The 117,370-nt window shown below is 36.6% G+C and overlaps 2 protein-coding genes across 4 annotated transcripts; both read left to right on the forward strand.

Moving 5' to 3' along the window:
- The first annotated feature begins 26,021 nt into the window (after positions 1-26,021).
- CPB1 (carboxypeptidase B1) lies at positions 26,022-61,253 on the forward strand. Its single transcript, XM_004755483.3, has 11 exons — positions 26,022-26,132; positions 26,239-26,314; positions 33,475-33,599; positions 42,219-42,318; positions 42,406-42,507; positions 43,341-43,442; positions 46,432-46,542; positions 46,632-46,722; positions 47,400-47,602; positions 58,979-59,063; positions 60,883-61,253. The coding sequence occupies exons 1-11, from the start codon at positions 26,062-26,064 to the stop codon at positions 61,068-61,070; spliced, it is 1,254 nt and encodes a 417-aa protein (XP_004755540.1). The 5' UTR covers positions 26,022-26,061; the 3' UTR covers positions 61,071-61,253.
- A 5,519-nt stretch (positions 61,254-66,772) lies between these two features.
- Positions 66,773-101,052, forward strand: CPA3 (carboxypeptidase A3). Of its 3 annotated transcripts, none has more exons than XM_045088493.1 (11): positions 66,773-66,905; positions 67,004-67,079; positions 69,653-69,777; positions 79,621-79,723; positions 79,872-79,973; positions 80,983-81,084; positions 82,399-82,509; positions 83,446-83,536; positions 84,767-84,969; positions 86,811-86,895; positions 100,802-101,052. In XM_045088493.1, the coding sequence occupies exons 1-11, from the start codon at positions 66,838-66,840 to the stop codon at positions 100,804-100,806; spliced, it is 1,071 nt and encodes a 356-aa protein (XP_044944428.1). In that variant the 5' UTR covers positions 66,773-66,837; the 3' UTR covers positions 100,807-101,052. The 3 variants fall into 3 exon arrangements, with proteins under 3 accessions (XP_044944428.1, XP_044944427.1, XP_004755541.1); XM_004755484.3 differs by lacking the exon at positions 100,802-101,052 and adding an exon at positions 97,390-97,965 and having other exon boundaries at positions 66,775-66,905; XM_045088492.1 differs by lacking the exons at positions 79,872-79,973; positions 100,802-101,052 and adding an exon at positions 97,390-97,965 and having other exon boundaries at positions 66,774-66,905.
- Positions 101,053-117,370: the final 16,318 nt, after the last annotated feature.

Raw genomic sequence — 117,370 nt, forward strand, 5'->3', positions numbered from 1 at the left:
TCTTTTATTTATCCAGAAAGGGCTTTTATATCTCTCGAGAGGGTTTCTCTAATATCTTCCATGCCTTTTTCGAGCCCGGCTAGAACCTTGAGAATTGTCATTCTGAACTCTAGATCTGACATATTACCAATGTCTGTATTGATTAGGTCCCTAGCCTTCGGTACTGCCTCTTGTTCTTTTTTTTGTGTTGAATTTTTCCATCTTGTCATTTTGTCCAGATAAAAGTATATGAAGGAGCAAGTAAAATACTAAAAGGGTGGCAACAACCCCAGGAAAATATGCTTTAACCAAATTAGAAGAGATCCCAAATCATGAGGGGGGAGAACGGGGATAAAAAGAGGTTCAAAAAGGAAGAAAAAGAAAAAAAAAGAAAAAAGAAAAAAAGAAAAGAAAAGAATTTAAAAAAGAAAACAAATAAGAAAAATATAAAAAAGAAAAAATATATATATTGGATAAACTAGTTAAAAAACATTAAAAAAGTAAAAGGTAAAAGTTAAAAAAAAATTTACCAGAAGGCAAGAAAAAAAACAAAAAATGAAAAAGAAAAAAATTAAATTAACTGCAAGACTAAAAAAAATCACAGGGAAAAAGCCATGAGTTCCGTGCTTTGCTTTATCCTCCTCTGGAATTCTGCTGCTCTCCTTGGTATTGAAACCGCACTCCTTGGTAGGTGAACTTGGTCTCTGCTGGATTTCTTGTTGATCTTCTGGGGGAGGTGCCTGTTGTAGTGATTCTCAAGTGTCTTTGCCCCAGTCGGAATTGCACAGCCCTTACCAGGGGCTGGGGTGAGTAATCCACTCAGTTTTGCTTTCAGGAGCTTTTGTTCCCTGAGCACTTTCCGTAGAGTTCCGGAGGACGGGAGTACAAATGGCGGCCTCCTGGTCTCCGGCCCAGAGGAGCCGAGAGCCCAGGGCCCCACTCCTCAGTGCGCCCTCAGAGAACAGCGCCCAGTTACTCCCGTCTGCCTGACCTCCGGCCGCGCTCGGAGCTCATCGAGCCTGCGACCGGTTCAAGGTAACAGCAAGCTGCAAGCTTACTGTCGGCTCCGTCTCTGTAGCCGGCTTTCCCGTTCCAATTCCCGCAAGCTCTGCGACACTCAGACACCCCCGATCCTTCTGTGACCCTGCGGGACCTGAGGCCACGCTGACCCTGCATGGGCTTCGCCCCGGTTTAGCCTCTGGAGCGATGTCCCTCAGTGGAACAGACTTTTAAAAGTCCTGATTTTGTGTGCCGTTGCTCTGCCGCTTCCCGGGAGCCGGCCCCTCCCCCCGGGGTCTATCTTCCCGTCTCTTTGGATTCACTTCTCCACCGTTCCTACCTTTCAGAAAGTGGTTGTTTTTCTGTTTCCAGAATTGCTGTTCTTCTTCTCTTCGATCTGCCGATGGATTTTCAGGTGTTTGCAATCTTTAGATAAGCTATCTAGCTGATCTCCGGCTAGCTGAAGTCGTCTCAGCCTGCTACTTCTCCGCCATCTTGACTCCTCCCCCTCTTTTTTCTTTTTTTTAAAGAGAAGAAAACAGATTTTGCTAAGTTATGTGATAGCCACAATAAGGTTTTCTTATGTATGGAAGACATTGCCAATCAGCCCCACACGGTTTATATAATTTGAGAATACAGTTTTAAAAATCGTATAACAAGTGGCAGTACTTAAGATTAGTACAGAGGCCATTTACCTTTTTATTACATGTTTTATTAGCACTTAGCAGATTACTTTGCCATAAAAAATTATCATAAGTAGGTGACACTGTACTCCTAAGTTTTAGGAGAGAAAGTTGTGGAAAGTTTTCTGCAGAGTGTTGCTGATCAGAAGTGATCTTCTGGGAGAAGCTACCTAAAGAAAAATTAAGAGAGGATTCCTCTGGGAAGGTGGTGATTGTGGGAAGGCCAAAAGGAGTATGTTTATAATGGGGTGTAGGAAAAAGTAGGAGACCAGTGTAGACAGAGGGAACAGCATATACAAAGGCCTCAGATAAGAAAGAGGTTGGCAGGGGCGCGTGGGTGGCTCAGTGGGTTAAGCCACTGCCTTCCGCTCAGGTCATGATCTCAGAGTCCTGGGATCGAGTCCCGCATGGGGCTCTCTGCTCAGCAGAGAGCCTGCTTCCCTCTCTCTCTCTGCCTGCCTCTCCATCTACTTGTGATTTCTCTCTGTCAAATAAATAAATAAAATCTTTAATAAAAAAAAAAAAAGAAAGAGGTTGGCATGTTCTGAGAGCTGGTCTAATAGTATGGCTGGGACATCATGAACAGGATGGAGCATGACAAAGTGGAATTTAAGACATGCACATTTAAACATTTAAAAAAAATAGTTTGTAATGTAAAACCTTAGTTTACTTGTTCATGAATTAAAAGTTACTGTGTCTATAATGAAATTATCTATATAAATTTTAGCACAGTTATTCCATTTCTAAAGATTCTAAGGACATGATTTTATATATATATACATACACACATATGTATACACATGCAAACACATATATAGTATTTTATATCCAAGGATGCTTATGATGGCATAGCTAACTTTTATTTTTTTAATAAAAAATGAATAAAAAATAAAACTCAGTTTCTATGACTTTATTCTTTCTATAAGATTGATCATGTTTTCTGTTACTCATTTTTTTCCTCTACTAATTTGAAAGTTTTTCATTCTTTTTCTACTTTGTTACCTTTTAATATTTATGTGCCTTTTTAAATTCCAAAATGGACATCCTCTTCTGAGCCAATATCAAATCCTTAACTCTAAAAATCACCCCCATTTTCTTTGTTTTGTCCTACATTTTAGTCCCCTTGTTTTAAAATCATTTCTATTCTAGGTTCCAAATGATTAATTCACTATTAGCTGCACCTGTTCTACTGCTTAACATTTCTTTTTTTTTTTTTTTAAGGTTGATTTATTTACTTGAGAGAGAGAACAAGCGTGGGAGGGAACAGCAGAAGGAGAGGGAGAGAGAATCCCAAGTGGACTCCATGCTGAGTGTGGAGTCCAACATGGAGCTCAATCTGAGGACTCTGAGATCACTATATGAGCCAAAGTCAAGAGTCAGATGCTTAACTGACTATGCCACCCAGGTGCCCCTAACATTTCAATTTTTTAAATAAATAATTTTAGGGATGCATGGGTGGCTCAGTTGGTTAAGCGGCTGCCTTCGGCTCAGGTCATGATCCCGGGGTCCTGGGATCGAGTCCCACATCGGGCTCCTTGCTCCGCAGGGAGCCTGCTTCTCCCTCTGACTCTGTCTTCCACTCTGTCTGCCTGTGCTCGCTCTCACTTGCTCTCTCTCTGACAAATAAATAAATAAAATCTTTTTAAAAATAAATAAATAAATAATTTTAACCTAGAGAAAACTCATAAGAATAGGATAAAAAACTTTTTTTCATGATACATTTAAGAGTAAGTGATGCCCTGTCACTTAGGATTATTTCAGTTTGTAATTCTTACAAACAAGGAAATTCTGCTTCAAAATCCAAAGGAACCATCAAAATCAGGAAATTAACATAGATACATAAGTACCATCTAATCAGATTCCATTCTAGTTTTGTCAGTTATCTCAGTAATGCCTTTTGTAGCAAAGGATCAAGCCGGGAATCATGCACTGCATATAGTTTTCATATATCTCTAGTCTTCTTGAGTCTGAAACAGTTCCTCAGTCTTCCATGACTTTCATGTTGAAATTTTTGAAGATTATAGCCCAGTTATTTTGTGTGATGTCCTTCAGTTTTTATCATGGCTAGACTCACATAATATATTTTGATAGGAATTTCACAGAAGTCATACCATATTCTTCTTGTTCTCATTTTTATTTTTTAAATTTTATTTTTTGTGTGTGAGGGAAAAAAAGGTTTTATTGATAAATAGGTTAGAGGGAAATAAATAGAGTGACAGCTTGTTGGGAGTAAAACTTGGGAGGATCTCCATGTTTTCACCCCAGCTATAGCTTTCAGCCTCCACCTTTCTATACGCCAGTTTGGACAATGAGGCCTTGGTGAGCATGTGCAGCCTCCTCTGGCCCTTGGGGACCTCTGTTCTCCTGGCTTTCTAATTAATTTGTAATTAGTAAAGGGTTTGTGGAGAAATACTTTGAAGCTATGTAAGTATCCCAGTGTTCATTAAACTTTCACCAAGTAGCTTTAGCCTCTGTTTCTTGGCTGAGTTAATTGTTACTCTAATGGCTGTGAAACTGTGATTTGCTGATTTGTTTATTCTACTTCTGTTTATTCATTGGAAGTCTACTGTAGTGAAAAGTTTTCTTTTTTTTTCCACAGTTAGATATTCTCTTATTTGTGTCAACATGGACTCATAAATTCTTTTATTCAATATATTATAATCCCCTACAATAATTATTTATTTTGATGCTCAAATTATCCAAAATTTGGCTAGGAGTATCTGCACACTGGTGTCCGTGTCTTTGATACTTCCCCATGATTCTTTGAGCATTTTATTACTTTCTATCCTAAAGATATTCTAGGATCATCTTATACTTTCTTTGCTGCAGCCCAGAAAGCAGACATTTTCTAAGGAACCTGGTTCCTTTCAGTGGAGAGTGGTTATGTAGAAACTAAGATCTCAGTGTTAAGTGTAATCATTGCCATTATTTTGAAGTTCTCTCACATTCTCTCTCTTTCTGTCTCTCTCTCCATATACATAAATATATAAACATACTTCAATATTTACTTCCCAAACTGTCTATATTGACATTGAGTTTCACTGGTACCTTCATTTCCAATACATTTTGTTTTTTTCTCTTTCCATGTTTGCTATTACTCTCTCCAATAGTGAAGAAACTGACTCTCATTATCACCAATATACTTATTTATTGCACTAGTCTTACCTTTACATTTTCCTGAAAGTGATTCTTTTTCAACTTTAATCTACATGCATGGCTGGCTTCCTTGTAGCTTTCTGAGGCGGGCAAGCAGAACTTGAAGAATAGAAAGCACAGCATTTAGGGCTCCTTGTTTTACACAAAGTTTAGTTCTGACTCTTGTGGGTATGACTTCTTTTTTCCTACCTCCTGACATGTTAAATTCCAGCCTCTAGCCCCTGTGGCCTGTATCTGATTCTTGTACCCCGGTGAGTGATTTCATCTCCTTTTTGTCCTTATGACTTTTAGTTTTCTCTTTGATTCTGGTCCCCAGGAATTCCCCTATCTTGTACAGTTGGTTATATATTAAAATGGTTTCATTTTGATTTTTTGTTACATATTGGTGTATATTTAAATATTTTGACCAGGGAAGACTGTATTGTTTCTGTTAATGAAAAATTATAAGTGGCTAAAGTAGAGTGCTGAAATAAATTATAATGTAAGATGGAATAATTTTTAACTATTATAAATAATATAGTTGAAATCTAAGAAGATAGGAAATGCTTATAATATTAGGTTAAGAAGCATGATATGAAATTATGGGATGTTAATTATATAAAACAATAAAAATGACATGTAAGAAAAATATAAGAACATACGAGAATGCGTAGAGTGAACCTTCTGGTTTGTGGGATCATTATTGAATTAACTTTATTTTCTGTAGAGGTAGCAGAATAGCAACTTTGACAAACATTCCTAAAAATACCATAGAATTCATCAAAAATTAATAACAATACCAATGGTACTTTATGACTTCAGTGGGGTCTAATTATCTGGATATTGGTTGAAATAAAATACTTTGTTGAGGACTAGGGAAAACTAAGCAATTAAAATTGTGATTTGAATAAGGGGAGAGGGAGCTCAGCAAGATGGTGGAGTAGGGGACCTAAATTTCAACTGGTCCCAGGAATTCTGGAGAGAGTTATCAAACCATTCTGAACACCTACAAACTCAACAGGAGATCAAAGAAAAGAATAGCAGCAATTCTATGAAGGGAAAAGCAACCACTCTCGAGAAGGTAGGATGTGTGGAGAAGTAAATCTGAGGTGATATTTGGCAAGATAGACTGTGGGGGACGGCGGGGGGAGAGGGAGCCTCTGTCAGCTGGCTATTGGCAAGTGGTAGAGCAGTGGATCACAAAATCAGAACTTTTAAAAGTCGGCTCCGTGGAGGGACATTACTCCAATGGCTAAGCGGGGGTGGAACCCTTGCTGGAACAGTGTGATCTCAGGGCCTTTGGGGGGTACCTGAGTGTGGTAGAGCTCCCACATATCAGAGCAGGGATGCTGGCTTCAGAGACAGAGCCAAGGAGTGGGCTCTCAGCTCCGAGTCATCATAAACTGTGATCCAAGGCACAACTGGGCTACTACTCTTTGAGCAGGGACCCCACAAGTGACAGATCTGGGGAGACTCCACCCCCTTCCTCCACTGGGAGGAGTGGCAGAAGCACGCTACAGGGATCTGCTGGATTTGGAAATTCCAAATGGGGCTGTGTGCCAGAGATAGAAACACGCTGTCACAGGCCAGGTGAGCACAGAGCATGGCCAGAGACCAGGGAGACAGGAGTGATTGGACTGCTTTTCTCTGAGGGCACACTGAGGAGAGGGGCCCGAGCTCTCAGCTATTCTGTGTTGGAGCTATCATCTTCATTCTCATCCTCCAAAGCTGTACAGAAAGCTTTCCGAGAACAAAATCTTGTGGGAACAAACCAGAGCAAATTATTTAGCCTGGCCCCTGGCATGGGCAGTGCAATTCTGCCTGAGGCAGAGAGAATTGAGAATCCTGGCAGTAGGTCCTTCTGCCAGAAGATCAGTAAGAACACCCAGCTAAGACCAAGTTTACCGATCAATGAGGATGGCAAAACACCAGTGACAGGGAGTACAGCCTGTAGAATTCATGGCTTTTTCCCCATAAACCTTTAAGTCCTTCAAAGTAAATTTTTAAAATTTTCTTTATTTTTTGTTTTTTTTTTTAATTCTTCTTCTTTCTTATTTTATTTTTTAAAATTTTTTTATTTTATTGTTTTTTAAAAGATTTTATTTATTTATTTAACAGAGAGAGAGTGAGATCACAAGTAGGCAGTGTGGCAGGCGTGGGGGTGGGGGGGGAAGCAGGCTCGCTGCGGAGCAGAGAGCCTGACACGGGACTTGATCCCAGCACCCTGAGATCATGACCTGAGCTGAAGGCAGACTTTAGCCCATGGAGCCACTCAGGCAACCCTCTTCTTTCCTATTTTAACCATCTTCTCAATTCTTTATAAAAATCTTTTTTTTTAAATATTTTATTTATTTATTTGACAGAGATCACAAGTAGTAAGAAAGGCAGGCAGAGAGGGAGGAAGGGAAGCAGGCTCCCTACTGAGCAAAGAGCCTGATGTGGGGCTCGATCCCAGGACTCTGGGATCATGACCTGAGCCGAAGGCAGAGGCTTTAACCCACTGAGTCACTCAGGCGCCCCTAAAAATCTTTTTAAATTTTTATTTTTACAGTCATTTCTATCCCTTCATTGTATTTAATCTTAATACACACACACACACACACAAAGTTTTTATTTTTATAAAATTTTGGGATGCAGTTCTTCAAAAGACCAAAATATACCCTATATCTAGTGTAAGGCTGTGTTGGATTCTCCTGCTGATCACATTCTCTCCTTTTTCTTTATAAATTTTAGTCTTTCTTTTTTTCAACCAACTTTTTATCTTATGAATTCCTTTTTAAAAATCTTTTATTATTTTCATTTTTACAGTCATAGTCCATCCCTTTATCATATTTACACTTATTTTTTGAATATGTATGTTTTTCTTTCTTAACAAGTTTGGGAGACAGTTTATTCTAATAGACCAACATACACCCAAAATCTAGTGTGTGACTCTGTTCTGTTCACCAACCTGATCATTTTTTTTTTTTACACTACTTCCCCATTCTTTCAACATTTCCGGTCACTTCTGATTGGTTTACTGTATATTTTTCTAGGCTTGTTGTTACTCTTTTAGCATTTTGTTTTCTCATTCATTTATTCTTTACACAAAGTGATAAAATGGAAAAACCTCAAATAAAAGAACAAGGGGCAGTACAAACTGCAGGGACCTAATCAATATGGACATCAGTAGTGATGACAAACATTTTTTCATGCTTCTGATAGCCATTTGTATGTCTTCATTGGAGAAGTGTCTGTCCATATCTTCTGCCCATTTTTTGAGATGATTGTCTTTTTTGTGTGTGTTGAGTTTGAGGAGTTCATTATAGATCCTGGATATCAACCTTTTGTCTGTACTGTCATTTGCAAATATCTTCTCCCATTCCGTGGGTTGCCTCTTTGTTTTCTTGACTGTTTCCTTGGCTGTGCAGGAGCTTTTGATTTTGATGAAGTCCAAAAGTTCATCTTTGCTTTTGTTTCCTTTGCCTTTGGAGACATATCTTGAAAGAAGTTCCTGTGGCTGATATTGAAGAGATTACTGCCTACATTCTCCTCTAGGACTCTGATGGATTCCTGTCTCACATTGAGGTCTTTTATCCATTATGAGTTTATCAAAAAACGGGCAGAAGATATGGACAGACACTTCTCCAATGAAGACATACAAATGGCTATCAGACACATGAAAAAATGTTCGTCATCACTAGCCATCAGGGAGATTCAAATTAAAACCACATTGAGATATCACCTTACACCAGTTAGAATGGCCAAAATTAGCAAGACAGGAAACAACATGTGTTGGAGAGGATGTGGAGAAAGGGGAACCCTCTTACACTGTTGGTGGGAATGCAAGTTGGTGCAGCCTCTTTGGAGAACAGTGTAGAGATTCCACAATAAATTAAAAATAGAACTTCCCTATGACCCTGTAATTGCACTCCAGGGTATTTACTCCAAAGATACAGAGGTAGTGAAAAGAAGGGCCATCTGTACCCCAATGTTTATAGCAGCAATGGCCATGGTCGCAAACTGAGGAAAGAACTAAGATGCCCTTCAACGGACGAATGGATAAGGAAGATGTGGTCCATATACACTATGGAGTATTATGCCTCCATCAGAAAGGAGGAATACCCAACTTTTGTAGCAACATGGACGGGACTGGAAGAGATTATGCTGAGTGAAATAAGTCAAGCAGAGAGAGTCAATTATCATATGGTTTCACTTATTTGTGGAGCATAACAAATAGAATGGAGGACATGGGGAGTTAGAGAGGGAAGGGAGTTGGGAGAAATTGGAAGGGGAGGTGAACCATGAGCGACTATGGACTCTGAAAAACAATCTGAGGGTTTTGAAGGGGCGGGGGGGTAGGAGGTCGGGGTAGCAGGTGGTGGGTATTATAGAGGGCACGGATTGCATGGAGCACTGGGTGTGGTGCAAAAATAAAGAATAATGTTATGCAGAAAATAAAAAATAAATTTAAAAAATATATATATGGACATCAGTAAGATGTCAGAACTAGAATTCAGAATGATGATTAAAAAGATACTAGCTGGGCTTGAAAAAAAGCATATAACATACTAGAGAATGCCTTTCTGGAGAAATAAAATCTAACGAAGTTGAAATAAAAAAAGCTATAAAAGAGGTGCAGTAAAAAAATGGAGGCTCTAACTGCTATGATAAATGAGGCAGAAGAGAGAATTAGTGATATAGAAGACCAAATGATGGAGAATAAAGAAGCTGAGCAAAAGAGAGACTGACAACTACTGGATCAGGACGGGAGAATTTGAGAGATAAGTGATACCACAAGATGAAACAATATTAGAATAACTGGGATCAAGACAAAGAAGAAAGAGGGTGAGGGTCAGAAAGTGTACTGGAGCAAATTATAGCAGAGAACCTCCCTAATTTGGGAAAGGAAACAGGCATCAAAACTCAGGAGGCACCGAGAACTCACCTCAAAATCAGTAAAAATAGGTCCAGACCCCATCATCTAATAGTAAAACTTACAAGTCCCAGTGACAAAACAAAAATACTGAAAGCAGCTCGGGATAAGAGATCTGAAACATACAACAGTAGAAACATTTGCCCGGAGGCAGACCTATCCACAGAGACCTGGCAGGCCAGAAAGGACTGGCATACTATATTCAGGGCACAAAACGAGAAAAATTTACAGCCAAGAATACTATATCCATCTAGGCTGTCATTGAAAATAGAAGGAGAATGAAAAGCTTCCAGGACAAACAAAACTAAAAGAATTTGCAAACACTAAACCAGCCCTACAGGAAACATAGAAAGGGGTCCTCTAAGCAAAGGGGAGCCTAAAAGTAACAGACCAGAAAGGAACAGAGACAATATACAGTAACAGGCACTTTATAGGCAATACAATGGCACTAAATTCATATCTCTCAATAGTTACCCTGAATGTAAATGGGCTAAATGCCCCAATCAAAAGACAGAGGGAATCAGAATGGATAAAAAAACAAGACCCATAGATATGCTGTCTACAAGAAACTCATTTTAGACCGAAAGACACCTCCAGATTTAAAGTGAGGAGGTGGAAAACCATTTACCATGCTAATGGACATCAAAAGAAAGCTGGGGTGGCAATCCTTTTATTGGGTAAATTAGATTTTAAACCATAGACCATAATAAGAGATGAGGAAGGACCTATATCATACTTAAAGGGCCTATCCAGCGAAAGATCTAGCAATTTTAAATGTCTGTGCCCCTAACATGGGAGCAGCCAATTATAGAAGCCAATTAATAACAAACTCAAAGAAATACATCAACAATAATACAGTAATAGGAGGGGACTTTAACACCGCCCTCACTGAAATGAACAGGTCATCTAAGCAAAATATCAACAAGGAAACAAAGGGTCTTAAATGACACACTGGACCAGATGGACTTCACAGGTATGTTCAGAACATTCCATCCCAAAGCAACAGAATACACATTCTTCTCCAGTGCACATGGAACGTTCTCCAGAATAGATCACATCCTGGGTCCCAAATCAGGTACCAACTGGTACGAAAAGATTGGGATCATTCCCTGCATATCTTTGGACCACACTGCTTTGAAACTAGAACTCAATCACAAGAGGAAAGTTGGAAAGAACTCAAATGCAGGGTGGCTAAAGAGCATCCTACTAAAGAATGAATGGGTCAACCAGGAAATTAAGGAAGAATTTTACAAAAATTCTTGGAAACAAATGAAAATGGAAGCACAACTGTTGTTGGAACACAGCAAAGATGGTCCTCAGAGGAAAGTATATAGCAGTATACTTTCAATATATATACTAGCTATACAAGCCTGTCTCAAGAAACAAGAGCGGTCTCAAAAACACAATCTAACTGTACACCTAAAGGAGCTGGAGAAAGAACAGCAAAGAGAGCCTAAACCCAGTGGGAGAAGAGAAGTAATAAAGATCAGAGCAGAAATCAATGAAATAGAAACCAAAAAACAGCAGAACACATCATTGGAACTAGGAGCTGGTTCTTTGAAAGAATTAGTAATACTGATAAACCCCTGGCCAGACTTACCAAAAAGAAAAGAGAAAGGATAAAACCATGAATGAAAGAGGAGAGATCACAACCAACACCAAAGAAATACAAACAATTATAAGCACATATTATGAGCAACTATACACCCAGCAAATCCGACAATCTGGAAGAAAATGGATGCATTCCAAGAGGCATATAAACTACCACAACTGAACAAGGAAGAAATAGAAAACCTGAACAGACCCATAAACAGCAAGGAAATAGAAGCAGTCATGAAAAATCTCCCAACAAACAAGAGCCCAGGGCCAGACGGCTTCCCAGGGGAATGCTACCAAACATTTAAAGAATTAATACCTATTCTTCTGAAAGTGTTCCAAAAAATAGAAATGGAAGGAAAACGTCCAAACTCATTTTATGAGGCCAGCGTTACCTTCATCCCAGAACCAGACAAAGACCCCATCAAAAAGGAGAATTACAGACCAATATTCCTGATGAACATGGATGCAAAAATTCTCACTAAAATACTAGCCAGTAGGATCCAAAGGTACATTAAAAGGATTATTCACCACGACCACGTGGGATTTATTCCAGGGCTGCAGGGTTGGTTCAACAACCACAAATCAATCAATGTGATACAATACATTAATAGAAGAAAGAACAAGAACCATATGATATTCTCAATAGATGCTGAAAAAGCATTTGACTAAGTACAGCATCCTTTCTTGATCAAAACTCTTCACAGTGTAGGGATAGGGGGTACATACCTCAACATCATCAAAGCTGTCTGTGAAAAACCTACCGCAAATATCATGGGGAAACCAATGGGGCAAAACAGAGAACTTTCCCCTAAGGTCAGGAACACAGCAGGGATGTCCACTATCACCACTGCTATTCAACACAGTCTAGAATTCTAGCCTCAGCAATCAGACACCAAAAAGAAATAAAAGGCGTCCGAACTGGCAAAGAAGAAGTCAAACTCTCATTCTTTGCAGATGATATGATACTTTATGTGGAAAACCCAAAAGACTCCACTCCAAAACTGCTAGAACTTGTACAGGAATTCAGTAAAGTGTCAGAATACAAAATCAATGCAGAAAAAACAGTTGCATTTCTTTCTATACACCAACAGCAAGACAGAAAAAAGAGAAATTAATGAGTCAGTCCCATTTACAATTGCGCCCCAAACCATAAGATACTTAGCAATAAACCTAACCAAAGAGGCAAAGAATCCGTACTCAGAAAACTATAAAGTACTCGTGAAAGAAATTGAGGAAGACACAAAGAAATGGAAAAATGTTCCATGCTCATGGGTTGGAAGAACAAATACTGTGAAAATGTCTATGCTACCTAAAGCAATCTACACATTTAATGCAATCCCTATCAAAACCCCATCCCTTTTTTTCAAAGAAATGGAACAGATAATCCTGAAATCTATATGGAGCCAGAAGGGACCCCAAATACCTAAAGGAATGTTGAAAAAAAAAAAACCAAAGCTGGCAGCATCACAATTCCAGACTTCAAGCTCTGTTACAAAGCTGTCATCATCAAGATTGTATGGTACTGGCTCAAATACAGACACATAGATCAGTGGAACAGAATAGAGAGCCCAGAAATAGACCATCAGCTCTACAGTCAACTAATCTTCAACAAAGCAGGAAAGAACGTCCAGTGGAAAAAAGACAGTCTCTTCAACAAATGGTTTGGGAAAACTGTACAGCCACATGAGGAAGAATGAAGCTGGACCTTTTCCTTACACCACACATGAAAACAGACTCAACATGGATGAAGGACCTCAATGTGAGAAAGGAATCCATCAAAATCCTTGAGGAGTTCATGGGCAGCAACCTCTTTGACCTCAGCCGCAGCAATTTCTTCCTGGAAATATCACCAAAAGCAAGGGAAGCAGGGGCAAAAATGAACTTGGGTCTTTGTTAAGATCAAAAGCTTTTCACAGCAAAGGAAATAGTCAACAAAACCAAAAGACAACTGACAGAATGGGAGAAGATATTTGCAAATGACATATCAGTTAAAGAGCTAGTATCCAAAATCTATAAAGAACTTATCAAACTCAACACCCAAGGAACTAATAATCTGACCAAGAAATGAGCAGATGACATGAACAGATATTTCTGCAAAGAAGACATCCAGATGGCCAACAGACATATGAAAATGTACTCTACATCAGTTGGTATCAGGGAAATACAAATCAAAACCACAATGAGATACAACCTCACACCAGTCTGAATGGCTAAAATTAACCAGTCAGGAAATGACAGATGCTGGCAAGGATGCAGAGAAAGGGGAACCCTCCTACACTTTTGTTGGGAATGCAAGCTGGTGCAGCCACTCTGGAAAAATGTATGGAGGTCCCTCAGAAAGTTGAAAAGAGAGTTACCATACAACCCAGCTATTGCACTACTGGATATTTACCCTAAACATACAATTGTAGTGATCCAAAGAGGCACATGCACCCTAATGTTTATAGGAGCAATGTCCACAACAACCAAACTATGGAAAGAGCCTAGATGTCCATCAACAGATGAATGGATAAAGAACATGTTGTATATATATACAAGAGAATATTATGCAGTCATTAAAGCCCCGAAATCTTGCCATTTGCAATGATGTGGATGGAACTACAGGGTATTATGCTAATTGAAATAAGTCAATCAGAGAAAGACAATTATCATATGATCTTTCTGATATGACAAATTTGAGCGGCCAGTGGGGGGTCATGGGAGGTAGGGAGGGAAAAAATAAAACAAGATGGCATAGGGAGGGAGACAAATCCTAATAGACTCTTAACCTCATGAAACAAACTGAGGGTTGCTGGGGGGTGGGGGAGTAGAGATAGAGTGGCTTGGTGATGGACATTAGGGAGGGTATGTGCTATGATGAATGCTGTGAAATGTGTAAGCCTGATGATTCACAGACTTGTACCCCTGGGGCAAATAATATACTTTATGCTAATAAATGAGTAGTTTTGAGTACCTTAAAAAAACATAAATTTATTATCTTATACTTCTGAGTGTCAAGTCCACAATTACTCCTTCTGGGATAAAAATCAAAGTGTTAGCAAGGCTCTCTTCCTTTTGGAGGATCTAGGCAAGAATCTGGTTCCCTCTTTTTTCTAGCTTCTAGTGACTGCTTGTGTTTCTTGACTTGTGACTCCTTCTTCCATCTTCAAGACTCTTTGACTCTCAAATCTTTGCTTCTACATACAGATGGCCAACAGACACAGAAAAAGATGCTCAATATCATTCACCATCAGGAAAATACAAATCAAAACTATACTCACCTCACACCAGTCAGAATGACTAAATTTAACAACACAAGAAACAACCGGTGTTGGTGAGGATGGGGAGAAAGAGAACCCTCTTTCACTGTTGGTGGAATGCAAACTGGTACATCCACTCTGGAGAACTGTATTTCGGTTCCTCAAGACGTTAAAAGTAGAACTACGCTGTGATGGAGTAATTTCACTACTAGGTATTCAGTCAAAGGATACAAAAATACTGATTTGAAGGCATACATGCACCCTGATGTTTATAGCAGCAATATCAACAATAGCTAAATTATGGAAAGAGCCCAAATGTCCATCAACTGATGAATGAATAAAGATGTGGTATATATATATATGCAATGGAATATTGCTCAGCCATATAAAAGAATGAAATCTTGCCATTTGCAATGACATGAATGGAGCTAGAGAGCATTATGCTAAGTGAAATAAGTCAGAGAAAGACAAATACCACTTGATTTCACTCATATGTAGAACTTAAGAAACAAAATAAACAATCATAGGGGAAAGAAAGAGAGAGGCAAATCAAGAGGCAAATCTCTAGAGAACAAACTTATGGTTACCAAAAGGGAGGTAGGTGGAAGGATGGGTTAAATAGGTGATGGAGATTAAGGAGTGCACCTGGGATGAGCACCAGGAGTTGTATGGATCTGTTGAATCACTAAACTGTATACCTGAGACTAATATTATACTGTATGCTAACTAACTAGAATTTAAATAAAAAGTTAAGAGGAAAAACCCTCGAAAAAAATAATTCTATAACTCAGAAATTAGCAAATTACTTTTGCTCTTTAAAATTCTAAATAGTTTTCTTTTAAAAATGTATGTTAAGGATGGGAAAAAAGCAAATAAATAAGGAAGAATTTCTGGTGCTCATACAGATTTTAACTAATAGTATTAAGCAAGCCAAAGTCAAGAATGTTCTACAGTCTATGGGAAAATGTCAAGGACAACAGAAAAATATTTACTTGAATCATAAATTAACAAGAATTGCAAGAAATGGGTCCATCCTCCTCACCTCAATTTTGAGAGATAGTATCATAACTAAACAATAGAAAGGAAGTATACATAAGTACACAGATCCTAGTTGTTCCTGTCCCTGCTCATCTTCACTTAGAAAGGGTAGAAGGAATTAAGCCCAAGAAAAATAAGGAATAGTAAGAAGTTTCCAGTCTATTTACTATGGTCACAGCCTCTAGGCTCAGCTGGACTATGCAAAGAACTCAATTTCCTTGAGGGACTGGAAGCACTTGTAGATGTTCAGAAGGTATGAAGTATGGAATATTAAATCAAAATATTTCCATTCAAGTAAAGCCTCCCTCCCACTCAGTATCTACTGCCTTCTTTGCAGGCAACTTGTCACATCTCAGCTTCCATTCTTTAAGCCATGCTTAAGGATTTCTTTTACCCTGGGTAAAGTTCTTCCATTTCATCTCACAAAACTGAAGCCATCTACAAGGCTGCCAACTTCTCTCACTGTTCTGCACAGTTCCAAAGAATAATCTATTGGAGCAAGGATAGTTTTCATGCTAGCATGTAAGTACCTCATTGTTGCTGATACTGTCTTGTTAATTAATGCTTTAATAGGGTCTTATTATGCCAATGGAGCCATCAAAAAGCCATGATTAATGTCTAATCTAAATATCCTACACATACAACTTTTTTTCCTGATTTGTCTCTCCATCTGTGTCTACAATCTTATTAAAGTTCAAGGAAGCCTTAGCTATATTTGGAAACAAGCTAATCCTATCAGTAGGCCAGGGTTCTCAATAGGAGAAGCTTATCCCTGAGGAGACATTAGGCAATGTCTAAAGACATTTTTGGTTTCACAACTCAGAGGGAGAAAGGGAAATTACTGCTGGCATCTAAATGGTACTATCAGGAAACAGTACTAAACATCCTACAATGCACGTAACAGCCTGCACAACAGAGAATTATCCAGTCCAAAATGTCAAAAGTGATAAGACTGAGAAAACCTGCAGTAGTCTAACAAAATATTCTAATTCCAAGACTATAAAGTCATTTTGATTTGACATGTATTCTTGGTGTATAGAATTACAGAACCTGCCTTCAAAGACTAAACAATAAATGAGCCAGAATATAAGCCTGTTCTGCATATCTGTCATGCATACATTTATACCACAGAGATCACCAGCCATCAGATAAAATAATGCACGTTAAAAGCATTGTTGACTTTTTAAATATTATTCCCCAAATACATGTAAGTTATTAATATGAATAAATAATTAACAAATCATTTAGTAAGTATAAGAAAAAGGAGTTACTAATGGTTTCTATGCATAATTTTCATTTATGACTCTGTCTCCAGATTATTTGTTGGCCTCATTTAAACTTTACCTGCATTTAACATGAAATCCCCTCACCATAACCAGGAAGAATATTTAAGGAGTCCTTCTTTCATATCAGGTGGTCTGTGCCACACAGCTGACCCTACATAGCTGGAGTGTATATTCTGGATCTGCCTAATGTACATCATGATGCACCCACACTGTTGTACTGATTCATGTAAACATTTTGTTTGTTGGGTAATATACTAAGTAGAACCATGAATGATACATGGTTTAAAAAACATATATAACTGAGAGAGTGAAAAGGGAAGAAAACCAGGAACAAACAGAGAGAAAGAGGTTTTTGTTTCTTCTTCTTTTTTTTTTTTTTCATCATTAAGGCTTATGCCAGAGATGTTGGGGATAAATTACTTCAGCTGTGTCCTCGCTCTGCCTCTGAAGCCCTGCCATCGTCCACAATTTGTGACCTGGTCCTGTATATCTCTTGATCAACTTGTCTATCAGTTAAAATTTTCCATCAAACAAAACTTTTACCAAATGCTACCCTTATGCCCATTGGACTTAAACCAGCTACTCTTCCCCACATTTTATACTCTGAATTAAATTGTGTGTGAAAATTACCTTTTATTGACTTTAGTGAGAGCCTTATACAAAGAACTGAGGGCAGATTTCAACTGCCCACTGCCAAAATAGCCCTCTGTCCCATCTGTTGGATGCACATATCATTAAGACTTTTATTATCCTCAGAAATAGAGAACTCATTTTACAGTTAGCTAAAAATCTATGAAAGTCCTTGAAAAGCAGCTCTTCCTGGTCCTGGTAACCACTGCAACTCAGCAAATGCTGCTAAAGAACAAGACTAGCAATAGATATCAAAAGTATAAAATGCTTCTAAATGATAGCACCAAAATGTAATTCCATGTCTATAAATTCATGCTCTACATTAAACTCTTCAAGGAAAATCTATCTACTGTGCCTCCAAAAGCAGAGAATTTTTAAAATTAAAGTTTTAAAGGAATATTAAGAAAAGTTCCTCAGAAACATTGGAAAGATATAATGTCTTACAGAACTATGAAGTAAAGACATGGCATAAGACATGGCATCAAAAGAAATCAAGAACTTTCTTGGAAATGAAAAGGTTGTAAAGGGCTTAACCATTAGGGGCCCAGGGAGAAGTAATGACCTTTTACCAGAAGAAGAGAATAAAATCATGGAAGCCTAATATGGCTTTTTACAGTTCTGCTTACAATTATGCACTAGACAATTTACCCCTTGTGGATGAGTTCCTAAAGCCTGCTGAGATGTTGCACTCAGAGAACGTATACATGCTGTTTTTTCTTCTGCTGTGGTTCATTTTTATTAAAACAAAAACTCACAACAACTAAAAAAAAAAAAAAATTCACTTTTGCTGAATTTTACTCTTTCCGAGAAGACTGACAGCATGAATGAACATTTGTCCAATATTTGTAGTAAGTCCAACAATAAAAGACAATGGCTTATACATTCATGCCCAGTCAATGTCCTATGGGCTGGAATTCATAAAACAAAGGCAGCAGATGGCATACCTAAATTTAATTTGCTATTTGATTTATCCTTGTGTTACCATTCTGAAATGCAGACACTGAGTGTTTTCTAAAACTGTTAGAAAACATAAGACCATGGTTTGAGGAAGTTTATCATATAATCTGATGCTGGATCATCAATCCTCAAAAATGAAAACTATATTCTATCCACAAAGGCGCTCTTCTCAGATTAAGGGGAACCTGTCAACAGCCAATATTCCATGTGTCAGGGATGCCATTTCATGTAGTTTGGAACCACTACTCATGGCAATAGAGCAATACCAGACGTCATCAAAAGGAAGAATGTGCTTTTGATTCTGCTGGACTAATTTGAAATTAGCAGGGGCATTTCTTGGTTTCATCTTTACTTTCCAATGTTTCCTGAGAAAACTGATGTTTTGGTTTTTTGGGTTTGTTTGTTTTTTTTAATTAATGTGATCACTTTTCCTTGTGGGTTCTTCTCTTGAACACTGCGCTACCATCTTTGATTGCCTATTAGTATGCATACAGACCAATATTCTAGGCTACCACATTCTAAAATGAGAACTTCTTAAGCCTTATGTTACTGCTTCTGGCAGCTGTCAAAATAACTCCTGCTGATATCATGTTTAACAGACTTGCCTCCAAGTCAGATCAATGTTGGGAAACAGCATGCAGTGTTACAAAATTAGGTCATTAATTGTGAAGCAACCTCAACCCTCCTTGCATTTGGAGACAAAAACTTTTGAGGTAAAAGGAAACAGCAATCAAAGAGTCTGAATCTTTTTTTTTTTTAATCTCAATTAAGGTGTCAATTTAGGTATTTAATTCTCAAAATTCTTTGGAAGGATTTTATTATTTTAAAAGTACAGTGATAAGGTATTTAGTTCTTCTAAGGGACTGTAGAACATTCCAGCATAAAACATATATCCCTCCTAACGGGAAAACTCAAGTGCAAATATCCATTGTACTGATTATCTTACAGCACTTAAATGTCAACTTTTTCTAATAACTCCAGGAGAATCTGTTGTCAACCTGTTACCCTCAAATATCAACCAGACTAATCATCCTAGGGTTAGTCTATCAAATGACCTCAAGTAATATAATAGCAACGTAAGAGTCTCAATGAGTTAGAGTCTGGGAACAGAAAAAACAATCTGGTAGTTAGAACCAGACTGCCAAATGATAGCATCAGCTGCATTATCTGTGTGCCTGGAGGTTGCCCTTCCAAACTAATTTTAAGAATAAATTGAAATTGAACTGGAGCCATGCAAAGTAGAACACAGACCTTTTCGAAGATTCATATCAGGTAAATATTAAACAGGTTGTCAGAAAATACTGACATTTTCTTTTTTGAATTGATTGTATGCTTTTATTTCTCTACCCATACAGCATTTCATATTATTAACATTTTATTTATTAAAACCCTGCCCTTCCCTCAAAAGGCTTTAAGGGACTTTCATGTTATGTCACAGCATATTAAGAATAAAGATAATTCCCCACTATCTTACAAACAGCATAAAACAAATATTTCGTGTATTGAATTAAAGGTAGAAATGTACATCTTCCCACAAGTTTGTTTTCAATAAAATAAAGACATTAATATTCAAATATAACATGTAATTTATTCATTTAATAATTAGAAATACCTTGGAATTTCTTCTTAAAATCCATAACCTAATACACAAATATCAAAATATTAAGATGGCCTATAAGAATTAACAAAGATAAATGTAGGTGCAAAAACAGGTTGATTTATTTGGCACCATTCCAATTTACCTCCCCCCTCTTCTGTCCTGATTAATTGCCTTCAGCAAGGAGCTGGAGCCTAGTTATGCTGTTTCCTTAATTCCTGTTGATGGAGTGTTGATATAAGGAAAGACAGAAAACCAACTGCCTTTGAACTAACCCATTCTTCAAGAGTTAATCAATCATAACCTGTCCATTTTAATTATCTCCCAAATTCCAAATAGAGATATGTTTGCAGTTTCCAAATATTTGTTTGATTAAAGATGTTTTCCTTATTTCAATAAGAAACTTCAAATTGATGAGTCAGGTGGTAAGATTTATGGAATGAAGTAGCCCAGTTTATCTTCCAGTTTTCAAAAATTCTGGTCTGCAATTCAACAATAAACAACATTCCCCCAGAGATATGCAGACTATTCCCATTAATGATGATGCATATATATATATATATTTATATTTATATATATTTATATATTTATTATATAGCAATTGCACTATATATATACATATATAAAAATCAGTAGATCTCAGAGAGAAAAGCCTGCCAAGAAAATGTTTACTAGCCTCCCTCTTCATATCCATAAAAAAAACAGTTCATTGGAATATTAAATATAATTACACAAAGCTAACAGGCCATTGGTGCACCTGGATAACATTTTTGGTTGTTTTTGCCCTCCTTGGAGCAATACCAACAGATAGGGTCATCAATCAGTTATACCCATCAAGTTACAGGGAAATTCTGGCTGCCTCACAAACAACCAGACAGTTCAGTTAAGATACGGATTTTAGCAGAATTTTCCCTGAATTGACTAAACTAATTAGTTGTCTTAATTAGATGCACACAAAAACAAAAGCTAACTCTTCCTGGAAATAATTCCCCATTTAGGAGCTGTGTTTGTAACATCAGAATCAAAGCACCAAAGTTCTCCTCTCATAGACCTTTCATGGTCTAGCAATGATGATAGAATATGATGATAATGATGACTATGATGATGATGATAATACAAGATTTCTGAAAAAGATAGTTTTTATATAAAATTTCTCCTGTTTAATATGAATAAATGCAAATACATGTATAAAGTACTTTTAAGACTTAAAAAAGTCAGTTAAAACTGTTTTCTCTGACATAAGAGAAATTATACATTCCCTAATTCATCTCTCTTCCCATAGATCATTCAGTCCTTTAACAGTGAAGAAGAGCCCTCACCCACTCATTCAATATAGTTTGCAAGTTGAGAGAATGGTTTACTCAGAATCACCAATTGACCCAATTATTAAATCCACACTTCAAAATAAAAAAGGAAGATGTCAAGAAAACTATTCCTTTAATATTTGTACCTAACCACTTCCATGCCTGGCACAGCAGGGCCTGAAGAGCAGAAATCAAGCTCTTTTCATCTCTGAGTACTCCACAGCACTTAACCCTGTGACCTTAACATTGAAGTCATAATAAACTCCTCAGCCTTGAACAAAACAGACCAAGAATGTACAGAACCAAATTTTAAGTTAATGTGACTCCATTTATGAACTCAGTCTAGAGTTTACCAAAATGTGTTCCCAAAATCACCAGTCCTAATTGATGCTTTTGAAGAAATATGTTTCACAGCCAAAAATACTGAATGTAGCAATGGTCCTAAGTCTTCTAATTTTACCTAGACTTAACCAACCTGGCACTCTACTATGAGATATATTTGGGAAATGCTGTCAGGGTCCCTTTTTGATGATTTACCATACATATTTTAAGAGTCTTTAGACTCTAAAAAGCCCCCCTAAAGGAGCTTGTTTGTTTTAGTGTAAAGCAAACACATTTGACTTCAGAACCCTTTCTTATTTAACACCATGGAAGGTGTTTGGAGAAATGTTTTTCCAAAAACTGAGACATCATACAGGATGAATTATAACACCATGGGGCAGTTTACAGACTCTCCACAATCTCACGCTGTTACATGAAACACAAACAGACACAAAGGTGCCTCTGGGCTTATTAATCACCAAGCTGTACATAAACAAGAAGAATTTAAATATATAAACATGTGATGGGAAGCAGAAATTTCAATATCTACGGAAAAATTATTACAACTAACAAAAACAAATTTTAATTACTAACTGAAAATCCTAATTATCCTCCTCTTGCATTCACAAAGCATCAACTAAAATAAACTGTTTACTATGTTTAAGTCCCAAGATCACACGTCATCCACAAATGATTTATCCCCTTTAGTATATATTTGTCATTCTTTTTAACTGGCCAGATCTGAATCCCTGCTCTAAGTTTGGAGAATGTTCTAGCTAAAGAGCAATACAAGGCTCCCATTATTTAAGTTAAAATTTGAAATCCTACTTTCCCAGCTTCTCTAGAAGCTAGGGCACTGACCTAAGATCTTGACCTTGACTGACTGCTTAAGATCATCCTGGGAAGGGTAACAGTATCAACAGTAATAGCTATATTAGATATTTTGCATGAGGTGTATACTAAGGTTCCAGGGGGTGGTCAAATGACTTAGGCTTGGCCAATCAGCACATCTCACCATCCTGACTATAGAATTGCCTCAAGGATAGAGAAGTCAGTCCACTAGGATTTAACTGAAGATCTGGGTTAAATTTTTGAGAAGAAATTAGTTTTCCAATAGATATATACACACACACATACATATATATAATGTGTATATATATATATATATATGTATGTATGCATATATAAATATGTGTATATATATGTATATGTGTGTATATCTTTGTAAAAATATAAACATCATCAACTGAACTTGTGAAGCCAGCACCATCGCTGAGGATTCCAGCTGCATGAATAATGAGTTTTCTCTTTCATTCAGCTAGTTTAGACCAGCATTGTTATGCATGATAGAATTGCCATAGACTCTCTCCTTGAAGACCATGGTAGAGTTTGTACAGTAGCTAATAGATCCTGCTGTAACTGTATTATTGTCTCAGGGAAAGTGAAACCGTCAATACCGAAATTGAAGAAGAAAGCTACCTGTCTCTCTAAAGCAGATATTGATAGTTTATGGAATCTTCAGCTAGTTGGGTATGGTACCCTAGAAAGGAATGGCTGAGGTCAATGTTACAGATTAGTTTCATCATGCTTCTTAGAGTCCTATTGATACTAACCTTAACTAAATACAACACTAGATAAAAATGAATGAATTTGGTCCTAGCCCCTGTCAGTAAGATTAATCAGAGTGACCAACAGAGCAACATACTCACAAGGAAATTCACCAGAAGTGAAGAGCATATAAAAAAAGGTAGGTATTGTTGAGAAAATTCTCCATGGATCCCTCTCTTTCAGCACATCCTATGGCAGATTTTATTCTGGACTATCTTTTCAAAAAATGTTTATATAACAAAGAGTGTAGAAAACATCTCCCTTTGGGGCAAAGGGAAGTTCTGTTTTATAGGACAATAAAGCTAATGTCTCCTGTAAGACAAAAGTTGAGCAGATTTGCTAGCAGCTGCCTCGTGAGATTGAGAGTTTCCTAAACTCAGTATACCTCAACTGTGACACAAACCTCTGCACCCAGTATCTAGCTGGAATGCCTTTACATCATCCCCCATAGGACAGGGAAATTAAAGGACTGACACACAAAGTCTATGCTGTCTGCTAGACCATATATAATAAAGCCCTTTGCTTCTGACCCAGAAGTTTCACATCTTCTGCCAGCTCTATGAAACTGGAACAGGATAACTTTGTATCTTGTAAGTAGGATAAAAACCCAGACCCTTCCACTTTTTGACAAAGACCCAGATTAATAAGAGATGACATATGTAAGAGCCGAAGACTAAATATTGTAATTATATCAGTTCTCCCCAAATTGATCTATAGATTCAGTGCAATCGCAATCAAAATTCCAGCAAAATTTTTCATTGAAATTGATAAGTTAATACTAAAATATAAATAGAAAGGTAAAGTATTTGGAATCAAACTTGGAAAAGAATGAAGTTGTGGGATTTACATATTATTTGACCTTAAGTCTTACTATAAAGTAAAAAAATCAAGACACTGTAATAATTGTATAAAACTAAACAAATAGTTCAATGGGACATAATAGAAAGTCCAAAATTACACCACATATATATAGCCAAATAACTTTTGACATAGAAACCCAAGTTAATTAAATGGGTAAAGAAGTCTGCTCTATATATAGTACTGGATCTACTGGATATCCATATATTAAAAGTTTTGTTGATCAGGGTACCTGGGTGGCTCTGTCCATTAAGCGGCTGTCTTCAGCTCAGGTAATGACCCTGGGGTCCTGGGATCGAGCCCTGTATCAGGCTCTCTGCTCAGCTGAGAGCCTGCTTCTCCCTTTCCTTCTGTCTGCCACTCTGACTACTTGCATGCTCTCTCTCTGTCAATAAATAAATAAAATCTAAATTAATTAATTAATTAAAATTTTTTGATCCCTACCTTATACCATACATAAGACCCAAATGACAAAGCTCTTTATAAGAAAATGTAAGCAAATACGTTTGAGAACTTGGGATAGGAAAGATTGCTTGGAAAGAATGTAAAAGGCATGAACTATAAAGAAAAACATGGATAACCTGAAACTTCATCAAAATTTAAAACTTCTGCTCATCAAAAGATAAAATTGAGAAAATGAAAATAAAAGTTACATACTGAGAAGAAATATTCGTGATATACATTTCTAATAAAGGACTTGTATCCAGAATATATAAAGAACTGCTACAACGCAATAATAAAGCCAAATAACAACTTTCTTTAAAAAGGCAAATAACTTCAACAGATCCTTCACAAAAAAAGATTTACAAATGGTCCTATATATATGAAAAAATATTCAACATCATTAGTACCAGGAAAATACAAATTAAAAGCACAATTAGATAACACAGCATACTCTCCAGAATTGTCAAAATTAAAGACTAAAAATACCAAAATCCTGGAGAAAATGGAGAGCTACTGGACACTGGTAGAAGCTTAAAATGGAATAACTACTGGACACTGATAGAAGCCTAAAATGGAACAACTACTATGGGAAAATGTATGACAGATTCTTATAATGTTAAACCCTCACCTACATTAATATTTAGCAATTCCACTCTAAAGATATTTACTCCCCCAAAGTGAAAACATGCCAACAAAAAGGTCTGTACAAAAATGTTTACTGCAGCTCTATTCATAGTAACACCAAATTGGAAACAACACAAATATCCATCAACAGGAAAATGGATAAACAAACTGTGGTATATTCATACAATAAAACATTACTTAATATTAAAGAACAAGTTAATAATGCAAACAAAAATACTAATATATCATAAAAACAGTACCTTGAATGAAAGAATCCATACACAAAGGAATATTTATGGTATGACCTTATTTACATGAAGTTTTGCCTGAAGTACAGGCAAAACTAATATATGAAGCTAGAGATCCAAATATTGATTTCCTGAGGGGAATACAGAAAGAGACTGGAATGATGCTCAAAAGAACTTCTTAGGGTGATGAAAATGTTCTATACCTTCACTGGGATCTTTGTTACATGAATGTATGCACTTGTCAAAAGTCATCAACTATTACACTTATATCATTGTATGTTATACTCAATTCAAAATGAAAAAAAATACTACAAAAAAATGACTAAAAAATGTATTTTATTTAAAACTCATTTAGCTCCCAACTATTCAAGGTCTGACATCTAAACTAGATGGGTTGAACTTGAGATTATTTGCTCTGTATCCACAGGTGTTGAGAGAGATATCCTCTCTGACTTTACACAGCTACCAAGGCAATAATGCTAGGAAAACCATTAATCAAAATTTGATAGTGCCTATCTGCAATCAGAAGAAGAAAACAAAGAACACCTTGGACTATAAAAGCAGGTAAAACACACCCAAAGGATCTAGTCAGTCACAATGCTGACATTCTTGCTTCTTGTGACTCTGGCCCTAGCATCTTCTCACCATTCTGGTGAGCACTTTGAAGGGTAAGTAAGCAACTCCTTAAAAGATTAAGTCCTCTTCCTTGCTATCCCAAAAAATGTGAATGCACTACCCAATTTTAAATTTTGTCTTCTGCTACCCACCATTCAGTGAGAAGGTGTTCCGGGTCAATGTTGAAGATGAAAATCACATCAACTTACTCCATAAGTTGGCCAGCACCACCCAAGTAAGTAATGATCCTGTAGTACAGGTTTGCTTTACACTTACTTTAAAATCTTAGAATGTACTGTGATTCCATAAAAGGAAGAATGACTAAAATATTAACCACAGCAAGAAATAACTTGAAAAAAAAAACATTTAATGCCATGATACCTTCTTTTCTGCCTAAATTAGATTGTCATGGCCCTACAGTATTATAAATCCATGAAAACATTTTAAGGAGCTGACAGGACATGACAACTGGATGAGATGGAACTGCCACAAAGGTCACAGTACATCTAATGTACAGTCACTTGCCTTCTAAGGCAAAAGTGAAAAATGATCAACTTGGATATTACTGAAAAACTGGGCTTCTGTCCAACTTGAAATTCATTTCCACATCCCATGTATCATCTGTTCCCTTTGATTTTCTTTCATTCCAAATCAAACAGCTTGAGTTTTCATGACCTTGATTCAGGCCCTCTTAACGATATGACATGAAGGGCTGGGGCGGGCAAAGGAGGTAAAAGCCATGAATGATTTCCATATTTGTTTTTACTTTCAATAAACCAAAATCTCTATGCTAATTTTTTAAAAATCCACTGTATATGGGGTGAGAACTGATATTTTTAATTACATATGCATTTAACAGGAAGCTATTGCTGACCACAAATGGTTCACTTGGGCCAAACCTGTTTCCTCATGAAATATAAACCAAAATAATTTGCTAGCCCCTAAATATCCATCTCCTATTTATATCTATATCTATATTTATATCTATATCTATCTATCTATCTATCTATCTACCTTTTTATAGGTTTTTTTCTTTTAGCTTTTAAGGTATGGGGAGAAAAAAGAAGATACAGTATCATAATCTGAAACAGATTCAAAAGTTTAGAATTTAAAGAAAATAAAGTCATTTATTCCAACTCAAACCTGGAATTTCCTCCATAGAAATATCATCCCTGGTTTTTAGTTCCAACAACACCTGCTTGAGCACCTCCAGGGATAGCAGGAATACTGCTTTCAAAGTAGCCCATTTGCCTTACAAGTCATTCCAATTGTTATATGAAGCTAAAATCTACCTTCTCCAACTCTAGCCCATTGGACCTAGCTGAGCCAAATATTGTGTATCACCCTCTAAAATTTGTTTTATTTTATTTTATTTTTAATTTATTTCTTTTCAGCGTAACAGAATTCATTGTTTATGCACCACACCCAGTGCTCCATGCAATACATGCCCTCCATAATACCCACCACCTGGCTCCTCCAACCTCCCACCCCCCACCCCTTCAAAACCCTCAGATTGTTTTTCAGAGCCCATAGTCTCTCATGGTTCATCTCCCCTTCCAATTTCCTTCAACTCCCTTCTCCTCTCCATCTCCCCATGTCCTCCATGTTATGTGTTATGCTCCACAAATAAGTGAAACCATATGATAACTGGCTCTCTCTGCTTGACTTATTTCACTCAGCATAATGTCTTCCAGTCCTGTCCATGTTGCTACAAAAGTTGGGTATTCATCCTTTCTGATGGAGGCATAATACTCCACAGTGTATATGGACCACATCTTCCTTATCCATTCATCCGTTGAGGGGCATCTTGGTTCTTTCAACAGTTTGGCGACCGTGGCCATTGCTGCTATAAACATTGGGGTACAGATGGCCCTTCACCCTCTAAAATTTATTTATTCTAGGCCTTTTATAATTTCTCTTAGCATGGGTTTACAGACACCTGATCATTCTGGTCACCTCTGGATATAGCTCAATCTTTCTGTCTATATTTCTTTTTTTAAATGTAGCTTTCAGAATTGACAATGGACCCCTAGCTATGCTCTGATTAATACATACTGCAGGACCATTGCCTGTCTTCATCTGTAAAATGGACATTTATTAAGGAGGCCTGAGATTCTTTTCAACATCTTGAACAGTTTACAGAATAATCTTGGGTTATAACAAATATATTGGCCAATTGAAACCATTAGGTTATTCTTTTTTCACATGAATCACCTTCAAACAAGATATTACTTCTTCTTGCCTAATTTATTTTTTAACCTAAATGCAGGATTTTGGATTTACCCTGTTAAATATGTCTTTATAGCCTGTTTTCAGCAGGTTGAGATCATTTTTATAATGAATTCAGTCACCCAGGGAAATAATTCTTCTCCCTAACTTTATATTACCAGAAGTTTGACAAGCATGACTTTCCAACTTTTATCTTTGTCACTGATAAAAATATTAGGTGAATGAGGGGTCACCACAGAATTAGAGGCCTCCTTCATGGCTTATTCATTCAATACATACTTATCATGAGTTTCCAATGTGTTAAGTACTGAAAGTGATGCATTAACCAACCATCCTCAGGTAAGTTTGCTCAAGTATCCACATTACTGTTAGCTGTAGCTAACATTGTATTTTCCAGCTTATAAAGAATATAAATGCAGAGACTTGGTCAAATGTTTTGCTAAGATCCAGATTCAGCATTCCATCAGGATAGTGGTCTTTTTCAATAATAAGATGAAGTTCATTAGGCCTGACCTGACTCACTCTTGCTTTAAACCATGTTGGCTCCCAGGGATCATAGCTTCCTTTTCTGAACATTCACAATCCATCTACTTCCAGTTTACTCTGCAGCTTTGCCAGAATCCACACCAGGCCCCAAGGAGCTCCTGCTTCTGGAATTCACCTGTTTTCCTATTTCTGAAATCCAAGATTTACCCTCTCCACTCTTTAGTAATTCCTTCAAGCTCTGATTCCTCCAAGGGTGCTGAGAAATTTCTGCAATCACACATGCAGTTATTTTTTTAGTTACCTAAGATTCAGCATTTTAAAATAGTCGAGAGCAGAGAACCTGGACTCAGACTCCTGGATTCAATTCCTGGCTCTACCACTTGCTAGCTGGACCTTGGACACCTCTCTGGGTCTCAACTTTCTATTTTGTCAAATGAGAATACTAGTATTTACCTTATAGGATTGTTGTGAGATTTAAAGGACTTACATTAAGTCCTCTAAATCTTTAAATCACTTAGAAAGAACTTATATAATGATATCTATAGAAGTATTTGTTATTATTACCATCTTTAGAACTGGAATCTTGAATGCAATTTACATGGCCAGTATAATCCATTCTCTCCTCATCTATCTTGGGCCTCAATATTCTCTTTCCAAAGAAGGTGTTTCTGCTAAAAATCCTAACATGTGAAAATTTTTTTACTTATGGTTATTTTTTCTCTCTAGAAATAGAAGAAACAAGAAATAGTATACCCCCTGAGAAAAGACAAAAGTCAAACAATAGTTAAATAGAGTGACTTTCTCTCTCCCAGCTGCAAACATCAAGCTTTAGCTCCAAGCAATGGGACTGCATGTTTGTTCTTTATTCATTTTATTTCCAACATGAATGAAAAGATTTTTATTCTCCTCAGCAATTTTGCAAGTGCAGCATAGTCTGGACTGTAGCCTTCCTGATAAGATCATTACAAGGGCATCTAGTCTTTGTATTCATCCTTGGCCATGTGTCCTTCCTCCCAGCTTTTGAACATATCCTTTTCTAAGCTGAATGTACAGGAGAGCTGTGACCACATGGGACACTGGTAGCCTCCCCTTTTCATCTGTAATTATACAGTAAGTGTTTTATTTCATCTCCTTGCAATCAGAGTTGCACTTGTTCCTCTATTGGAGACATTAACCACAAAACCTATTCTCTTTTCTCTATGCTTTCTTGAACCTTGTTTCTCTGTGATAAGGTGCAAGTTAATCTATGGCCAAAGTAACATCATTACAGTCTTCCAGGGTTCCCATTACCCCTACTATATTTTTCTACTAAGTTCTTCCCTGCTCTCTGGAACTGAGCCTCAATTAGAAGTCACTTTTTCTTCTAAGAGGAAAAGAAAATTCCATTATATAAATGAAAAGTCCGTCAGATGTTCAACTTAGAGTCAAATGCAATGTGAAGAAACAAATTTATATAAATTTATAAAGAATCAAAGACTCCTGATACCAATACCAATATTTATTTTCTTCTAAGCCCTAAAAGAATGTATAGTGGATACACTACTTTATCTTGCTTTTGTGCTGGTCTCTTAATATATTAAAAAAGGCTCTTCAGTTATTAGCCAGCTGGCTGATTAAGTTGACATTCCCACAGTATTATCACATAAAGATACCCCATTACCTTCCAACAAATGTCCTTTATGATTTTTTATAACTCAGTTTCCTAGAATTGTAATTTTATAACCTCCATTTTATAAATTATTAACACATAATTCAATTCTCCATATCTCATATCATCTTTTGCTCTATTTCCATATTTCAGAAATAGATCTCATTCACAAGGTCTTGATAATTACTGAAATGTATATTTACTTCCTTGTGATAACATTTTTAGTTTATTATTTGTATCCATACTTCATGTATTGGTGAACATCTATGGGGCTATAGAGTTGCTTCTGATTTTTGGCTCCATTTCTCCTAAGAAGCACTGGGAATTAACTTCAGTAGTAAGTCTGCATCACACTTGGAAAACTTCATACTGCTGGATTTTGGTATATATGTTGATCAATCTTCTCCATGTCAAAATGAAATCTTAAGGTACCTCAGGTTAGGTCTGCAAGTTTTCTGTTGAACATTTTCATGAGATTTATCTACCCCATTTTAAAGAATCCATCATTCTCCCTACAGAATCTTAAAAGTCTTTCTCTCTGTGTGTATCTCTCTCTTCTTTCTCCCTCTCCTCTCTCTCTGTACATATATAGAGATATCTGCATATGTAGATATGCAGATAAATATATAGAAAGAAAGAGATCAATCTCCCAATAATTAGGAGAACCAAGACCAATGAGCAAGAAATAAGACGTTAGGAAAGGTAACTTTCAACTTAATATAGCAAAGAAAACCCATTCATAAAGCAATTAGGCTATTCTGAAGTGATACTAAATGTACTCAAGATTGTATTAAAACCATCACCAAGACGGTATGCAGGTATATGCTGCTGTATATGAAAAGGTAGTATCTTAATATAGATTCTTCAAAGCAGAATCGTAGACAAAGATTTCAGGCCAAAGATTTTGTGTGGGAAATATAGGGAATACTGGTAGAGGAGTGAGAAGTGATGTAGAGAAGGGAAGGCAGCTAACAAAAGGGATACTATTAAGACAGTTAGCACAGAGTATGACTAGAGCTTAATCCAACAGAGAACTCAAGGAATGGGTGTGCAAATCATACACCTTAGAATTATTTATCCCACCTACAAAACAAGGGAATTGGAGTATTTAGACATCTATTTTCCAGGGTCACTGGTTGAGCACGTCTCTGGAAAGAGTTTTATTTGTTTGGGGGTTTTTTGCCATCCCCTGCTTGCTGCGAGCTGTTCGTTTGGTTTTTTCCAGTTCTAGGGGAAAGAGCTTTCAAACACAGAGATGCAGATCTTGGCAGTGGGGAGTTCCCTGAGTATGCTCAAAGGTCCCTGCATTATGTATGGGTGCAGCTCAGTCAAGTTGCCTACAGATGCCTGGAGGGCTTTATGTGCTCTACCAATTCTAAACCTCTGTGACTATAATAAAGATATACATCCCTGTCCCATCCCATCTTGGAATGATAAGCATTTATTAGAAACACAAATTCAGTTAACTTTTAAAAATATGCTTTCTTCCATAATATGCTTGTCTTCAGTGTCCTTCTCTTTACAATGTTGGCTAACTAGAATTCATCACCAGCCCCTAGCTTTTTCTGTTCTTATCATGGCATGTCTTTGTATTTCCCCTACTGTCTCTTAACCTTTCATCTTTATCCTCTCATCTTTGACTCACTAGATCACATTGTGTAGCCAATCCTTATCAAATCATCAATACTGTCACCTTTCAACACCTTAGTGACAACCACGCTCATATTTTTCTTCTGGAATCCCTTCTGATATTGTCCCAATGTCCCTGCCTCATACTGCCCTTATACACTCTACAGCCCTGACTCATCACTCAGCACCCACTAGACATCTACAGTGGTCTGAAGATTACCAGGACAAGACATAGATTATTGGATTCTCCCCAGGCAAGTGTATCTGAAATTGAGTCATCTTAATATCTTACCTATTAGTTTCTATTAAATGAACTCTAAGTATTGCCAAAACTTGCTTCTAAGTTTCCAAGCAATGGTCCTAAATATCACCTGTAACATCTCCAGACTAAGACCAGCTCATAATTACCTACAGGGATTGGGTGAGAATCAGAGGCAGAGAAAGACCCATTGTCAGGCTCATCTCAAGCTCACTTTCCTCTGCTCAAAGAAGAAACAGAAAACAGAAACCTGAGAGAGACAACACACCCTTGGTTAATGTTTTTCCATGAAAAAAGGAGATTTGAAACCACACATCCACAAGGAAAAGCATTAGAATTATCAAATATGTTATTCTGTTATTTTTGTGCATAATTTTCTCCAAAATCTCCCCCATAAGAACAGAAGCTATGTTTGATTTGCTCACTAATGTAATCCTAGTCTCAGGCACAAAGCCTAGCACATAGTAGGTCCTTAGTAAAAGCTGATGAATAACTGAACAAATGAAAATGTCTGGATCTTTGAGAGCATTTTGTTTCTGGCCATGACGACAAGATGACCACTGGAGAAAGATGTACGTTCCTTTCCAATATATCCTCCACAGGTTAGAGATGTAGATCCTGGTTCTGCACATTACTGTGAGTGCTGAGTTCCAAGTACAAATTAATAAAATAAATCATTTAAAAAGTAAAAAGGAAAGCTCAATTTCTTTCTATTAAATTTTGTGGCTGTAGTTAATTCATCATCATTCATTCAGAACATTTATCCATTATCACAAACACTACTATCACAATAAGCAATTGCTACAGAAAATCAATAAATAGAATAAGAGCCATTATAAAATACTGGTATTATGGGAAATTAACTAGCATTATGGGAAATAATTATATGTTCTTCATGCTTGATGATAATCAGTATATATATGTATATATATATATATATAAACATTTTTATTGACATACTGCTTGGTCCCAACTCTTGTTCACTCAAGGAGATATTTTTAAGAGATTTCATGGATAATTTGAGTTTGAAAATAACTCAGTGAGGTAGAGTAAGAGTGTGCTTGCTGATGATAACTCACTATCATTGAATTCACTATCACTGAATTATAGGTGTCAAACATAATATATTTTTCTCCTTATTCAGATTGACTTCTGGAAACCGGATTCTGTCACACAAATCAAACCTCACAGTACAGTTGACTTCCGTGTAAAAGCAGAAGATATTTTCACTGTGGAAGATTTTCTGGAGCAGAATGAACTACAATATGAGTAAGTTTATGTTTTATAGCTATTAAAATTCTCTCCTATGTATGCTTTCATCTGAGCCTCTGAATAACCCTGGGAAAGTAAAAGTAAGACCAAGACCATGGCTTCCCTGAGACCCCACAAATAGCTGATGGCAAAACTGGTCCTAGATTCCAAATTGTAAGACTTTAAGCCTGGTAGATATTTTGTTTAGTTCTTATTCCAATTTAAAAAAAAATGGTTTTGACTCCTGAACCCCAATTCAGCAAGATATCTGACCTGCTAAATGGTTATAGATAGACTATAGGCCAAACCAATAAACACTGTTATCAGCTAGACACAGTTTTAGTCCCAAATAACATCAAGTCTTCCTTCCAACTGAGCAACCAGACCTATTAGGAGCTTTAAGGACTCCTCAGGCTTCTTACTTTTCGTGTATGCATACCAGACTCAATCAATATTTATTTCAACTTAACCATTCATATATTTTCTTATCATTTGATTGTTTTTTCATCATAATAAGTATACTCTTTAATCTCCATCTTCTATTTCCTCCACTCCCCGACCTATCCTCCCTCTGGTAACCATCAGTTTGTTCTCTATAATTAAGAGTCTGTTTTTTGGTTTGTCTATCTACTCTTTGTTTTTCCTTTGTTTGTTTTGTTTCTTAAATTCCACATATAGTATTTGTCTTCTCTGACTTACTTCGCTTAGCATTATATTCTCAAGCTCTATCCATGTTGTTGGAAATGGCAAAATTCCATTCTTTTTTAAGACTAATATTCCATTGTGTATATATGCCACATCTTCTATATCCATTCACCTATTGAAAGACACTTGGGGTGCTTCCATAATCTGACTACTTTAAATAATGTCACAATAAAAGTAGACGTACATGTATCCCTTTGAACTAGTGTTTTTGCATTTGGGGGGTAAATATACTTCCTGGATCACAGAGTAGTTCTATTTTTAATTTTTTGAGGAACCTCTATACTTTTTCCACAATGGTTGCACCAATTTGCATTCCTACCAATGGTGCAAGTGGGTTCCTTTTTCTCCACATCCTCACCAACACTTATTGTTTCTTGTGTTTTTGATTTTCACCATTCTCATAGATGTGATGTGATATCTCATTGTAGTTTTGATTGCATTTCCCTGATGAGTGATGTTGAGCATTTTTTCATATGTCTGTTGTCCCTCTACATATTTTCTTTGGAGAAATGTCTGTTCATTTCTTTTGCTCATCTAAAATTGGATTATTTGCTTTTTTCAATATTCGGTTGTATCAGAGCTCTTTATATATTTTGGATACTAACCATTTATCAGATATGTTATTTTCAAATATTTTCTCTGATTTCATAGGCTGCCTTTTAGTTTTGTTAATTATTTCCTTCACTGTGCAGAAACTTTTGATTTTGATATAGTCCCAATAGTTTATTTTTGTCTTTATTTCCCCTGCCTCAGGAGACATAGCTAGAAAAATGTTGCTACATCTGATGTCAGAGAGACTACTGCCTATACTCTCTCTTCTAGAGTTTTTATGCTTTTGATTGTCACACTAGATCTTTAATCCACTTTGAGTTTATTCTTGTGGATGGTGAAAGAAAGTGAGCCAGTTTCATTCTTTTGCATTAGCTGTCCTGTTTTCCCAATATCATTTGTTGAACAGACTTTTCCCCATTGTATATCCATTCCTCTTTTGTAAATATTACTGACCATATAATTGTGGGTTTATTTCTAGGTTGTCTGTTATAATCCATTGATCTATGTGTCTATTTTTATGCCAGTACTATACTGTTTTAATTACTACTGCTTTGTAATATAACTTGAAATCCGGAAATGTGATACCTCCAGTTTTGTTTTTCTTCCTCATACTCCTTTAGATTAAGGACAAGATTAGGGTCAGACTGAATGGTTCTCTGTCCTTTTATCCTCCACAGCCCTCACCACTATTTCTAATGATAGAAGTCATAGAGAAAATACGAAAAAAAAAAAAAAAAAGAAAAAGAAAAAGAAAGTGATTCCCCAGAGGCCTAGAACAGAGTTAGCTAAGCTGATCATCACATGTCTCCTCTCCCCAAATACCACACTGGGCCATGTAACCCTTTTTAGATGAAAGTGTCTTCCTAAGTAGAAGCAGTTGTCCATTGTTGATCAAAAAACAGACAGTAAGTGCCTACCTGTACCAAGCACCATAAAGGATAGATATGGTCCCAACCCCTTCAGAGGAAAACAGAGAATTTAACTTTAAACAAAGAATTTCAGAATTGTGTAACAGATGTTAAGAAGAATGAAGTGCTAGAGATATAGAGGAATTGAGCAGCTCTGGGAATCAAAGGCCACAAGAGGAAATGAGTCTTCACCTGAGAACTGAGATGAGCCAAAGTTAGCCAAAGAAAAGGAAAAAATTATACTCTAGGCAGAGAACTGACAATATGGTAAGCTTAGAACTTGGAGAGATCACGCTAACCTGGAGGTATCTGCACTAGAGAGAAGAAAGAAATGAGGTATTTTGTTCAAAACAGTTCTTCCTCCAGGGAGTGGATCAGTAAGAAGCAAACAGGCAGTATCAAGCTCCAGTCCTGAACACGCAAATGTTTATCCAACAATACCCCACCACAAGCTCAAGTCTTCATTAATTTTGAGTAAATGTAACTTAAAATTTTTTAACGGAAATTTTCTCTTGTTTTTCACATTTTAAAAATATTAAATAGTATTTATGCTAGTGAAGATGTCAGAATTATTACCTATAAAGTCTGTATCTCATCAGGAGAAGTGGTACAATATAACATAACAAGTAAATGCTCTAGGAAAAAACAAAACAAAACAAAAAAACCAAATTCAAGTCCTAACTCTGCAACTTCCTGAATGTGTAACCTTAGATAATTTACTTAATTTTTCTTTTTTTTTTTTTTAAAGATTTTATTTATTTACTTGAGAGAGACAGGGAGAGAGAGCATGAACGAGGAGAAGGTCAGAGAGAGAAGCAGACTCCCCATGGAGCTGGGAGCCTGATGCGGGACTCGATCCCGGGAATCCAGGATCATGACCTGAGCCAAAGGCAGTCGTCCAACTGAGCCACCCAGGCATCCCTTTTTTTTTTTTTTTTAAAGATTTTATTTATTTATTTGACAGAGAGAAATCACAAGTAGATGGAGAGACAGGCAGAGAGAGAGAGAGGGAAGCAGGCTCTCCGCCGAGCAGAGAGCCCGATGCGGGACCTGATCCCAGGACCCTGAGATCATGACCTGAGCCGAAGGCAGCGGCTTAAACCACTGAGCCACCCAGGCGCCCCAGATAATTTACTTAATTTTTCTGAACTTCCATTTCCTTATCCATAATATGAAGATATAATACCTCTTTCAAAGGACTGTGAAGATGAACTAAAACAATATGTAAATAAATTGCTACTGGCATTACTATTGTTATGGTTTATTATTATACTAAGAGAGAAATGAAATATTTCTTAAAGATCAAGAGAAACTGTTTTGCTTAACCCCATTATCAGGCTTCATATAGCTTAGCTACCTGCTTCTACCTAAGGGAAGTGTCAAAATGTGACCACAAGAATGGACTGTCTTTTTATTTTTTTTCTTCTGTTTTTAATTTTTTATTTTTTATAAACATATATTTTTATCCCCAGGGGTACAGGTCTGTGAATCACCAAGTTTACACACTTCACAGCACTCACCAAAGCACATACCCTCCCCAATGTCCATAATACCGCTCCCTTCTCCCAAACCCCCTCCCCCCAGCAACCCTCAGTTTGTTTTGTGAGATTAAGAGTCACTTATGGTTTGTCTCCCTCCCAATCCCATCTTGTTTCATTGATTCTTCTCCTACCCACTTAAGCCCCCATGTTGCATCACCACTTCCTCATATCAGGGAGATCATATGATAGTTGTCTTTCTCTGCTTGACTTATTTCGCTAAGCATGATACGCTCTAGTTCCATCCATGTTGTCACAAATGGCAAGATTTCATTTCTTTTGATGGCTGCATAGTATTCCATTGTGTATATATACCACATCTTCTTGATCCATTCATCTGTTGATGGACAAACTATGGAAAGAACCTAGATGTCCATCAACAGATGAATGGACTATCTTTTTAAAACAAAGATATAACACAGTTAAGTTTCAAAATTTGATTAAGACTCATGTCTGTGACTTTTTGCTCTTCTTATTACACTAGGAAGAACTTTTAAAATCCTAGCCTTTAGGAGCCTTTGGTAATTTTTTTAAAATATTTTTTTAACGACAGTTTCTTTATAATTCTTTGATAAAAACAAAAGGAAGATCAGACACCATAAGCTAACCCTAGCTACCTAAATGACATCCTAATTCTACCTATATCACAAAGTAGCAATATGGCTTCTAATTGCATATAAATCTCCCTTTATCAGATGGAAAATTTATATCCTTTTTTAGTGGATAAACTTCTTGGGAATTGGATATGAATGTTATCTCATGTAGAACATTGGAAATTCCCCAAGAGCTAAACTCTTGTTAATTTTTGCTTCTCTGTTCACTGCTTAGCACACATGTAGCATACAATTTTCTAAATACTAAATAATTATAAGTCCCTAGAGACTTTATTGCTGGAGGAGCGCACCAGCAATATCCTAGCTGGGACTGTAAGCAGTCCCTGTGCATCCCATCATTATCTCATATGGTAACTAATTTGTATTTAGACAGGTTCTTGCTGGCAAGAGTTTGTAATCATGTTTATATCCAACAGGAACCATCTACTACTGCACAAGTTCCACCAAAATAGCTTTGCAGACTTTTCCATGGTTGCATCCCTCTTCACCAAGACTTGTTATCACTTTGGAAGCTTTAACCAATTTCTGAGTTGCCATGGGAAAAAATTCAGAAAGTGTGCACCAAGAATAATAACTGTATCTTTATGTTTATGCTGCACCCTTAGATACAGAAAGACTAGGAAATGGATGGTGCAAATCTCCAACTTATTGTTTTGAAGCCGTTAACAGACTTTTTGGTGGGCAGGCTTTCACAGAATACCTTCCTACAAATTACAGGAATGTTGCCTTTGCCCCCATCCAATCCCGGGAGAGACTGTTAGTAATATAACTTCCTATAACATTATTTTTCTGTGTATTTCAGATTAAGACAGGAACATGTCCTTGGATAGCAATGGGTACATAACAATGTTCGTCACTAGCAATGGGCATGTAGTAGAGGAACTAACCAAATACTCATTTTTCAAGAATGTATAAGGGGGAAAAAAGTGAGTCATGCCTCCTTTTCTCAGATATTCTGTTCCTTGTTTTTTTGGGAGTCCCTGTTATCTAATTAGCCTGCATCTTTATAGAAAAGAAGTTGGATAGCACTATAAAAGGAAAATATGAAAGTATGAACAGTGTACACACCTCTATTTTGGAGCTGTAATGCAGTCTCTATTACATTAAGAGGCATTGTTTTAATCTCCTAGAATAGAAGCTCATTATTTAATAATAATATTTGTAATATAGCTTAAGTAGTGCTTTGTCTTAAATCTAATAAAATCAAATAATCACAAGGCTGGAAAGGATCATTTGAGGTCAATCCCCTGCCTTCAGGCAAAAGTAAGCACCACACTTCTACCTCATTTTGATGCTCTTTTGCAACTTACTAGAGGGTAGTTATACTCCTGGGTGTCATCTTAAATTTAACAGGAAGTTTGCCTGTTTTTTTTTAATGCTTCTTTGCCCTAATTATTAATGTAAAGATTTAATAGTTAACATAGTAATGACTCTAACAGAATGCCTCATCTAACTACCAAACAAAACACTAATCCCTACATAGTCACTGATTCTCCTAAATAATGTGAATTTGAGGATTAGGTGCAGAGAAAGGATAGCAATATTTTGTGAAAGGTCTATTGTTCCCTCTACTCAGGTGGTTCCTGATAGAGCAGAGCTTCCTATGGTTATGGTCTTAGATCCAGTTGAGGCTGTGGAATGCCTGTGAGCATTTAAGTGATTATTTCTTTTCTCTGGGCACCACTAACAATCAAAATGTCCTAGATGATATTGTACTCACTCATTGACAATGAAAAATCTTGTTCAAGTGATTGTTCAAGTAGATGTCATTTACCATTGCCTCTTGGAGTTTTAGTTTTGCCATTCAGCCAGAAAAGTTCAACCTTGTTATACTGCATTTGTTCTTTCAAACTGATGATTTCGGTATATAGTTGTTTTCTTTAAGATTTTGGCCAGTCGACTTTTTTGTTTCAAAGGTTTTTGTTTTGCTTGTTTTGCTTTGGTTTTGTTTTTTGTTTTTAGTTTTTATAAATGTTGTATTTGAAAATCATTTTCCTAAACTATCTATTTTAGGTGTTTCCTGGAGTTTTTGAAGTTTATGGTAACCAGAAATTTCAGTTTAAATTTTTTTTCATAAACCTTGAAAGACAACTATGACCAAGGCCTACAGATTTGAGTCAAGTCACTGCATTTTAGAAAAGAAAAGGACATTTAATGTCAGCCAATCAAATGCCCCATTCTAAAAATTATAAAAGTAAGGCCCAGAGATTAAATGATTTTTCTGAAGCCAATTTATAAGTTAGGCAAAACCATGACCCCTGACCTTTTGATTCTAATTCTGGATTCCTTCTACTTCTGTTCTATCCTAACAATCCAACTTGGGTATTGAATATAATTACAGCACTTACTATAATCATTGTTATAGTAACAATGCCTAACTGAAGCAGGCAGAATGGTGTTCCTGCCCCAAATGTCTATATCCTAATCCCCAGAACACCTGAATGTGTCACGTTCCATGCCAAAGAGGAGTTAGGTTTGTAGATGGAACTAGAGTTGTTGAGCAGCTGAACTTAAAATAGGCAGATTATTCTACATTGTCCAGAAAGGTCCAACATGATCACAGGGTTCTTACAAGTGGTAGAGGGAGGCAGAAGATGGGGTCAGAGTGATGTGACATCCAAAAGACTTGAGCTGTCATTGCTGGGTTCAAAGTTAAAAGAGAAGGGCAAAGAACCAAGGAATGTGGGCAGCTTCTAGAAGCTGGAAAGGGCAGGGAATCAGATTCTTCCCTAGAACTTTTAGGTAAAAGCACACCACTGCTGACACTTTGATTTTAGCCCACTGAGACCTGTGTTGGACTTCTAACCTACAGAACTGCAAAATCATAAATTCATGTTGTTTTACATCACCGTATTTGTGGTAATTTATAGCAGCCATAAAAACTAATACATTAACAGAGTATTAATGGCTGCTCAAGGAGAAATTTTCTTTCCACAAGCTAAATCTTAAAATCCACTCCTTTTCCCCTTTTTTTTTTTTTTTTTTGGTAATACCACCTTAAGATAGTTAAGACCTTAAGACAGTATTTGCCACTTGCTAGGAAGAAAATATCATTTAGTATTAATTTACTGCATTTTCCACAAACAGACACAAGTTCATTCCCAAGTTAACCAAATGAAGAAGAGACCAGGAGGAAGGTTCAGAGGACGTCCCTGACATACTTCATCAGAATGCCCTTGGGGCAGCCAGAGGAGAAGTACACTTTTTGATGTGTGGCTGCAATTCTCTCTGTGTCAGATAAAAACATTTCAAGGCTTGACTGTGGATAATAGAAGCTTCTGCAAACTAGCTTCTGTCCATAATATTCACAATGTTGTGATCAAGAACATTAATGGTCACAAAATTTTGTCCTTTCAGAACATACTTTCAGCAGTAGCAAAGACAAATGAAGTCACACACATCCACACATTCCAGCCTGCCTTTTATAATAGAAACTTTCACCTAAACAATCCCTTATAGAAATACACAGGCCTCAAAGTTCTGTCACCAATTTTCATACTACCTTGCTTTAGAACCATTCTTTGGTTACTTTAAACCAGCCAAAAGAAAAACAAGCAAAAACTAGCTCTTTAACCCAGCATTTTTTGCCTAATAAATATTTAGCTTATTAATATTTCTAAATTTCTACCTTTCAATATATTTTTCTCAAAACCTAGAGAAAGGGGGCGCCTGGGTGGCTCAGTGGGTTGAGCCACTGCCTTCGGCTCCGGTCCCGATCTCAGGGTCTTGGGATCGAGTCCTGCACAGGGCTCTCTGCTCAGCAGGGAGCCTGCTTCCTCCTCTCTCTCTGCCTGCCTCTCTGCCTACTTGTGATCTCTCTCTGTCAAATAAATAGATAAAATCTTTAAAAACAAACAAACAAAAAAACCTAGAGAAAGGCCCTCAAGTGACCAACTGTCCCAGTTTACCTGGGATGTACTTGTTCCTGGGACATTGGACTTTTAGTGCTAACACTAGGAAAGTCCCAAGGAAAAAAGTCCACAGATAGGACTCAATTGCATATTTTTGGGTGGCAGCCCAAGGCTGTTCCAGAATGCTCCAGGTTCCAGATGAAACCATTTTCTGAATTCACAGTCCAAGGACACTTAAATATGTCAAGTTTGGGCTGAGAAAGGGTCTGCCTTGCTTGCAGTCTTCAGTGATATATTCACTTTTTGTGATGAGCAGCTCAGGTTGAAGGGTATCAAGAACACTCAGAGGATACAAGTAACTCCATGGAGAATGTACTGCACAATTTACTAAGGCAGCAACTCTGCTTTTTTGCATGTTCACTAGGAAATACTCTTTGTTCACAGGAGCACATCCTTTGGTTTATTGCAGGGTATTGATAAGCAACCTGAGATCTGTGCTGGAAGGTCAATTTGACAGCCAGGTCCGTTCAACTGGACACAGTTATGAGAAGTACAACAAATGGGAAACGGTATGATGTGCACATGATTTAGACAGACATTGTTATGGGAACTGAACTAAGAATGGCACATTAATCTACAAATGGTTGCATTGGTAGATAGAGGCTTGGACTCAACAAGTCACCAGTGAGAATCCAGGCCTCATCTCTCGCAGAGCCATTGGAACCACATTTGAAGGACGCACTATGTACCTCCTCAAGGTAATCATTTTTACCCTTGACCTTCCCATATCTGAGGGCTTTAAATCAATGAATTCTAACACATTAACATCTGTTTCACAGACATGCTTATCCCAAACATTGCTATAACTCTTTCCCTGCCTATATGCCCCAGGGAGTCAAACAGATTCCCCAGCTTCTTTTATCATATGTGGATTTTTAAATCATTATTTTGATTTATTCAAAAGGAAAATGCAATAAAATACAAGAAGTCCTATAAATTTAACCACATTCCTGTAAGCAATGTAAATGATTACCTACCTTGAAGAAATTCTTCTCTCCCAGATGTTGTTTGCAAATCCATTTGTTAAAGAGATTCATAAACTTCACGTCTATCAGACAACATTACAGAGCGTATCAACGATTTGCTTCTGTCATTCTCTAATGCCATTTTTGTCATGTAATTCTAATGAAGAAAATAAAAAGACAAGGAGTAAGTAGGAGAGAAGGAAAACTCTTACAAGATTAGCAACAATCATCATTACTTCTAATTACTCATCCAGTTGTCTTGGTCATGTCACCTAATAATAGCAGCTGAAAATAACCTCCACGTGAGTACAATTAAGCAGGGTAATCAGCATCTTCTGAAAATATGAGCTTGTCAAGCTTAATAAAAATAATAAACAGCCATGTAAGCTCAAACATTGTATCTAGAGGCAAGAACATACTGTGCTAGTATTGTGTTTTAATTTAATCATGGGATATATCTCTTGCTGCTGTCAAGTTTCACCTGTTGAATCCAAAGCCCAGACAGGTAGTGAATGTTAACTCCTGACTGTGATGAATCACAATTTCCCTTTTTTTGTTTGCAATAGGTTGGCAAAGCTGGACCAAATAAGCCTGCCATTTTCATGGACTGTGGTTTCCATGCCAGGGAATGGATTTCTCCTGCATTTTGCCAATGGTTTGTGAGAGAGGTCAGTATGTAGAATCATTTTTGGTGGAGGGAAGTAGAAAGTATTTCATTTATTTAAATCAATTTCTTATAATCTACCTATAATAAGAGAGAATAATAACAGAAAAACTTTGTAATTCCAAGTTCCCATTTCTGGGTAGTAGTTTTAGCTTTCACCAAGAAATCTTTATAAGGTAAGATTTTAAAACAGCTGTTAAATTGTATTTATTTATATTTGACTCATCTGAACTTTCTCACCCACCTTTGGTGGAGAGACCAACCAGTAGTATAATACATAGGCCATTTAAAAATTAAAGATTGTGGATAAGCCACTAAGTTTATTATTATCTCCTGAACAATAATCATTATATACTTCAATGGCAATCCCACTGTAAATGATACTGTTTTTCATTCCTCATAATTCTAATGATAAGATATATGTGAAAAACCTTTAACTAAAGTTTTTAAACATCTATGAGCCCATTCTAATATAGATAATTTGTTCAATAAATAAAGAGAAGAGAAGGAACAACTCCTTCTTAAAGAAGAATTATAACTAATGGATGCACAAAGAATGAACAAAATAGAAAACTATCATTAGAACACCACAGTAATAATATTTCACAAAAACCTATGTACATATGTAAATTAGTGAGCAAATTTTTTTTTTAAGATTTTATTTATTTATTTGACAGAGAGAGATCACAAGCAGGCAGAGAGGCAGGCAGCAAGAGAGGAGGAAGCAGGCTCCCTGCTGAGCAGAGAGTCTGATGCGGGGCTTGATCCCAGGACCCTGAGATCATGACCTGAGCCGAAGGCAGTGGTTTAATTTAAACCACTGAGCCACCCAGGTGACCCAGTGAGTAAATGTTTAAAGACAAATAGGATAATTCCTATCTCAAAGTATCCCCCCCAAAATATGTATTACATTACAAAAGCATAGTTTACAGTAGAGAAACTTAGCAGAAATTATTTAACCAATTGATCAAGGTTAATATCACCAGCATTAAGACAAAATCAGTATCATGTACCCCCTGATATTATGTACTGAAAAGATACATCATCTGTATGGTATTCTTCCTCAAAATTCATAACCTTCCTCTAATCATAAATATATATATATATATATATATATATATAGAGAGAGAGAGAGAGAGAGACACAAACCTAAATTGAGGGACCTTCTTCAAAGTAACCGGACCAGTACTCTTCAACTGTGTCAAAGACATAAGAGACAAGTAAAGACTGAGAACTCATAGATAAGAGGAAACTGAGGAGACATGATAACCAGTGCAATGTGGGATTGTTTGTATATTGGATCCTAGACCATAAAACGGATAATAGGGATGCCTGGGTGGCTCAGTCGTTGGGCATCTGCCTTTGGCTCAGCTCATTGATCCCAGGGTCCTGGGATCGAGTCCCACATCGGACTCCCTGCTTGGTGAGAAGCCTGCTTCTCCTTCTTCTCCCTCTCCCCTGGCTTGTGTTTCCTGTGTAACTAGCTATCTCTCTGTCAAATAAATAAATAAAATTTTAAAAAAGAAAAAGAAAAAGGGCAAGAGTGGAAAAATTGGTGTTATATGTAAACAATGAATCTTGGAATACAACATCAAAAACTAATGACGTACTACTATATGTTGACTAACAACATACTAAAAAAATAATTAAAAAATAAAAAATTGGTTAACTCTAAATAAAACCTATAGTTTAACTTTATTACTGTATTAGTGTTAATTCCTTCACTTTGATCATTGTACCATGGTTAAGTAAGATGAAAACATTAGGGGAAGCTGAGTGATGGGTATATGGGAACTATTTCTGACTCTTCTCTAAGTCTAAAATTACTTCAAAATTAGAAGTTTAAAATATTGAAGTACTTTTAAAATTAAGAATATTACTATATACAATATACTGTCTTTTGTGTGAAATATTTCTGTATCTATTTGTCACGGTCTTGGTTTCTAGACATGTTATGTGTCTAATTAGAACCATTTAACTTCAATGGATATCTCACCATATGCCCTCTAGAATGAAGAAATTTTATCACTACTTTGGTTATCTCCAAGATTAAAAGAATGTGGTTCACTAAAAGAATGTGGTTCTATAACTCCTCCAGCCTAAAAATCACTTATTTTATCATGTGCTATTATAATAAATACAATGTATAGAGTCACAAAAATATATAATAACTATTAATACACAGAAGCCTTAAATATTTTAAAGTCTATTCAAGAAAGCCTGAGAAAGAGTTGAATTTAAGTTTAATATGATCCTGGGGCTGGGGAACTATGACTAAGAGAACATAATAAATGAGCATGAAGTCCTTCATTCATAAAGAAGTCCTTCATTCATAGAGAGATCACTTAGAAATCATCACTTAGCAAGGAGAACTAGTCTCTTAACTCTTACTCAGTGTAGAGGAGTAAGAAGGATACTTTCATCATTATTCAGCCTGGAGCCTTGGTGAGAACCACCCAAAATCCATCAGTGTGAGCTCACTTCATAATGGGAGGCCTTCTTCATTCTTCTTCCTTATTGGACACACTCTCTAGTGCAACCATCTACTTCACAACTTTAAATAAACTTCTAGATGATATTAGACACATGCACAGCCATCCATAGACATTCTTTACTTACTAAGTATAGGTCTTACCCTCACATCCTACTCACTCTGAAAAAAAAATTATTGCAAAATAAGTAAACACATGTATGTTTCTTAAAAGTCTATAATGTTATTAAATCTTTTGTTCATCTTTAAAGTAAAAAGTGAAATAATTATGTGAGTTATATATGGATATAAAAGAATATCCTGGAAACAAAGAATTAAAAACAACTATTTTAACCAAAATTATAGGTAATATTTTACTAACTGCCTTTTAAATATTAATAATGTCTACCTCAAAGAGACATGGCTTCCATTACAAAAGTCAATATTCACCCAGTCTATGTAAATTTTAGTAGCATCACGTATTCTATTTTTCCATGAAATTCTCTTCCTCATTGATACTTAGGCTATCCGCACCTATGGACAAGAAATCCACATGACAGAACTTCTCGACAAGTTAGACTTTTATGTCTTGCCTGTGGTCAATATCGACGGCTACGTCTACACCTGGACCAAGGTATATGAGCCAATACTGAAAGGGGATGATGAAATTAAAACCAACCCACTTTCTATTATACTTGGCCTAACCACATAATCCACTTTCAGAACCGAATGTGGAGAAAGACTCGTTCCACCCAGGCTGGAACTACCTGCATTGGCACAGACCCCAACAGAAATTTTGATGCTGGTTGGTGCAGTAAGTATCAGGATCACCATTTTGCAAGCATCTGTTGAAAAAGCACAGAAGAAAAAATAATACAAGAAAACACAACAGTGTCTAAAACAAGAAAAAATATAAAATTTTATATTTTAGAATTCTAACTTTCTGAAAGCCACAGACAATAAATGGTTTATTTATTTATTTAAAAAAAACATATTGTGTGCTCTACTGCATTCCCAGCTATGTTAGAAGCTGGAAACACAAGACTGAGAATACAGACGTAATCCTACTACTTCAAGATATATAATCTAAAGGACACAGTCATTAAATAATTGTTTAAATAAAATTGTGATATAATTCTAATTTTGTGATTCAACTCTCAGAGAATGATTAGAGTAATAAGGAAATTTCTCATGGATATTAGTTTGTCCCCTAATTATTAATTTTTTTACACTATATTGATCTCATTGTATATTATTACACAGGGACACACTGGTGATTTCACATGCAACTTTTACCCCATAAGCTTAAAAACATACCACCCCTAATCTTGTGAGTAATGCATGCATGCTTTATTATATACATATATACATACATTATCATAAGGATCCAGGTAAAAATAGCTTATTTTTAACTTTCTAATTTGAAAGTTTGAAATATGCCTTGTGGTAACTTCCATAGATGACCATTCCATTAACAACCTGTTTTTCTAGAAATCGGAGCTTCTCGAAGCCCCTGTGACGAAACTTACTGTGGACCTGCTGCAGAGTCTGAAAAAGAGACCAAGGCCCTGGCTAATTTCATCCGCAGCAACCTCTCTTCCATCAAAGCATATCTGACAATCCATTCATACTCCCAAATGATGCTCTACCCTTACTCCTATGATTATAAACTCACAGAGAACAACGCTGAGTTGGTAAGTGGTCATGGTAGTAAATATGGTATTTCACAGTTAAGATTTTCTTAAATCCTATTCCTGAGAAAAAATTCTAAGAACAATTTTTAAAGATTCCATTATTAATTACTGATAGCAGGAGCAAAAAAAAAAAAAATTACTACAGATTTATAAGGAATCCAGAATTGGCTAGATAAATTAGCTAAAAGAGATAGGATTTTGATCCAGGAAACAGTTCCCAACATGTTAAACTGGTTTAGTCTTCAAAATGACAATAGGTCACTTACCCTGGCTTCACCACAATACTAACTCACATGATGATTTCAGATGCATCTGGGATAATCAACAAAGTAGTTCTGTCTCACACACAATTAGAAAGTCAATTTTGTTAAGTTGCCTTGAGCTGGATTTGACATAGGCAGAAGCATGGCAGATGTAATTAGGAACCTGGCACATTTGGTTGATAAGATCCTAAAATTATTTCACTATTTGATTAGGCGAGACACAGAAATAAAGCAATCAATGAACAAATGGTATGACTGGATCCTTACTAGATACAGGAAGCAATGTAAAAAAATTTAAGTAGCCATGACTCAAAAAACTAGCAATCTTGTTACAGAATCATGATATAACCACATGAAAAGTTAAATAAGAGTTTTATAACATTCCCATTAACAAATATCACATATCAATGCATAATTTTTTTAAACCAGAAGTTTTGAACCCTTTGCACAATATTTTTTTTCTAACTTATAAAACATCTGGCTGCCAGAAGTTGGGACCAGTGATCTAAAAGAATAAGTGTAAGATTTAAAGCATTTGAGTTATGCCAAAAAAAAAAAAAAGAAAGAAAGAAAGAAAGAAAGAAAGTGCTCCACTTAGACAATGACATAGATATTTGGCTTACCTAAATGCATAAATTTGAAGACCCAGTAACTTTAACAATTGGAAACTGTTGTTTTGTACTTTTAGTCCTTCAGAAACCAAATAAAACATGTAATGCTATAAATATTTTGTTAAGAGTAAAACAGAAAATAACTTAGCCTCTTAGAAAATTGATAGCTAATAGTTGGCCAGGTCCTCCTCATTAAAAATGACAATAATAGGGGCACCTGGGTGGCTCACTGGGTTAAAAATGACAATAATAATAATAATGTTATTTTCATAAAGCTTCCCATTTTCCTTATCCAGAGCCAAAAAAAAAAAAAAAAAAAAAAAAGGAAGGAAAACATCATTAGTTGGAACCTTTAACTATTTCAGTTTTCCAGTTATGCTCCATCTGTTAAATGTTCCCAGTGGGTGCTCACAGTCCTGCTATCCCAGAGATGGGTGTGGTCAGCTCCTCATTTCAATCCCAGATTTGAGTCCCAGAGGAGAGAAGGTGGAGCTATGTTGTTTGCTTTATTCAAGTGAATATTTAAATTGTACCACATCAGAAAAGAAAAAGACAAAGCCATAATAACTAAGCACTAATGAGTTAACAAGTAAAATATTAAAACTAAAATTATAAACCATATTAAGTGTAACAATAATATATCCAGTTTTGCTTAATATAGCTAGTTTTAAACACAAATTCTAAAAGACAAATGCTTACAGAAAAACAAAGTGTTCTCTGGAAATGAGCTGTTTCACAAAGTTTCAATACCTTTTCCTATTTGGGGAATAAGTTAATTCTAATTAACAAAGAAGTGGAATAAATAGAATTATATCACAATAAAATATTCATAATCTATTCTCAACAAAAGCACAAACCATAAAATAATCTTATCTTGGAAGTTTAATTATGTATTCACAAAACTAATAAATTCAAGAAGTACATGCTACTTCTTATACTTTCTAAGCATGATAAGATAGGTGGCTAAACTATAAAATTTAATTGCACTTATATCACATTAATTGATTTTAAAGTTATTTTAATTTCTAATATTTTTTTTCTATGATTAATCTTTTGCCTCGCATCTTAGAAGAAATATTTAAATGAATGTTAATTTGATTAGTAAATTCATTGGGAATCTGAATTTAGTTCAGCACCCCCAAAGCAACTTAAATCTTTTGAAAAACTAGAGATCCTTTCAATCTTTTTCTTATTTTGCATAATTCCAATTCACTTACTTCCTAAGCACATATGGCAGAACTCATAACTATAGTGTTAATGAGTATAAATATATGTGTGTGTGTATATATATATATTATATATATATATAATATATATATAGCCAAATGAGAATCTGAATCTCTCATAAGGAAAAATATTAGCTTTTTCATGGTTTTTATTTGCAATGAGAATATTAAGGAAAAAGGTAAAAGTCATGATAAATGTTCCATCCAAATCTAATGCTTCTGTATGAATTTTCAGCTAAAAAAATGTGACCCTGCTGTAGAAAACTAAAGGTAGGAAAAGATTTATAAGATGCCTTCTTGGCACATCACATTATGGATAACTCAGAATTTCTTAAAGTATTGTCTTACCTAGAATTCAGTGTATAGATATAGATATGATTCTTATTTATCTTTACACTTACAAAATTTGTAAGATTATATCTGTAGCAAAAAAAAAATGCTTCAAGGAGACTATGACTCCCAACAAAAGGAAATAATTCTTTACTTCTAGTAACATTCTCAGCCCAAATTTAGGATATACACAGAAATCTCTGATATCTGAGTCATGATAAAAATGTATGTGGCTTCATTTCTGAAAGATCTTATATGTAGATTGCCTGATTATTCACATCATGAGACAACCTTCAGAGGGAAGAAAGGCAGAGATGAGAATGCAAAAGACCAATGAGGTAAAAGAATAGAAGTGACAGCATGGATTACAAAGAAAGCTACCAAAAATATCTTTACAGCAGATCAGTAAAAAGAATGAGAGATCATAAAAATACCTTACATATATAATGCTTTTCAGTTTGCTAACTGTTTTTACACATACTATATTATTTAAAGAAAAAATACAAAGTATACTGTGAGTTTCCAATGGCTTCATACACCTTCCAGTTCCTCAGTGTTAACTTCTTCAATAGGAAGCTATCACTATCTTTAAAGGAAGCTTTAAGATCCACGAGAATAATATACTTTACATTTTCAAAATTCTGAAGGATAATGAAATATTGAATTGTATGACCTCTTTATTGTGAGAGTAGTTCTCTTTTTATTAAGAAGACTTAACTGAAAATGTTCCCAAACCTATCCATATCTTTGCATTTATTGAGCATAGAAGAAGCTCCAAATCTTTGGTCTGCCTACCCACCCCAAAAAGGCACATGTGTCACTGTTACTTATTATTACTATTTATCATAATACCATTTCTAAGTCCAAAAGCAGGAATGTAAAATAATAACTGGTCAACCAAGTATCTTGACCCATTCCCCAGACTGACCAAACTGGAAGTTGATATGCACTCCACAAAGGTGCTGATCCAGGGCATACAGCTGACACCACATGTCTTCATTAAAAGCACAGAACTTTACAGCTGGAAATCTTTGAATTTCTCTGGTTCTGCTTTCTCATTTTCCAGCTGAAGCAATGAAGGCTTGGCTAAGCCAATACAGTAAAATAGGCAGCCTTGGGCCTAGACTTATTGAATCCTGAAGAATTTCCTAGACTGACCCAATTTCCAAAGATACCCACACATATTTGTATGGCCATGGGTACCCCATGTAGCTGTTTTACAGAACATCCATCAAATAGTCTTTCATCCCACAAATACCTTATTACCTCTGTCCCTGGACATTGCTAAGGATTTGCAGTGGTCAGCTGGGACACCTAAATTCCCAGGACCCAGTCTTTATGATTTTGGTCCTATGCTTTCAAGGGCATATATTCACTAACCAGGAGAAAAATGACAATCTTTCTGAAAAATTATTAAACTTGACCAAAATATAAGAATCCACTTCTAAACTCTAACACCTTCCAGTACAGTGGCACCTCCCTCTTAATTAAAATGTGAGTTAATGAGCCACCAAGATAGATATCTACTGTTCCACCCAAGTACTGAGCATAAAGCAAGACCATGATTAGAGATAAACATAAAAATCAGAGAGAACAAATGTTGTGATTAGAAGGTGGATAATTGCAGGGCCATGTGCACACCCTATCACAGCTGTCCCCATGGCCCTGCCTAATAACAATAACAAGTCCATAACCCCTCCGTCAAGCAGGCTACCAGAACCTAAGGAAGACAGAATCTGAGGCACAAAATATCCACATCTGACAACTGCAGAATTTATTTAATTAGAGAAACTGTTGTTGATTTATCACTATACATTTTAAAAGACTTCTTGGCTTATTAAGATATTCCTACAGAGGCCTGGTCAGAACAGAGTTCATCAGACAATTATCAGAAATTTCACTGAGTACCTATTAAGTACTCAGCATAAAACATGGTTTTTGCTATTAAGAATGTAGGATCTTACTGAAATTGTAAGACTCATATATCAAAAACCATATAAGAGACGTACAAAATTTGGAGTTTCAAACTAAGCATGGTAATAGGAATTTAGGGCAAGAAAATGGTAATATGTAATGAGGCTGGTCAGTGAAAGTTACGGAGAGGAGAAAAACCCCATTTATTCTGGGCCTTGAAGGATGGGCAGGATTTGGGCAACAAAAGACAGAAGAGTGCATTTTAGGCAGAGAAAAGAGCCAACAAATGGCCAGCAATAAGTTTGAAAAATGGGGAGAGAAGAAAGATCAACCTGTTTCCAGTGTTCTTGTGAAGGAAGAGATAATGACATTACCCAGGAGACTTAAATGTCGTAATGAGTCCTGTGTCACAGCAGGCTCTAGAGCCAGTAACTTGGTAAATAGGATTGCCGAGTCAAATACAGGGCTCCCAGTTAGATGTGAATTTCAGATAAACAATATAATAATAGTGTAAGTATTGTCCAAATATTACAGATTTATACTGAAAAAGTATTCACTGTCGATCTGAAATTTACATTTAACTGGGTATGCTGTATTTTTGGCCAAGATTGGCAACCCTGCTAGTAGAGGGATATTTTAGCAGCACTGAGCTAGCAGCAGTATTTAAGAGACACCTGTACTATCATCAGCAAAAAAGACAGGCATTCAGAGCACCTTCAAAACAAGTTGTCTTTCTTTTTAATTCTTTCTCCAAAATACATTCATGTTTACCAGAATTATGTCTTTTATCTGATTTCTTTCAAGCTAATTCTGTCCCCTCCCCTACCTCCTAGGAGATATTTGGCAATGCTGGGGAGACATTTTTGGTTGTTGTAACTGTGGGAGTACTATAGGCATCTAGTGGGTAGAAGCCAGAGGATGCTGATAAACATTCTACAATGCACAGGACAGCCCCCACAACAAAGAATTCTCCAGCACACATGTCAGGAACGCCAAGGTTGAGAAACCCTGCTTTATGCTAAGATAAGAACAGAGTCACATTCCTGGCTAAAGTCCCCTGGCTTTCACCCTCCTCGCAAACAGCTTACAGTGTTCTGCAAATCTGAAGTGCCAGAGACCCAGTACCTTCCCATTATACAACATGTATTATTTAATATTTATTTGGAAGAAGTACCACTTACAGTGGTAGGTGCTCACCTACATGGCTCACCTACACAAACACACACACATACACACACACACAAACATGCTCTAGACTTTGCAACTTCAGCTGACTCACATTTCACATTTTCCTTGAATTTTAAAGAGCTTAAAAATATGCAGGCAGATCAGCCAAAGGAAAAAATTGCTTTACATCAGTGAAAGCATTCCCACACCCGCCAGGGGCTCTGCCAAGATGGGCAGGCCCTGCTCTCCCGAGCCAAACCTTTCGCTAACTCCTTGCCTTTCTCTAATCTCAGGCTTTGCAACCAGAGCCTGCGCTTGTTTACCCTCCTGTTTTTCTCAGAAACATATTTGTTTTTTCAAATCCCGAAGGCTTTCTCCTCAGTGCTTCCTTGAAGGCCTTGCGGGTTTCTCCTCTAGCATCAAAATTATAAAAGTTAAATTCCTCATTGGTCCCTTGGTATACGTTACCCGTTATCATAGGACAGAAGGAAGGAAACCGCAGTTAAAGATTATTTTGATGCTTTCATTTTCACATGTATTCGCCCAGAGGAATAATTAAACTCAGAACTTCAAGTTAGAAACAAAGTTCTGGGGAAAATTTCCTTCCAACTGGTTTATGCCCATAGTCAGTTTGGAACTTTTGTTTTCTTGTACTGTAATAACGGACCAGTGGAAGATTAGAAGAGGCAGCCCCCACCTCCCATGACACTGGCTTGCAATGAGGACCATGAGCACAGCCATGAGACAGGGGCTTCCTGATCACATGTTACCTGGGAAGGCAGGTCAGTGGAAAAGAACACCTTCGCCTTATTCATCTTACCAGCCTCCTGGAGCTCAGAGCCTGGGAAACATTACACTAGTTGGTCTTTTGTCTCTTGGGCTTTGAGTTAGATGTGACATTTTAGACTCTCTCTGTCTTTTGCTCTATGACCAAGGCCTCTTTTTAAGAAAACAGGTGACAAAAGAGAACATGCATAAGACATGGTAGGAAACTCATATCTAAGGATTAATAAAGGCTGGCCATGTTTGGCCTTGACTGAAAGCAAAGTTTTCTCTGAGGCTGATTTATATTTAGCTTCCTTCTGTTCTTTACAATTGGTAAAACCAGCTCCAGCAACACTTCTTTTGAAGTATTCCAAGGCCACAAGGAGAAGTGAAAAAGAGCACAGAATTTAAAGCAAGAAGAACCTAGCTCAAGTCAGCCACTTATGGGGCTGCATGCCCTTGGGAAAGTTCTTTTATCCTCTCTGAGTTTCAGTTCTTTTATCCGTAAAATGGGGATAAAAATATCTAGCTCTTATCAAGAGCTCTTTGTAAAGTCTAAGGTTTTATGTAAATGTTAGTTCTTATTTTGAACCCATTGAGCAAGGATGTAAGATGTCCCTCAAATGACAGGTTGTAAAGAAAGTGTCTTTAATTGGAGTTTCAAGATGTGGATCACACTTTCTGATGTGCTATTGCTTCTGCGGATCTTTCGTCAGCTGTCTTAGTCCCTTTTTACAGAAATGCAGAAGGGAAAGGAGTTACCACTCTAACGTTTTAGCAAATACAGGAATTATCTCTCTTTTACCATTCCTGGCTGGGGTCAGTCACCCAGCTTGGTTGGAACATTCCCACTGAGCATGCTGCCCCACGTGGCATTCCATTCTGCAAGAAAATTCTATGCTGATGAAATGTGGACAGATAGTGTTAGAAAGATAAATGAGTAACATTTGTGAAAGTATTTGAACTCTTCAAAAGAAAAGACCCACATTGATTCCAGGGATTTTTGTTAAGATCATTGGAATTTAAAATATGATATTTTGGTCAATTAATGTCTGTTCTGATTTTTTTTTTTTTTTTGGTCTCTTGGCCCCAGAGGGGCAGAGAGAAAGGGTCCACAGACTTCGTTTTTTTTTTTTTTAATTAATGGAAATAAGTAAAATGCATAGCAGAAGTCATTGTGTAAATGTGGCAACCCATCAACCATCACTACATGGTACTATGCCCTCACATTATGTCACAGCCTTTACAGGGCTCGGTGTCCTGCACACACACCCAAACCGGGCTCATCTGTAATGCCCCAGCCCTAATATAAGACTCAATCACCCAACCATGTGCTAGATGCTATACAATCTGTTGAGAATAAAAAATAAATAGCCAAGAACCCGTTCCTATAAGAAGCTTACCTGGGAGGTGATACAAAACAGATGCAAAAACAACTCATTATACAACACAGTGACAGGAACTCTGATAGTGGTATTAGCCTTCACAAAGGAGGGGGAATCGTTGCTCCCTAAGAGATTCAGGGGCAGCTTCACTAACAAAATGACACTAAAACTGAATGTGGACAAACAACAGTAGTTCTCCAAGTGAACAAAGATGAGAAGAGGATTCCAACAAAGGGAGAAAGATATCCAAAGTGAGGAGGTAAGGAGAGTCAGGAAGAGGTGTATGGGGAAGAAGTTCAGGGAAACCTAGCTCCAAAGGAACACGGAGTGCACAGCAAGTGACGCAGACTGAAAGAGAAAGAAGGGGCTACCTCACACCCTTTAGGCTAAGGAAGGAAGTTGGGACTTCAAGAGAAGGTGAGAAAGCAACTGAAAGATGTGGTGATGAAATGACACTCAGAAGATGAGTGATGAGGTAGACATCAAGAGGACAGAGCAACTGAGAACAAGGAAAGCAAAGGCGGACACAAACTAAATGCTCCTGCAATGTGCACCATGACAGCAACATGTTAATATCCTTTTTAAACTGATATCAATCTTAAATATTTCGGTCAGCACCAAAGGCAGAACAACTTCTTCAGAAGATGCCTAAGGAAGTCTTAGAAAACACATAATTCTCACTTTGAGGAAAGGCAAACTGAACATTTTTGTGTGGTCCTAACAGTAGTTATGACTAAAATGATAAATTGGTAAGTCAAATGAGGAAACAGATCATAAGTAGACCCCTTCAGTTTTGTCAGATAACTCATATATTACATCATATCAATAAACATATTAAGAGACTTGAAGTTTTTGAAGTTGAAACTTGAAGCTAATGGATAACTTCAATGATCTTCTTATTTTAAGTCTTCTCTAGTCTTCGTAACTTCATGTTTAGAACTAATCCTACAGAATCACACTACTTTTTTCTCAGCTTTATTGAGCTATAATTGACTTATAACACTGTGTGAGTTTAAGAGGTACAATGTGATGATTTGATGCACATAGATATAGGGAAATGTTCACCACATTAGTAACATGTCCTTTACCTCACATAACTATCATTTTGTTGTTGTTGCTATTTTGTTGTTTTGTAATGGTGACAACATTAAAGCTCTACTCTCAAAGCAACCTTTAAGTATATAGTACAGTACTGCTAATCATAGTCATAACGCTTTACCTTAGGTCCCCGGAACTTAATAGAACTGTATTTCTAACTAGAAGTAATAATTCAAGACTTAAATGGGGAGAGGGGAAACCAGAACTGAAGAAAAGCCTCAGAATGGTAACTAGCAAAGGAATCAGAGTTCTTTAGAATTAGAGGTTCTGCCTTACAGAAAAATAACTACAGGTGTCCTCAGATGAATGGCAAGTTAAAGAAATTGTAGAACAATAGAAAATGTACTATTTACTTACCAAAAATATTAGCACCTCACCACATTTCACATTTCTACATGATGATTTTATATCTATTCTGAGCACTGTGCAACTGTTAATTATTCTCATTTCAATCTGCAATAGGCCCTATACTAAAGGGTAAAGAGAAGACTTAGCTCTAGTGTGTTGGTTAGAACAAGATTAAACAACAGGAACTATACATTTAGATCACAATAGTAAAGATCCTACGCAGTAATAGAAAGCATGTATTAGTTTACCAGATTGGAAAAAAGGGAAGTAAAACCCTAAAATTTTCAAGTTAGTGTTTCAAAGCTCTGAGAATAAATTAGTTGCAAGAAACAGATTATACCATTTCAGCGGACCAGACCAGAAAATCATGAATTATGTTTTATAACTCTTTTTAAATTTTCTAATTTATCACTCAGTTGGTGCAGCACTAACAATTAGGGAGGTGGAACTTTGAAATTTTATAGACATGCCCTTGTCAATCTGACATAGGACACTACTAAACTGGTTTTCATATTATAACAAGGTCTAAGGGAAGCTGCTACTTTGTAAAACAAGGAGTATTTTGATTTCATCACCAATCTCACTGCTTTCCAAGCATATGTACAAGACATAATTATGATGCCAAAATATGAAATATAGCTAGTTTCATAACCAGAATGAATTATGGCTAATTCTCCTGTAGTAAACAATCAGATTTTCAAATCTGTATTCCCAAGACAGCCAAGTCAGGCCTTACTTTTTGAGTGATTTCATTTAAATATGCAGTATGTCAGTGGATGCTGGGAAGTTTACAGCATAGGGAGGCTGGGGCCACAGAGCCCTTGCCCTTGAAGAGTTGGGGGGCATTGAGGCAGAAAAGCAATGGGTCTTTTGAGAAAATGAAGCCACTTCTTTAAAAAAAAAAAAAAATACACATAAGCTAATACTTGCTGCTTTTTTTTTTTAATTCTGGAATTCAAATGTTCTTCATTTTGAAAAGAGTAGATGTTGTCTAATTCTTCAGTCTAAAAATCTTCCAAGATGGAACCACCCTGATTCCTGGAACTGCCAATTCCTAAGTATTTCTATGTTAGCAGTGAACACTGTATTAAGTATCCCATCATTCATATGTGTAATTTTTAATGCTCTTGCCCCAGCTCATATAATTCTATCCTGTCCTGGCTTTATAATTTGCCACATTTCCAGGTATTTTATGTTTTGTTTTGTTGGGGTTTACTTTGTATGCGTTTGATTTTTGTTTACCTGTATTAGGTAGACAACCTCTTTGTACAAACACAAAGACTTTCTTGTCTCCTGCTTTTCTCTTACAAGCTCCAGACACAATATAGATTTGCCAAACTAATCCTTACACATAAACTAATTCTTAATATTATTAACACTGACATTTTACTAAATCAATGAATGTGATATCTGGGACAGTTACAGATTGCTATAGTCTCATTTCTCTAGCCTAAACTAAGGTTTAAAAAAAAAAAAATGTTTAACAAGCCTAAGGAAGAATACCTGGGAAAAAAAAGACACACTAAGTTCTATGTAAATAAAAAAGAAAAGAAAGTCGGGGCACCTGGGTGGCTCAGTGGGTTAAAGCCTCTGCCTTCAGCTCAGGTCATAATGCCAGGGTTCTGGGATCCAGCCCCCGCCCCCCATCCCCCCCCCCCCACTGGGCTCTTGGCTCTCTCTCTGCCTGCCTCTCTGCCTGCTTGGGATGTCTGTCAAATAAATAAATAAAATCTTAAAAAAAAAAAAAGAAAGAAAGAAAGTAAAAGACTGTCCTCTGACTAAAACAGAAGTTACTGCTAGGACCCATACTTTACTGCAACAATTATTTACAATGAATTTAAAGACCTAATGCTCAGATAAGGGGGTAATATGCTAATGATCTTCAGAGTTCCAACAAATAGTTCCTGGACAACCACCAAGTGGTAAGCCTTGACCAGGGCTCTGAAGACATGGAGATAAAAGACAGAAAAAGTCACTGAAAACTCAGAGGCCAGTAAATGGTATTGCCACAATATGACACACATTCAGAGGGAAGCTCAGAGTGAGTGCCTGGAGAAGGCATTAGGGAAGACATATTTTCACAAGAATTACTTGGATCATATAATCAGGTTAGCGAGAAAAATTGGATGGACACTGAGCAGGAGTAAAACTAACTCAAATTGTGTCTTATACCTCTTCAGTGTCTTAAAAATAATGTACAGTTGTTTGTCTGTTTGTCAGTGTGTGCTTTTATTTATTTACTCACGAACTGCTGCCGGTTCTTTTGCAGAATGCCCTGGCTAAAGCCACCATAAAAGAACTTGCCACCCTACATGGCACCAAGTACACATATGGCCCAGGAGCTACAACAATCTGTGAGTCTTGGCTTCAGAACTGTGCAAAGAGACCACATGCCTAAAAAGGCAACAAATGGTTCCCAGACCCTTTCCTTTCAGATCATGTAAAGCATGTGGCTTTTGCCACATGAATTTTTGCCACAGTGAATTTTTTATATATGTCATCAGTTTTCTGTTCAGAAAAAGTATCCCCTCCAAACCAAGAAAACACTTGCGCCTGGTAAATAACCATTGAGCAGCCACTGCTATGTTCCAGGTCCTCAGTAGGTGCTAGGAAAGAAAGGAAAGGAGGATGGAGGGAAGGCAAGAGAAAAGGAGAAATGGACGTTGGGGAACTAGTACAGTCTTCAAAAAGGGCAGAGGAAAACTAAATATAGGGTGCTGGATGTTATGACAAAAGATGCACAAGGAAAGAACATACTCCAGCACCAACAGAGCCCATCCCACAGCATCAGGGATGACTGCCCAGGATAATGACATAGCCGCTTTACCTGGAAGGACAATCGCTGAAGAAAGTATAAGAAGGAGTGTTTTCCTGACTAAACAGATTGCAGACGCAAGCAAGGGCTGATTCAGGCTCAAGCTACTTTCCAGTGGTAGATGTCAGCCCCTCTGACCAGTCACTCAGTGTGTTGGAGCAAGTGGCAAGAGAGTTAGATAGGGGCTAGACCCCAGATTTCACTTAGATGCTGCGGAGTTTAAATTTCACTGGGAAGGCACATCCTGCAGGCCCCATTTTAAATTTCTACTTATATTTTCCTTTGCCTTTGCATGATTTCTTTTTGCCCCAGATCTGAAAGGACTAGAAATACAAGGGAAAAGACCCAGTCCTGTCATCACAGGGCCCTCCATGCAGCTGGAGAGGCTCCAGTCCTGAGTTCTGTTTTGTTTAGTTTTATGTAAAATACAGTTTTCTATAGTTTTATCCTTTTTTAACCTGCTCTGAATCGTACGGGGGTACAGTGTTTTCCAAAGGGGGTTCTAACAGAAGTAGCCCATCTATTCATATACTGTGAACTTCTTATATGTTTTATGCAGAGTAGTTCAGTGAGGGTTCTTTTCTCATACTGTAAACCCTTGAAGGGCATTAAGTCACATCTTTCCTTTATTCTGGCATCTCCAGAGGAGAGACCATGGCCTACTGCTCAGTGAGGGCTGTATGGCTGTTGGCTGAACAAATAGATGAAAGAATGAATTAATGAATGAACAAACAAATGACCTAGTGACTGAAGAGATACAAAATCTACAAGGCAGTGACTTGGTAACTGCTACCAAATGAAGAACTGAACAAATGCCTAACCTCGGCCAGACCATCTGCTAGGCCCTGAGGAAACACAAACAAAGGCCCAGCCTTGCCCTCAAGATGCTCTGATTTCATCAGTCAGCAGTGTTTCCTTGGGGTTTGGAGCTCTCTCCTATCATCAGTCATCATGTGGCTCTCCATATTTTCCTAGGAAACAAACATTCTTTCCTAAGAAATTATCTCTATTTTGTAAACAAATTACATATGATATAGTTTACCACAGCATACAAGCACAGTGAGAGGTTTATATTTTATTATAAATTACATACTTCCTGGGTATGAAATACATCATTCCCACTAATGAGGCTTAGAGGTTAAGATTGGACTGATTTTTTAAAACAGCCCCCATATCTATTATAATCCAGTTTTCCGGAAAATTGGCCTACCTATAATATTTTGCCCAGTGAAACAGTTGTTAACTATAAAAGAAAGCTGGCTGGTTTTCTTCTTCTTCTTTTTTTTTTTTAAGTTTCCTTCCTGGATTTAAAGTTTTGGGGGGGTTGTTTGTTTTTTTCTGCTCTTTGCATATTTCAGATCCTGCTGCTGGGGGCTCTGATGACTGGGCTTATGACCAAGGTATCAAATATTCCTTTACCTTTGAACTCCGGGACAAAGGCAGATACGGCTTTGCCCTCCCTGAATCCCAGATTCGGCCAACCTGTGAGGAGACGATGCTGGCCATCAAGTACCTTGCCAGATATGTCCTGGGACATCTGTACTAGCAGAGAATGCTGACAGCCTTATTTCAAAGTGCTCACTCTTTGTCTCTTTCCTATCCTGAATTCTTATTTTTGTCTGCCTGCATATTTTCTAGATCCCAATCTTTCTTTTAAGCCTCTAGTCTATTAAACTACTCGGATCTTTCAATACTGATCATAATAAAAAGGATTCATTATAATTAGAAACCTGACAGACTGTCTACTTCTTTGGGGGGAAAAATGATGTGAACCAGTGACTAAGCAAGCCATCCACAGGTAATGATGCGGATCAACTATATAGGAGTTAAAGTCCTCAGGGTATTTGCCAACACTGGCAGAGTCTAGAGATGTATGGTTATAATGGGGGCTTATGAGGAAGAAGATATATACAGGGAAATTCAGGGGAAAGACCGCATCTTCCCATCTTGCTTTAGCTCTCTTCTCAGCTCATTTATTTTATGAACTGTCGACTACATGTCAAACACTTTGTTAAGCAATTAGAGACAGAACAATGAAAAAGAAAGACCATTCTTGCCTTCAATGAACATTTGGGAAGACAGACATGAAATAAATAATTAGATATTTCACAAATTATTTAGTAATTCGTGATTTAATTTACATTAAGCAAGTAAGTGCTAGACAAATTACGTAAAAAGAACATATACTCAGTCTACCTCCCTGATGTGGAAGAGAAGGCTCTCTCAGAGAATGCTGGAACCTGAAGAAAGAATCACAATGATCTGGATGAAGAGAGTGCCCCTTCCAAGCCCTGTGAAGATACAGAAACCTTAGGAAGAAAGCCAGAGGGAAGAAGGGCATGTACTGGGGCTGAGGAGGGAGGGAGGGATTATTAAATAGAGCTTAGAGCTTAAGGGTTTGGAACATTGGTCTAAGAATAATGGGAAGCCATGGAAAACATTCAGTTGCAAATGACATGATCAGAGTTTTTAAAACGTCAACCAGCTAAGGTGGAAAGCAGACTGAAGTAAAACAAGAGGGTGTCAGAAGGGTGTTAACAAGGAGATTTGTTAAGGAGAGTGATACGAAGCAGATGGGAGGTAAAACAAGAGGGTGTTTGGTCTTAAACAAAAGAGGCAAAAATTACTCCATGACTTGAAGTTTCCCAAAATTAGAATTGAACATGCTAATGTCAGAGAGTATTATGCAAAGTTCAAATTTTAAAATATAATAATAGGTATTTAGTTGCAGTTCAGGAGCATCTCTTAACTTAAAATCTACTTTACTATTCTATTTACTTTAAAATACGAACTCGTTGTTTTCTATGTGGATCCAAGGAAAACAGGATTCCATATCGAGCAAAACATGTTAAAATATCTATGATTGTGTCCTATTCAAAAGAAGAATACTTTGTGATTAAAAAAATGAAATGAAATGAAACACAACAACAACAACAACAAAAGAAGAATCCTTTGAAGCCACAGTAGTTCAGAAGCTGTCAAGCCAAAGAATGATTAATTGCATTAATTGTCCACTAGATGGTAGCAGTGCAGCTGCCACACTTTGTCAAACAAATTGACAAAATTTAGTACATTTAAATAGATACAGAGACATTTAGGTGAAAAAAAAAGAAACTCCCATGAATTCTCAAGCAGTACTGATCACAACAGAAAAAACAGATGTAATTTAGTTAAATTATCTTTTCCTGTGTTATTTAAATTTATATCCATGTTGGGAATTGGAGAGCTAACTCAACCAGAATTACCTGAGTGAAGTTATCTTGCTGGATGTATATCATTCAATCCATAGATAGTTCCACAAGACACTCCCATATTCTACCTCTAGCAGATAACACTGACTTCTAAGAAATGTTGTGTGTGATCCAAAGTTCAAAAGTCGTGTGTGTCAACCATAAAGAACTACGTCTCTAAATTGAGCACTTTAAATTAGAGATTAGAAATGTTCAAAAATTCCAAGGAATTTTTTTTAAAGGTAAGGACCAGGAAAGTAAGTATGGAAATATTCTCATTTAAAATCCCTTGTATCCAAGATTTCTTACACCAGAAAAACTTTTGCTGTATCTCTGGCCGACTGAAAGTCAACAGCAAGCTGGTTAGGAGTGCCACTTGCCTGAGCTAAACTGAGCTAAAACAAAAAGACATGTCTGCTTTAGTCCTTCCCAGTGCAGTAATACCATATGACCTCCTACAAGTGGACCAGGGACTGCAAAGAGTTCCTACCCAGCCCTGCCCACCCAAGAGCCTCTGACTGTAAGAGCACCTCCCTTTAACTCCCTCCTTTAAATTACCCCCACATTGAGATCCCAGGACAGGCTCTGAGCCTTTCCTCAGTCCCAAGCCCTTATCTCCCCAAATGGTAATTAGCCAACAGCACAGAAATGGCTCCCTGAATTTTTCCTATGTCAAACAGTGTTGCTATAACATAGCAAGACTGATTTTCCAGTCGGGAATATGGGAGTAGAGTCTTCACATCTAGAATAACATCCCATGTATTCACCTGTTTTTGCTAGCTAACCTATATGAATTGCTCAAAGAAAATTTCAGGCACAGAGGAAAACCAGAAGGAACCATGACAGCTAATGAGGTTATTTGGGGGCCAAATGGGGTCTTGATGATCCTCTTAGGTCATCTCATTTGAGCAGATAGTCACTTCTCCCCACTCTAGCCAGCTCTGACACTGCCTGAACTACACACCCACAACTCTGTCTAGAAATGCTACCTTTCCTTCAAATAATGAAGACAAGTTTCCTGCAGGATTTTGCAGGGCAGCTTCATTTCCATGTTAAGAATCCAATATCCACAACTAAAGGCAACAATTTTTTCTTTCAACATACCCTTTCTGAGATATCTAAAGGTATTTCAGAAGCTTATTGGATTTGATTTGAAGATGGAGAAGTATCTGAAAGAGTCTAGTAAAATCACAAGAGAATTTTCATTTTCTAGGATATCTCTTTTATAGTGATAACGTTTGAAAATATGCATAAAAATATAGCTTCAAAAATAAAGCAGTATCTTATTTTTCTTAAGATTTTATTTATTTGAGAGAGAGAAAGTGAGAGAGAGAGAGACAGCATGAGCAGAAGGGGAGGGGCAGAGGGAAAGAGAAGCAGGCTCCACAGAGAGCAGGGAACACAATGTGGTGCTTGATCCCAGGACCCTGAGATCATGACCTTAGCCAAAGGCAGACACACAACCAGCTGAGCCGCCCAGATGCCCCTAAAACAAGTTTTTAAACTATGGCTAGATATCCTGGGAGTATAGAGATCCAGAAGGATGAAAAATTACTGTTGAGTGAGCCATTCAACTTTAAATTTCTTTTTAATTTGACCTATGAAACATCATACCACCTTACAAAGTCAATCCTAAAATATGCTGTCCAATAGCTATTATCTTATTCTATACATAATGCCAAGATCTTTTATAAATTTTGATGCAATAATATAAGATTATTCAGAATTATAACTACCAAGAAATCACTTGTTCTGAGGAAAAGCTTCAGAATACTCTTGAAATCTATCTATTGTATCTGTTCTTCAAAGGCTAAGTAAACTGGGGAATAGTGGGAAGTCTTAAAAGCATCACATGCCAATATCCTGTTATAGAAACAGGGAACTGAAATACGTACAGATATTAAGTCCAAGATTATTTATAATCAGAGTCTTATCCTAAAAGATACTAGAATCCTTCACACATTTACATAGATTCCCAAATAAAACAGAAGTGTCCTTCATACTTGACCTGAAAAACAGATATACAAGCCTTCTCCAGTTTTAATACTAGTCGTACAGAAAAAAGGCTTTAAGAAAACTTAAAAGAATGTTAGAATCAAAAGTGATTTCTATTTTCTTCTTTCAAATTTTCTGTTTCTGCTAAATTATTTCTAGTAGGCATTCATTACTTGAGGAATCAGAAAATAAAACTCCAAAAAGAAAAGCCCTAACAAAAAATTTTTCCTGAAGTAGTCCACATTAAAACAAATACAGAAAGATATTTCACCCCTAAAGGAAACAGCCACCACTTTATTTATTTCTTCATCAGACAAATAGAGAAAGAATGGGTGCATGAGTGGGGAAGAGCTACATCTAACTACACTACTTCTCCAAGAGGGAGAAGCAGACTTCACACTATGCAGGGAGTGGGATGCTGTATTCGATCCCAGGACTCTGGGATCATGACGTGAGTCGAAGGCAGACATTTAACCTACTAAGACACCCAGGCACCACTGTAGCCATGGCTTTAATCTACCACATGATACATGCTGATAACCCAGCTGACAGTGGTCAACTATAAGTCTGTTCACAGAACTTAGCAACCTTAACAAGTGCTTAGAGGGCACAAGCATATGTTTTAGCACCTACTATTCACCAAGTCCTTCACATATGCTATCTCATTTACTGCTCACACCACTTGACAGAGTCCAATTTGCATCTCCATTTTACAGATGAGGAAACAAAGATGACTAAGCAGCTCGCTCAGGGTGAAGGAGCCACTCTATGGTTATATGTTTCTCACTGTAATGTCAACCTCTTCCTTTTCTTCTCTAACCCTACCAAATACATCCTCAGAAGCAATGGAGCAAATATTTGCTTTGGGTATTTCTAGTGTTGATGAGCTTGTCCAGTGTCAAAAACGTGAAGGTGTTTGTAAAACCCACCTCTCCCTTACCTTCAAGGTTGGGGCAAGAAGAGCCCCCTGGGGATATGTTCTAATCCACACCTATCAGAGAGAGGGGAATGAAGCTATTGCTGTGGTACATGCAACACGGGCATCTCCCCAATACTATTATTTTGATAATAAAACTATATAACCATGACTCTGAGAAGTTTCCTATAGGACGAGCTATATACATTTGTCAATGTGAAGAAGTAGCTTTTAAAAAAGAAAGTCTAGTAAGTTATCTAATTAGCTAAGTTTACTCACTCCGTTAGGTTACCTTAATTCTACTGAGCAGAGGTGATGACTTCTCCCAAATAACCCATGTTCAAAGTTAAAGATCCCTCAAGAGACTATTTAGAATGGTCTATAAATGACTTTCATTAATTCAATTTTCTGAAAGCATTTATTGTACCCTGCATCCAGACCCTAAAGAAAGCAGCCAAGGAACAAACACTTGAGCAACCATATAATGGTGCCTTCTAGGAGTCCTCAAGTTCTTTAGATACAGGGATTATCTCTGAGAACAGAGGGAGGAGAAGGATAAAGGAGTGGGGATGTGATTCCTTTAGCTCTTTCTGTAACCGTTACTTCTTCACAGAGAGGTACGGAGAAAATACGGCAAGAGCACAAAATACAGAAAGTGAACACATCAACATTTTTGAGATTATAGTATTTTTAGTATACTCAAAATATTTTATAACTTACCAAGTTACAATGTAGCTTCAAAAACATATTTTATGTTATTAAGGACCACCCACCAAGGTTCTGAAGCCAGATACCCAAATTCATCTCAGGTTCCAAGTGCAAATTTGAAGTGATGTTTTCCATCACGGAAAAGCTGTATGTCAGAACAAAGAACTGGGCTCAAATCTCAACTCTGTGAACATACTAGCTCTGCTATTTTGGACAAGTTATTTCCTAAAAAATGAATTTGCCTTCCACCTGTAATACGGGTAATTCCCAATCCCAAAAGGGTAGCGTGACGTTGCATCTGCCACCAAATGGGCATTTGGTGTTCGTGTTGCCATCCTATCCCTCCCTCCCCAATTAGAAAAACATTTCATCCACCAGAACCCTCAGAGGAAATCAGCTGCTCCTCCAGATAAGACCCGAGACATAAAACTGGTAGAGGATCTTGGGGCGGTCAAAGAAGAACCATGCGGTTCATCCTGCCTTTGGGTTTGATCGCTACCACCCTAGCAATTGCTCCTGTCCGCTTTGACAGGTAAACCTAACTGCCCTGCATTCCAGTCTCTATGCAGGAAGAGGATAAAGGAATGCTTCTTTACAGTTCACATGTTTCATCTTTTTACATTCTTAAAGGGAGAAGGTGCTCCGCGTGAAGCCCCAGGATGAAAAACAAGCAAATATCATAAAGGACTTGGCCAAAACCAACCAGGTAAAGCATTTAGAGGGTTGTTTTATCTTTTCTTCTTGTTTTCTAAAAGCTGCCTCTTTTGTATTTTATTTTTAATGCACACAGAGCTTCCAAAGGCAAAGAAGGGGAAAGTGGCAGAAGGTACTTAGATAATTCAGCCAATCACCACTATAGTGCTTCCCTTGTTTTTGTTTATTTTTTCCCCCAAATTACCACTCCTGTTTTTCCCTCCCAAAAGCTTTGGCAAACAACAGCTTTTTCTAGGTGAAACTGTGAAATAAGGAAGCAGGCATTCTTGACATCTTTCTGGGGGCCTCTTTCCCCCTCCCTGCTAGTCCCTTGCTCCATTCTCCTCTCTCCCACTCTGATATCCACCAGTGCCATAGTTTCTCTTAAAACTATGTAACATCAAGGTACTGGTTAACTGGTAACATCAAAGTAATGGTTTATAATACCAAGATGTGACCGTTCCCAAATGTAGACCCATATTAAAAGGAAACTCTTAAAGAGTTTGATCATTCTTTTAAAATCCAGTGAGCTAACATAATCATTTTCTCATTTATTCAGAGGCTCCCATATACAAAGCACACAGCGCAAGTCACCTTCTATGTATGATTTCAAACTCTCCAACAGATTTTGGGTCAGTGGCATAATTAAACCCACTTAAAACAAAAGAACTGAAATTCAAAGACAGTAAATTAAATGACCAAGATGACACGGCAGACTTAAATCCAGAACTAAATCTGAGATTTATTCTAGTCACAGCCCCCTCATCACATCAAACTAATCAAAAGTTCTGCTCTTCTAATTTCCCAAATGTTTTTCAAATCCATACTTTCCTTTTCATTCCCTCCCTGTCACTGACAAATTTATGTCTGCCCCACCTTTTTTTTTTTTTAAGATTTTATTTATTTATTTGAGAGAGAGACAGTGAGAGAGAGCATGAGCCAGGAGAAGGTCAGAGGGAGAAACAGACTCCGCATGGAGCTGGGATCCCCATGTGGGACTCGATCCCAGGACTCCGGGATCATGACCTGAGCCGAAGGCAGTCGTCCAACCAACTGAGCCACTCAGGCATCCCTGTCTGCCCCACCTTTTAACTGGACTATTTCAATAGCCCCTTATCCAGGGTTCAGGTTCTAGTACTGCCTCCTAAAAAGCCACGTCTGCACTCCAGCCTGACTGCTCTAAAGCTTGATCATTGTATTCCTCCATTTGAAGATTTTTAGTGAGAGGCAACCTGGTATGAAAAGAGCACAGTCTTCAAAATTTCAAGTACTAGCTCTACACAAGTTCTGTGGCCTTAGGAGAGTTACTTAATTAACTTCTCTCTATCTGTTTCCACCTCTGTAAAGTAAGGATAATAATCATACCTACTTCTTAAGGTTGTTATAAAGACTAAGTAAGCTAATAATCTGGTGATGCTAAGAAGGATGCCTGGTCATAATAAGCACTATAGAAGCACTTTCTATTGGTACTGGTGTGACATTTGAAATCCTTCATGATCTGCCAAACTGCAGATCTCTACGGTCTCCCACTCCTCCACCCTCTTTCTCACTGTTCAAGCTCCATGAGCACCCAAACTCCTTTCAATCATACTACATCTCTCATGAGTCCAATTTATGCTGCAGGTTTCTCATCAAAATAAGCTAATAAATACTTGTTGGTTCATAGCAGCCTCATATTAGGGTATAACAGACTGACCTAGAGGTAGAGTGGGATTCAACTACAAAATACTCAGGTGGACTTAGACATGTCTACAAGCTTGGAATGGTGGGTAAAAATTGAGCATTTCCTTCACACTTCCCAAGTTGGGGAATTGTACTTCAGTTGATTTCATGATGGAGTAGGATTTTGAAGAACAACAAGAATTGGAATCTTCGAAAAGTTATTTTAACCTGAATGCTATCCTTTTGGACCAATTCACCAAATTTCTGAAATTCTTAGCTAGAGGAAGAAAAGAAAAGGGAATCAGCAGCTGTTAAATGTCTGCAGGTCCCAGAGTTCACATCCATTTCATAATCTTTACAGAGGACTCCAAATGGAGTTCTCTTAACCCTATTCCTTTACAGAAAAGGACTGAAACTCAAGGAGTTTTAGTATTGCCCAAGGGCATATGGATATAACAGAGCTGGAGATTAATATGCCTTCTGTTGGACACAAAACTTGCAGGAATTCCAGAGTTTACAGGGGCAACTGGTTTTGAGGCCTGACTCAGGGGCAGGGTTGAAGAAGCCATATTTTAATCTATATTCCCACTTAGAGACAGATTCTATGGTTAAATAAACTGTGAAACAACCCCACTCAACCCCAAGATGGTAGAAGCAAACAGATTAAGAAAAAACTACTCTCTTTTTTTTTGCATTTATAGATACTATCTATATCCTGAAAAAGTAATCAGTGCAAATGATCAGTACAATCTCTCCCACTCCCTGATATTCAATAGTGTATTTGCACACTCTCTTAAGCTTACTAAGAGAAGGGCCCATACCTTTGTCCAGATTCCTTTTGTAGTGTATGACACATGCATTACTTAAAAAATATGTGTTGGGTGAACAAATTACTGTGACTAACGTTGGAACTCTTCTCTACAGCTTGACTTCTGGTATCCAGATGCTATCCACCACATAGCTGCTAACATGACAATAGACTTCCGAGTTAGTGAAAAGGAATTCCACTCCATCCAGTCTGCCTTGGATCAAAATAAAATGCACTATGAGTAAGTCCTATGAAATATTCAAATGCGTTAGACACTCAAAGTTTGGAGTATCTTGAAATTGAGAAGGAAGTACTATTTTTTTAATTGGGACAAAAAAATGAAAGCTCTGTGAGATAAAAATTTACAGTTACTTCTGAACATACTATTGAGGCCTGCTTACAGAGGTGACGAGATCAAACATGACCACTCAACTTCCATCTTTTTTTGCTTTGATCTGCAAGCAGGGCAATTATCTATGTCTGCCCTCTCCAAAATTCAGCTCCTACTAAGGACATTGTGCATCTGTGCAGGCATGAATGGCTTAGCTACACTCATTGCCTCTGAAAGGTAATCAACACAGAGCTCAAGCACTACTGGTGACCACCAGCACCAATTCTTGAGAATTTTAATTCTCCTGCTACATAAAAAGAGACCCAAATAACTGAGTCAGAGATATAGGAATATAAGATATATAATAAATAATTCTTTATGAAAGAAATTCTACCTCAGAGAAAGCAAAAGCAATGCAACAGAGTAAGATTTAAATCCAACAGGAGTGAATTCTAAGTGACTAAAGATGCAGAAATGAGTCATTGTGCTCCCATAGAGAAATGAGGGAAAATTAGAATTCATTGCCCACCAACCATTGGCCATGCATAGTCTGGGCCCTGGGGCACTGAACAAGGGAGCCCAGTGATGAATTTCACAAATTCACATATACATAGAAAACAAAATGTGTTTGATGGACTGAGGGGTCTGGTTTTAACTCTACCAGCCCTTGTCATCCCAGTAATTCCCTTAACTGAAACCCTCGCCATTCAAATCACTAAGCACTATCTCTTTCTTTTTGACTTGCTATTTCATGCCTCTGCTACCCAACATGGAGCTGTAACTAAAGAAGCCTTCTTATTCTGGCTGAAAAATATGTTTTTTGGCATAGCAGGATTTACTGCTGCTTACCACAGCTTGCTTGTGTTCTTATTGCCACAATATCCTTAATAAATATAAGCTCTTTTGAAATTAAGGAAAGACAAATATAAGACAAGTAAAAAAATTCTTGTTCATGGCTTAATGGCTTAAAAAGTAGCAGGCTTTATTTGTGATTTTTGTTAACAACTGTCTTTGTTTCAAGAGGGTAGTGAAACAAATGTAGAAATTAATAATTGAGGAGCACATATTCAGAATTAATTTCTATCAGCATTTAATAACCCTTTCTAACTAATATATCAATATGTGTTTTTCTATGTTCTTATAAATTGTACCATTAAAATTAGAATTAGAAAGACACTATATAAACGTACCTCAGAAACTAGTAGTATATTAGAGTCTAGTAGTATATTAGAAGATCTCAGAAACTAGTAGTATATTAGAGACTCTCTACTTACACTAAGGTTCAGATGGTCTTGATTCTTTCATCTAAAAGAAATCATTCCTCCCCCCCCGTATATTCTCCAGTGCCTGTGTCTCTTGATTCACTTCATAGCCAGTCTTCTTAAATGTGTGCCTCAATTATTATACACTTTATTTTACTTCATTAGCATAGACCTGACCCAAATTCCTGTGATCAACCAATTCTTAAAAGGTATCCAGCCCAAGCTAAAATAAATTTTAATTAATTAACTTATTTATTTATTAATTTTAGCAGGTCACTTTTGTTTAATTTGATTTGAAGAGCAACAGAAAATAAAGTATTAAGTTTTCTGTAATATACTAGTAATATAGACAAAAAGCTAGTTGCTTGGCATGAGTTTGGACAATAGAACAGATCGCGGTGACAGAAGATATCTAGGCAGGCAGCACTTCTCTCTCCTCTTTGGACCTCTAGGTTTCCCTTAGGCTGAAACAATTCTGACTCAAGCAGAGGTCTAAATCCAGATTCTCACAAATACAGTGTGTTTTTCATTTTGTCTTATGCCAAAATACTTCCTTGCTACCTACATCAAGAACCAAAGTGTTAAGCTACCAATAAAAATTAGTGTTATCTAATTAGGACATGATTTCCAGAAATTGGTCCAAATTAGCCACAGTTGTGGGAAAGCCATATAATTAGATAGTTACCTTCCTCAGAAATATAAATATGTAAAGTGATCTGTGCAGATAAGGACTATTTAAATCTTCTCTCCAAGTACTAATTATATAGATAATTTTATTTGCATATTAATTATATGTGTTACTTGGTGTCAGTCAGTAACAGAAAAGTGTTCTAAGAACAGAAACATCTGGTGGACCCAGGCACCAGTCTGAAAAAAACCACATTAAGAAGCTGGTTTGACACAACAATTTACTTAGATATCCTTCATTAGACAGCACATATAAACCATTATTTAAAGTATCTGTGTGTGATTTTTTTTTAAGTTTTAGAAAATTAAATTACCAAGACAGATCTTATTTCATTTGTTTTATTTATTTATTTGACAGAGAGAGAGAGATCATAAGCAGGCAGAGAGGCAGGCAGAGAGAGAGGAAGCAGGCTCCCCGCTGAGCAGAGAGCCCAATGCAGGGCTCAATCCCAGGATCCTGAGATCATGAACTGAGCTGAAGGCAGAGGCTTAACCCACTGAGCCACCCAGGTGCCCCAGATTTAATTTTAAAGTAGCATGTTTGAGGGGCATCTGGGTGGCTCAGTCATTGGGTGTCTGCCTTTGGCTCAGGTCATGATCCCAGGGTCTTGGGATCGAGCCCTGCATAGGACTCCCTGCTTGGGCCTGAAGCCTGCTTCTCCCTCTCCCACTCCCCCTGCTGGTGTTTCCTCTGTCACTGTGTCCCTCTGTCAAATAAATATAATCTTTAAAAATATAGATATATATATAGCATGTTTGCTCCATTTTTATTTACAATTTTACAAAATCATAAAAGACCAAATAAAACAAATAATACCTATATACCAACAAACCTGAACAGACTTGTAAATAGACTTCTAAAAAAAGCACACCTAAGGGGTATCTGGGTGGCTCAGTTAGTTAAGTGACTGCCTTCGACTCAGGTCATGATCCTGGGGTCCTGGCATTGAGTCCCACATCAGGCTCCCCTTGCTCTGTAGGGAGTCTGCTTCTTCCTCTCCCTGCCATTTCCCCTGCTTGTACTCTCTCTGTCAAATAAACAAATAAAATCAAGAAAGAAAGAGAGAAGGAAGGAAGGAAGGAAGGAAGGAAGGAGAAAGAAAGAAAGAAAGAAAGAAAAAGAAAGAAAGAAAGAAAAGTAGATCTATTGGAGTGATTCTATAGGAGCAGACACCATATTTAGATTCAGTAGTTAAAAACCCCAGTGCTTTTACCAATTCTTTTACACATTTTAGATTATCTTTTCTTTGATCAAAAGTTAAAATTAGAAAATAAGGAATTATTAATGAAAGGTAATTCAGAAAGCAACTACTAATATAAATGGTACAACACAAATAAAGCAGTGGGTTAAAACCTCTGCCTTCACTCAAATCAAGATCCCAGGGTCCTGGAATCAAGCCCTACATCGGGCTCTCTGCTCAGCAGGGAGCCTGCTTCCCCCATCCCCCCATCTCTTTCTGTCTGCCTTTCTGCCTACTTGTGATCTCTGTCAAATAAATAAATAAAATCTTTTTTAAAAAATTAAGTGAAATCTTATTAAGATGCACATAAGATTATGTGGGAAATGCAAAAGAAATCTATATCAAACTGACCAATCTATATAAAAATGACTTACTGACACTTCATATTAATATCCAATTACCTAATAAAGATCAGACACAATTTAATACTCCAAATGTATACACAGTCCTATCAGATAAGTATTTCAAATAAATCATCCTAATGTCTTGTCCCATTTTTCCTTTTGTTCTACATTTTTATATATCACTTGCCCAAGAATGAAACATGTGTGTTGATACCTGCTACAAACTGCAAAGAGATGTTGGTCATGGTGGAAAGCAGTAAAGTAAATAAGAAAATTAAAATAAAATAAAATTAAAGTAAAGTAAAGTAAATAAGCAGTAAATAAGAATGTGGATTCTCAGTGAGGCTGCCTGGGTCCAGTCCCATCTAAACTACATGTTAGTTATTTAAACAACGATAATTTACTTAACTTCTCTTCACCTCATTTTCTTCATCTCTAAAATAGAGGTTTCATGAAGATTGGCTGGGACAATAAAATCATCCTTTGCCTGGTTCCTCTCCTTTACTAATGCAAGTGAGGGAAAGACCACTTATACATGTATTTATATGAGTGCACACACATACATTCACACATACACACTCTACAACAGAGGATAACTAGGGGCTATCACTAGATGCTCCCTTTCCCTCCTAGTGAGTAAATTAGTGCCTTAAAGTTTATTATCCAACACAGAGGTGTGCCTCAAATGTTGGGAAATCCATATCAGTTAATGCCAAGTTGAATACATGGTAACCCAGTTAGGGAGTAATTTCGGACAAATGGGATCTTGTGGAAACCTGAACTCACACTTTTTGAGTAGCCCCTATCCTGCTGGAATGTGGCCATATAAGAGGGGAGGCAATCCAGACCTCTAGATTATAAGACACCATAAAAAGGACTTCGCATCCCTAAAACATGCTTCCCTATCTCTATCTCTCTCTCTCTCTCACACACACACACACACACAGCCTATGGCTGTCACATACATTGGTCTACCATTCTCCATTTCTTTGTTACTCTTTAAAAAGCAACAGAAGGAGCCCTGAAATTGTCAAATAAAGAACTCATCTTGCCTCTTCTCTGAGCTTCTTATCTACTTCCTGAGCTTGTGACACAGTCTTCTAGGAGAGAAGCTGGTCAACGGGGAGAACTTTGCACAATACTCAGTAGTCTAAGAAGACTACAGGTCTGAGGGCAATTCCCAGAGATTTCACTCCTTGTCATTGGGAGCATCATTGTAAATGGCTCACAGCTGGAATACTGAAATCAGACCCCTCTAAGTTCAAATCCCAACATCTGTATTTTAACAGTTGTGTCAACTTTGGAAACCTCTCCCTAACCTTTGGGGGTGATAATGGTACCCAATTAATAGTGACAATGTGAAGATCAAATAATAAAATCATCACATCATAGTGGTGATGTAAAGATCAAATCAAATAATAAAGATGATGTGAAGATCAAATAATAAATACCAGGCTGTGCTGAATGCCTGGCAATAAGAAAGGTTCAACAAACATTAGTCATTTATATCATTAAATCCTCAATGATAATTATCTATCCTTCCATCTACATTTAGGAATTTCTTTAACAAATTAAGCAAATCTTGGAACGCTAAAATAATATTTGGGAAAAAGTAATTTGGTTTCATCTGCTTAAGCCTAACTGCTGTTTAGTGGAGGGGCTCATGAAAATAACATCTGGCCCTAGTTTTTAATTTCCAGCCTTAGGCTTAATTTCCAGTCCTTATCAGCAACAATCTGGCACCATTCTGATGTCCTCATGCAGCTGCTTTATGGAAAGGTCGTATTTTAGCTCACATGATTTTCTTTTGCTGCTGTTACCACAAGAGCTAAATTGATATACGTAAGTCTAAAATATTCTTAGATACGAACTTCCTGTGACTAATTAATACTGCTTTATGTTATGAATCAACCTCTGGGACCATAAAATTTCTCTTTTGCTTGGTTCCTCTTCTATAAATGCAGGTAGAGCAAAAGCCTCATACCCTTTTTAGAACTTAGAACAATTAATTAAAGGAATTCATTATGTCTATAGTGACCACCCAAAATATAATTTCTAACCCTCTCAGGCTTCATGAGTTTTAGGGCAACATGTCACAGTTGATTCTAAATCTGGTGTCATAATTTTTCTTCTGAGAAATCCCAGGTTCATCATAAGTCAAAAAGCCAAGCATACAGTGAATTAGATATAATGTGCATAATAATGTGTTTGTCAGTAATGTTAATGGGAATCAATATTCATGAGTAGTACTTGGTGTCATGTGCTAAATAAACTCTAATTAGAAGTATACCTCATTTATCGTCTGTCTCCAAACTCAGATCAGTCAATCAGCAAGAAAAAACCGACAAGTAGAGTGGATGCTACGGTGTCACAGTTCATTATCGTTAAGAAACTGAAGATATCAGAGTCAAACAACTACATACCACCAAAGCCTGGTTAAAGACATGTTAAGTCTGTGAAGTGGTTGTCAATTTTGTGACTCAACTTCACTTCAGCTTCATTGGGTACCTGTGGCTTGCTAATCACTTCCCACATTTCAAATCATTTCATCCTCACCACACTCCTGGCTGATATGTTTGGTTCCATTGTAAAAGCGAGTAAACTGAGGCTGAGAGAGAGGGTTAACCCACCGAAGATCACATAAAGTATTAAGCCAAAATGGGGTTGGAATCCAAGAATGACCACAGAGCCTCTTTTCACCAGGTCACTACTTCCTTTTATGGTTGGGCTCATGGAGGTGAAAAAGTGCATGATACTGTCCTAATTTATTAGAATGCATGTTTAAAAATAGACAGTATCTTCCTACATAGGACTTACTGCTAACAGAAGGAAAATACATATGCATTTCATAAACAATAGTAACACCTTTTTTTATAAGAAATCATTTGGAACTATGATAATCCAAATAAGGAAACTATTCAAGTACAACTTAAAACAACTCTTGATTTTAAATATTTCATGAAATATTTCTATTATAAGCCATCACTCTATCCTGAAAAACAAGGTACAGTAAATACTACAGTTTAATTTGGTTGAGGAATTACCATTACTAACAGAAATTTTCACACTGTGCTTTAAAAGAATGACATCCTTAAGAGCTATTCACATTATTAAAATATGCTAGGTCATTTGGATTTACACCAAGTGATACCTATGTTTGCAAAATCCTTCTGTTGATATAGTTTATTTTCCTCTTTTTGCTATTAGCTATCTCCTAATGATAGCATGCTGCTTTCTACAAGTTATTTTACCTATGCCCAATGTATTCCTTATAGATCAAATAAGCTTTCTATAATTACATCTAAAATAAGATGAATGAAGCTTTTTGTGAGGGTGTTTATTAATCTCTGATGATTACAACATTACATATAACATACTAAGGAATCTAAAACTAAAATTCAATGCAACTAGATACCAACAGACAATAATAATTTGATCATATGGAAAAATACCACTATATTAATCTCAAAAGGCAATCAACATTATATGTAGTGGTGAAAGACTGGTTTTCTTGTTAAAAGCAGGAAAAAATAGAATGCCCTCTTTCACCATTACTACTTTCCATTGTTCAGGAGGTTTAACCAATGCAATAAAGCAAGGGGAAAAAAATGGTTATTGGAATAAAAAAAAGTAGAAAGTATTATTTTTTATAAAAGAAATAACTACCTCAACAAATGAATGGATAAAGAAGATGTAATATATAGATATATAGATATATATACATACACAATGGAATACTATGCAGCCATCAAAAGAAATGAAATCTTGCCATTTGCAACGATGTGGATGGAATTAGAGGGCATTGTGCTGAGCAAAATAAGTTAATCAGAGAAAGACGATTATCATATGATCTCCCTGATATAAGAAATTTGAGAGGCAGGGTGGGAGATTTGGAGGGTAGTGAAGGAAAAAATAAAACAAGATGTGATCAGGAGGGAGACAAACCATAAGAGACTTTTAATCTTACAAAACAAAATGAGGGTTGCCAGGGAGGGGAGGCAGGAGAGGGTGGTTGGGTTATGGATATTGGGGAGGGTAAGTGCTAGGGTGAGTGCTGTGAAGTTGTAAGCCTGATGATTCACAGACCTGTACCCCTGGGGCAAAAAATAAATTATATGTTAATAAAAATAATTAATAAAAAAGAAGAAATAACTACCCCAAAACCCTACAAAAAAAAACCCTAAAGCCATAGCTAAAAAATTCTCAGAAGTGAAAAGATCATTTTTAACTAATAAGGTGGCTAACAGATAAGTGTAACTAAAGCAATGTTTTTTTAATAATATGAATAGCTAGTTCAAATGGTTAGTAAGAAAAAAAGCCACTCATAAGACTAATAAAAATATATGAATAAACAAAATATACAAAATTTTACTGAAGAATCAAGAAGACAGTTTTATTATGGTCCATAATTAATAAGGATCTTCTCAAAAAAAATAAGGTTCTTCTCAAATTTATTCCTAATTTAATACAGTTCTAATGAAAAGCCTATATTTTTCTAATAATTCTAATCACTTCTAAAATGATTCTGACCAAATATTTATTAATAACAGGAAAACTTGGAAACAAGAATAAAGAGACACTACATTAAACATTAAAATTCAATATTAAAACTATAATTAAATATGGTTTGGTTCTTATGTAACAGTAGGAAAACAGGCCAGTGGAGCACAACAGAAAATCCCCAAACAGACAAAACATACAAAAATATTTGAGTACATATGAGATGACAATGGCATTTCTGAACCATAAATCTTAAAGTCAAGCAAAGTTGCATTCAAACTCCCAACCCCAACATACACAAATTATGGGTATTTAAGTTTTCTAAGCAACAATGTCCCCATCTGTAAAATGGTGCTAATATTAATAAGATAAAAACAAAACAATGTATGTGAAGCAGGACCTGACCCATAAGAAACAATGGATGTTCAAGTGAAAATGTCAGGTAGGCAGCTGGATGAACAAGGCATGGGAGAAGAGCTAGAAGCATGGGAGGTTCAGGAGAGAGTCCAGAACTGGAAATACAAATGTTGGCAACCATTACAGCCATGGAATTCAATGAAATGAGATAAGATAACTCAGGAATAGAGATAAAAATAGAGAAGAGGGTAGAGGTATGAGAGTTCTGGGTCCCCAATTAGCCTCCAACAATTCTTCCTGTCTCTTATCTCACTCTCTCCAAATCAAACTATTTTCTAGCTCTGTAACTTTGGACAAGTTATTTAAACACTTTGTGTCTCAGTTTTGTCATCTATAAAATGAGGATAATAATTTCATGTGACGATTGAAGAGTTAATGTACATAATGTACATAATATACATAAGGTTTAGAGCAATGACTGGGACATGGTAAGTAAGTACTTACTATGACAGTTATTCAAGTTTCTCCCACCTCTCAAAGCATCAAGTGATATGGGATGGTCAGTAAATTTGTACCTAAGAATATCCACTATTACCTGTGTTGCGTGTATGTGAATGTGTGTATGTTTGAAGAATGCTGGAGAATGACTATAGATCAATGCTGACCAACAGTAGTATAATGCAAGCCCTATGTGCAATTTTAAACATTCTAGTAGCCACATTAAAAAAGTTAAAAAGCAACAGACAAATTACTTTTAGCAATATAGTATAACCCAATATTATTACTTCAAAATATTATTTCAACACATAATGAATATAAAACTCATTAGTGAGATGTTTTACATAATTTTTTATAAAAAGTCTTCATAATGTAGTATACATCTGACATAACAGCAACCTCTTTTTTGGACAACCCCTATTCTAAATGCTCCATAGCAATGTGTGGTTAGACTACCACACTGAACAACTCAGCTCTAGATAAATGAGAAGTTTAAAAAAATATATATTTTATTTATTTATTTGACAGAGAGAGACAGAGCGAGACAGGGAACACAGCAGAGGGAGTGGGAGAGAGAAAAGCAGGCTCCTTGCTCTGCGGGGAGGGGCTCGATCCCAGGACCGTGGGATCATGACCTGAGCTAAAGGCAGACACTCAACGACTGAGCCACCCAGGAGCCCCAAATGGAAAGTTCTGAAGCCAGACACATGACATATCTAAAAGAGATGGTTAGAGAATAATGAAGAAACAGGGCAAACTTGATCTAAGATAGAGAAGAAGGAAGAGAAAATTTCTGTAAATGAGAGATAACTGGGTTTTTTTTCCTCCAATAAATGTGTATTTTATCATTCCCCTGTCAAACAGAATCTTGATTCATGATCTGCAAGAAGAGATTGAGAAACAGTTTGATGTTAAAGAAGATATCCCAGGCAGGCACAGTTATGCAAAATACAATAACTGGAATAAGGTACAGTATACTTAAAAAAAAAAAAAACTTCAAAAAACAAAACAAAACAAAACAAAAAAACTATAACCCTTAACATTTGTTCTCATTTAGTTTTTTTTAGTTGTTTTTTTTTTTATTCTAATTCCTCAAAATTGGTTTTGTTCTCAAGATTATTGCTTGGACTAAAAAAATGGTGCATAAGCATCCTGAAATGGTCTCTCGTATTAAAATTGGAACCACTGTTGAAGATAATCCACTGTATGTTCTCAAGGTAAAAATAATTCAAGAGCTACTGATTCTTATTATTTTGGGAAAATATTAACTTAAAAGTTACTTTGTGACCCAACTAGTGAATTCTGAGGCAATAAAAAATTTATATTTTTCTGAAGAACATATAGAAGTGATAGGTGGTTTTAGGTAGTACCAATAAAGTCCCTGAATAAACCATTTGTGGGACACAATGGACAAACTCAGACAAATCTCTTATCCCTTATCTTTATTAGAAGAGTTTATGATGTCCCTGATAGATAAAAGTTTTCCATCCATTAAAATTGAGTGAAGCTAGTGATTAAATGTCATGAAGAAGAGAATTTTAAGTATCACAGAATCACAGGATCCTGGAAGAGTATCTAAGCCATTTCAACCCTATGTTGACAGGGAATTCCCTTCTCTAATGGAGCTGACAATTACTGTTAGGCTGCTGCTGGATTTTTCTACATCCAAAGACACTCTTCCCTGAAACATGCCCTTAATAACTGAGAAGTCCTTCCTTACCCTGAATTGCCATCCATTTATTCTAAGTACCCAAACAAAACAAATCTAAATTCTCCTCAAAATGATAATTCTTCAAATATCCAGCCACTGTTCCTCCTCCCCACTGCAAACACAACTATAAAATCTTTTCCACCCAAAGCTAAATGTCCCATTTATGAAACCAGAAAAATAAAAGGAAATGGCAGAAACAGAAACAACACATAATCTATTTCTCAGACCGAAGGATGTTAACAATAAAATAAGAAAACAATATACTACGATTTTTTAAAAACCCTAAAAGCAATTCTGATACTAGGAAAATTTTTTGAAAAAATAGACTATGTGATAGATTATGAATTATGTATAGACATTTAAGGATATGTGCCATCGTCCTCCCTGAGAACAATATGTGCATATGCAGTTATTCAACAGAAGACAGGGAAAAGAATTGCTTTGAGCATAAGAGTTACTGGACAACAAAGGATCAATGTGTGACAAAATAATATCTCAAGTTTATTTTTAAATAGATTGGGAAAAGGGATGAAAGAAGAAAGGCTATCTTTATGGATTGTGGCATTCATGCACGAGAATGGATCTCCCCAGCATTCTGCCAGTGGTTTGTCTATCAGGTAAGTGAATCGGAACACTCATCCAATTCTCCTTTGATTGTCAAATCTCCAGCCCTTCACTGTGTGGCAACACCCCTTTCCAAATGAGTGCAATTCCACTTAACTGGAAGGGTTCACATTTGGTGCTGTCAGGAAATAAACGCTCTGGATTTTACTCATTGTTGGGGTTTTTATAAAATTGACACCTTCCTTCAAACTTCTTGAATTTCAGCTGACAGTTTACAAAACTAAAAGAATTTTTTGAGGTTATGATATGGTTTCTCCTATACTGAAGTACAGACAATCTGAAGCTACCTTCATATTACAACCTATAATCTTAGCCTTTCTTCGGTGAGCTCAAAGCAGAGACCTCGAGTTCCTGTTCAGATCTTTAACTGGCCAATCACACACTTGGAATTTTCATACTTAATTCCCTCTCCAAGGGAAAAACAACTCATCCTTTTTAAAGGTAAATCCAGCTTATAAGTTGTTCCTCTCATTCTGTTCTATTCTGATTCTTACCATCTTTTAAATTTCTCTTTCATGCCAGCTTTTGCAAACAACATGCTGATGTGATACGCATGACAATGGCTCTCTGGGCATGGATGCTTTAACTAGGAATGAATCTGCCAGTAGAACTGATTTATCCCTGCAGTTGTTTTAGCTCTTCCAGCTGAGGGCCAAGAGTTCCCCTTACTCAACCTATAAAGAAATACATGTGACAGGGCTACAAGAAATGCCCTGGCTCGGGAACAAATGTACCTGGAAGAGATTTTCCAAGAATGAGAGAGATTTTAGGCAGCCATAGGAAGTACAGATAATTCCAGAAATATCAGTCTGTTGGGAGAAAAGGAGTTGATTGGTCAATCTAAATGCTTGAGTTTTTTTTATTAATCAAGCATTTTTCTTTAATCCTATTTATAATTAATTTATAAATAATCTCCAATATTTACATATTTCTATGCTTACAAACTCAATCTTTATTTACCTAAAGGATGTGAGGGGTAGAATCTATTTAAATCAAGGTGTATGTCTAATTTTTTACTTGGCTCTGTTCTTCCTATATAACATATCTTGCATACTATACGTGGAATGCTACAGTCTTGACAATTAAATGATCCTTTAAAGAATGGTCAGTTCAATTATTTTCACTAGTCTGAATAAGTAACTTTTATATGGGTCACTTATTTTTATGCTATTTGGAGGAAATATGTTTGAAATCACGTAACACTGGGCAAATGGCCAAAGCGGTGGTAGTTATTACTATTATAGCCACAGCTTTCCACATGGTGGTGAACTTTCCACCAATAGCTTAATTTTGTCCTATTCTTATAGGCAGCCAAAACTTATGGAAAAAATAAAATTATGACCAAACTCCTGGACCGAATGAATTTTTATGTTCTTCCTGTATTCAATGTTGATGGATATATTTGGTCATGGACACAGGTAAGAGACCATAATCTCTTGTTTGCATTTGGACAATATAGTATTTACTGACTTTAATGCACAGTTTGTTATGCATTAAGTTTAAGGTTTCAATAACCAGTTAATTCTAATTCAGAAAAATGTAATTTTAAAGAATCTCAATTTCAGACTAAGGCAAGCATGATTTCCTGGTTACATAGGTGTCCTTGAAATAATATGAAATTTCTGCTGCTGAAGCTAGTAATGAATAAAAAGAAAAAGAGCAATAATTATAAAAGAAATGTATGTTATAGGATATGGAAAAAAGCACATTCTACCTAAAAAATAAAAGTCAATTAAAGACATTGTGAACACTGATCTCAAAGCAAAAGGCACTGTATTCCAGTCTATCTGTAACAGAATCTGATGTGGAATAAATGTATCAAAATAAACAAATATATAAAAGAGTGACACAGTTATCTACCTGTCCTTTAACTAGATCCCTTACTGCCCTATTGTTGCTAAATAACATTAATACTGAATATTCAGACAGATACTATCACATTCAGTTCTTTCTGAAAATTATGCTCCAACAGTCACAATTTGGCCTGTTTAATACCCGAAATCTATAAATGGTGAAGGATGTAATGAAGTTGAAATTTAAATTACAGGTAATTTCAGAACATTATTCATCACTTTCTAGTACCAAGAACCAATCAACAGTTCTTGAAGTTAATTAAATTATTTTATCAAGGCCTTAGAACAGTAATTTAAAAAAACAATGTTTCTGAAAATATTACAAATTACAGGAAAACAATATATTTTTCTTCATAAAAAGGAGCCTCAGGTTAACTAGGCAGATTTCAAATAATGCTGTGGACACCTGCAGAGAGGGTCTGAAATGATCCTCTGAAATGAAATGAAATTGAAAAATGTAAACTGATCTAGTATAAACACTTAAAGCATTCAATCCTGCAGAACCGCATGTGGAGAAAAAATCGTTCCAAGAACCAAAACTCCAAATGCATCGGCACTGACCTCAACAGGAATTTTAATGTCTCATGGAACTGTAAGTAGTACACTTGATCTCAAGGAAAATAGCTATAAAAGAGTGTTCAGGGGCACCTGGGTGGCTCAGTGGATTAAAGCCTTTGCCTTGGCTCAGATCATGATCCCAGGATCCCAGGATCGAGCTCCACATAGGGCTCTCGGCTTGGCAGGGAGCCTGCTTCCTCCCTCTCTCTCCGCCTGCCTCTCTGGCCTACCTGTGATCTGTCAAATAAATAAATACATAAAATCTTTAAAAAAAAAAAAAAAGTGTTCACACAGCAAATTCAGTTAAACCACTGACTTATTTCAGTAAAATATGTATCCCCTGAGTGTTAATTTTATAATCTAAAAAATAAAAGATAATCATCCCTACTTTAGAAATATTATGAATGTTTTGTCATATGGGAGGAAGTGCGGGGGTGGTGTTTATCAAACCATCTCTTACTTAATATATCTAGCTTGCTAAAACTTGGGCACAATCCAGATGCACAAAAATTCAGAATCTGAAGAGAGGTCTCAGGTCCCTCCTCTTCTGGTCTGATAACAGCTGAGAAATACCAGTGGTTAAAACCAGCATACAGATAGTTCTTCAGATGTTTAGTGAAAAGAAACAGCTGGGTCAAAGAACCTGAAAGGTTTAATAGAAATGCAATGATAAGCAGAAGCCTGCTACATCAAATAACACTGTAGTTGTTACAAAAATCTGACTTCATCATTACATACATTCAAGGAGAAATTACCACTACCCCTATTCGTAAATTTTTTTCTTTACCTAACTTGGTTGAAAATACCACCTTAGCTTTTAATTTTATTCTACCACAGTAATTATGATAATAGCAGCTATCCCTAAGCAAGAGCTGCCTGATGAAATGGGTTGAAGAAACTCAAAACTCCAAAAAGGTAATTCATACCAGTCCCTAACAAGTTGGAGTGGAACTGGGTTCTGAACTGGAACTGGGTTCTATCCGGCTCCAGGCTCTGGGCTGCTTCTAGTGTACTATTCTTATAATCTTGGGAAACAGAGGCAAAATAAACAAGGCTAAGAATACTCCAGTGGACTGAGTCTGTCACATTCTGAGTTGTGTGTACAAAGTTGGTCTGCAACGACTATGACACCAGAGACATTGAGGCAGCCTGTAAACCTGGGAGATAAAAATGTCTAAAACATTTTGTGTGTCCATATCAGAAGAGGCAGGAGCTTTTCTGAGGGGAAGCAGACTGTAATCTCATCCACCCATGTCCACTGCAGCTTTTCCGAACACCAAGAATCCATGTTTGAATACCTATGGAGGCCCAGAACCAGAGTCCGAGAAAGAGACCAAGGCTGTCACTGATTTCATTCGAAGTCACCTGAAATCAATCAAGGCCTATATCACCTTCCACTCCTATTCCCAGATGCTACTGTTTCCCTATGGATATACATCAAAACTGCCAGCTAACCACAAGGACCTGGTATGTAGAAAAAAAAAAAAAAAAAAAAAAAACCTACAGTTACTCACTGACAGACATTGCCACTGACTTTCACAAACAACCCTTCTCTATGAACAACTGCATGAATTGAAAGAATTTCACATTTTAATACCAAAGGAAAAAACTAATAGAGTTTATCTTAAAGTTTACTTTAGAGTTAAAAGTCATAATTCCTAGATTAATCTTTCATGTGATAAAAAGATAGAGACAAAATCTTTCAATGGGATTCTCAGATTAAGCCAGTGGAGAAAAATGTCTAGGCCATCCAGACCAGAATTCCATTACTACTCAGATTGTTATATAAACACTTACCATGGACAAATTATAAAACCACAAGCACCAAAAGTCTAATAGAACAGCAAAGATATCTATTTCTGTCCCTAAAATGCCATATTTAAGAAGATCCATTGTATTTTTATCCTCCTAGTCCACTTGGAAATAATATTAATTCTGTTACTACCCAAAGAAAGAACATTATGAATGTTTGTGAAGTTTCCTCACTGAGAACATACTGTCTTTCAGGAACGAAGATCCACTATGCATCCTTTCCCTTTGTATGAAAACTAATGTGATCATGTTGGCTTAAAACAAATAAAACCTCTGCATATGGGTTCCAGTGCATGACAAGAAGCTGTAGTATGAATATCCATAAAAAGGGGTATTTTTTGCTGTAAAGAAAAGAAATAAAGCAGATAAAGTTCAGTGTCCCAGATCCCATGCAGGGCTGAAAAATAGAACAACATTCAGTAAAAGCTATGGCTCCAATACTGCCTCATATTTTTAAAAATAAAAAGAAGTCGCTATTGTCATTTTGATTTCCATCCATTGTATTCAGCACAACAGCATTTAATTTCAGTTGCTGCGGAGATTTGAACCAGTCATTAAAACCATCTGTATATATACAACAAAGAAAATATACAAGCAATATGCGGCCCAGAGTCATTTATTTAGCCAATATAGTTGAGATTCTGAACCCATGAGTCATTAGTTCATGAAAAGCTACAGCAATGCAATTTCAGTCTGCCCTTAGGAAAATGGTATTATGGATTAAAAATACAAATACACACAACAAACCATTCTGAGTAAAGAGTTCTTAAACAGCAACTAAATTAATTAAGAAAAAACTTATCTTTTGGTTATATATATTATACATACGAAGTAAAAATCTTCATTGAGGGTAGTAATATGTTAGTGACTACATTCCATTAAAATTCATTCCAATAATCATTCTCATAGCATGAAACACTAATATATATTAAAGGTCATGAAATGCATTCATGTTGGAAGAGAAACTCTAATTTAACAACTATTTTAAAGAAGAGTCAACCACATTTCCTCCCTCAGCATGCTAAAATTCAGTGTGGAAAATGTCCATTGGCAATGTGGCGCCCATAAAAACAAAGGAAGCAGAAACAGAAGAAACTGACTTTGGAAGAGACAAGTATCTGCAGCCAGAAAGTATATGAGAAGAAGTAGAAAGAATCCTTCTTTCTACTTTTAGAAGGAAAGACAAAAGGAAGAAAGCAGGGAAGGCGGGGGGGGGGGGGGAGGGCAATGAGGGAGGGAGAAAGAAGAGAGAAAAGAAAGGATAGAAATCTAAAATGAGATATGACATTACTATATATAGCTGATTTCACATTTAGAATTCTTCACAATAACAATATATCTTACCAAAAATAAATTCCTAATTTAACTGTTGATTTTATTTTGATCTTCAGTTGCCAAAATAACCAGTAAAATTTACTTTTTTTTTAATTCCCAAACAAATTAATACTGTTTACATAGTTTTCTATCATTCCAACTCTAACTTCCTTTTTCTCCAGGCCAAAGTTGCAAAAATCGGCACTGATGTTCTAGCAACTCGATATGAAACCCGCTACATCTATGGCCCAATAGCATCAACAATCTGTAAGTTTTTCCTATTATTTACTGCGTTATTTTCACTAATTCTTTTTATAAATATTAAAGAAATTTTAGCATTTGTAAATTAGGATTAGAACATCTAGAATTGTTCATTTAAACTTCAGTTTTAATGGATGATTCTGAATTACATGTGAAACTAGGGGATACATTTTGCCCTTTTCGGGGATAAGATTTTTCTTGAAACAAATTATACAAGGTTACAAGGTCAGTAGAAATGGTTAAGTCAAGATGAAGTTTTGGTTTAGAATTAAACCACCCTCCCGTTCCCCACCAACATTTATCCTCACAGGAACTAATGAGAATTAGTTGAAGCACACTCTATAATTTTTGTCGTTGTTGTTGTTGTTGTTGTTTAACTGGACAGTCTTCCCCAGCTGCTGATAGGAAAATGGGCCGCAAGTTTCAGCCACTTTGATCATATAAAACCAGTTTCTTGTCCTTCTCATCAGCCCCTTTCTATGGTGTTAAACTGAAATGTGTATGGTGGGTTAAGAAAGATGATATAAAGATTCTAGTGCTGTTGCTTTTGTTTTAGTGTCTAAGTACCACTTCTTACTCTTCACTATTTTTAGACTTCCTTGTCTTTGTGCATTTTTTTAATTTCTGACAGATTTCTGACAAGTCAGGCACTGTGCTTGACCCTTGATTTCACAATCTCACTAATCATCAGAACATCCTATGAGGTAGGCTGTACTTAGGTTTCAAAACCAAAAACCATGATCTTGGCCACTACATATAACACTTTCTCATTTGGTTTCTTTAGCTAAAATAACCAGGTTTTTCTATTTTTAAGAAATGAAAAGAAATTCATTTGATTTTTCACCGAAGACCATTAATTCAGGCCTTGGGAAATAAAATCATTTGTTCTCTTATAGCAAGATCCCACTGATCTTAGTTTGCAAACACTTCAGTAAAAATTGCCTTTTCTCCAAATCATTTTGCAGTTTCAATTCTTAGAACTGAAGAATGGAAAATTCCCAAAGAACTGCTTACAAAACCTTAACTTCCTAACAGAACTTAATTCCTCAAAAGCAAGGATTACACTTCAGATCTCTTCTCAGATCACAAAATACGTAGCACAGTGCAAGGCATGGAACAATAGCAGAATTCCCATAAACTTGCTCGATTAAAATAGCACCCTGACTGATCCAAAAAGAATGAATGTGGATTGAAACCACAAGACTGAACTCGATTTAGCCTGCATCACTCTTCAGAGCCAGGACATCCAATATTTTTAGTATGAAGACTGCTGTTTAACCTTTAAACATTTCTAAAAGGTTTTATTTATTTATTTATTTATTCATTTGAGAGAGAGAAAGTGTGTGAGAGAGAAAGAGAGTATGAGTCGGGTGGGGCCAGGGGGAGAAGCAGACTCCCGGCTGAGCAGGGAACCTGACTTGGGGCTAGATCCCAGGACTCTGGGATCATGACTTGAGCCAAAGGCAGACGCTTAACTGACACAGACACCTAGGTGTAACCTTTAAACATTTCATGAGCAACCCACCACCACCAAACACATATACTTATTTCCATTACCCTTTTTAAATTCATGGATTGAAGAAAAGAAATACGTATGTGTGAATCCATGGACTCTTTGCAGTAATTCTACCTGGCCTGGCCACACCTCATAAAATACTTCCCCAACCCAAGCTAAAAGTATAATCTAGGAATTAAGGTCTATACCCTCAATAATGGCTAATTGCTATGCTATCATATTGGAAGCTCCTTTGGTGGAATTAGAAAAATGATCAATAAACCAGACAAGTCCCATTCCCAGAGAACATTCATCAGCAATCACCTATCAACTACTCATTATTAAAAGGCTGAAGAGAAAGTACAGTGACACAATCATTCACCAATATCAATTCAAATCTCTTGTTGCAACATAGCCATGCTAGCAATTAATTATACATACGAGTGGATGAAAATGGGATTTCAAAAAAGATGATATACTCAGCTATGTTAGGTGGACCAAAAGTGGGCAAAGAATGATAGGACAAATTAGAACATCAGTTTAAAATGGCCGCCTACTTAGTGGATATTGAGAATTGCAGTAGCAGACAAGCTAGATGTTCTTTCTTGACAGCAAAGAACAAAGGGTTCCAAACAGGAGCACACTTTGCAAATGGCAACTAGAACATCAAAGGATTATTGCTCCTACACTTTCCACACAAATATATGTAATGTACATTTACATATATATGCAAATTTTGAGCACACTAAAGCTATGCATGGCATTGTATCAGTCAATTTAATGAGCAAGAATTTATGGAATGCCTCTTTCACAGCCCAGAACTTTGGAGCTTTGAGAGGTAGGTTAGAAGAATTAAGATAAAATAACTGCTCTCAAGGAGTTATATTCTAACTAGGAGAAAGACAGGCAAAAATACCATGGCCCCAAGTCATCACATATCACTTTCAAAATGGGAGGATAAGGTGAAGAGGAATTACATTCTGTACAACTGTGTAACCGGATCTTAAATTTTTTTAGTTATATTAAAAGATTTTTTAAAGAAATGCAGATTTAGAAAAAATTGCCTCTTCCATATAGGGCTAGAGCAGCTTGTTTAATTTTTTTAGGAGTGACTTCTTTAATAAAGTATCTGATTGAGTTAATCAACCATTCATGAGAAGCAGAGGGTAACAAAGTGTTAACTTGGTAAGAACAGAAAATAAGGGCACCCCACAATTAAAATTTAGTCATTCTAACACCCTGGTTGTCACTTTAAAAAGTCCTAGGACTCAGGGAAAGCATTGATAGCATTTGCTAGTGGTTTTCTCTCTTTAATTTGATGGAAACCAAAGAAAAGGGCTAAGAAACATTTTTAAACGCAAATTATGGAGAGAGCTCTCACCTCCAGAAAAAATAAGTTTGCAATTTGAACCTAAGAAGCAAATATAACCAATAAATAAAAATCATAAAATTTGAAACCAGGAGGAAATCTAGGAGATGATCTAATTCAAGGTTCTTAATCCTGACTTACCATCAGAATCATCTGAGCTTTTAAAATATGTGGATGATTGACCCTACCCCCAGAAATTCTGATTTCATTAGTTTGTGGTGTGGGCTAGTCACCTGCATTTTTTTTTTAAATGCCCAAAGTGATTCAAAGATGAAACTAGGTTTGAGGGCACGCAGGTGGCTTAGTCATTAAGCACCTGCCTTTTAATCAGGTCATAATCCTGCGGTCCTGGGATCAAGCCCCACATCGAGCCCCACATCAAGCGCCACACAGGAAGCCTGCTTCTCCCTCTCCCACTTACCCTGCCTGTGTTCCCTCTCTCACTGTCTCTCTCTCTGTGAGAGAAAAAAAAAAAAAAAAGATGAAACTAGGATTGAGAACCAGTGGTCTAAGCTTAATCCCTCTTTCATAGACTATAAAAATAAGATAAAGAAGGATTTGATCAATTTGGGGAAAAATAGGAACAAATATTAGCATTCCAGACCAAAGTCAAAAGGTATACCAACTACTTTGCCACAAAGCAACAATATTTAGATGACACAAAAACTGACGTAACAGGTTGTGAAATGTTTACATTTGTATATTGGTGACCTATCCAATCCTTTATTATCTTAGAAATAACAGAACATAGTACCTACTTAGAAAGAACAGTTCACTGAATTGATAGGGACAGATAGCTTGCATCATTAATATCATCCACCTTGTGTCATATCATAAATTAAATACTTAATTTCAATGTGCCTTTCTTGTTGCCTTCCCTACACACCAAATTGCTAGATCTGTTCCTATATCTCAACCCCGTACTGTTTTCCACACTCTGTACCACTTCCACATTTTGAAAAAGAAAAAATCAAGACCTCACATTTGTAGCTCACAACACCCAATCTCTATCTACTAAGACATTCAAGCTGAGATTATATTAAGGAGCCATAAAAATGCAAAGAAAATATTTCAATTTATGCCCACATACCTCTAGCTTAGCTCTTGCTTCAAAAAGAAATTTCACTTAGTATTGACATAAAAGTGCCGGTTATTATGTTTAATGCATGTCAATAACACTTTTTTTGAAAAACAAATGTTAAGCCACCAGCATTATGTTATGTAGATTCCTGTGGACTGAAGCCAGATTCCCAGTTTGGTTCAGTTTTATTTTTACTTGTTTTGATTGTATTACAGTAAGTTCCTTGCACCTAACATGCCTTGAAAGGCACAGAATTTTTTTCAATGACAATATATTAAGAAAATAATGTCAACAACAAAAAGTTATCTTGTAGAAATCAAAGAAGAGTTTTTATTGGGAGGACTATAGACTGACATACAGTAGGTAGTATAGTACAATGGTTAATAGCACAAACCCTAAAGACATGCAGCTTGGGTTTGATTCCTGACTCAACCTTTACTAGCTAATGTTTTTGAGCAAACTGTTCAATCCCTGTGGGCCTAAATTTCCTCTTCTGTAAAACAAGCAACTGGGGGGCACCTGGGTGGCTCAGTGGGTTAAAGCCTCTGACTTCGGCTCAGGCCATGATCCCAGGATCCTGGGATCGAGCCCCACATCGGGCTCTCTGCTCCGTAGGGAGCCTGCTTCCTTCTCTCTCTCTGCCTGCCTCTCTGCCTACTTGTGATCTGTCGGTCAAATAAATAAATAAATAAAATCTTAAAAAACAAACAAACAAAAAAAAACCGAGCAACTGGTACTTAAATCCTAAGATTGTGATAGGAATTTGTTAAATGAGTTAACACACGTGAAGCACTAAAAGGGTGCCTGGCATTTAGCAAGTGGCTATTATATTTTATAAATATATACGGGGCACTTGGGTGGCTCACTGGGTTAAGCCTCTGCCTTTGGCTCAGGTCATGATCTCAGGATCCTGGGATCAAGTCCTGCATCAGGCTCTCTGCTCAGCAGGGAGCCTGCCTCTCCCCCTCTCTCTCTGCCTGCCTCTCTGCCTACGTGTGGTCTCTGTCAAATAAATAAATTTTTTTTTAAAAATTAAATAAATATATATACATACACACACAAATATTTTAGTAGGTTTAGCTGTAGATAAACAAAAAGCTAAGTATCATGTTCAAAAAAGTTCTATAAACATGTATTCTTACAAGTAAAAAGCTTTCAGTTTTGCATTTATTTTATGCCTTATATAGTTTTTGTTTGCAAAGTTAAGGTTTTGAAGATACAAAAAGTGGTATCAAGAAAGAAAATGTAGGGGCGCCTGGGTGGCTCAGTCATTAAGCGGCTGCCTTTGGCTCAGGTTGTGATCTCAGGGTCCTGGGATGGAGCCCTGCAATGGGCTCCCAGGAAACCTGCTTCTCCTTCTCCCACTCCCTCTGCTTCTGTTCGCTCTCTCACTGTGTCTCTCTCTGTCAAATAAATAAATAAAATCTTTAAAAAAAAGTATTACACTCAATAACATCACACAATTATGAAGAATCACAAATTACATATATTCTCAATAACCACTATTAATTTTAACGAGAAGCTTCACATAAAGCAAATCTGTCAAAGTGATAGAGCCATACTCTAACTCTTTTAAATCGCAATAGTTTACTTAACTGCAAATGGGGAACTAGTACAGCTAGAAATTGGCCAAGTTTATTAAAATGCCTAGTAGACTCTAAATCACCATATAAGATATAATTCCTACATACCTTAACCTTTATTGCTACCAAATTCTTACTTTTATGTGCTTTTTTCTAATGAACTTAAACCCAATTCTAGCTAAAAATGACAGTCTTCCTGATCACTAATACCAATACACTTAGCTCACACATTCCACAATCTCCCTACAACACTGGACCCTGGTGATATCCCTTCTTCCTGACATTCCTTTGCCTTCCTTAAACAATGAACTCTCTTGGGTGCCTGGGTGGCTCAGTGGATTAAGCCTCTGCTTTTGGCCCAGGTCATGGTCTCAGGGTCCTGGGATCAAACCCCACACTGGGCTCTCTGCTCAGCAGGGAGCCTGCTTCCCCTCCCCCTCAACTGCCTGCCTCTCTGCCTACTTGTGATCTCTCTCTGTGTCAAATAAATAAATAAAATCTTTAAGAAAATAACCAATAAACTCTCTTGGATTGCCTCTACCACGTTCTTTTCTACTCTTTCTCTGCTGACTACCTCTAGAAGTAGACATTTAAAAAACAAAAACAAAAACAAAAAAACCACAAAACACAAAACCAGGTACACTACACATATACCACACAGGGTTCTCTTTTCAGTTCCCTCCTCCTCTTTCTTCCTTCTTCCTCATCAGGGAAGGGCTCTCTACCCTTCAGGGTAGAACCCTCATTCGCCACCTAGAGGCACCAGGTGGCCAAGCTAGGGGGATCACCTTCCACCCATGTAGTAGTACCTGCAGCAATCAATGGGAAACCAGCTGCACTAGGGGAACCAATCAGTCCAAAATAGCCATGCAGAGATTTTTTTTTTTAAGATTTTATTTATTTGACATACAGAGATCGCAAGTAGGCAGAGAGAGAGGAGGAAGCAGGCTCCCCGCTGAGCAGAGAGCCCACAGGGCTCTATTCCAGGATACTGGGATCATGACATGAGCTGAAGGCAGAAGCTTTAACCCACTGAGCCACCCAGGTGCCCTGCCATGCAGAGATTTTAAACACCATATTGTCATTGGAACAATGGAACAAGGCTCAAAAGAAGATGAGGGTCTCATGCTAAATCTAAACAGGAAGGATGACTGCTAAAATAGCTTTCAGTTAAGATTTAAAATTTTAAAAAATGGACAAAATGTCCAGGATACAAGGAAAAATTACTTGTCACAGCAAAAATGAAGATGATCACAGCATGAATGAGAAAAGACAACCAAAAGATGCTAACACTGAGGTTATTTACATGTTAGAATTATCTGATAAGAATTTTGAAGTCGCAATCATAAAAATGCTTCAACAAGTAATTAGATAGCCTTGAAACGTCACAGAAAATCTCACTGAAAAAAGGCAAGATATAAAAGGAACCAAATGGAAATCACAGAACTAGAAAATACAGTAACTTAAATTCTTAAAAACTCACTGGCAGGACTCAATAGCAGAATGAGTATATGGAGAGAAGAATCAATTAACTTAAAGGCAGAATAAGAATTCAAGCAAACTGAAGAGAGAAAACAAATTGGAAAAAAAAAAAAAAAGATAAGCAAAACTTCAGGGACGTGAGATGTAGTAATAAAAGAGCCAACATTCATATCATCAAAGTCTCAGAAGAGGAGAAGGAGAGTGAGAATGGAAAAAATATGTGAAAAAAAAAATAAAAGACTGAAAACATACACCAACATACCAAAAAGCTAAGTGAGTGCCAAATAGGATAAACTCAAAGAAATTCACACTGAGTACCTCATAATTAAAATTTTGAAAACGAGAGACAAAGAAAATACTCTCGAAAGCAACCAGAGAGTAACAATCTAGAGGGGAAAAGAGAATTCAAAGGATAGATTTTTCCATTGAAACCATGGAAAACCAAAAGGAAATGACAATATTTTTCAAGTGCTAAAAGAAAAGAACTATCAACCCTTAATTCTATATTCAGCAAAAAATATCCTTCAGAAGCAAAGAGGAAATGAAGACCTTCTCAGACAAAGGAAAACTAAGAGAATTAATCACCGAAAGACCTACCCTTTAAAAATGGTTAAAGAAGACTCCCCAAATAACAAAGAAATGTAACAGAAAAAGCCTTAAAAGTGGTAGAAATGAAGCAAGAATGAATTAATGAATGAATGAGTGAATGAACAACTATGTCTTCATGATGGTGGAACCACAAAATATAATTCCATTTGATGTGATCCTTAGTGCATGTACAGAAGTACTCAAGATGATTACGTTTAAAAAGTAGGAAGTAAAAAGAACCTAAATGCAAGTAAGATTTCTATATGTCACTTGACGTGGTAAAACAGATATCAGCAGATGTTAGTAAATCATGTATATTGTAAAATATGTATATTGTAATACCTGGAGCAACCACTAAAAACTACATGAAGTCATAGACTTAAAAAACTTTATTATAAATACATCAAAATGGGGGCGCCTGGGTGGCTCAGTCGGTTCAGGTCATGATCCCAGGGTCAAGAGATCGAGCCCCATGTCCAGCTCCCTGCTGAGTAGGGAAGCCTGCTTCTCCTGTTCCCCCTGCAGTTCCACCTGCTTATGCTCTCTCTTTCCATGTGTCAAATAAATAAATAAAATCTAAAAAATAAAAATAAATACATCAAAATGGAATCCTTAAAATGTTCATTTATCCAGAAAAAGTAAATAAAAGAAAAATAAAAGAATGAAAAACATATGGAACAAATAAAAATCAAACAATAAGATGGCAGATTTAAGTCATAGCAATAATTTACCTAAAGATATTAAATAAAGACAGATTGGCAGGTGGATTTAAAAAAGTGCAATTGAACAATACACTGTGTACGATAAACTCATTTTAAACATAACATAGACGGGTTGAAATTGAAATGCCTAAAAGAGATATGCCATACAAATGTTAATCAATGGAGAAGTGGCCATATTAATATGATATTCATCTAATATTTAAATATTAAATAAATTTCAGACCAAAGAAATTTTCTAGAAACAAAGAGAGACATTAATAAAGATAAAAGGATCAATCCACCAAGAAAACATAATGATCCTGAATGTGCGCAAGCCAATTTCACCTATAATATTTCTGCCAATACCTGCAAAATTCATTTTTGCAAGCTCCTTCTTAAATGTGGTTGATGCTAAACAACCTTTTGTCTTTCCTCCTTTATCCTCTCTTTTCCCCATCACTATCCTGAGTTCCTATTTGTATTAATTCTGAAATCTCAGACTGAAATCTCCTTCATTTTTATCAGATTTTGTGACTCTTCCATTCCAGAGTTTTTGACATAAAACCCTCAGCACTATTCCTGGTGTAGCGACTCTACACAAGTTCACGTTTTCCTTTCGCAATACCTCCTCACTGGTCTCTACTCTTTCCAGTCCAAGTTACCTGTCCTAAGTGCAGCACTAAAATAACTGTTATTGCCTCCCAAACAAAACACCTTTCCTGATTTATCAGGTTTTCTGAACTTTGCCCACAAACTCTCACTGCGCCATTTGTTCCAGTCCAGCTGGATCCAATGGTCCCTGAAAAGGCCTCCATGCTTTTCTGTCTTTGTAGCTCACTGACCAGAATGCCCTTCTTCCATTTCCATCTAGAAAAATACCTTCCAAGGCTCTCCATCATGAAGGCGGTATTTAACAGGCATTGAGCATGAAATGTCATCCTCCTCATCAGACATACACACTTTTTTTTAATCTCCATAAGAGATTGCACCTTCCTTATGGTACTTACATATTCTGCCCTATCTCTATTGATTTGCATCTTTGACTTATCTCCCCTGAACAGTAAGTTCCCAAAGACACCAATATCATCTTTATCTTTGTACCCCGCACAGCCACCCTCCAACAGTGCCAAGTAAAGTGCACTGTGCATATTAAACCTTTTTTTAAAGATTTTATTTATTTATTTGACAGAGAGATCAAAAGTATGCAGAGAGGCCGGGGGGGGGGGAGAGCGGGGGGGGGGGGGCAGGGGAAGCAGCCCCCTGCTGAGCAGAGAGCCTGATACAGGGCTTGATCCCAGGACCCTGAGACCATGACCTGGCAGAAGGCAGAGGCTTAATCCACTGAGCCACCCAGGCACCCCCATATTAAAGCTTTAATAAATATTTGTTGAATAGTTTAAGACCCAACCTTCTTTCTACCAAAATATTTCTTCCCTCTTTTCTTCATCACAGCTTTGAATTTTTATCATTCAAACCTAAAACATTACTATTAGTTAAACTCTTTATCCGTCCTAGAACATAAATGATTCTATGTACAAGAAAGTAGTTTCATTATTATGCAAAGCAAAATATACATAAATGCATTTATAGTATATATAGGCACTTGTATAAACCTTACATGTACATAATTTATAGATGTCTGTTTAGATTTGCAGATAACATTCTTAGTAAGATCTCATAAATATTGACATTGAAAAGTTGGGTTAAGGGATTAAATACATCCTTAAAATAACTGATTTAAGCTTTCTTGGTTTTTTAACTATAAAAATTGTTTATCCAAGCAACATGAATAGAAAGAGACCTGAAGGATTAGAAAGAATACTTTTATCTAGCTTGTATGCTGAGTTTTCACTGACCAGAGGCCCCTCCTCAGTTGGTTTCCACAGCTGCTTGCCCTTGCCCAGACCACCTCCATCTGCAACACTGTGTGCCCAGGAAACAAAATCAGTTTATAGTACTGACCCAAGCAAAATGTGATTTTGAAAATGCAGCACATATTTAAAATGTGTGATGGATCCCAAAATCATGATTATATTTTACTCTAACACTTAATACTATGTAGAACACTACTGCTATCCATTACTGCAATTAACTGTACACATAATTATTTTTTACTGCTAATTTTACACCAGTGAATTTCCATTTCAAGAAAAACATTAGCATTTGTTTCTAATTAAATATTTATTGCTTATGTTTTACAGACCCGACATCAGGTTCTTCTTTAGACTGGGCTTACAACCTGGGCATCAAACACACATTTGCCTTTGAACTCCGAGATAAAGGCAAATTTGGTTTTCTCCTTCCAGAGTCCCTGATAAAGCCAACCTGTAAAGAGACCTTGCTAGCTGTTAAATATATTGCCAAGTATATCCTCAAGCATACTTCCTAAAGAAGTAGCTTCAGTTTGGAATGAGCCAATTAATCCTTTTTTGTGCCTTTTACCAGAAAGTCAATCTTCAATTATCCTGAAATATAAGGTTCCACATTATGTGAATAGGTTCCTCTCTTGCTCACTTAAATCCTATGTCATTTCTTTTTGCTTTTATTTACTCTTAATAGCATCTTAACATATAGCTTTAAGTGAAAGCTTTCAACTTCCTTTCTTTGCTCCAAATGAAGTTCAAACCCAGCAAGAAGTATATTTTGAGTATTTCAAAACATGATATACAGTTGGTCACAGAAAAGAAATGAGAGCCTTAAGTTTCTCCAGAATCAGATTTTCCATATGGCTTCATCATTTCATGTACTTATATAATAAAATAAACTGTATTCCAAAATGCATCTTCTGTTTTTTATATACTCTCTACATTTCTCTATTAGCATTAATAATCAAGCATTAATGTGTCTCATGCGGTCTGTTAATAAGAAATAGTATCTTTGATTCAAAGACATACTTAGCCTGCATATATATTTCTTTTTAATAGAAGGAGACATTGTTTATATCTTTGCAATAGCAAAAGGATGTCCTAACAGGAAATAAAGTGGTTCATATAGAGATGAATCTCAGTGCTTCAAACAATTAATCTCTTAATTGTTCTCTTCAACATGACATACATTAAATTCAAAATAGTTTAATTTATCCTGTCATAATCCAAGGAAACTACCTGCCAAAACATTTCTTGGTAGTTACTGACACAGCCAAGACAGTCTGGTCAGATGTGAGCCCTGCCCTCATAATGGATGGGAAATAAAGTCTGGAAATGTAGTACAAGTGTAAGGGAAAAAGTCATGTTGAGCAAGGACAATCAGAGTAACTTCAAATTTTATATTTCTTATAGTCCTATTGTTTTAAGAGAGAGTTACAAAGTATCTCCCCTATCCTGCCTCCAGCACCATGACTTTTCAATACCTCATCATATGACTACAGCAGTATCTACATTCTAGAACATAAGGGACAAGTAAAGAGTTCATTGACTTCCTATAAACTGACTTCTCATAACACTGAACAAAGTTTTTGAAGATCCTCCATGATCCTGATATACAGGCATACAGGTATACAGATAATCTGGGACATTCTTCATTAATCCTATAGGAGGTCCTAAAAAGAAAGAATGCCATCAAATCTACAATGTGGTGAATATTTCTGATAGTTATGATGTAGGTAAAAGTTTCCTGTGCAAAATTTTCTAGAGGAAACCAATATAAACTAACAAAATTGCTTTACAGGTATGGGGGGAAAGGTGACAAGAGTCAAGAAAGTAAAAGGCAAAACGGTACTTATGAGATTATATTGCCTCTTATTATAAAACATAATATCTATACCTAAATATTTAATATTCAAAACTGGCTCAGAAAATGGGAATGTAAATTCATTCCATTAAACTTACCATATGGCAATTATTCACTCATTCACACACTTACTCAACTGAGAAAAGACCAAGAGAAATTTTAACCTTAAAATTTACATAAATAGTTCTAATTCCAGTGGGTCTTTAAATGGAGGAGGTAGGGCACCTGGGTGGCTCAGTGGGTTGGGCCGATGCCTTCGGCTCCAGTCATGATCTCAGGGTCCTGGGATGGAGTCCCGCATCGGGCTCTCTGCTCGGCAGGGAGCCTGCTTCCTCCTCTCTCTGCCTCCCTCTCTGCCTACTTGTGATCTCTCTCTGTCAAATAAATGAATAAAATCTTTAAAAAAATATATTTAATAAATAAATAAATGAAGGAGGTAAAATAGATAATCTCAACTGTTGACTATCTTCTGTGTTCATTCATTATTTAGATTATAAAAGACACAAAAGTTTTATATACCATTTTATTTCAGTTATTATGTAGTTTAATATTTCTTTTCTCAATCGGAGAAAAATTACTTGAGTGGCTAAAAATAAAAAATCCTAATAAGACCAATCTTTGTGGTAATTAAAATCTTTTGCATGATATCTCAGAGTATTTGCTTCTTTGACTTCATATGACTTGTAAAAATATGTGAAGAAACATATATTAAAATTTTAAAACTAAAACATCATTTTATTTATGGAAAAGTTTGAGTAGTCAGTGCTGTAATTCTTCTCTTGTCATTTCTTATTTATCAGTAAAAGGATTTTGTACCCAAATTACAAGTTGAGCTATCTCTTACAATATTCCTGACAATATGTCTAACCAAGAAAATCTTCTAAATCCTCATTCCTTTTCTAGTTTTAACTCAAGAGACACTGTTTAGTATTTTGAAAATTTATTATTTAATAGCATTGGTCTAGTGGCTAAGACCTACATCTCCATTATATGAGGAAATGAAGCATCTCACAGATTATTTTCACTAATGTAAATAAATGAGTTTCCAGTGGACTTATGACTCCAAACTGCTTTTAAAATGTTGTATCAGAGGTTCCCTCCCCACATCCTACACAATGTATATCTTCTATAACTATGTAAGTGCTCACTGGCTAAATAAACTTTAGGTTTATTGACAAGAGTTTCTGTTTTTCATTTGAAGCAAACATCTATGCCTGATTTTCTTTGGATTAAAAAAAAAATTAATCCCAGGGAAACTTAGATCACTGAGAATATACAAGTTCTCTCTGTTGTCAGACTCTCCTCCAGCACCTTGTTCTCATAAAAGAATTTAAATGAATTTGGTCATTCCAAATGGATGGATGTTGGGCTTTCCTGAGCATGGGAAAAGATCATGGACAGACGACTCTTCTTGATTCCACCGCATGGTTCTCTCAGTACTATAATCTCCTACTGTTAATATAGAATATGTATTGATTCCAAAAATCTGCAGTGAAATGTGGTGATATTAAACTGATATTGGTTTCCCAAGATACATATAATACAGAGCAGCAGCAGTAAGCAATCTTAGTTGAACACTCATTTATTTGAGCATCTATAAGAAACAATGGGGTCCAGAAACTGCCTGACTTTAAAAACTTCCAGTTGTCCTCTAAAATCTATTCTTCCTTCTTCCATAGTAATAGGTCTCCTAATTCTGAACTGGCACACAGTCACTCAAACAAAATCTTAAATTCAAAACTTCCCTTTCAAAATGAGATGGCTCTTGAACTGTTCTGGCCAGTAAGTTGGAAGAACAAACATCATGTGGCAAAGTCTAAGCAGCTAACTTCAAAGACCTCTGGTATATATACTTTGGTCCTTCTCCATCCCTCTTTCTTTCAGACTGAAATACAATTGTGCTGACTGATACTAAGCAATCATCTTGAACCATAAACTGCTCTCAAGAACTGAAGCAAAAACATAACAGTAGAAGCCTATGCTCATGACAATTAGCATAACAGTTCTAGACATCCTGTGTGGAAATCCTTGGAGAGTAATGCTATGTTATATAAAATTATGGGACTAGAAATCAGAAAGTTTGGATGAGAATTCTGATACCCAGTAAGACACAATCACCCTTTGCCTGCCTTGCTTATCTTCTAGATATTTGTTAGTATTTGAAATAATAAATGCTCACCAAGGTAAGCCACTAATTTCCATTTTGTTTGTATTGGGGACAAAGCACACTTATCTTAAAGAGACCTGGGTTAGGTGGTTTCTATTTGAGATAGGTATTTGGGTGGCACAAAAACAGTGGCACAACTGCTCCTTTCAAATGTGGTTCTTCCCCAAGGCCCTGCTACCATGGGAAGCAAAGTGACATTCGTATGTGCGTATGCACATTTTCCTGTATGCAAATGGAAATCAACAAATTTTTACAGTCTAAATGTCACTGATCCTCAAATGCAAATATTAAGAACAATAGAAAACAAAATCCAACATAATTTGAAAAAATATTTGCATACATCAAAGTAAGTATTAACTTCAACTGAGGAAAGTCAGTTTGTGTAGTAATTTGCTTCTTTTGTGTTGTTTGTTACTATGAATTTTTGTTTGTTTAGCAATATTCAAAGAAATATATAAAATACCTATTACATTTCCAATTACCAGAATCAAGAAAATTAAATATCCTAAAATTTAACAAAATTATTAAAGCCTGCCAAGTTATTTGTTATGTGGAAGTCCAGGGACCTAGTGGAGAAGTTCCAGCATATAAGTGGAGCAAACACATTTCAGTCAGGACACATTGGAGAGGGTAAGAGGAACAGTTTTACCTTTACCCACATCACCTCTCCTGCAGGGTGGCACAGCTCAACCCACAAAATCAAGACAACGCGTACAAGCTTAAGAATTCTACCACTAGAGGGAGCAAGAAGTGCGGAACAGGCAAATCCATAGGAGGTCTGAAAAAAAACCTCAGAATCCCTAGCAAGACAGAAAGAAGGTATTTCTTCTCCAAGGTCAACAGAGACTAGAGGAAGTAATTGCTACTTCAAATGTGAAGACAGCAACATAAGATTTCAAGGAACATGAAAAAATCAAACAGAACAGTACCAAAGTTATTAGTAACTTTATTTTCCAATAACTGACCCCAAAGACATGGAGACCTGCAATTTACCAGATAATTCAAAATAGCTATTTTAAGGAAGCTCAATGAGCTACAATAAAATGCAGAAAGATAATCCCCTTAAAAAAAAAAAACAGGAAAACACTACATGAACAAAATGAGAAGTTTAACAAAGAGATAGATATCATAAAAACAAAACCTAAAAGAAATTCTGGAGTGGGAGAAAACAACAAAGCAAACGAAAAATACAATAGAGAGCATCAATAGAACACACCAAGCAGAAGAAAAAAATCCATGAAATAAAGACAGGAACTTTGAAATCATCTATCCAGAGGAAAAAGATTTTTTTAATGAATGAAAAGAGTGAAGAAAGCCAATGTGAATTGTGGGATACCATCAAGGGAAGCAACTTGCAAATTATGGAGTAGCAGAAAAGAAAAGGGAGAAAGAGGCAGAAAGCTTATTTAAAAAAACAATGCCTGAGAACATCCCAAATATGGGGAGAGATTTGCCCATTCAAGTTTATGAAGCTCATAGGTTCCCAAATAAATTCAATTCTAAAGATATTCCCCAAAACACATTATAATAAAATTGGCAAAAATCAAAGACAAACACAGAACAAAAAAATAGCAAAAAGAAAGAAGTTTATCATTTATAAGGGAATCCCCATAAGTCTATCAGCAGATTTATCCAGAGAAAACTTACAGACCAGGAGCAAATAGGATCATATATTCAGAGTGCTGAAAGAAAACAACGCCAATTGACTTTGTCCCATTAAGTTTTTCCTCAAAAATGAAGAAGAGATCAAAATTTCCCCAGAAAAACAAAAGCTGAGGGAGTTCATCACCACTGGATCTGCCTTATAAGAAATGCTAAAGGAGTCCTTGAAGTTGAAATGAAGTTGAAATGAAAGGACTCTATCAGTAACATGAAAACATGTAAAAATATACAACACACTGGTAAAAGTAAGTATATAATCAAATTCATAATACTCTGAAATGGTGTTATATTAACCACTTAACTCTAGTTTTTTTTTAAAAAGGTTAAAGACAAAAGTATTAAAAATAACTACAGCTATAATAATTTGTTAATGAATATACAATATAAAAAGAGGCAAATTATGACATCAAAATCATATAAGATGGGGAGAAAGGGAGTAGAGTTTTTGTGTGCTATTGAATGTACATTGTTATCACTGTAAAAGAAACTGTTATATCTATAAGATATTTTATGTAATCTTCCCAGTAACCACAAAGCAAAAATCTCTCAGTATACATGAAAGATAAAGAACCAAGGCATACCACTCTGGAAAATCATGAATTTGCAAAGGAAAACAGCAAGAGAGGAAGAAAGGAACAAGGGAACCATAATAAAGCCAAAAACCAGTAAGATGGCATCAGTAAATACTTACCTATCAAAAATTACTCTAAGTGTAAATAAAGTCTCCAATCAAAAGACAAAGAACAGAAAAAAAATTAATCATATGCTGCTTATAAGAGACTCATCTCAGGTTTAAGGACACACAGAGGTTCAGAGTGAAGGAATGGAAAAAGTTATTCCATGCAAATGGAAACCATTTAATTCAAAATGGCTTAAAGACTTAAACGTAAGACCTGCAACCATAAAACTCCTGGAAGAAAACATAGGGTAAAGTCTCCCTGACACTGGTCTTAGAAATGATTTTTTTGGATATGACACCAAAAGCACAGCAACAAAAGCAAAATAAATAAGTAGAACTACATCAAACTAGAAATCCTGTAGGTAGAGGCAAAGGAATAATCAACAAAATGAAAAGACAACCGATCGAATGGGAGAAAACATTTACAAACCACCTATTTGATAAGGGGTTAACAACCAAATATATAAGGAACTCATATAATCAATAGCAAAAAAAAAAAAAAAAAAAAAAGGCAATCCAATTAGACTGAGAACCTGAACATTTTCCAAAGACATACAAATGGCTAATTAGTACACAAAAAGATGCTCAGTACCACCAATTACCAGGGAAATGCAAACTGAAGCCACAGTGACCTATCACTTCACACCTGTCAAAAGAACAAGAGCTAACAAGGGTTGGCGAAGATTTGGAAAAAAGGGAATCCTTGGGCACTACTCATAGAAATTGGTAGAGCCACTGTAATAATACAGAGTCCTCAAAAAAATAAAAATAGAGCTGCCAGATGATCCAGTAATCCCACTTCTTGGTATATATCTAAATGAAATGAAATGAAATCAAGATCTCAAAGAGATATCTGTAGTCCCATGTTCACTGCAGTATTATTCACAATAGCTAAGACATGGAAACAACCTAAGTATCCATCTATGGAGGAAAAGATAAAGAAGATGTGAGATACATATAATGTGGGTATGTGTATAATAAGAATATGTGTGTGAAACATGCATGTTTATATGTAACATATGTAACATGAATGTCATTGTAATGGTATTCACATACATACATACATATACACTAGGCTATCACTCAGCCTTGAGAAAGAAGGCAATCACTATTACGAAAACCCAGATGATCCTTGAGGGCATTACACTAAGTGAAATAAGACAGACAGTAAAAGACAAATACTGTATGATAATACTTATATGTGGAATCTAAAAAAGCTAAACTCTCAGAAACAGCAGAATAGTGGCTACCAGGCTGAGGATGGGGAAACAGGGAAATGTTCATCAAAAGGTACAAACTTCCAGCTGAAAGATGAATAAATTCTGGGGCTCTGATATAGAGCATGATGACAACAGTTAACAACACTGTATCATATACATGGGCGCCTGGGTGGCTCAGAGGGTTGAGCCTCTGCTTTCAGCTCAGGTCATGGTCTCAGGGTCCTGGGATCGAGTCCCATATCGGGCTCTCTGCTCAACGGGAGCCTGCTTCTTTCTCTCCCTCTGCTGTCATTTCCTCTGTTTGTGCTCTCACTTTCTGGCAAATAAATAAATAAAATCTTTAAAAAAAAAAAAAGGAAGTTACTAAGAGAATAAATTTTAAATGTTCTCACCACACATACACACACACAAATGGTAGTTAGGTGAGGTGACAGAGGTGTTAACCCTATTGTGGTCATCATTTCACAATATATACATGTATCAAATAGGCAGGGTGTACACCTTAAACTTACACAATGTTTATATTATTATAACTGAATAAAACTGAGGAGAAGGAAAGAAAAAACTATGCAGCCCTTACAGATGCTGTGAAATTTTCAACTGCATGTGTTATAATATTTTGAGGCATCTTTACATATTATCCCTGAAAAAAAATGAACCTACTGAAATGGAAGAAGAAGCAGTATCACTTAGGGAAGAAAGAACTTACAGGAAATAACTTAAATTCAGATTACCTCTAATTACAGAAGACACCTCTATTCATTCAACTAGTGACATGCAGAAAATTATGACTGGAAGTCAAATTAGGAGTAACAAATATATGCAAATTAAAAACCACAATAAAGGCAGGCTGGTGGTCCAGTCGGTTAAAGCACCCCACTTTAGGTTATGACTCAGGTCATAATCTCAGGGTCATGAGATTGAGCCCTGCATTGGACTCCACACTCTCCACGAAGTATGCTTAAACACTCTCCCTCTCCTTCTGCCCCCACCATTATTCACTCCCTCTCTCTCTCAAATAAATAAATCTTTTTTAAAAAATATTTTTAAGAAACAGTAAAAGCAACAACATCTACTAATGGTGCAGCTAATATGAATACATTGCAATATTTCAAAGATTATGTCTTTACGCTTCTTTTTCCTCTTTGACACAACTGTATGTTCATGATTAAAATACCAAGCCATTTTTCTGTAATGAGTAGAAATGAGTCATAATAGCATCTTGAAAATTTTGGTAGCATACAGGCTACTGTCAGAAATTTCTTAGGCAAAGCTTTTGGGAGACTCTCTTGCATTTCACTGTCACAAAATCCATTATATCAGGACAGATCTCATCCTGCGTGAGTAACATCGATCTAAGGGTTATAATTTTGTCATAAAAATTTATTCTCAGATGAACTTAGCATAAAAGGTCTCCGTCCAGAAAACAGGAATTGAAATGGATATATTATCACTTGAACTGCTTTTTTGTTCACTTATCCTTCAATTACAAGCCTTAAGTTCACTGGTGTCAAGAGAGGTTAAACCAGAAAAAAAATGTGAAACAATTTTTAAAATATGTGAGGGAAATCTGACACTTAATGTTCCAAATGCATTATTATTGCTATGGTATCACTGAAGTGTGCCAGATTCATATTACATTGTGGATTAAATGTTTAAAAGACTATTCATGAAACAAAGAAAAAATCTGCAAGTATCATTTCATATATAAAAGAAATTGTAAGAACTCTGGGTTTTCTCTTGTTTAAAAAGTTTCCAATTTCTTTTTTTTTTTTTAATCTCTGCTTTGTAAAACTTAAATTTCAAGAGGTAATTAAATTTTAATGGGGCAAAGACAGGGAAGGTGAGAAGGGTAAGTTTTGAGAACTGTAATCATACTGGCAGTAATGATCATATGAAAAGTAACATTTGCACAGCACTGGATAATTTAAAAATTGCCCTCACATGCATGTCTACATTTGATCATAGCAACTCTATGAGACTGAGTTGTGGGGAGGCTATCATTATCACCATTTTATATATTAGAAACTTCTTCAGTGATTTGCATATATAAAGTTGCAAACTGAAACCAAATCTTCACACTTCAAAATTCAAATTCACTTCACTACACCACACTGTCCAACAGTCATCACTTTTCTCAAAGGCAAAGAGAAAAAGAGGTTATCTAATTTCTAAGTCATCAATTTACATTCTAGTACTCAAATCTTGCTAAAGGTATAATGACCCATTAGACACTCTTCTGGAGGGTTTAGAGCAGAGATTCTCACACCTGAACATGTACAGGAATCACCTAAGGAAGATTAGAGTACAGACAGGTGGGCCCTCCACCAGTTTCTGAAACAGTAGGTCTCCAGTGGAACACAACAATTTTCATTTTTAACAAGTTCTCAAGTAATGCTGATATTGCTGGTCCAGAAGCCACACTTTGAGAACCACTGATAAAGAAAAGTTCTAAATTTTCTTTCTATTTTTCAATGATTGAGGTTTTTTTCAATAACTTTAGTGGTCTTTATTGAAATGTGCAGTTTATTTGCAAAAGTAACCTACTCACGGGTTTTATCTTCAATGAAAATTGTAGGCAGATCAAATAGATGAAACTGGGATAGTTCCATTTAAATTCTTATCTTCTATAAAAATGTTTGTAAATAGCAAAATCAAGCATTTGAACATACACATTTCAAATCCATTATACATTAAAACAGTTTACAAATATACATAAATAAAAAGTATAACAAAGGGTCCCTACTTTAAAATTTTGTTGATTCTACATATTTTAAGATAACTAGCATTAATTTATTTTGTATTATTTATATCTTTATTTTATATAAATGCCTTGAATTTTTAGAGTTTTTGGTTTTTATGTTAAATGTCATATCCAAGTCCATTTTTAAACAAAAAAATGTGACTTCCCCCAGGTTCACTAGGGTTATATCTAACTAAGGAAACTCTTGTTTGGAAACTATTGTAAGAATTCCTTTGGCAATAAGCAGTAGCTTTCTTAATAGTAAAATTGAGCAAATTCTGTGAGAAGTATTGTAGAAGTATTTTTGGAGCTAAGAACATTTGTTTCATGAAGACTAAAGCAAGGATTCCAGCTGATACAGCTCTCTGGCTGTCACATAAAAAGCTTAGACAGGATAATGGGATAATATGAGGACTTTCTTATGTTCGGGAATCCCTTGATGTTGCCACTTGACAAAGTTCACTTGTGTCCACTTCAATTAATTTTTTACAAAGGCAGAGAAATGAAGATAGGTAAGGAATACCTATTTGGTCGTTTTGGCAGAAGACTAAAAAGAAAAGGGTCAAAAAGAAAAAAGTAGTAAAATCGGATTTTCCCTAGAACTCCTTCCACAAACTCCTATCCTCTTCCTTCCACAAACTCTTATCGTGTACAAGAATTATATAGTCTGCCACTGAGCCCCCATCTTAATCCAACTGTCCATTTTATTTAGTCTACAAAATGCAGACTTTGAGATGAAAAAGTCCTTGAGATGAGTCATCTTTCCTCAGACCTTAGATCAGGGCAGGCAGTCTCATGATTCTTGCATGTCCAGTATATCCCTTTTTACCTGCTTTTTATGAACTTTGTGAAGGTTGAATATCTTGTATTCTTTTACCTTATTCTAAACCAAATATGCTTCTGATATACATTTTGAAAGACTACATAAGAATACAGCAACAACATTTGATTGTACAACAGATGTAATGAAGCATCCAAGGACTATGAAGTTACTCAAAGGCAGATTTGAATAGAGACTTCACCCTAAACCCATAAATATAAGGGTGACCAACTCTACTAATTGCTCAGAAATGAAGGGTTTCCCAGGACAAAAGACTTTCAGGATTAAAACCACTGAAAAACCGGTTCTGGGAAAAATGGGACAGCTGGTCACTGAGTTGCAATGAAATATTTCTCAAGCAAAAATAAATAAATATTAGGACTCCCCCTCTCCTCTTCCAATTTTCTGAAAGGTATTTTCACCAGATAAAATATATTAAAATTTATTAGTAGTTATCACTTTGCTATTAGATGTTAAATACTTTATGTGGGCTCTATCAGTTATTCTTAAAATGAACTCTTAGAGCCAAATGCCATTTTAATCACTCCCATGTTGACAGATGCCAAAAATAGAGACACAGAGCTGCTAAACACCCTACACAAGGTCATAGGGATAATAAAGAGTACAGCAAGTGCTCGAACCCAAGCAGTCAGATTTTCAAATGTGCACACTGAGCTCTTTCTACTCAGTGGGCTCCTCAGACCAGCGGCCTCAGCATCACCTGAGACTTAGTGAAGGAAACTAAAGTTAAACTACAGTAGAACTTGCATCTCTAGAAGTAAATTTAAACACACTAAGTAAAAACTTAAAACTGAAACTCAGGGGCGCCTGGGTGGCTCAGTGGGTTAAGCCGCTGCCTTCGGCTCAGGTCATGATCTCGGGGTCCTGGGATCGAGTCCCGCGTCGGGCTCTCTGTTCAGCGGGGAGCCTGCTTCCCTCTCTCTCTCTCTCTCTGCCTGCCTCTCCGTCTACTTGTGATCTCTCTCTATCAAATAAATAAATAAAATCTTAAAAAAAAAAAAACTGAAACTCAGACAATGCTTTCTTATAGCACAGGTTTGGGGGGGTCCTCAAAATATACCTATTTAGAACATGACCAAGACTATCCCTTTTTTCTAATACAAATGAATCACAAAGCAGGAAAGACAGAGACCAAAATAGCAAAGAATTTTGAAAGAAACTTTGAGCTGATCTACTTTTTGTGCTGTTTAAGTTCCTAGCTTTCACATAAAACTGAAAATAGGAGGGAAATTCATAATTAGGAGACTTACTTATGTTTAGCACAGATTTAGAGTTTTGAATATAAATATAAATTAACAAGTATTTAATGTTCTTCTCAAAAACAGAATTTAGCAGTGATAGTCTATCAAGCACTCTTAGCGAAAGCTGAAAGCACAGCAATAAAATCTCATTCCCAGCTAAACCAGACACACAAAGTCAGAAGTGATAAAGTCATTATCGTTTGCTAGATTAAAAACACTCAGTCTCAATAACAACTGAGACCCAGTTCAAAATAACAGCTTCAGTCTATCAGAGTAAATATTTTATGTGCCAAAATATGTTGGGTACACAGTCTATACCAAATTATGTGTTTAATTAGCTGCATTTCATCACATGCCTTTATATCAAGACTATCTCTTCTATATAACATTACTTTTTCTCTATAAAGTGAATAGTCACTAGAAACAAATGCATTTAGAAAATAAGACCATAATTCTATCTTCAAAATTCCTGTTTAAATCTAAAGATTTTTCTCACTCTTTTTTTTAAATAATGCATAAATATATTATTTTTTCTTTAAATTTAATGGAATCTTTGAAGGCTTTAGCTTCAGGAATCACAACTGACATTCAGGCTACAGTAGAAGGAAACTACATTTCTAAAGCTCTGTGCCAGGGACTTTAATCATTATTTTATTTAATCTCCCAACGATGCTATGAAACAGGTATAATTAACCACCATATAAAGGAGGAAGCAAGACTCAAAGAATCTAAGAGAATCACCCATGGTTTTCCTCAGAGGAGCTGCATCAGGATTTGAACCCAGCTCTGAGACCCAAGTACAATGCCTTCCAAAGGTAACCGTAAGTCCTTGTGGTACATCATTCAAGGCCTCTAGAGCTGAAAGTAAACTCTTCCCTATCTAACAAGTGACAGTTTAGGGATAGCATAGACTCACAAGGAACAAAAAAACAAAAGGAAGGTTTGATATTCCACCCAGCCACCTTAGGCCCCCACCTCCAAGCCACCATAGCCCATGGTAAAATGTAACCAAAGTAAGTGGCACAACTTCTCCCTAGTGATAAAAGGTGTTGGGGAGGTGTGCAATGGCTCTTCAAAGTGCAAGTCCACCTAGGAGTTGGTCAGTATCATCCAGCAAGCCAGGGGCAACAACTCCCACCGGCTATTCCCCAGCACAGATGATACAATGGCTTGAACCCAAGTGCATGGACCTAACTAAATATGTCTGGCTGCCCCAAAGAGTAAACCACGAGGTTCTCCTCTTTATGGGTTCCACTGCATGTGTGGCTCTTATCCAGAAGTGCCAGGCATTCCAGAAACTGACATTTCCATACACAAGTAAGTCACCAAGCCTCTTCAAGGACACTGCTAAATGTCAGTCATCCAGCTCTTTGGCAAACACAGCATTTGAACCCACACTCAACCTCAATCCCACAATCAAGCTGTCTGCTTTTAAGGTTTATAGTTTTCAACTAACTTCTCAGACATTTGGTGATCAAAGAAGAGTAAGATCACATTTTAAAATGACATTTGCTTGGGGTGTCCAGCCTCCAAAAATAATGTGTCCAAAAAGCCCTTTTCAAAATTGCTCTCCCAATTCAAATTTATTAATCAGACCCAGTCCCCTCATGGGGCCTTTCCAAAAGGCTCCAGTCCATAAAGGCTCTCTTCTGTCTCAACTGCTTCAAGTATAAGGTAAACTCGCCTCTGTGGAGGGCTATTCCTGAGCATGCATCTTTACTGCCCAAAATCAGCCACTATTGCATGGACTTCTTGTTTATTCTCCACATCTATGACATAGTAAAGGATAAGACCTGCCAGTCCTGGCAGGTTGCTTCAGCAGAGCCTCCTGGGATGGCAACACCTAGGCAGAGGGACCACAGTACAAAATCTGATGTGCAAAAACGTGATGAGGCATAAACGAGCTCTGTTAAATGAACACATGTCAACAGGTTCACTATGGTCTGATTTCCATGTAAGATCGCTAACCTATTCATCAACTATGGGCTGACAGGGGTTTGGAAGGAAACAGAGAAAGCAGAGTAGATACACTTGGGGTACACAGATAGCATCCATCCCAAGCAGTTGTTAAAGAGGCAGAAATGCAAATAGGCTGTGAGAATAAATGTCATAAGATCATGCTATGCTTCAACTTCATGCACTTTGAACTAGCAAGTAATATGGAGAAAACAAAACTAGCATATGCTTCCCAGTGGCCAACTTTCACTTTTCATCACTGTTCTTTCCCTTCACTCAAAACAATAAGGTATCTCTGCTCTTGTACCTCAGAGAAGCCTGGCAGTTGGGGTGTGGAGGCAGTAAATGGCTCTCGGGTGAAATTAATGGCTGTAGAGGATAATATGCTTTCAGAGAGCACTTCCCTGTTTGTTTGTTTTTAATATTTACTTATCTTATCTGAGAGAGAGAGAGAATACACATGTGAGGAAGGGGAGGGACAGAGGGAGATGAAGATGGAGAAAGAAGCTCAAGCAGACTCCATGCTGAGCAGTGAGCCCAAGCACAGGGCTCCCATATCTTGACCCTGAGATCACAATCTGAGCTGAAACCAAGAATCAGATCTTAACTGACTGAGCCACCCAGGCGCCTCTATTTTTAAAGATTTATTTATTTATTTTAGAGAGAGAGAGCAGCGGGATGGGCAGATGAAGAGGGAGAAAGAACCTCCTGCAAATTCTCCACTGAGCTCAGAGCCGGAAGTGGGATTTCATCTCACAATTCTGAGATCATGACCTGAATCAAAATTAACAGTTGGATGCTTAACCCACTGAGTCATCCAGGCACCCTCAGAGAACACTTTCTAAATAGGCTCTCTAAGTACCCACATCCTTATCTCAGGCTCTGCTTTTAGGAAAACCCAAACTAAGAGGAAAATCAAGACAGAAGAAATTGCATAGTCATCCAGAAGAGCTGAAAAAGAGGTTTCTGTGAATAATTTATGTATCATCCAAGATTATCCTTTAAGGCCCTAAGTATCAATTTGTCAGAAACTTTTTGCTGACTATGAATAGCAGTTACTTAATTGCCAGTAACCTGCAGTTCAGTTGAGTAAATTAATAAAACCATTTGTTTGGTCAAACAGAAAACGCTAAAGAAACTCCAGTGCTGATACTGTCACTACTAAAGATGCTAAAGACAACAACACCATGACACAGATTATAAAAAGTAGCCTAACTCTGTAAAGGTATAAATAATTACCAGTAACAAGATTATTTTTATATTTAATATTTTAATAGACTTTTTTCAATTTTTTAGAATGATTTTAGGTTCACAGCAAAACTGAGCAGAAAGTAGAGTCCCATAAAACAGAGTTCCCGGGCGCCTGGGTGGCTCAGTGGGTTAAGCCGCTGCCTTCGGCTCAGGTCATGATCTCAGGGTCCTGGGATCAAGTCCCGCATCGGGCTCTCCGCTCAGCAGGGAGCCTGCTTCCTCCTCTCTCTCTCTGCCTGCCTCTCTGCCTACTTGTAATCTCTCTCTGTCAAATAAATAAATAAAATCTTTAAAAAAAAAAAAAAAAACAGAGTTCCCATATACTCCCTGCCACACACATACATAGCCTCCCTCACCAATATCTCACACCATGGTGGCATATTTATTACAATCAATGAATCAACACTGACACATCCCTATCACTCAAAGTCCATATATACATTAGCTTTCACTCTTGCTGTTCGACATTCTAAAGGTTTAGATTTAATTTTAAATTGCAAAATGGTATACAAAAATGAGATCTTCACTCAAGTTGTCACAGCTCAGAAAACAGACAGATACCCAACTGAGCTAGCTAAAAGTCTTTGGAACAGGTCCCTAGCAATCCTATACAACCCACTGATCAATTCTTGATGCATCACAGAAATGTCTATCAAGAAGAATAAAGAATAAGCTCACAGAGAAGTGCACAGGGTCATTCCCAATGGCATGACTCAACCACTGTAAAATCCTTATACACTAAATCCACAAACCATTTAAGTACTCTTTGTGAATGGAACAGGATTTGACATAAAATTAAGACAACTCCAGCCAAACTAGCAGAATGTTTATTAGCAGCTTGGAAGAAAAGACAGTAGGTAATGATGGAGTACTCTTAAGAAATGATCCATTACCATTTCTCCCAATGCCTCCTGATGAGGGGAAAAACTCACATCGAGGACTCTAAGTGGAAAAAATGATTCAGAAGAGCAAAATTCTTGATATAAAGTTATTTCAGGAATGGTAGATTTATTGTGCTCATATTTACATTTTTATGTATGTACAATCATATGTACAGGTATTTTAAAACCTATCTAATTAAGTCTAAAAGAGCCTTTTCTAAAAATATGGAGCAAAAAGCTTAGGGATAAAAAAAAATTTATCTACTAGTAGTTCTTTTTCCTTTCTTAGCAACATAATTGATGGCATCTTAAATTCAATAAAATATGACAAGTGCTTACAAAATTAAGGGAAGCTCTGGGGGATCCAAGGTAAGGGAAAACCACCAATGGCTTTCAGAGGTCAGAAGGTTTAAGGAATCACAGAAAATCTCTGATGATGGCAATCTCAGCTGCTGGTACCTAGTAATTCTATAGAAGAATGCCCAGAACTTAAAAGTAAACCTTTGTCTGCCATTGCCCTTTACCTGCCCACCTGCTGACAGAGTGGACTCCCATGACACAATGTGCTCTTACAAGAAGTCACTGGAGAGCTGGATCCTTCCCTCTGCCCACCACTTGAGAGCAAAGTGAGAAGGTGACAAGCCAAACAGAGAGCACTCACCAGAACCCAATCATGCTGGTACCCTAATGTGAGGCTCTACAACTGTGAGAAAGAAATTTCTGTTGTTTAAGCCACCCAGTCGATGAGATTTTGTTATGGCAGCCCAAGCTAATTAATACACTAGGCTTCTCTCCTAAAATGAAGTGCAATCAGCACCTTTAATATCATATAGGGGATGACGATGACCGTGAGTTAACAAGAGACAATCTATACAATTGTTCTCGGTTCTTCACTCACTCCTTAATAAGATTACATACACATCTACACTCTTTCCCACTGACTTTGCAGTACCTCCCACTGTGGGCAAAGTATACATATCTCAACCTACTGCAGCTGCACTTGGCATGTGAGTTGCATGAGACAATGGAATTTTAGTAGACGTAAGTCAAGCAGAAGTTTTAAATATGTTTGTGTGGTTTAGCCTGCCTACTTACACTTCAGTTGTCTGTAATAAGAAGACCATGCCCCAGACAGCCAATGGCACTGGAGAAGCAGACAGGAACTCAACCCACAGCCTAGAGGCAAGGCCAGGTAATCTTGGAGCCCAGGTGAGCCACAGACCTATGAGGGAGAAAATGAATGTTTATTATTGTAAACCCCCAAGATTTTGGCATTGTTTATTATGCAACAAGAATTATTGCAAGGATTAAATATACATCTAAAACAGTGTTTGGTACATATTAACCATAACATTTCAGGAATCTTGAAATTATGAGCATGATGTAAGCAATATATGTAAGCAAAGTATTCAGAGTTTTTGCTTAGAGATAATAGCAGGTATGAATAGCAAGGCTTCAAAATGTGAATAATGTTACATTTTTACATTTTCAATATCAAATTATATCTAGTTTGAGCACTAGACATCAGGGTTGGCAACAAGTCTAACAGCCCTTTTTTACACCCCTCAGCCCTTTCTTTTTTTTTTCTTTTTTTAAAGATTTTATTTATTTATTTGACAGAGAGATCACAAGTAGGCAGAGAGGCAGGCAGAGAGAGAGAGAGGAGGAAGCAGGCTCCCCGCTGAGCAGAGAGCCCGACGCGGGACTCGATCCCAGGACCCTGAGATCACAACCCAAGCAGAAGGCAGCGGCTTAACCCACTGAGCCACCCAGGTGCCCCCCTCAGTCCTTTCTTGCATGACACAAAACTCCCAGGACTTAGATGGTTCCAAACAGAGGGGGAAGGCCAGACTTTCAGACAACTTGTGGAAGTAAATGGAGTTCAAAAAACATTTTGTACCTTTACACCTAAGACCTCAAACTATATAAGCAATACATGCTCTCTACATTGCTAGAATCTAAGGGAGTAAATGTCACCCATTGTCTTAATTTATATTTATATTCCTAATTACTTAAATTAGAATTAGAATTAGAATTAAGAGGACTTTAAAGGGCTATTTGGAAGTAATAGTGGTTTTAAAAAAAAAAGGAGATGGTCTATCACCATTTTAATTTAATGTATCTTTAAAAAATGTAATCAGAGTAGTGTAAAAAGACAGAAGAGGATTTGTCTTAAGTGATATACAACAAGTTTGTGGATATGCAATTAAGTATACATCAGAATAAGTATATAGAAAACCATTCAAAGAATAGTATCATTCTTTGAAGGGCAATTTGGTAATTCTTATCAAGAGCCATAAAGTTTTTATATCCATGGATCCTATAATCTCATTCTTAAAACAAATATAAACCAATAAATCAAAAGACAAAAGATGCATTTATAAAGCTGTTATATTCACCTCTAACAGTGGAAAGTAAAAATAACCTAAACCTAAGAGAGCCTTGGCAAACTTTGTTATATCATTTTTAAGAATATTATGCAGTATGTCAAAATAACACCATAGAACCATAAAAATCAACAAGAAAAACAAAAATAAGTACACTCAAAGTAATGTATGGTTAAAAAAAAAACAACAAAACCCTGCAGCATAAAAAAAAGTGATTGCACATGTGGCAAAAGTTTAGAAACAACACAAAGAGTTTGAGTATAATATTTTTCATTTTACATTTTTACTTATATTCTAAACACCTTTTGTAAAAATAAAACAATAAGAAAAACTATAGGTTACTTTGTGCTGGGGCAGCGGGAATGATGGTCCCTAAAAATGGTAGCAAAGAGTAGGTGGATCAATTTCTAGATCCTACTAGGTTAGGAAGGTGAAGAGGCAATTGTTCTTAACTCTCAGTCCCAAGACCAACCAAAGATATCAAGAAAGGTATGAGAAATCCCTGAGATGAAAACAAAGGGCTATCTTGAATTGATGTGAGAGGATGAGACTGGCTTCAGGGAGAACAAGAGGCAGCTCAGTAGAGTGTAGAGGATAGAAAATATAATAAAATATAAAAGACACTGTTGGGATAAAGAGTATTTACTCTATACCTACAGCAATTCAAATGTGTTCTGCGTGATCTCAAAAACAAAGGAAAATCAATGGCAGGAGCTACTGTGACACCATGCAAAAAGTAAAGTATCAACTCCGGTTAAGTCGCTATGTTTAAGGAAGATCCCCACCTAAAGCTACTCTTTTCTGAGGGGCAAAGGGCAAAGCCCTACATTACCTTCTTTTTTTAGGATGAGGAGAGATGGACTGAGTTTTTCACTGCCTGAGCCTCTGGACTCCAGGGCTCATACATATACCTCACTCCTGTTCCTTGAGCTAACTGAGGTGACAAAGGAAGGGTCTGACCTTCCCCTATACGCTCTGCTGAATAACCCCAAGAAAAACAAAGCACATAAATCAAAAGCATAAGATATTTAAGGATTATAACAATCTGGCTTTTCATATTCTATCAAAAGCAAAAATACACACACCACTAACTTTAAATCAGCTTAATGAAATGTTTTTTTATTTCTTCTTAAGATTTTATTTACCCATTTGAGAGAGAGAGAGAAAGAACATGAGAGGGGAGAAGGTCAGAGAGAGAAGCAGACTCCCCGTGGAGCTGGGAGCCTGATGTAGACCGATCCTGGGACTCCAGGATCATGACCTAAGTAAGCCAAAGGCAGTAGCTTAAACAACTGGGCCACCCAGGCACCTGAAATATTCTTTTTAAAGGAAAGAATTCATCAATAGGATTAAAAATTTATTAAAGAGTGAAGCAAATATTTTAAAGACAAGATTATAATAGTTGAAATAAATAACACAAAAATG

This window comes from Mustela putorius, unplaced genomic scaffold (assembly GCF_011764305.1).
Source record: "Mustela putorius furo isolate JIRA1106 unplaced genomic scaffold, ASM1176430v1.1 tig00003834_pilon_pilon_pilon, whole genome shotgun sequence".
NCBI lineage: Eukaryota > Metazoa > Chordata > Mammalia > Carnivora > Mustelidae > Mustela > Mustela putorius.

Coding starts and splice junctions, on each gene's coding strand:
- CPB1 (XM_004755483.3), top strand. CDS start 26,062: ATGCTGACATTCTTGCTTCTTGTGACTCTGGCCCTAGCATCTTCTCAC. Junction 26,133..26,238: donor TCTGGTGAGCACTTTGAAGG/GTAAGTAAGCAA, acceptor CCCACCATTCAG/TGAGAAGGTGTTCCGGGTCA. Junction 47,603..58,978: donor CAGAGAACAACGCTGAGTTG/GTAAGTGGTCAT, acceptor GTTCTTTTGCAG/AATGCCCTGGCTAAAGCCAC.
- CPA3 (XM_004755484.3), top strand. CDS start 66,838: ATGCGGTTCATCCTGCCTTTGGGTTTGATCGCTACCACCCTAGCAATT. Junction 69,778..79,620: donor CAAAATAAAATGCACTATGA/GTAAGTCCTATG, acceptor CCTGTCAAACAG/AATCTTGATTCATGATCTGC. Junction 79,724..79,871: donor AATACAATAACTGGAATAAG/GTACAGTATACT, acceptor TTTGTTCTCAAG/ATTATTGCTTGGACTAAAAA.